Here is a 143,868-nt window from a genome sequence, read left to right as displayed (position 1 = left end):
CGCTAAAGGTAAGCATGCAGCTACAGCAGGCGGTAAAGGAGGCAAATGATATGCTAGCATTCATTGTGAGCGGATCCGAGTACAGAAGCAGGGATATCTTACTGCAATTATACAGGGTCTGAATCTGAGGAAGGATGTTCTTGCTCAAGGGGGAATGCAGCGCAGGTTTTCCAAGCTGATTCCTCGCATGGTGGGACTGATGTCTGAGACACTGAATCAGTTGGGATTGTATTCGCTGGAGTTCAGAAGAATGAGGGGGGATCTCATTGAAACCTATAATATTCTAACAGGACTTGACAGGGGAGATGCAGGAAAGATTTTCACGGTGCTGGGAGTGTACAGAACCAGAGGTCGCAGTCTGAGGATATGGAATAGACCATTTAGGACAAAGATTTTTTTAAAAATTTAGAGCACCCAATTAATTTTTTCCAATTAAGGGGCAATTTAGCGTGGCCAACCCACCTAACCTGCACATCTTTTTGGGTTGTGGGGATGAAACACGGGAAGAATGTGCAAACTCCACACGGACAATGACCCAGAGCTGGGATCGAACCTGGGACCTCGGCGCCGTGAGGCAGCAGGGCTAGCCCACTGCGCCACCGTGCTGCAGCAATTGAGGACAGAGATTCGGAGAAATGTCTTCACCCAGAGAGGGGTGAGCCTGCGGACTTTGTTACCACAGGAAATAGTTGAGGCCAATACATTGTATGTTTTCAAGAAGCAGTTAGATATAGCACTTAGAGCGAAGGGGTTCAAAGGATATGGAGAGGAAAGCGGGATTGGGCTATTGAGTTGGATGATAAGCCATGATCATAATGAATGGCAGAGCAGGCGCAAAGGGCCAAATTTCTATGTTTCTATGGAATCCCTTCCCACACTAAGAGCAGGTGACTGGCCTCTCCCCGGTGTGTATTCGCTGGTGTGTCTGCAGGTTGGATAACTGTGTGAATCCATTCCCACAGAGGGAGCAGGTGAATGGCTTCTCCCCAGGGTGAACTCGCTGATGTTTCCGCAGGATGGATAAATCACTGAATCTCTCCCCACTCAGAGCAGCTGAATGACGTTTCCTCAGTGTACTCGCTGATGGTTCCGCAGGCTGGATAACCAAGTGAATCCCTTCCCACACTGAGAGCAGGTGAATGGCCTCTCCCCAGTGTGAACTCGCTGGTGTGACTGCAGACTGGATAACCGTGTGAATCCATTCCCACAGACGGAGCAGGCGAATGGTCTCTCCCCAGTGTGAACTCGCTCATGTTTCCGCAGGGTGGATAAATCACTAAAACCCTTTCCACACTGAGAGCAGGTGAACGGCCTCTCCCCAGTGTGACTGCGTCGATGAATCTCCAGCTCAGATGGGAATCTGAATCCCTTCCCACAGTCTCCACATTTCCACGGTTTCTCCATGTTTTGGGTCTCCTCGTGTCTCTCCAGATTGGACAATCAGTGGAAGCCTTGTCTACACACTGAACATGTGCACTGTCTCTCCTCACTGTGAATGGTGTGATGATTTTACAGGTTGTGTATCTTGTTGAAGCTCTTTCCACAGTCAGTTCACTGGAACACTCTCACTCGGGTGTGTGTTGTGTGGATCTTGGTGCTTTTCCAGTCACACTGATGTTTCCACAGTCAGTTCACTGGAACACTCTCACTTGGGTGTGTGTTGTGTGGGTCTCGGTGCTTTTCCAGTCACATTCACGTTTAAAATCTTTCAAAGCCGACAGATTGGACAAACATTTCTCCTTCTCGCCAATGATATTCAGATCAGAAGGAATCGAGTGAGTTTGTCACATCGAGACATGATGTTTGAGATTTCGGTCTATAATTCCTCCTCTTCCAAAATCCTTCTAAAACAACTTACAAAAGTCATCATTGTTAGTACAGGATAGAAATTCACCGTAACTTCACTGCAATGTAAGCCTACTTGTGACAATCAAGATTATTATTATTAAAATTCAGAACAGACAATTCTAGTTCCCATGGAACATCATTTTCTCTCGTTCTCCAAAAGCTGTAAATCTCCATCCCACACACACTCCCTCCATTCTCACTCTGCTGTATCTAATATTCACCCTCCCAATTCTCCTGAAGTTGCTGATTCATGTTGATTGACAGATCCAAGCTCAGCTCACTGCTTCCTGACCAGGACAGAGAGATTAGAATGGGAGTAAGAGTTGGCCATTCGGCCCACCGAGTCTGCTCAACCATTCAATGAGATCCTTGGCCGATCTACCTCAGCACCATTTTCCCCACACGGTCCCCATATCCCTCGATATCTTCAATATCTAGAAGCCTATCAATATTTGTCTTGAACATACTTGATAACTGAGGCTCCATATTCCTCTGGGGTAGAGAATTCCAAAGCTTCACCACATCCTCGAGTGAAGAGATCCCTCATCTCAGCTTTCACTCTATTTTCCTACCTGTTCGCCATAACCCTGAACTCTATTATCAACAAAATATCTGTCAACCTTGTGCTTCAATACATTCAATGACCCGTAGATACAACTGGTCCCTGTGGAACAGAAATCCAAAGACTAACAACCCTCTGAGGGAAGAGATGACTGGAAATCTATAACATAGCTACAGTCTTATATTACAAGACGAGAAATAATAATATATTTACTTTATTACAGAACGGTAAATAATATATCTAATCTGTACCATGTAACAACACGAGCCAGTACCAGTCACTAGGCAGCACGGTAGCATTGTGGATAGCACAATTGCTTCACAGCTCCAGGGTCCCAGGTTCGATTCCGGCTTGGGTCACTGTCTGTGCGGAGTCTGCACATCCTCCCCGTGTGTGCGTGGGTTTCCTCCCACAGTACAAAGATGTGCGGGTTAGGTGGATTGGCCATGATAAATTGCCCGTCGTGTCCAAAACTGCCCTTAGTGTTGGGTGGGGTTACTGCATTTTGGGGATAGGGTGGAGGTGTGGACCTTGGGTAGGGTGCTCTTTGCAAGAGCCTGTGCAGACTCGATGGGCCGAATGGCCTCCTTCTGCACTGTAAATTCTATGATGATCTATTTCCATTATTAATTTAATTGCCCTGAAATGTCAGCCATCTCATGGAACCGACCCCATTAATTGTGAACATTAGGAAAGAGACAATTATTTGGAAATAGATTTTGAGTAACCAATTATTTTTTTGCAATTAAGGTGCAATTTAGCGTGGCCAATCCACCTACCCTGCACACCTTTGTGTTGTGGAGGTGTTACGCACGCAGACACGGGGAGAATGTCCACACGGACAGTTACCGGACCGGGATCGAACATGGGTCCTTGGCGCCGTGAGGCAGCAGTGCTAACCATGGTGCGACCAGAGACCATTCTTTTAGTCAGATAAATAAATGCATCAATCTGTTCAGGAGATGGGTAGGAGGAGTTGGAAACACTTTGTGGAGCCGCGAACCTTCATGAAAATATTGTTTTCCCAATTAATGTGGTTCCAGGTTTGGCTCAAATCATCAACGAGGACTCTGATCTCAGGGAAGGAAGGAAACCCTGGCAGGTGGGCGGGAGGATTCACAAACACCCGCTGGAGGCCCCAAACCCCAATAAGACCCATTGATTTTATTGTCAGTCTGCAGACAGGAGCTGGAGAACTGAACCCAGGCAGAGGAGAGGGAGGGAGAAAACTGGGAGTGGAGGAAAGAAATGGTGCAGATGGTGAGATGGGTTTGGATTTCAGCCCAGGGAGGATGGAGAGTGTGTGGGACGGGGATTTACAGCTTTGGGGGAACAAGAGAGGGAAAAATGTTCCAGAGAAACCAGAATTGTCTGTTCAGAATTTCTATCCTAAACTCGGTAATGGGGATTTTGTAAAATTTGTTTTTAAAATTTTGGCTTTTGTTTATTTATTTATTTTTAAATGTTTTTATTCTCCATTTTCGCATTTTCCTTCAAAGTTTACACCCCTGTTGATCTCCAAATTTCTTTCTCTGTCAGTCTGGCCTCAATAAAAGTTGAGACGGATTCGCACGTAAACAGAAGTTATTTATTTAGCTTGCAAGCTTAATCACCTTACAGAAATGTAAGAGACATCCAGCCTCTTTCATTCCAGAAAACGACTGAACTAACAGACAAAGGGATCTCTGCAAAATCAGTTCAAATGGTATCAAGTTTCACATACTCGACGGACATAGGTCAGCCTATGTCCCTCCTGACCTGTTCGATCTATTCTGATTGGCTCACTTCCAATCCCTTTCTCTGGCCCCTATCAATGAAGCATCACCCTCATAGACACACCTCTTCCTGCTTTTTCCATGCGGTCTCAAATTCCTTTGTCCCTAACTGCAAAAATCAAAGTGGCTTATTTCTACATTACATTAACTAGTAACTCTAAAGTAACTATTTTATATCACATTCGTCATTCCCTCCTTTTATCATTCCATGATAACCGAACTATCCAATCTATAGCTACGGTTCCTCATCTAAAAAGATTCGTCGCTGCATTTCCAATTCCTGTCTTAGCCCCCCTTCATCTGCTTCACCCTCATGGATTTTAACAGTTAAATTTTTTTCTCGGCGATTGGGGCGGTGATCTGATCCAGTGCACCCAGCATTCTACCCATCACACATTTAAGGATGGCCAGGCCCACAAAGATGCAGCCGATAGCTACCACTAGATACATGGCCATATTTATCAACCAGTCCTTCCATCCTCCAAATCCCCAGTTACCCCAAGAGTCAGGATCCTGCATCCCGTCCAAGTGATCCCGTATGCGATCCATAAATTTAGTAATGTTAGCAGTCAAGTCCTGAATCCCCATAATACACTTGCCCTGTACTATGGCGCATACCCCACCCTCACGGGCCAGAAGATAGTCAAGAGCATACCGGTTGCGTAAGGACCTCCCAGTAGCCCAGTTTATCCAATTTTGAAATGCCCATTCGGGCCGCCCAGCAATGCAGAAAGCCCTATTCCCAACAGTGATATGAGAGACATTCGCCCAGCCACAAAGGAGCTGGAGGCCAGCGTTCAATGGAACGCAAGTGGTGCTATAACAAACGCATTGGCCAGACGCCTGGGTGATATGGCACCTCCTGTCCGTACAGGTGGGAAACAGACATGTTATATTTGTGTCCACCTCTACCAGCAAACAGCCATATCCTTCACTGCTGAAGCAATTCTCGTACGACCGGGAATCCCTATTGGGAGTGAAGTGGCTAGGTATGTACGCCCTCCACCGTCGCAGCCTATCGTACTGTGAATGGGAATTATCCCGAGGGAGGGGAAGGCAAATAGCCGGTGGTGCTGAATCCGGATCGTAAGGAAGAGTGACTTGCTCGGGCAATGGCTCGGAACGCTGACAATGAACCACCGTTTGGGGAGTGCCCCAAAGCGGTGAAACAGAAAATAACCTAGACACCGCTACGGGGTTTGGGTAGCAGACAACCCGTCCCTGGCCATACAGACGGTGGTAAATCTGGTAGAAGAGATTCATACTACCCGGGTTTTCCTCAGTTTGGCCTTTAATTAACTTAAGTGCATCTCCCGGTAACCTACGTTCTAGCTGTACTTCCCTTCTCACACGCCCCGTCCTTTCTCTAGTCCCTTTCTCTTTCTCATGGTCTCTTCCTACACTCTTCTGACAGCCTGATGTTACCTTTATTGTACCACTTTTAACACATCCAAAATCAAATTTACATGTATTCCAAAAACAAGGCAATGTCCATATAATGTTCCCTTCCCATCGCCGGGGCCGGTGCAGCTGCTTCATGACTCCCGCATTCTCCTTAACTTTGATGACCTTCCATGAGTCGATACCATGTCCTCGTATATGGGGCAGTGAAGAACATCACCTGTGCATAGGTGATGTATCCTTGTAGATTGGTTGGGGCTACACAGATACATAATATTCCCCTTTTCCATGTCCATCGCCAATAACACGCCAAGCGAAGTGAGGCCAAATATCAGACAGACGATGCGTAGCCACTCCATCATGCTCCACACCTGTAAAATAGCACTGGAGAAGGGAGGCAGGTTAGTATCCGACCTTTTACAGTAGTGGAGATGGGCTCAATTTACAGTGATGTAGGTGGACCCAAGCACTTCGCCCCTCCACTTTAACTGCTGTGGGGGTGGTAAGGAGAACTTGGAAGGGCCCGTCCCATCGCGGCTCCGACCCCTTCCTAGTCCAATTTTTGACCATTACATAACTACCGGGCTGGACTGAAAGTGAGCTAGGTACTGGGCAATGGCTCGTGAGCCGCGCGGACTTGGCCATGGAGTTCCTTGAGCACTTGCGTAAGGGCTAGAACATAGGTGGTCATTTCCTCAGTCATCTGATGAAACTGAACCCGTCTGGGAACCTGCAGGCTCCAGGGAGTTCTAAGAGGCCTGCCATAGAGAATCTCGGCGGGAGAGAGCCGGGCCGGTCCCGCAGGTGTAACCCGCAGCTGGAAGAGGGCAACGGGGAGCAACTTAAGCCATGTCAGTCCCGTGTCTGCTCTTAATTTAGCCAATTTAGTTTTGAGGGTCTGATTGTGTCTTTCAACCACCCCGGCTGCCTGTGGTCTGTAAGCACAGTGTAACTGCTGGCGTATGCCCAACTGGGAGCAAAACTCCTTGTTAATTTGTCCAATAAAATGAGGCCCATTATCAGAACTTAACTGAGCTGGTATACCGTACCGGGGAATGATTTCCCTCATCAAGACTTTAACCACAGTAGCAGCTTTACTATAGATAGTCGGATACGCCTCAACCCATCTGCTGAACACATCCACAATGACCAAAACATATTTATAACATTGACACCTTTCCAACTCAATGTAATCCATTTGGAGCGTCTCAAAGGGACCACTGGGCAACGGGGTTTGCCCCTTCCCACAAGGGATACCTTTTCCGGTGTTATATTGCTGACAAATCAAACACCGATTACTGATACTTTGGGCCAACCCCTGCATTTTAGGGTGCCACCAAGTGTCCAGCAACAAATCACTAGTCCCCCGAGCCCCACAATGAGTTGCAAAGTGTACACATTCGATGACCCATAAAGCCAGTACATCAGACATACAAGTCTGATGTGCAGGCGTGGTCCATAAAGAGGAAACAGAATCATATGTACAACCTAACCGTTTCCACATTTGTTTATCACTCTCAGGAGCGTCCTCCTGTAACCTTATGACGTCTTGGATGGTTGGCATTGGCTTGTCAGAAGCAGACACATTCATAGTAGATCGTTTAGTCTGACTTAACATTTTAGGCACCATCACTTGCTGAATTTGTGCGGCTGTGCGCGCTGCACAATCTGCTCGTTCATTACCAACGTCAACTGGGGTTGTACCATTCGTGTGGGCAGCACATTTAATAACGGAAATCTGCGCTGGCAGAAGGAGGGCCTGCAGTAGGTCATTAACTAAACCCCGGTGGGATATTTGACCACACATAATCATGTCAGGTTGTTCTGACGAAATGTCACTCAAATCGCCCCTTATTGTGGTAGTTTCCTGAATCAAGGCTAAACAGTCGTGGCCAGGTGCGTCTTCATGGACAGGGGGACCACTAAGAAAACAGGCTGGATTGATAGTGGTACAGTATTTAAATGTCAGACGTGGATTGTTCAAAAGGTATATCTCATACCTATTCTGACGAGCTGCGGTAAGATGCTGACCATTCGCCCCATATCCCTGGCATGGTACTGGTCATGGACCTGACGTGTAATATGAGGGCTTACCGAAGCTGACTGTGGCCATAAATGTGGTGATATTGTAACAAAATCGGCTGTACCTTCTTTTCCCGTGACTGTGACTGTAACCTTGACTGGCCATTCGGTCTCAAGTAATGGCCAGTATTTGTCCTCCAACTCCCTGTTTCGTCCAGTTCTGTCATAGGCCAGGGTAACGTGATGCAGTGATAGTGGCTGTTCAATGTCTAACGTCCACCACTGGGGGGTGATAGAAATATAGCACTGTTGTCTCATCCTCCTCTTCGCTGATCCACCCACCCAAAGTCACTATATTGGAGCTCCTGCTGGTAAACTACCATTTCTGCCGCTTGTTGGGATCGCAGATCATCCTTTTTCATTACATACTCAGTCTTAACCTTTGTAACTGAGCCTCCTTCTTGGCCTACACCCTCCTTCCAGTAAAATCTGACTGCCCTTGCCATCTGGGAAGGGTCGTTCTCTGTCCAATTCATGTTATTACATTTCACAGCAGTAACCACAGAAGGTGGTAGGCAATGCATTAACATAGCACAGTATTGAGGGGAATTCTGACCATTTTGATACAGCAAATCGCCTGACTGCCCCCGGTAGATTTCATTAAAACGCCCCAGACATTCCTATGGCTCACCAATCTTCCCAGGTTTTAGGTCTAAGATAACAGAAAGATTTATGGGCCTTTGAAATGTGCTATTCAACGCATTCAAGATCTGTGTCCTTCTTTTCTCTATTTGCTCTCTTTTTTTTTTTAAAACTTAAAAATGTTTGAAAATTCAAATTGAATTACTGCAACTTGCAAGCTTAGCTCTGATCTCAACTCAGAACTAAATTTACAATTTGCTTAACACAAACTTGTATAACATTTACAACTTAATTATTTCTTTATCTTAACAATTTTTTCTTTTAACAAGTTTTTTTTTTCTGTTACATACACATAAGTATTAGCAAAATCAACTATCATAAGTATTAGCAAAACCAATTATCATCTTCAGATTGACACTTTTTAAAATGGTGTCCATGATCTTCTTTAAGTTTCTATTAATCTCCAGATAAAATGAGATAAACCTTATTTCAAGTAAGTAAAATTTAAGATTCTGGCAATTTCAATCAATTGCTTTCGAAAATAATAACTTTTATCAAAGAGGTGGAGAAACCCACTGGTTTCCTTTAATTAATTCAAAACGTAACTTTGCTGGTGTTCACTGACTCAAAGGAAAGGTATCCGATTACACTGCAGACTGTTATCTCAAGGCCTGAGTGAGAAGCACTGTCTGTTTTCAACTCCGCCTGCTGCTGTTAACCCTTTGAGAGACTTCTGCTTCAACCTCACAATCTCAACTAGACCTCGGAACTTTACAGTCCAAGGAGACAATTTTAGCTTAATCAACTATATATTTAAAACACTCACACATAGAGTTGAACCATCTTCAGATTTAAAAACAGTTATACTGGACTGAACCCCCATCTATTGACGTGCCATCAGCCCCTGAACCCATATAATAGACTGAACCTTTATTATTTAAAGTCCCATCAGCCTCTGAACCCTAATAATAGACTGAACCTTTATTATTTAAGTCACATCAGCCTCTGAACCCCGATAATAGACTGAACCTTTATTATTTAAAGTCACATCAGCCCAAAAGCCTAACCCAAGCCGAAACAACAATATGAAATCCCATCAATTAAAGTGCTAATCCCCAGACTGACCTGTGATTTCGTCGAGGCGGTCTTTCTGTGCCAACCGCGAGTGACCAGACTAATCAGACGATAAGAAGAGGGGAACAATCAATGCTGGTCGTTTTCCATTTCTACATTGAGGGCCCTTTGTTCCCGTCCTCCTGTTCATAATCAGTCTAATTCTGATTTCGCAGTTGGAACAGGATCGCCCAGAGAAATCCCGGGTTTCGGCACCAAATGTTGATCTCCAAATTTCTTTCTCTGTCAGTCTGGCCTCAATAAAAGTTGAGACGGATTCGCACGTAAACAGAAGTTATTTATTTAGCTTGCAAGCTTAATCACCTTACAGAAATGTAAGAGACATCCAGCCTCTTTCATTCCAGAAAACGACTGAACTAACAGACAAAGGGATCTCTGCAAAATCAGTTCAAATGGTATCAAGTTTCACATACTCGACGGACATAGGTCAGCCTATGTCCCTCCTGACCTGTTCGATCTATTCTGATTGGCTCACTTCCAATCCCTTTCTCTGGCCCCTATCAATGAAGCATCACCCTCATAGACACACCTCTTCCTGCTTTTTCCATGCGGTCTCAAATTCCTTTGTCCCTAACTGCAAAAATCAAAGTGGCTTATTTCTACATTACATTAACTAGTAACTCTAAAGTAACTATTTTATATCACATTCGTCACCCCACCCACAGACAGTAAACGGTAACAAATACAAAATCAATCCCCTTAATAATAACAACGATCCCATCCTCCCACCACCCCAAACAACGGCCCACCTGTCATTATATGCATCCAATAAAACAAACCCTCCCACGGTGGAAACAAAAAACAAAGGAGAAAAAGAAAAAGGAGTCCGGTGCCGCCCATGGTCACCATTAAGCTATAGAGTCCACTCCCCCCCCATCCAACCTCTGAAAGAGTACCGTACATGATACCCAAGAGTTGTAAACACCTCCCCCCCCAAGTCTCCAACTCCTCCTGTCCACTGCCTCCTGTAAAACTCCTCCCCCCAACCTCGGTTCCTTCCCCCCAACTTTCCACCCCGGCTAGACCCCTCGGACCCTGTTCTGCCAGGTTCCGATGGCCGCAGCCCCTCCCCCGTTCACTGACCGGCTTAAACCGGCCAGCGTGGAGGCCCCCACCCGGGTCCCTTTCCCCCTTGCCCGGCCCTAGGAAAGCCCAGAAATCCCCTTTTAGCACACAAACCCCGCATACACACCCACTCCCCAAAGAACCTCATTTCGAGTGAAAGTCCCATCACTTCCCTTGTCCAAATATATACAACATTGGCTCCTTTAGCCCATACGCCCGCGCGCAGTGAAACAAAAAAGAAGAAAATACAGTCGTAAGGTTACATCGGCACATGACCATTTCTCAATTTGTCAGTTCTGCCAGTCCTTCTGCCTTCACATAATCCTCCGCTGCTTCCGCCGAACCAAAATAAAAGTCCTTCAGCTTGTAAGTCATCCTCAGCTTCGCTGGATATACAATGCCGCACTGCACCTTGCTAATGTACAGTGCCCTCTTCACCCGGTTGAAGGCAGCCCGCCTCCTCGTCAGCTCCACCGTAAAGTCCTGGTATACAAGTATATCAGCTCCAGCCCACTGCACCACCCGCTTCTGCCTGGTCCAGCACAGGACCTGCTCCTTCACACTGTACCTACGGAAGCACAGAGTCACTACCCTTGGCGGCTCACTCGCCTTTGGTACAGGCCTCCACGACTGATGAGCCTGATCCAGTTCATATTGGGAGGGTCCTCCCCCTCCCCCAATAGTTTCGCCAGCATCGCGGCAAAATACTCAGTCGGCCTCGGTCCTTCAACTCATTCGGGCAGCCCCACAATCCTCAAATTCTGTCGCCTGGATCTGTTTTCCAGGTCTTCCATTTTTCCTCGCAGACCCTTGTTAATCTCCATCACCTTCCGCATCTCCTTCCCCATCGAGGTAAGTTGATCATCGTGCTGCAATAATGTCTCCTCCACTTCCATCAGCGCCTCACCCTACTCCCGCACCTCCGCCACTACGCTCGCCACCGCCGTCCTCACCGGGGTAATCGCCTCCTCCACCAGCACACTCAAAACCTCCCTCATCTCCTTCCTCATTGTCTCCATGTGTTTTGTAAACTGCCTTTCGAATTCCGCAGCCATCACATTAGTCATTTCTTCAGCTGTAAGCAATGCGGCCTCCCCTGGTGCTCCAGCATCCATTTTCCTTGGTGACCCCACAGTGACCTTTTTTACAGCCGTTTTTTTGCTCACCCTTGACATTTTCCTTCACTGTGCCTCCTCCCTGCTTTTGCCGCCTCCATGGCCCCTGGGACCGTGCTTAAAGTCCCGAAAATGCCATTCCACAATGGGAGCCCTCCAATGTGCGGCTGCCTCCTGCCCGCCATCACCGGAAGTCCGGCTTTTGTTTATTTTTGATTTTAAATTTTTTTAGATTACCCAATTGTTTTTCTCCCAATTGAGGCGTAATTTTAGCGTGGCCAATTCACCGACCCTGCACATCTTTTTGGATTGTGGGGGTGAATCCCACACAGACACGGGGAGAATGCACAAACTCCATACGGACAGTGACCCAGGGCCGGGATATAACCCGGGTCATCGGCTAACAACTGAGCCACCCTGCCTGTCCCCAGTGATTTCTTTTATAAACTTCTCTTACAGGATATTACAAGGGGAGAATTTACAAATGGAAACTCCAATCAAACTTCACATCAAGATTTAACAGAGTCACTTCATTCATCAGGACCTGAATATCATTGGCCTGTGAATGTGGAAGAAGAAATGTTTGTCTGTTCCGTCCGAAGGAAAAGATTTTCTTTTTAAAAAATAAATTGAGAGTACCCAATTATTTTTTTTCCAATTAAGGGGCCATTTTAGCGTGGCCAATCCACCTACCCTGAGCATCTTTGGGTTGTGGAGGAGACCCACGCACACACGGGGAGAATTGGCAAACTCCACACAGACAGTGACCCGGGGCCGGCATCGATACCATATCCTCAGCGCCATAGGCAACAGTGCTAATCACTGCGCCACTCTGCCGCCCCTAGGGTTGTGTGTTTCTGACATGTGTCTCCGTGTGACTGAACAGAGCCACACATGGGGTCAGATAGCCGTTGAGTTAGTGGGATCCATGGAGCAGAATTTGCTTGTTTCTTTACTTCTCTGTTGCTACTCTGATCAGCAATTAGATATCTGGGTCTGTGAAAACCGGGGTAGTGGGAGGTCAAGTAACCAAGACAAAGGGTATTGCAGTTTGCTGGCCAGGTTGTCTCCATTCTGAGCAATGTGGAATATCTCCCAATAATTGAAAATATTGCCCCCAACAAACATGGCGGCCGCACATGCGCTCTACTGCTCATTGTCTCGTGTAAAGATGGCGGTCGTTATTCCGAACCGATCATTGGACCCTCTCAGTCCCGCTCCGTGAAACAGGGAAACTAGGGAGTAGTTTTTCCGGGTATGGGCGTGCACGACATGTTTAAAAAAACATTTTACACACACCAGCCAGACCTATCGCTCCCGCGTTGCACAATATTCCTCTTATCCTTTGTTGATCCGAGATAAAAGCATCACTCCCTCGCCAGTACCCGCACTGCGCATGCTTCAGTCGAAGTCCCACCCACCCTCACTCACTCCGATTGGTTGGAGGACCATCCACTCCCGCGCGGTCCTCTAACCCCGCCCCCTCTTCCTATTGGGCCGGAGCTGCCGTCAATCATTCCCCGGGCATTGTGATGTGGGGCATGCGCAGTGAGACTCATGTCCAGGGACAGACGCTTGTTTGTCTCGTCTTCAGGCGGGAAGGAGGTGGATAAGCGGAGGCAGCGTTAGGGGCAGTGGGTGGGTGGGAGGGGAGGCTTCACAAACACCCAGTGGAGGCCTCAACACCCCCAATAACAAACTAGCGGCACCGCCTCAACACAACACAATGGCAGCTGCTTCTTTCTCCCGGTGCCAGGCTCCAGTGGACAAATGTGGCTTCCGGAAGGAAATGCAGCAATGGATTTGTTCAGGAGAAATTATCTTTAACTCACTTTACTGATCCTGGAGCAGGAGGAGAGAATGGGGGCAATTTCTATCCTGCACTCGCACTGACGGATTTTGAAAACTCCTTTTACAGTGGGTTAAAAGGGGAGGATTCACAGAGGGGAAAGTCAAACGAAACATCACTAAGAGCAGATCCGATTCATCAGGACCTGGATATTATCGGCCTTTGAGTTTAAGCATTGAGTTGTTACCACTGTGCAAAAAAAATTCTTCCCCACATTCCCTTGTATATCTTCGCACAATCTCCAATCCATGTCCCATAAACCTTTTGTGGGAACAGCTTTTTGAAAATATATCTCATCTAATTTATTAGAAACTTGTACACCTCAATCAAATCTCCCCACAATGTACTTCATCAGAAGAGAACAACCCTAGTTTCTCCAACCTAACATTGCAACTATAATCCCTCATTCCTGGAATCATTCTGGTAAATCTCCTCTGCACCCTCTCCAGGACCTTCCCATCCTGCATACTGTGTGGTTAACACTGGTTTGCACAGATCCAGATGTTCTGTCTTCCTGTCCATGATGTCATCACGCACCAACAACTGTGCAGTGACATCACCCCCATGCCCCAGGTACTTCCTCAACTGGGAGATTTTTCTCTGACTCCAGAGCTTCTGATATCTTTCCAGCTGCGGGCTCCAACAGGAGAGTTTAAAATTGAAAACAGTGAAATTGTTCTTATGGTGACCATTTTCGTCCATTCCTCTACAATTTAGAGTCTTTGGTGTTGTGCCCTGTTCTCTGTCAGAGGTTTCATGGTTCTGGGGCTGGTGTGACCTTTTACAAGAATCTGAATCCATGTACATCAATTGCTCAGATTCACCTCTGCCCTCCCTGACCAGCTCTCTGTCATTGTCTAACTCCACTATCTCTAATAACGAGTGTATTTTAGCTGTGTTCAGTATTTTCCTGTTACTTTTCCCAACTGTGTCTAAGTTAGGTGTCCACCGCTGTCTGTCCCTTGACCATATGCTGCTGATGTACCAGCTTTATCCCCACTATCTTTCACAGTTAATAATTGTTTTCCCTGTGCTAATATCCATTTCTATTCCACTTATGAGTTTATATTGACCATCACATTTTGCACCGTTTTTATTCCCTGTAATTCATTCTGTACATTCTGAATCATTAACTCTTTCTCCACAGTTATTGCTTGGCCTGTGTAATATTTCTAGAATGTTCTTGTTTTATTTCAGATTTCAAGCAGCTACAGTATTTTGTTTTTATTAAAGTCAGGACCGTGTGTGACTTTATGGGGAACTTTGAGCAGTTGTATGTGATGCTGTTCACATACAGCTGCTACCCGGGTGTTTCGAGGTATGGAGGTTGAGTGTTTGGGCATTAACATTCTGGTTGAGTTTTAGATACATGAAATCCCTCTCCTTCATCCCTCTGCTCCCAGTGTCCAGAGCTTGAGTTGGCCCAGACTAGTTGGCAGGTTCCTTTTCCCTGAAGGACATTAATAGTAATAATCTTTATTGTCATAAGTAGGCTTCCATTAACACTACAATGAACCTACTGTGAAAAGCCCCAAGTCGCCACATTCCAGCATCTGTTCGGGTACACAGAGGGAGAATTCGGAATGTCCAAAGTACCTAACAGCACAACCTTCGGGACATTGGGGGAACCAGTTGGGTTTTTATGACAATCCAGCAGTTTTCATGGTTAGTTTTTCCCAGAGCCGGCCCCACAAATGACCAGATTCATTCAGCTCAATTCACAACCTGCCTTTATGTTCTTGTGGGTTCTCTGTCACTCACTTTTTTTTGTCTAAACACAATTTCACAGGTTATCAGAAGAGGAACTCTCCAGTCTTGAAACCCAAACCAAACATCACATCAGGATATGACAGTCGCCTAATATATCATTGTATTTTGGACATGGAAGGAAAAAGCACCATTCACAGTGAGCAGAAACTGTTTCTGTGTTATGTGCGTGGAAGAGAAGTCAGCCAACTATCTGACCTGTCGAGACATAAATACTGTCACACCAGGAAGAATCTACAGATATTTGGGGGCTGTGTGGAAGGATTCAGTTACCTGTCAGAGCTGGAAGTTCATCAGGGCAGTCACATTGGATACTTCACCTGCTTTAAGTGTGGGAAGAGATTCACTACCTCATCCCACCTACTGACCCACCAGTGAGTTCACACTGGGAAGAGACCGTTCAGCTGCTCCAAATGTGGGAGGGGATTTGCTCACTCGTCCAACCTGCTGACACACTGATGTGAGATGTTTTAAACGTGTGGAAAGTGCTTTAAAAGTTCCCAGGAACTGATGTCCCATCAACATGTTCACACTGACGAGAGCCCGTTCAGGTGTTTGCCATGTGGGACTGGATTCAGGCAATCATCTGATCTTATTAAACACCAGCAAGTTCACACTGGGGAGAGGCTGTTCACTTGCTCCGAGTGTGAGAAGGGGTTTACTTGTTTATCCCACCTGCTGACACACCAACAAGTTCACACTGGAGAAAGATATTCACCTGCTCCAAGTGTGGGAAGGGATTTTGTCACACATTCAATCTAACAAGACACCAACAGGTTCACACTGACGAGAGACCTTTACAATGTTCAGACTGTAGGAAGTTCTATAAAAGTTCCCAAGACCTGATGCACTCAACAATGTGTTCACACTGATGAGAGACCGTTCAGATGCTTGAACTGTGGGACTGGATTCAGGTGATCATCTGATCTCACAGCACATCAGCACAGTCACACTGGAGAGAGACTATCCATCTGCTCCGAGTGTGGGAAAGAACAAAGAACAATACAGCACAGGAACAGGCCCTTCGGCCCTCCAAGCCTGCGCCGATCACATGTCCTATCTAGACCAACCACCTGTATTCTTCTATACCCCGTCTGTTCATGTGCCTATCCAGATGTCTTAAAAGCCCCAGATGTTCAGGGCAGCACGGTAGCATTGTGGATAACACAATTGCTTCACAGCTCCAGGGTCCCAGGTTCGATTCCCGGCTTGGGTCACTGTCTGTGCGGAGTCTGCACATTCTCGCCGTGTGTGCGTGGGTTTCCTCCGGGTGCTCCGGTTTCCTCCCATAGTCCAAAGATGTGCGGGTTAGGTGGATTGGCCATGTTAAATTGCCCATGGTGTCCAAAATTGCCCTTAGTGTTGGGTGGGTTTACTGGGTTATGGGGATAAGGTGGAGGTGTGGACCTTGGGTAGGGTGCTCTTTCCAAGAGCCGGTGCAGACTTGATGGGCTGAATGCACATCTTTGGACTGTGGGAGGAAACCGGAGCACCCGGAGGAAACCCACGCATACACTGGGAGGATGTGCAGACTCTGCACAGACAGTGACCCAAGCCGGAATCGAACCTGGGACCCTGGAGCTGTGAAGCAATTGTGCTATCCAATTTGTCAGAGTTAAATTCCACTTGCCATTTCTCCACCCAATTTTGCTGCCTACCTATATCCTGTTGTATTCTATGACAATTTTCATTACTATCTGCAATCCTGCAATCTTCGTATCATCCGCAAACTTGCTAATCAGACCTGCTACATTTTCTTCCAAATCATTTATATACATTACAAACAGCAGAGGCCCCTGTACTGATCCCTGTGGAACACCATGAGTTACATATCTCCATTCACTGCTTCATCCGATCTGCAGACACACCAGTGCATCCACACTGTGCTGTGGGAACTGTGGCAAAGACCGCTCAAAGTCACACACCGCCCTGACTTCAATAAAATCAAAATTCCACAGACAAAGCAGTAACTGTGGAGAAAGAGTTAACATTTCAGGATGTACAGAATGAATTACAGGGAATAAAAGCTCAGAAGTGGAATATAAATGGATATTAGCACTGGGAAAACAATTGCTGACTGTGAAAGATACTGTGGGGATGAAGCTGGTAAATCAGCGGCACATGGTCAGGGGACAGACAGCGGTGGACACCTCATTTAGACCCAGTTGGGAAAAGTAACAGTAAAATACTGAACACAGCTAAATTACACTCATTATTAGAGACAGAGGAAGTTGGACAATGACAGAGAGCTGATGAGGGAGGGCAGAGGTGAATCTGAGCAATTGATGAACATGGATTCAGACACACAGTAAAGGAGTCACACCAGCCCCAGAGCTATGAAAACTCTCACAGAGAACAGGGCACAGCACTAAACGTTCTAAATTATAGAGGAATGGACAAAAATACTCACCATTAGAACAATTTCACTGTTTTCAATTTTAAACTTGCTGGAGCCCGCAGCTGGAAAGATAGCAGAAGCTCTGGAGTCAGAGAAAAATCTCCCAGTTGAAGAAGTACCTGAGGCACGGGGGTGATGTCACTGCGCAGTTGTTGGTGCGTGATGACATCATGGACAGGAAGACAGAACATCTGGATCTGTGCAAACCTGTGATAACCACACAGTATGCAGGATGGGTGGGTCCTTGAGAGGGAGCAGAGATTTACCAGAATGATTCCAGGAATGAGGGATTATAGTTGCAATGTTAGGTTGGAGAAACTAGAGTTCTCTTCGGATGAAGTACATTGAGGGGAGATTTGATTGAGGTGTACACGTTTCTAATAGATTAGATGAGATAGATAAAGAAAGGCTGTTCCCACAAAAGGTTTATGGGACATGGATTTGAGATTATGCGAAGAGATACAAGGGAATGTGAGGAAGAACTTTTCTTTTTACACAGTGGTAACAACTCAATGCTTATACTCAAAGGTCGATAATATCCAGGTCCTGATGAATCGGATCTGCTCTTAGTGATGTTTCGTTTGACTTTCCCCTCTGTGATTCCTCCCCTTTAAACCCACTGTAAAAGGAGTTTTCACAATCCGTCAGTGTGAGAGCAGGATAGAAATTCTCCTACATTCCCTGTTCCTGCTCCAGGATCAGTAAAGTGAGTTAAAGATAATTTCTCCTGAACAAATCCATTGCTGCATTTCCTTCCTGAAGCCACATTTGTTCACTGGGGCCTGGCACCGGGAGAAAGCGGCAGCTGCCGTTGTGTTGGGTGTTGAGGCGGTGCGGCTAGTTGGTTATTGGGGGTGTTGAGGGCTCCACTGGGTGTTTGTGAAGCCTCCCCTCCCACCCACTGCCCCGAACGCTGCCTCCGCTTATCCGCCTCCTTCCCCCCTGAAGATGAGACAAACAAACGTCTGTCCCTGGAGATGAGCCGCACTGCGCATGCTCCAGATTACAATGCCTGGTAGTGATTGACGGCAGCTCCGGACCAATAGAAAGACTGGAGGACCGAACGGATCTGGATGGTCCTCCAACCATTCGGAGTGAGTGAGGGTGGGTGGGACTTCGATTGAAACATGCGCAGTGCGGCAATGGTGACGGAGGGACGCTTTTAGCTCGGATCCACAAAGGGTAAGAGGAATATTGTGGAACGCGGGAGCGATGGATCTGGCTGCTGGGTGGAAACATTTTCTAAACATGTTGTGCAAGCCCATACCCGGAAAAAATACTGCATTACCCTTTGTCCTGGGTACTTGACCACCCATTACCCCGGTTTGCACAGACCCAGATATCTAATTGCTGATCAGAGTAGCAACAGAGAAGTAAAGAAACAAACAAATTCTGCTCCATGGATCCCACTAACTCAACGGCTATCTGACCCCATGTGTGGATCTGTTCAGCCACATGGAGACCCATTTCAGAAACACAACCCTCGGGGCGGCACAGTGGCGTAGTGTTTAGCACTATTGCCTGTGGTGCTGAGGATCTGGTATCGATGCCGGCCCTGGGTCACTGTGTGGAGTTTGCACATTCTCCCCGTATCTGTGTGGGTCTCACCTCCACAACCCAAAGATGTTCAGGGTAGGTGGATTGGTCACGCTAAATTGCATTTAATTGGAAAAAAATAATTGGTCACTTGAAATTTATTTTAATAAAGGTTGGTCTCTTTCCTAATGTTAACAATTAAAGGGGTGGGTTCCCCAGGAGATGGCTGACATTTCAGGGGACAGTAAATTAATAATGGACAGAAATATGGCTAGTGTTGTTATATGGTACAGATTAGATATTATTTATCGTTCTGTAATAAAGTACACAATTTTTTTTTCTCACCTTGTAATATAAGACTGTAGCTACATTATAGATTTCCAGTCATCTCTTCCCTCAGAGGGTTCTTAGTCTTTGGATTTCTCTTCCACAGGGACCAGTTGTATCTGGGGGTCATTGAATATATTGAAGCACAAGTTTGACTGATATTTTATTGACAATGGAGTTAAGGGTAATGGAGAACAGGTAGAAAATAGAGAGAAAGCTGAGATGAGGAGGGATTTCTTCACTCAAGGATGTGGTGAAGCTTTGGAATTCTCTACTCCAGAGGAATGTGGAGCCTCTGCCATCAAGTATGTTCAAGACAAATATTGATAGGTTTCTAGATATTGAAGAGATAGAGGGATATGAATTGTGTGGGAAATGGTGTTGAGGTAGATCGGCCAAGGTTGAATGGTTGAGCAGACTCGGTGGGCCGAATGGCCTACTCTTGCTCCTGTTATAATCTCTGTGTCCTGGTCAGGAAGCAGTGAGCTGAGCTTGGATCTGTCAATCAACATGAATCAGCACCTTCAGGAGAATTGGGAGGGTGAGTATTAGATACAGCAGAGTGAGAATGGAGGGAGAGTGTGTGGGGTGGAAATTTACAGACTTTGGCGAAAAAGATGTTAGGAATGGACTTTCCAATTCAATACTAATTTGATGTCAATTATCCAATAGAAGTCATTGATACATAAAGGGGTTACAGGTGCACTATTTGTTCCTGGAGATTTGTGTGTGAAGTTTATTCTGCAGCAACGGGCATCATGGTAGCACAGTGGTTAGCACTGTGGCTTCACAGTGCCAGGGTCCCAGGTTCGATTCGCCGCTGGGTCACTGTCTGTGCGGAGTCTGCACGTTTTCCCCGTGTCTGCGTGGGTTTCCTCCGGGTGCTCCGGTTTCGTCCCACAGTCCAAAGACGTGCAGGTTAGGTGGATTGGCCATGCTAAATTGCCCTTAGTGTCCAAAAAGGTGAGATGGGGTTATTGGGTTATGGGGATAGGGTGGAAGTGAGGGCTTAAGTGGGTCGGTGCAGACTCGATGGGCCGAATGGCCTCCTTCTGCACTGTCTGTTCTATGTACTAACCCAGAAGCTCGAACACAAGAGAGGAAATAATGTTCTGTAGAAACTAGAATTGTCTGCTCCGAATTTCTATCCTGCACCAACAATGATAACTTTTATAAATTGTTTTTAAAGGATATTGGAAGAGGAGGAATTGCAGACAGAAATCTCAAACATCACGTCAAACTCAAACGATTCCTTCTGATTTGAATATTATCGGGCTCTGAATATCATCGGCGAGAAGGAGAAATTTTTGTCCGATCTGTCGGCCTCAAAAGATTTTAAGCGCGAGTGTGACTGGAAAAGCACCGAGACCCACACGACACACACCCTAGTGAGAGTGTTCCAGTGAACTGACTGTAGAAGCATCAGTGTGACTGGAAAAGCACCGAGACCCACACAACACACACCCGAGTGAGAGTATTCCAGTGAACTGACTGTGAAAAGAGCTTCAACTATTACACAGCCTGAAAAACCATTGCCCTATTCACAGTGAGGAGAGACAGTGCACATGTTCTGTGTGTAGACAAGGCTTCCACTGATTGTCCAATCTGGAGAGACACGAGGAGACCCAAAACATGGAGAAACCGTGGAAATGTGGGAACTGTGGGAAGGGATACAGATTCCCATCTGAGCTGGAATCTCATTGACGCATTCACACTGGAGAGAGACCATTCACCTGCCCTCAGCGTGGGCAAGGATTCACTCGGTTATCTAACCTGCAGGCACACCAGCGAGTTCACACTGAGGAGAAACCATTCACCTGCACTCAGTATGGGAAGGGATTAATTGATTTGTCCAGCCTGCAGACACATCAGCGAGTTCACACGAGGGAGAGACCATTCATCTGTTCTCAGTGTGGGAAGGGATTACATAGAAAATAGGAGCAGGAAGAGGCCATTTGGCCCTTTGCGACTGCTCCGCCATTCATTATGATCATGGCTTATCGTCCAACTCAATAGCCTAATCCCGCTTTCCCCTCCATATCCTTTGATCCACTTTGCCCTAAGTGCTGGTATCTAACTGCTTCTTGAAAACATACAATGTATTGGCCTCAACGATTTCCTGTGGTAACAAATTCCACAGTCTCACCACTCTCTGGTTGAAGAAATTACTCCTTATCTCTGTCCTAAATGGTCTACCTCGTATCCTCAGACTGCGGTCTCTGGTTCTGTACACTCCCACCATCAGGAAAATCTTTCCTGCATCTACCCTGTCAAGTCCTCTTTGAATATTATAGGTTTCGCTGAGATCCCCCATTCTTCTGAACTCCAGCGAATACAATCCTAACTGATTCAATCTCTCATACGTCAGTCCCACCATCCCAGGAATCAGTCTGGTAAACCTTTGCTTCATGGGTCTCACCCTCATAACCCAAAGGTGTGCAGGGTAAGTGAATTGCCCCTTAATTGGAAAAAAAAATTGGGTACGTTAAATTTAAAAAGAAAAATCATTTAATATATCTTTTGAATATCTGGGGTCCGAGCACCAATCCCTGCAGTACCCCACTAGTCACTGCCTGCCAATTTGGAAAAGACCCATTGATTCCTACACTTGTTCTTTCCTGTCTGCCAACCAGTTTTTTATCCATCTCAATGCACTACCCCTAATCCCATGTGCTTTAATTTAACACACTAATTAATCTCTTATGTGGGACTTTGTCAAAAGCCATCTGAAAGTCCAAATATACCACATACACTGGCTCCCCCTTGTCAACTCTACCAGTTACACCCTCAAAGAATTCCAGTGGATTTGTCAAGCATGGTTTTCCCTTCATCAATCCATGCTCATCATGGATTCTCGAACTTTCCCCACTGCCGATGTCAGGCTTACTGGTCTATAATTCCCTGTTTTCTCTCTGTCTCCCTTTTTAAATAGTGGAGTTACATCAGCCACCCTCCAATCTGCAGGAACTGTTCCAGAGTCTATAGAATCCTGAAGATGACCACCAATACATCCACTATTTCTAGAGCCAGTTCTTTAAGTACTTTGCGATGCAGATTATCAGGCCCTGGGGATTTATCAGCCTTCAATCCCATCAATTTCCCCAACACCATTTCTCTATTAATATTGATCTCCTTCAGTTCCTCCCTCTCACTAAATCCTGCATTCCTCAACATTTCTGGTATCTGATTTGTGAAGACAGAATCAAATTATGTATTTATTTGTGCACATATTTCTTTGTCCCCTATTATACAATCCCCTGTTTCTGACTGTAAGGAACCTACATTTGTCTTCACCAATCTTTTTCTCTTCACATTCCTATAGAAACTTTTACAATCAGCCTAATTTCCTGTTTTATGCCATTCCCAACATCACCACTGCAGTTTGGGGTCTGTATACGACGCCCACTAACTATTTTGTCCCTTGGTGTTTCTCAGCTCTACCCATACAGATTCCACATTGTCGGAGCTAATATCCTTCCTCACTATTGCATTAATTTCCTCTTTAACCAGCACTGCCACTCCACTGCCTTTTCCTTTTTGTCTGTCCTTCCTAAACACTGAATATATTCAATTCCCATCCCTGGTCACCCTGCAGCCATGTCTCCATAATCCCGATTATATCACACCCGTTCACGTCTATTTGCGTGATTCACTCGGTTATGCCGTCTGCAGTCACACCAGGGAGTTCATACTGGGGAGAGGCCGTTCACCTGCTCTCAATGTGCGAAGAGATTTTGTAATTCAGCGCACTTTCTGAGACAACAACAAGTTCACAACTGATTACAGGGATTGGATTCTGCTGTTTCTGTTCTCAATTACATCCAGGACTGCATTTTGTTCATTCTGTTGGTCAATGGGGATGGTCAGAGAGTTTCTTTCTGCTGGACTGGCCGGTCTCATGGCTTCGTCTCCAATGGTCTGATTCTCTCTGAGCCTTCTTGCGAATATCTGGCTTCACATTTCACAAGGATCAAAAAGTGAAAGGGGATTTCGAGGTTTGAAGATGTTTCATTCCCATTTCTGTTTGGAAACCGTCAAAATCATGCCACATTGCCATGAAGATGGGCTGTGGTGTTACCTGGTTCTTTTGTTTAATTTATCTTGCTGCTTCTCACAGAAGAAAACTATCAGGGTATGAGGGGCAAGTTGTCTGAGATGCACTGGGAAAATACATTAAATAGTATGGTGGGAGACAGACAATCAGTAATATTTAAAGAATTATTGCAGATTTACACGGGGATTGGGTAGCTCAGTTGGTTAGATGGCTGGTTTGTGCTGAGTGACACCAATAGCACAGGTTAAATTCCCATACTGGCTGAGGTTAGCCATGGTTTGTGTCAGTATTTATGCTCCACATGATCCTCCACCCACCCCTCTACATCTCCCCCATCAGCATCTCCTATTGTTTCTCCCTCATGTATGTATCTAGCTTCCTGTTCAATGGATTCAACCACTCGCTGTGGTCGTGAGTTCCACATTCTCACCCCTCGCTGGTAAAGAGGTTTCTCCTGAAATTCATGTTGGATTATTGAATCCCTTCATAATCTTAAAGATTCCATCAGGTCACCCATCAGTCTTCCCTTTTCCAGAAAAAAGCAGCCCCAGCCTTTCCTGAGTGTTAAATGCTCTCAGTTCTGTATATTATGAAACTTTGTTGCACCTTATCCAGTGCCTCTATTTCCTTTTTCTAGATGGAGATCACCAATGTTGACAGAGCTCCCAGTGTAGTCTAGCCCTGGTTCTAAACAAGTTGGACATTTCCTCCGTGCTTTTCAGTTCTATCCCTTTAGAAAGGAACCCTATATATGGGCCCCACACTTTGGGAAAGATGTGAAGTTCTTAGAGCGGGTGTAGAGGACATTTACAAGAATGGGATCAGAGATGAGGGACTCCAGTTAGTTGGAGTGACTGGAGCAGCTGAATTTCTCTCCTGAGATCATAGCATCTGGAGGGTGGGGAATGGGGCCATTCAGCCCTTTGGGACCCTGTCGGCTCCCTGTGGAGGAAGCCAGTCTGTCCATTGCCCCGTTCTATCCCCGAATCCCTGTCGGTTTATTTCTCTCAATGCCCGTCCAATTTCCTATTGAAACCCTTCCGTCATCTCGCATCTCCTACTCTCAAAGGCGGTAGGTTACAGGTCATTACCACTCGCTTTACATGCACACAAGGCTCCTAGAGCACAGAGGAGTCTATTTGGCCCATTTTCCCCATGCTAGCTGTTTTTACAGCGACCCATTTAATCCCAGAGTTCGACTATTTTTTCTTTTTCGGAATGCATCAAATTCCCTTTTGAAGTTACAGTCCGATGAGATTCCAGCACCATTTATAGACAGTGCATTCCAAACCACAACAACTGGCTGTATTTTTGTGGATATGGTATATCTGGAGGTTCACAGAGTATTTAATATGGTGTCAGTGACGTGGTTATTGCACAAAATTAAGACTTAATGTTTATCAATGATTTTGGTGAGGACACCGAGTGTAATATATCCTAATATGCGAACAATGAGAACAAATGTACATTTCTATAAAACCTCTCACTCCCACTGGACCTCCTAAGGTGTTTTAAAGCCAATGGAATACTTTTGAAACATATTCACTGTTGTAATGTAGGAAGCTGTAAATGCACATCTGTACTCACATTTAGTTTTAAAATTGTTATTTTCATAGTGTGTTCACTGTCATTAGTAACAAGGCCACGGAAGCATTTTTATATCCTCATGTGGCTTCCTGCAGCCATTTCACCTTCTGTACCTTTTCGATATTAACTATGTATCGATTTCATAGCAAAAAAACATTAATTAAATTCATGATTATTCAGTAGTGAACATTAATTATCATTAGTGAATTGGTGTATTAGGTAATTATATTGCAAAGACTTGATCTTTAGTTTAAAAAATAATACTATCAACCAAAATGTTGCCAGAAACTGGAGAGCTATCAGAATTTGTTTGAAAAATAAATGACTGTATAATTTTGAGAAGTTACTATATGTGGTGATAAGCCTGTGGATAATATTACATGTACTCAGCAGTTTGACCTCCCACTAGGTGGTGTCAGACATCAGTCGGGGAACATCCGGCTACCAGCAGAAGGTTGTAAGGCGTACATGAGGACAGTTGCATATCAGGGTAGTTCCAAGAGAGCCTCATGTGACACTGTGATAACTTGATCTGTATAGCCTTACCACATGTACATTAATAAATCATTGTTCTGGCTACGTCACCAGCAGTTCTGTGGACAAGATCACAGAACACAACACCAGATATCGTATTCTGCCAAGTGTATGTGGAATAGGCAGTGGCGGAATGGTATTGTTACTGGGCTAGTAATCCAGAGACCCAGGTTAATACTCTAGGGATCTGGAATCGAATTTGCCTATGACAGATATTGAAATTGAAATTCAATAAAAGTCTTGAATTAATAGTCTAATGTTGACCCTGTCGATAGAGGGGCACGGTAGCACAGTGGTTAGCACAGTTGCTTCACAGCTCCAAGGTCCCAGGTTCGATTCCCGGTTTGGATCACTGTGTGTGGAGTCTGCACGTTCTCCCCATGTCTGCGTGGGTTTCATCCGGGTGGTCCGGTTTCTTCCCACAGTCCAAACATGCAGGTCAGGTGGATTGGCCAAGCTAAATTGCCCTTTATGTCCAAAAAGATTGGGTGGGGTTATGGGGATAGGGTGGGAGTGTGGGCTTAGGTGGGGTGCTCTTTCCAAAAGGGCCGGCGCAGACTCGTTGGGCTGAATGGGCTCCTTCAGCACTGTAAATTCTATGTTCTATAATTGTTGTAAAAACCCATCTGGTTCACTAATGTCCTTTAGTAAATCTGCTCTCCTTACGTGGCTTGGCCTACACGTGATTCCAGATCCACAGCAATGTTGTGGTTTATTTGTAAGTGCCCTCTGAAAGAGCCAAGACATGTGGTTCAAGGGCAATTGGAATGAGCAGTAAATGCTGGAACAGCCAGTGACACCCACTTCCCATGAATGAATAAGGTTGGGCAGCACGGTGGCACAGTGGGCTAGTCCTGATGCTTCACGGCGCCGAGTTCCCAGATTCGATCCGGGCTCTGGGTCACTGTCTTTGTGGAGTTTGCACATTCTCCCCGTGCTTGCGTGGGTTTCGCCCCCACAACCCAAAGATGTGCAGGGTAGGTGGATTGGCTACACTAAATTGCCCCTTAATTGGAAAAAATGAATTGGGGATTCTAAATTTATTCATTTTTAAAAATAAATGAATGAATATGGTTTAAGAAGGCTCACTGTTCAATTTGAAGACTAGTACGAAACTGTCTCTTTGATTGGTTTGATTTATTGTCACGAGTACCAAGATACAGTGAAAAGTATTGTTCTGCGTACAGTCCAGATAGATTGTTCCATACATGAAAAAACAAAGTGCGGATCTTGGCAGTTTGCTCAGTTCACAAAATAATTGAATGGCTTTGTAGACGTAGATTAATATTTTAATCACTGTACAAAACATATCTACTTGTAATGTATGCTCATATTGTCATGTGAGAGTACCTTTAAGAAATGGATGTCTAAGCAATGTACCTTTAAGAAAACAGTGATGTCAGAGAGTGGGTGGAGCTGAGCTCAGTTCAGCCATTCTTAAGTTTCAATTTGAAAAAGAGCTTGGGTGTGTGTCTGTGTTTTGCAGTGAGCTGGATCTGCTGTGATCTCTGCCATGAAAGACTATCTCTGGATCATTTGGATGATTTAAACTCATAATAGTAAAGCCTTTAACCTGATGTGTTTCTGTTTTAAGGTATTAAGTCTCATGGATGTTGAAAGGGATAACTGAAGGATTATTTAGTGTTGTAATATTTTCGGGGTTATCTTTGAAGTAAGGGGTGTTAAGAGATCCAATGTTTATTTAAGAGGTTAAGTTGAGTTCATGGAATAAACATTTGTTTTGTGTTAAAAACCACGTGTCCATAATTGTAATCCCACTCCTCGGGAACAAGCCGTGTGCTCGGAAAAGTAACAAATACATTAAAGGGGGAGGTTGGTTGAACTCCATGATACATTTTGGGGTTCTGAAAACACCTCGCCCATAACAATAGACAGACACAAACGATACTGTCACTGAATTAGAGGAAATGGCAGAGATTTAACAACCACATTTTTGAAAGATTCGACCTTAATGATGGAGAAACAGGAAAAGCCAGTCGGGGAGATGAGGAAATCTAGGCTCAGTGCGGATTTGCTGTCACCCCTCCTTATACATGAACGGGATTTAGGCTGCAGAATGTTTTACACCAAAACACAGAGGGGTCAAATATTAGCAACACATAATTTGGAATTATCTTCCATATAACGATATTTGACTTTATTCAAAAGCTGTCTGCGATGAATCTCAACAAAGTAAGAAGTCTTACAACACCAGGTTAAAGTCAAACAGGTTTGTTAAGAATCACTAGCTTTCGGAGCACAGCTCCTTCCTCAGGTGAAGAGGAAGAGGAAGGAGCTACGCTCTGGAAACTAGTGATTCGCAATAAACCTGTTGAACTTTAACCTGGTGTTGTAAGACTTCTTACTAGGCCCACCCCAGTCCAATGCCCGCACCTCCACATCATAGCTGCAATCTCAACAAAGATTCATGGGATTTGTATTACCCAGTGACCCATACTTTCTTGATCAGTCATGTTTGCAATTCAATGGTGCATATTTCAGAGTTATTCACAGTGAAGATTTGAGAACTATTCAATTCAAAATGAAGTCACATATAACAAATAAATACTCTGATGTTCAACATTGAATAATGAAACAAATATTGCGTAAAATTGGTGGAAATTTTCTGTAGGAAGATAAGAATGGTGCATTAATGATTGAACAGGGAGCATTGCTCCGTTAGATATTTGCTGAACAAATGCTAAAGTTCAACATAAGTTCTATTTCTTCTGGTTTTACAAGTTGAGACATATGTTTTAAAGAAACTGTTGTCTTCTTGTAATAAGTGACCTGGCCTCTCAGCTGAACCATTGAAAGTTGCAGCAAGACTGTGCAGTTGAACGTTGCACAGGGCCATTGGGTACTGTGCTGCCAGCTGTTTCTGTAGCGTAGAGGTTATCACAATCAGTTAACGTGTGAAAGGTGCCTGGTTCGAAACTGCCAGAAGCATTAAATGCTTCTCATTTAGTCTGAGGAAAACATTGCACAACATACGTTTGTCCCTGAATATTACCTGAATCTTGTATGTTGGAGGAATAGGAGATTTAGTCTCACATCAGCCACAAAAGTTGATTCAGTAAAGTCTGAAGTACTGAATTTTCCAGAAGCAATGAGCTGATAAAGATTTCCCTGCTTTAAGACAGTTCGGATATTCGCAGTTTGTTCATCCACAGCAGTATATAACGGATTAACAGATGCAGATGAACATAATAATTGTGTCAATCATGTCTAATTGTAAGATAAAAGCAACTTACTGTGGATGCTTCAATCAGAAACAAAGCCTGAAAATCCTAGACAATCCCAGCAGGTCTGACAGCCTCTGTGGAGCGAGATGTCAGCTGTCGTTCCAGGTCTGGGTGACTCTTTGTCAAAGCTGGAGAACTGGAAACAGGGTCATAATTTAGACTATTGTGGTTGGGGCAGGGGTGGTGGCTGGGGCAGAGGCCTCGTGGAGAATTGGAACTGGATAGAGGGCCAGCAATAGGTGGAGAATGACTAAAATGTCTTGGACAGAAAGAAAAAGGGAATGTAAATGGGGGTGATCAAGGCTAAGAAACTCACCGGATGAAGGAGCTGTGCTTCAAAAGCTAGTGACTCCAAACAAACCTGTTGGACGTTAACCTGGTGTTGTAAGACTTCTTACAAGGCTAAGAAAGGTGCTGATAGTGACACATTAAGAGATTAGAATGTGTTAATGGCAGAACACAAGTAAGCAGTGTGTCAGAGGAAGACTAGGAACAGAGAGCAGATGGCCCAAGTGCTTTGGGTGTGTATGTGTGTGTTAGGGGGGGGGGGGGGGAGACAGACAATGGTGAGGGTAGAGAGGTCAATGGAAGTATTAGAGGTGAAAATATTCACACAAAGGCCTGTTTGAGTAAGTAAAGAAGCAGTCTATTATTTCAGATCTGGGAGAAAGATTTGAAGACTTACGCAGTCTTGCAATACTCTTTCTCACTTGAGCTAAGGTTCGCATTGGGTTAATACACGGATTCAAGGGGCGGAATTAGTTGTATTCTCATTTACATGCAATCAATCAACTATATTCGCGTTACAATTCATTACATGCAGTCAATCAATTTTCTTAGCATCCCAGTTATCACATCTCTGGTTAAAGTGGGTGTTGTCTTACCCGCTCCTAACTTCATTCAGAAGTCGTTCAAAACTAACACAAGGATATGTCCTGTCCACAGCTGGAGACCTTGATCTATTATGGATACATTGCATTCCTTATTCTGTGAAGCTGTTATTAGCAGCTGTGAGATACTCCCTTTAAGTACCCACGCTTGGCTCTCAGGAGGCAGTTTACACAATTTGTAACTTATTGTTCAGGAATGTGGCTAGTTCAGCCATTTTGTGTCTTTAGTATTGCTTTAATCGCTAACAGCCATTTTGTGTCCTTTCTGATATTAACAAGCATTGTGTATACACTATCTATTTCTACAAATTGCCTCTTATAAACAGGCATCTAAGCCATAGAGCACCTTTTGTCTCATCAGTACTATTCAAAAGTAATATAGGAGCACAAATGTAGTTACAGAGCCATCTATAATGTATATCATAGTCCAATATCAGAAAATGTCCCCCAACAGGAAGTAATGAGAATGTTGCTAGAAATAAACATGTGGGGAAGAGTAATAAGTGACATGGCCCCTCAGCCTAACCATCAGAAGCTGCAGCAGAACATATCACAGGTCCATTGACTGCTCCGCTGCCGCCTGTTTCTGCAGGGTAGTGGTTATCACATTCATCTAACCCTGCGAAAGGTCCTCTGTTCAAAACTGGGCAGAAACATCGAATACTTGAAATGAAAATCGCTTATTGTCACAAGTAGGCTTCAAATGAAGTTGCTGTGAAAAGCCCCTCGTCGTCACATTCACATTCCAGCGCCTGTTCGGGGAGGCTGGTACGGGAATTGAACCATGTTGCTGGCCTGCCTTGGTCTGCTTTCAAAGCCAGCGATTTAGCCCTGTGCTAAACCAGACCCGTCTTGCTTAGTTTGAGGAAAGTTTGAATAACATGCGATTGTTTCTGCATGTCAATTGAATCCCATATATTAGATATATATTTGGTCTCATCTCGGCCTCATACTTCATTCAGAGAAGTCGGAGGTAGTGAATATTGAAGAACCAAAGATCAGAAAAAGATGATCCCATTTTGATACAGTTTGGATATTTGCAGTTTGTTCATCTCACAACAGAATTTAATGGATTTATGGGTGTAGATTAATATTTTTAATCACCTCCATGTGGAGTTTGCACATTCTCACCGTGGGTTTCACCCCCACAACCCAAAGATGTGTAAGGTAGGTGGATTGGCCACGCTAAATTGCCTCTTCATTGGAAAAAAAAGAATTGGGTACACTAAATTTTTCTAAAAAGAAAAAAAAGTGTAATCACCACCCAAAACATATCTCATAGTAATGTGTGCTCATACAGACAGACACAAACTATACTGTAACTGAAATGTTTAGCACAGGGCTAAATCGCTGGTTTTGAAAGCAGACCAGGCCAGCAGCATGGTTCGATTCCCGTAACAGCCTCCCTGAACAGGCGCTGGAATGTGGCAACTAGGGGCTTTTGACAGTAACTTCATTTGAAGCCTACTTGTGACAATAAGTGATTTTCATTTCATTTCATTAGAGGAAATGGCAGAGATTTAACTGAACCACCTTTTTGAAAATCGGGCTTTGCGGTAGAGAAACAGGAAAAGCCACTCAGGGAGATGAGGAAATCCAGGATCAGAGCGGATTTGCTGTCAGCCCTCCTTTCTTATACATGTATGGGATTTAGACTGCAAAATGTTTCATATCCAGAACAAAGAGGGTCAAATATATTTCTTACATCTCTGACCTGTGAAGATATTTGATTGTGTTTAAAAATTAACTGTGGTCAATCTCAAATGAACACAAGCAGCGCGGTAGCATTGTGGTTAGCACAATTGCTTCACAGCTCCAGGGTCCCAGGTTCGATTCCAGCTTGAGTCACTGTCTGTGCGGAGTCTGCACATTCTTCCCGTGTGTGCGTGGGTTTCCTCCGGGTGCTCCGGTTTCCTCCCACAGTCCAAAGATGTGCAGGTTAGGTGGATTGGCCATGCTAAATTGCCCTTAGTGTCCAAAATTGCCCTGAGTGTTGGGTGGGGCTACTGGGTTATGGGGATAGGGTGGGGGTGTTGGCTTGGGTAGGGTGCTCTTTCCAAGAGCCGGTGCAGAGTCGATGGGCCAAATGACCTCCTTCTGCACTGTAAATTCTATGATAATCTATGACAAGGGAACTTGTATTACCCAGTGACTCGATTTATTTTCTTCGTCATTCATGTTTGCAATTAAATCTTGTATATTTTGGGGTCAGCACGGTAGCATTGTGGATAGCACAATTGCTTCACAGCTCCAGGGTTCCAAGTTTGATTCTGGCTTGAGTCACTGTCTGTGCGGAGTCTGCACATCTTCCCCGTATGTGTGTGGGTTTCCTCTGGGTGCTCCGGTTTCCTCCCACAGTCCAAAGATGTGTAGGTTAGGTGGATTGGCCATGATAAATTGCCCTTAGTGTCCAAAATTGCCCTTAGTGTTGGGTGGGGTTACTGGGTTCTGGGGATAGGATGGAGGTGTGGACCTTGGGTAGGGTGCTCTTTCCAAGAGCTGGTGCAGACTCGATGGGCCAAATGACCTCCTTCTGCACTGTAAATTCTATGATAATCTATGACAAGGGAACTTGTATTACCCAGTGACTCGATTTATTTTCTTCGTCATTCATGTTTGCAATTAAATGTTGTATATTTTGGGGGCAGCACGGTAGCATTGCGGATAGCACAATTGCTTCACAGCTCCAGGGTTCCAAGTTCGATTCTGGCTTGAGTCACTGTCTGTGCGGAGTCTGCACATCTTCCCCGTATGTGTGTGGGTTTCCTCTGGGTGCTCCGGTTTCCTCCCACAGTCCAAAGATGTGTAGGTTAGGTGGATTGGCCATGATAAATTGCCCTTAGTGTCCAAAATTGCCCTTAGTGTTGGGTGGGGTTACTGGGTTCTGGGGATAGGGTGGAAGTGTTGACCTTGGGTTGGGTGCTCTTTCCCAAGAGCTGGTGCAGTCTCGATGGGCCAAATGACCTCCTTCTGCACTGTAAATTCTATGTTATTTCAGAGAGTCTCAATTTCAGATGAGATAAGTATCAATAATATCAAGTTTTGAGTAATGGAACAAATACTGAGTAAAATTGTTTGATGTTTTTCGAAGGAACATAAGACTGATGTTATTACTGAATGAGAGGAAATCATTTCACCCTGAGATATTTGCTGAGCTGACATTTCTACATTTCATAATTCATTTGAAATCTAATAAAGTAAACTACTTCAGCAAAGTGATCTCGAGAGGGCTTTGTTAAGCTTCACAAATCCCTCTCTAATAGACAGACTCTGTAAACAGGATGTAGATCAAATTAATTAGATTTTGTTATCAACTCAGAAATAATGACGATGCTTCAGCAGAAAATACACTTTTGTAAATTTCATATGAAACCAATTGCATGATTACGTAATGTTTACATCATAAACTTTATCATCTTCATGTCCAAATCTCATGGTCATTGGACCAGGGGAACGTTGCCATTAAATCAAACTGGGCAAGGATTCTACAGAAACTCCTTTTTCAAAAGCAAATTGGAAGAATAATTGGAATAGAGAATCCTCAAGATCACAGAAAGAGAAAAGGACATTGAGACGAATCGGTTTGCTCTTTTCAATATCTATATTTTTGTTGGAGTATTATCACGTTTACAGACAAGACAACACATTTTCCAAACACCAGTCCAATGGGCCCATTGTCAGTCAGCTGTTTTTCAGTGTACTGGTTAACACATTCCTCTCACACACCAAATGTCCCTTATTCGAAACATTATTGACGTTACTCGTCTAAATTTGCAGATGAGTTGTATCCTTGCTATTTGTTGTTCAATAGTTAAGCGAATGCATTATCTTACACCCGCAAAGTTTCAACTGATACCCTGCAAAATACTCTGTGATGGAGACTGGCAGGAATCGCAGTCAGAGAGTTCACACGTGTTAACTTTGAATGGTTTTCTAATGTGCTGTGATATTTTATGATTCTAATGTCGGATCGATTTCTCCGCCACTTGCCTAAGTTTTCAGTCGAATAGTACTCTGACAATAGAAAGTTCTTCAGTGCAATAAGGGCGCACAGTTTACTATGCTCGGTCAGTGCGCTGAGCGTTGTTCCCTGTTTCTGCAGTGTAGTGATGATCATGTTTGCTTTACAGCATTAAAGCTCTCGGTTTAAAACCGCACAGAAACATTGTCAAACCCCATTCATTTCCGTGTGTGGAAATGTTACATGATTGACATTTTCATTATTAATTTACACCAATCTTGAATTGTCCTTGAATTGAGTCGCTGAGATAATCTGCTGCGTGGAACCCCGGTCCCCAGAGCTCCAGCCTGGTTCTCTGCTTTACTGGTCCAGAGACAATTACACTATTCAACCACCAACCACTCCCCCATTGAATCCACTATCCAATATTACCTGAATATAATAACTTTCAAGCACGTGTCATTTGCTCTGACATGTACCTCAAAATGCATTCAGGAGAAGCAGAAGTGCTGAAAATTGCCGGCACACTGAGCAGGGACATAGATGCTCCTATTTTGACTCGGCACAAATTCGTTCAATGGCGACAAATGCAGGTCAGAGGCTGGGAATACTGCAGCGAGTAACTCACCTCCTAACTCCACAAAACCTGCCCAGCATCTACAAGGCACAAGTCAGGAGTGTGATGGAATACTCTCCACTTGCCTGGATGGGTGCAGGAACTCACCAAAGGCATCTTAGACAGCGCCTTCCAAACCCAAGTACGAAGTCCTACAACACCAGGTTAAAGACCAACAGGTTTGTTTCGATGTCAGTCGCTTTCGGAGCGCTGCTCCTTCCTCAGGTGAATCAAACCCAAGACCCGACACCCTGAAATTCCCCTTCCCAGCCACTCCCCATTCTGACCATTTTCACAGTAACTTCATTGCATTGTTAATGTAAGATTACTTGTGACAATAATTAAGATTATTATTACTTGGAAATATATCGGCTGTGCCTTCACTATCACTGGGAAATAATCCTGGAACTCCCTCCCTAACAGCACAGTGGGTGTACCTACACCAATGGACTGCAGCGGTTCAAGAAGCAGCTCAGCACCACCTTCTCAATAGCGAATAGTCCTGGGCAGTAAATGCTGGAGCAGCCAGCGAGGTTCACATCCCCGAATGGATAAAATGAAACAGACAGGCAGCTGCCTGAATCCACCACCATGGAGTCACCTGGATTAGTCAACAGAGATAAGGGAATGTCCACTCACAGACAAGCTTTTTGAAAATATTTCGATTTTCTCGGGAACGTATTGGTTCTCTGCAGCGTGAGCTCAGCTTCTCAAAGCAAACCCAATGTGAATGAATCCCGCCGTCTGCACCGGAAAGAAATGAAGAAAACATGTTGCTTAGCCAATAAGAAACAACATCAAAGGGCTGGTCCGGGATTTGAACCACATTTTCATGCAGCACAAACCCTAAAGCGAGAATCTTACCCCTCGACCAACAAGCCAATAAGAAGGAGGTGATTGAACCAAAAGATACTTTCATTGCCACCCACAGCCACTCAGATATCTGCGGAAAATGCTGGGGAAACTCAGGATGTCAGGCAGCATTTTTGGAGACGGAAACAAAATTCCATTGAAACCGGGACAGGTTAGAAATGTGGAAAATTAGAAGCAGTGAAATCCCGGAGGGAGCAAACAGAACAACAGGAAAGGGCTCTGATATGCTGCAAGTCAGGAGAGATTAACTGAGAAAAGGCCTTGGGTCCCTGGCCACGGGCTGAGGTTAGCATCGAATCAGAGAATGATTACACCACAGAATGAGGCCATTCGGGCTGCCGTGTCTGTGCCAGCTCTCTGTCAGAGCAATGGAAGAAACAAAGAAACAAAAGATGTGTCTGGAGGAGCTGTCGATGGCAGATTGATCAACAACTGTCGCCCGGACACAAAGAACAAGTGGAAACAAGATTCAAACCCAAATCTGCGATGTAAGGGCACACAGAATGGGGGAAGCATTTACAGTGTGAGACGGTTGCACACACTCTGAGTGTGAAAGCTGTATTGAGCCCAGTGGAAAGATGCGCTGCTGTTCCTCGAGTGTTTGTTGAGCTTCTTTCGAACTCTGCACATATGCTGTATCATTCTAGAAAACAGACCATTTACTATCACAGAATCTTATTTTGTATCTTTGTATGATGGGAGTGTGCAATTGGAAACACAAACAGGTCAGCCAGCTTGTTGAACAGTAAGAAGTCTGACAACACCAGGTTAAATTCCAACAGGTTTGTTTTGAATCAAGATGATGCAAGATGATACTTTGAATGCAAGTCTTTGTGTCATTGACTGTGTCTATATATATGATGTGGAAATGCCAGCGTTGGACTGGGGGGAGCACAGTAGAAATCTTACAACACCAGGTTAAAGTCCAATATGTTTGTTTCGAATCACTAGCTTTCGGAGCACTGCTCCTTCCTCAGGTGAATGGAGGAAGGAGCCTGAGGAAGGAGCTGTGCTCCGAAAGCTAGTATTTGAAACAAACATGTTGGACTTTAACCTGGTGTTGTAAGACTTCTTTCCATATATATGGTTGTGGAACCCACCTCTTTACACACCCGATGAAAGAGCTGCGCTCCGAAAGCCAGTGATTCGAAACAAACCTGTTGGACTTTAACCTGGTGTTGTAAGACTTCTTACTGTGCCCACCCCAGTCCAACGCAGGCATCTCCACATCTTATTGAATGGCAGAGCAGCCTGAAGGGGCCGAATGGCCAATTTCTGCTTCTATTTCATCTGTTGCTATATTTGAAAATAGAGAGGGACCATTGACTGAGTCAGAACCTTACGGTGAATACTGTGGCGGGTATTTGATAAGGAGGAAACGTGTGACCATGTCGCCCTCTGGTGGACATGATCGGAACTTTACACCGTTCGGACATTTGATGAAAAACGACACCAGTTGAACGGACAGGAAATAAAAGTTAGTTTTATCGGTGTGGTTTGTTGTTCATTGTGCAGCTCAGGGCGGGAAATACCTGCAGACAGAGAGAAGCTGGGAATTTCCAAACTTAAATTCATCAATTTGTTGTTTTATATCCTAGTAAGTATTGTCCAAGCCGCATTCACCAACCGCATTTCCCCACAAACAGACGCTGGACACATCCCAGAAATCCCAGCTCCTTCTTTCTGTTTTTCGGGAATGACCTCCCGCGCTGGGAACAGCATTGGTGTATTTTACACGCCGCCAATTCCAACCCTGACTCTGATCCAACCCGCCAGAGGGGATCCTGAGGGAATTCCCCCCAGAGTTGTGAAGCACTTTGGGTTGAATAGTCTGTGTGACGTGTTGGACCAGATGTAACGACGTCATTCCCCCTGTGGGCCAGCGGCGCAATGGAGAACGCGCCTGACTCCAGGTCAGGAGATTTGGGATTCGGCTCCTGGCTGGTTCCTGGTAAACTATTCGGCATCAGTTTGCAAAGTCCATGAAAAATGCTGATTCAATAACTATAACCCAATTCAGTTCATCGTTTAGATCTACTTTTAGTGGTGTTTTTGACAAATTCCAGTGTATTCTAAAGGGACAGAAACTGACACAAATCAGATGCCAGAAATGTTGGGGATGCTGGGCTTAGTGAGAGGGAGGAACTGAAGGAGATCAATATTGGTAGGATCATACAATCCCTGCAGTGCAGAAGGAGACTATTCGGGCCATCGAGTCTCCACCTACCTTGGAAAGAGCACCCTAACTAGCCCCCCCCCCCCCCCCCGCGTAACCCAGCCATTTCGCATGGCCAATCCACCTCGCCAGCTCTGCCCTTTGAGCCATTCAATTCCTGACTTGTGACTGTTGATGGTGAAGAGGCTGGGGATGGGGGGAGTGAATTATTCTCCGCAGGATTCCCAGCCTTTTAGTATTAATCAATTTAATAGAATAACAGGGAGATTCCCAGCCTCTGACCTGCATTAATCGCCATTGAAGGAACTGTTAATATTTGTCTGAGTTAAAATAGGAGTATCTATGTTCCTGCTCAGTGTACCGGGGATTTTCAGCACTTCTGCTTCTCCTGAATTCATTTTCCGGCATATATGAGACCAAATGACATTTGTTTTGTAAGATATATTCAGGTAATATTCGATAGCGGATTCACTGGGGGAGTGGTTGGTGTTGAGTTGTGTTATTGCGGATTCACTGGGGGAGTGGTTGGTGTTGAGTTGTGTTATTGCGGATTCACTGGGGGAGTGGTTGGTGTTGAGTTGTGTTATTGTCACTAAACTGGCAATGCAGAGAATCAGGCTGAAGCTCTGGGGACCGGGGTTCCACGCGGCAGTTTTACTCAGTTCCAGGGTTATTCGGGATGAGTAACAATGAAAATGTCAATTATGCAACTTTTCCCAAACACTTAAACAAATGGGATTTGACAATGTTTTTACGCGGTTTCCAATCCAGGGTTTTTTGAGTGTAAAGTAAGCAAGACAACCACCACACCACAGAAACAGGCACCGGGTTTGACCCTCTGACCGAGAACAGGAAACCTGCATTCTTGTTGCACTGAAGAACCTTCTTTTGAGGGAGAACAATTCGGCTGTAAACTCAGACAAGCGGCAGAGAAATTGATTTAAGATTATTATTAGAATCAGAAAATGTCGCAGCACATTAGAAAACCATTCACACTTAACACGTGTGAACTCTCTGACCGATTCCTCCCAGTCCCCATAATGGTGGATTTTGCAGGATATCATTTGAAACGGGTGTAATGTAACGGATTCGCTTAATGAGTAAACAGAAAACAGCAAGAATACAACTCATGGCCAAATGAGGAACGTCCATAATGTTTCTGCCCGGTTTCGAACCGGGGACCTTTCGCGTGTGAGGCGAACGTGATAACCACTACACTACAGAAACAGCTGGCTGATATTCGCTCCAATGGGTCTGTCTGGAAAGCGGATACTGTTCTGTCACTCAGTCACACTTTGGGGCCTTTGGTTTTTAGAATTCGGCTGTTCTCATTAGGAATGCTGCAGAGAGACTAATAAATCAATGTCACCATAAAATGGCAAACCGCAATAAGTGGCACCTCGATCACCTTGACCAGCTTTTCAAAAGAACAATCTTTTGATTAGTCTCAATGTTTTTCAACGGCCTTGAGTTTTCTCCATTACAGCTGATCGTCCAATTCGCTTTTGAAAAAAGGAATTTCTGTCAAATCCGTGCCCAATTTACTTTTTGTTTTTGTAAATATTTTATTGAAAATTTTTGGTCAACCGACACAGTACATTGTGCATCCTTTACACAATATTATAACAACACAAATAACAATGACCTATTTTATAAACAAAAAATGAATGAATCAATAATAAATAACAAAAATGAAAACTAACCCTAATTGGCAACTGCCTTATCACAAGTAACACTCTCCAAAAATATAATTTAACAGTCCAATATATAATTACCTGTAGCAACGACCTATACATATTATACAGTATATATTAACAACCCTGAGAGTCCTTCTGGTTCCTCCTCCCCCCCCCACCCCCCCGATCCTGGGCTGCTGCTGCTGCCTTCTTTTTTCCATTCCATCTATCTTTCTGCGAGGTATTCGACGAACGGTTGCCACCGCCTGGTGAACCCTTGAGCCGACCCCCTTAGGACGAACTTAATCCGCTCTAGCTTTATAAACCCCGCCATGTCATTTATCCAGGTCTCCACCCCCGGGGGCTTGGCTTCTTTCCACATTAGCAATATCCTGCGCCGGGCTACTAGGGACGCAAAGGCCAAAATATCGGCCTCTCTCGCCTCCTGCACTCCCGGCTCTTGTGCAACCCCAAATATAGCCAACCCCCAGCTTGGTTCGACCCGGACCCCTACTACATTTGAAAGCACCTTTGTCACCCCCATCCAAAACCCCTGTAGTGTCGGGCATGACCAAAACATATGGGTATGATTCGCTGGGCTTCTCGAGCACCTCGCACACCTATCCTCCACCCCAAAAAATTTACTGAGCCGTGCTCCAGTCATATGCGCCCTGTGTAATACCTTAAACTGAATCAGGCTTAGCCTGGCACACGAGGACGACGAGTTTACCCTGCTCAGGGCATCTGCCCACAGCCCCTCCTCGATCTCCTCCCCCAGCTCTTCTTCCCATTTCCCTTTTAGTTCATCTACCATAGTCTCCCCTTCGTCCCTCATTTCCCTATATATATCTGACACCTTACCATCCCCCACCCATGTCTTTGAGATCACTCTGTCCTGCACCTCTTGTGTGGGGAGCTGCGGGAATTCCCTCACCTGTTGCCTCGCAAAAGCCCTCAGTTGCATATACCTGAATGCATTCCCTTGGGGCAACCCATATTTCTCGGTCAGCGCTCCCAGACTCGCGAACTTCCCATCCACAAACAGATCTTTCAGTTGCGTTATTCCTGCTCTTTGCCACATTCCATATCCCCCATCCATTCCCCCCGGGGCAAACCTATGGTTGTTTCTTATCGGGGACCCCCCCAAGGCTCCAGTCTTTTCCCTATGCCGTCTCCACTGTCCCCAAATCTTCAGTGTAGCCACCACCACCGGGCTTGTGGTGTAGTTCCTCGGTGAGAACGGCAATGGGGCTGTCACCATAGCCTGTAGGCTAGTCCCCATACAGGACGCCCTCTCTAATCTCTTCCACGCTGCTCCCTCCTCCTCTCCCATCCACTTACTCACCATTGAAATATTAGCGGCCCAATAATACTCACTTAGGCTCGGTAGTGCCAGCCCCCCCCTATCCCTGCTACGCTGTAAGAATCCCTTCCTCACTCTCGGGGTCTTCCCGGCCCACACAAAACCCATGATGCTCTTTTCAATCCTTTTAAAAAAAGCCTTCATGATCACCACCGGGAGGCACTGAAACACAAAGAGGAATCTCGGGAGGACCACCAGCTTAACCGCCTGCACCCTCCCTGCCAGTGACAGGGATACCATATCCCATCTCTTGAAATCCTCCTCCATTTGTTCCACCAACCGCGTTAAATTTAATCTATGCAATGTGCCCCAATTCTTGGCTATCTGGATCCCCAGGTAACGAAAGTCCCTTGTTACCTTCCTCAACGGTAGGTCCTCTATTTCTCTACTCTGCTCCCCTGGATGCACCACAAACAACTCACTTTTCCCCATGTTCAATTTATACCCTGAAAAATCCCCAAACTCCCCAAGTATCCGCATTATTTCTGGCATCCCCTCCGCCGGGTCTGCCACGTATAGTAGCAAATCGTCCGCATACAAAGATACCCGGTGTTCTTCTCCTCCTCTAAGTACTCCCCTCCACTTCTTGGAACCCCTCAACGCTATCGCCAGGGGCTCAATCGCCAGTGCAAACAATAATGGGGACAGAGGGCATCCCTGCCTTGTCCCTCTATGGAGCCGAAAATATGCAGATCCCCGTCCATTCGTGACCACGCTCGCCATTGGGGCCCTATACAACAGCTGCACCCATCTAACATACCCCTCTCCAAAACCAAATCTCCTCAACACCTCCCACAAATAATCCCACTCCACTCTATCAAATGCTTTCTCGGCATCCATCGCCACTACTATCTCCGTTTCCCCCTCTGGTGGGGCCATCATCATTACCCCTAACAGCCTCCGTATATTCGTGTTCAGCTGTCTCCCCTTCACAAACCCAGTTTGGTCCTCGTGGACCACCCCCGGGACACATTCCTCTATTCTCATTGCCATTACCTTGGCCAGGATCTTGGCATCTACATTTAGGAGGGAAATAGGTCTATAGGACCCGCATTGTAGCGGGTCCTTTTCCTTCTTTAAGAGAGGCGATATCGTTGCTTCAGACATAGTCGGGGGCAGTTGTCCCCTTTCCTTTGCCTCATTAAAGGTCCTCGTCAATACCGGGGCGAGCAAGTCCACATATTTTCTATAGAATTCGACTGGGAATCCATCCGGTCCCGGGGCCTTTCCCGCCTGCATGCTCCTAATTCCTTTCACCACTTCTTCTACCTCGACCTGTGCTCCCAGTCCCACCCTTTCCTGCTCTTCCACCTTGGGAAATTCCAGCCGATCCAAGAAGCCCATCATTCTCTCCCTCCCATCCGGGGGTTGAGCTTCATATAATTTTTTATAAAATGTCTTGACCACTCCATTCACTCTCTCCGCTCCCCGCTCCATCTCTCCTTCCTCATCCCTCACTCCCCCTATTTCCCTCGCTGCTCCCCTTTTCCTCAATTGGTGTGCCAGCAACCTGCTCGCCTTCTCCCCATATTCGTACTGTACACCCTGTGCCTTCCTCCATTGTGCCTCTGCAGTGCCCGTAGTCAGCAAGTCAAATTCTACATGTAGCCTTTGCCTTTCCCTGTACAGTGCTCCCTCCGGTGCTTCCGCATATTGTCTGTCCACCCTCAAAAGTTCTTGCAGCAACCGCTCCCGTTCCTTACTGTCCTGCTTCCCTTTATGTGCCCTTATTAATATCAGCTCCCCTCTAACCACCACCTTCAACGCCTCCCAGACCACTCCCACCTGGACCTCCCCATTATCATTGAGTTCCAAGTACTTTTCAATGCACCCCCTCACGCTTAGACACCCCCCCTCATCTGCCATTAGTCCCATGTCCATTCTCCAGGGTGGGCGCCCTCCTGTTTCCTCCCCTATCTCCAAGTCTACCCAGTGTGGAGCGTGATCCAAAATGGCTATAGCCGTATACTCCGTTCCCCTCACCTTCGGGATCAACGCCCTTCCCAGCACAAAAAAGTCTCTTCGCGAGTAGACTTTATGGACATAGGAGAAAAACGAGAACTCCTTACTCCTAGGTCTGCTAAATCTCCACGGGTCTACACCTCCCATCTGCTCCATAAAATCTTTAAGTACCTTGGCTGCTGCCGGCCTCCTTCCAGTCCTGGACTTCGACCTATCCAGCCCTGGTTCCAACACCGTATTAAAATCTCCCCCCATTATTAGCTTTCCCATCTCTAGGTCCGGAATGCGTCCTAGCATCCGCCTCATAAAATTGGCATCATCCCAGTTCGGGGCATATACGTTTACCAAAACCACCGTCTCCCCCTGTAGTTTACCACTCACCATCACGTATCTGCCCCCGTTATCCGCCACTATAGTCTTTGCCTCGAACATTACCCGCTTCCCCACTAATATAGCCACCCCACTGTTTTTCGCATCTAGCCCCGAATGGAAAACCTGCCCCACCCATCCTTTGCGTAGCCTAACCTGGTCTATCAGTTTCAGGTGCGTTTCCTGTAACATAACCACATCTGCTTTAAGTTTCTTAAGGTGTGCGAGTACCCGTGCCCTCTTTATCGGCCCGTTCAGCCCTCTCACGTTCCACGTGATCAGCCGGGTTGGGGGGCTTCCTACCCCCCCCCCCTTGTCGATTAGCCATCACCTTTTTCCAGCTCCTCACCCGGTTCCCACGCAGCTGTATCTCCCCCAGGCGGTGCCCCCCCGCCCATCCCCTCCCATACCAGCTCCCCCCTCTCCCCAGCAGCAGCAACCCAGTAATTCCCCCCTCCCACACCCCCCGCTAGATCCCCCACTAGCGTAATTACTCCCCCCATGTTGCTCCCAGAAGTCAGCAAACTCTGGCCGACCTCGGCTTCCCCCCGTGACCTCGGCTCGCACCGTGCGACGCCCCCTCCTTCCTGCTTCTCTATTCCCGCCATGATTATCATAGCGCGGGAACCAAGTCCGCGCTTCTCCCTTGGCCCCGCCCCCAATGGCCAACGCCCCATCTCCTCCACCTCCCCTCCTCCCCCCATCACCACCTGTGGGAGAGAGAAAAGTTACCACATCGCAGGATTAGTACATAAAACTCCTCTTTCCCCCCTTTTTAACCCCCCTCTTTGCCCCCCACATTCGCCCCACCACACTGTTCAAACGTTCTTTTTAATAACCCGCTCATTCCAGTTTTTCTTCCACAATAAAAGTCCACGCTTCATTCGCCGTCTCAAAGTAGTGGTGCCTCCCTCGATATGTGACCCACAGTCTTGCCGGTTGCAGCATTCCAAATTTTATCTTCTTTTTGTGAAGCACCGCCTTGGCCCGATTAAAGCTCGCCCTCCTTCTCGCCACCTCCGCACTCCAGTCTTGATAAACGCGGATCACCGCGTTCTCCCATTTACTGCTCCGAGTTTTTTTTGCCCATCTAAGGACCATTTCTCTATCCTTAAAACGGAGGAATCTCACCACTATGGCTCTGGGAATTTCTCCTGCTCTCGGCCCTCGCGCCATCACTCGGTATGCTCCCTCCACCTCCAACGGACCCGCCGGGGCCTCCGCTCCCATTAACGAGTGCAGCATCGTGCTCACATATGCCCCGACGTCCGCTCCCTCCGCACCTTCAGGAAGACCAAGAATCCTCAGGTTGTTCCTCCTTGCGTTGTTCTCCAGTGCCTCCAACCTTTCCACACATCGTTTCTGATGTGCCTCCTGCGTCTCCGTCTTCACCACCAGGCCCTGTATATCGTCCTCATTCTCGGCTGCCTTTGCCTTCACGACCCGTAGCTCCCGCTCCTGGGTCTTTTGTTCCTCCTTTAGCCCTTCGATCGCCTGTAGTATCGGGGCCAACAGCTCTTTCTTCATTTCCTTTTTGAGCTCTTCCACACAGCATTTCAAGAACTCTTGTTGTTCAGGGCCCCATGTTAAACTGCCACCTTCCGACGCCATCTTGGTTTTTGCTTGCCTTCCTTGCCGCTGTTCTAAAGGATCCACTGCAATCCGGGCACTTTCTCCTCCTTTTTCCATCCGTATCCAGGGGGGATTCCCTTCTGGTTTACCGCACAGTGTTTTTAGCCGTCAAAATTGCCGTTGGGGCTCCTATCAAGAGCCCAAAAGTCCGTTTCACCGGGAGCTGCCGAAACGTGCGACTCAGCTGGTCATCGCCGCACCCGGAAGCGTCGTGCCCAATTTACTTAATGATCAATGTTTCACTGGACCTGAAGATGTGAACACGGAAATTATGTAGTTTATGATATAAACAACATGTAATCATGCAATTGATTTTATACCGAATTTATGAAGGTGTTTTTTCCTGATCAAGCATCACTTCATTATTTCTGAGTTGATATACATAATTTAATTATATTTGATCTACAGCCTGTTCACACAGTCTGTCTATTAGAGAGGGAATGGTTTTTAGTACTTCACAAAGCCCTGTTGAGATCACTTTGCTTAAGTAGTCCACTTTATTTGGTTTCAAATGAATTTTCAAATGGAGAAGCATTCTCAGGGTGGAATGATTTCTGCTCATTCAGTAATAACATCATTCTCATGTTGCTTCAAAAAATGTCAATCAGAGACTTCCAGTTGCGGCGATGACCAGCTAAGCCGTACGTTTCGGCGGCTCCAGCTGAAACGGACCTTCGGGCTCTTTTAAGAGCCCCAGCGGGGAATTTTTTCAGGACGAAACCTGGTGTGGGGTGAGACAACAGGGAGTCCCCCCCCCCCCCCCCCCAACGAAAGAGAAAAATATCGGCGGCGGCGGCCAGATCGCGAAGAATCCTCGAGGACAGGGACAGGAGGAAAAAAGGAGCAATATGGCGGCGCAGAAAGCCCAGGCAACATGGGGGCCAGACCAAGACGAATTTTTAAGACGGTGTGTGGAGCTGCTTAAGAAGGAGGTGCTGAACCCGATGCTACAGGCAATTGAGGGGCTTAAGGAGGCACAAAAGACCCAGGAGACGGAGCTCCGCGTGGTGGAGCAGAAGGTGACGGACAACGAAGACGAGATCCTGGGCCTGGCGGTCAAAACGCAGACGCACGAGGCGCTCCACAAAAAGTGCATTGAAAGGATTGAAGCCCTAGAAAATAGAGCATGGAGAAAGAACCTTCGGATCCTGGGTCTCCCCGAGGGAGTGGAAGGAGCGGACTGCGGGGCTTACGTGAGCACGATGCTAAGCTCGCTGATGGGAGCTGAGGCCCCCTAGGGCCCCTTGGAAGTGGAGGGGGCTCATCGGGTCCCTGCGAGGAGACCAAAGGCGGGAGAACCACCTAGGGCGACGATCGTGCGATTTCATCGCTTCAATGACAGAGAGGTGGTTCTGAGATGGGCCAAAAAGGTACGAAGTAGTAGATGGGAGAATGCGGTGGTACGGGTGTACCAGGATTGGAGTGCGGAGGTGGCGAGAAGGAGGGCGAATTTTAATTGAGCCAAGGAGGTGCTACACAAGAAGGTGAAGTTCAGGATGCTGCAGCCGGCGTGACTATGGGTCACGCACCAGGAGAGACATCACTACTTCGAAACGGCGGAAGAAGCATGGACCTTTATTAAAAACGAGCAACTGGATCGGAACTGAGTGACTGATGTTAGAGGGGAAATTACACTGCCGATGTATATAGGGATGTAAATTGGGAAGGGGGGGACACTAAGAAATGTGGGCGCCGGTGGGGGGGAAGAAGAGACATAGGCGGGGGATGGGGAATGGGAGTGGGGCGGTAGAGGGAGCTGCGCCACAAGGGGTGGGACAACTATAGAGAATACGGGGCTTACTGTCCTTGTTCCCGCGCCAGAAAGGTGATGGCGGGAAGATAGGCGCAAGGTAGATGGGAGTTCCCCACACGGGGGGGGGTCAAGGAGTGAGCGGGAGAAGCCGGGGTCAGTTGAAGTCAGCTGACTTTCGGAAGTAATATGGGGGGAGCAATCACGCTAGATGGGGATCTAGCGGGGCGGGGGGGGGGGGGGCGGGGGTGGTGAGGATAACTGGGTTGCTGCTGCAGAAATCAAAGAGGAACTGGTTAAAGAAAAGGTGGTCGGGGCTGGAATGCGCCGCCGAGGGAACGGGTGGGAGCGCGGAACCGGGACGTGGGACTGGCCTAGAGAGGGTGATGGCTAGTCGACACGGGAAGGGGGCAGGTAGCCTCCCAGTGCGGCTGATCACGTGGAACGTGAGAGGCCTAAATGGGCCGATTAAAAGGGCCCGAGTGTTCGCGCACTTGAAAGGACTGAGGGCAGATGTGGCCATGCTTCAGGAGACGCACCTGAAGGTGGCGGACCAAGTTAGGTTAAGGAAAGGATGGGTGGGACAGGTGTTCCACTCAGGGCTGGATGCAAAGAACAGAGGGGTGGCCATACTAGTGGGGAAACGGGTGTCATTCGAAGCTAGGAACATTGTAGCAGACAGCGGAGGCAGATATGTGATGGTGAGTGGCAGATTGCAGGGAATGGAGGTCGTGTTGGTTAACGTATATGCCCCGAACTGGGATGATGCGGGATTTATGAAGCGGATGCTGGGACGTATCCCGGACCTGGAGGTAGGAAACCTGATAATGGGGGGGGACTTCAACACCGTGTTGGACCCAGGGTTAGATAGATCTAGATCTAGGACCGGAAGAAGGCCGGCAGCGGCCAAGGTGCTTCAGGGGTTTATGGACCAAATGGGGGGAGTGGATCCATGGCGATTTGTTAGGCCGAAGGCCAAAGAGTTCTCCTTCTTCTCCCATGTTCACAAGGTGTATTCCCGGATAGATTTCTTTGTTTTGGGAAGGTCGCTGATCTCGAGGGTGGAAGAAACTGAGTATTCAGCCATAGCTGTCTCAGATCATGCCCCACATTGGGTGGACCTGGAACTAGGAGAGGAGAGGGAGCAGCGTGCACTCTGGCGATTAGATGTGGGATTGCTGGCGGATGAGGGAGTCTGTGGAAGGGTGCGGGGATGTATCGAGAGATACCTGGAGGCCAATGAAGACGGGGAGGTCCGAGTGGGAGTAGTATGGGAAGCACTAAAGGCGGTGGTCAGAGGAGAGCTGATCTCCATCAGGGCCCACAAAGGGAAAATTGAGGCCAAGGAAAGGGAAGGATTACTGGGGGAGATTTTAAGAGTAGATAAAGAATACACGGAGGCCCCGGAGGAAGGACTATACAGGGAGAGACGACGACTCCAGACGGAGTTCGACCTTCTGACCACTAGGAGGGCGGAGGCACAGTGGAGGAAGGCACAGGGGATGAGATATGAATATGGGGAAAAGGCTAGTCGTCTGTTGGCCCATCAGCTGCGAAAGAGGACAGCGGCGAGGGAGATAGGGGGAGTTAGGGATGAAACGGGAACCACGGTGCGGAGAGCAGGGAAGATAAACGAGGTGTTAAAGACCTTTTACGAAAGACTTTATAGGTCCCAACCCCCGGAGGGAAAAGAGGAGATGCGGCAGTTTTTGGACCAATTAAGGTTCCCGAGGGTGGAGGAGCAGGAGGTGGAAGGCCTGGGGGCACCAATTGGGGTGGACGAGGTTACCAAGGGGCTGGGGAACATGCAGGTAGGGAAGGCCCCGGGACCAGATGGGTTCCCGGTGGAATTTTATAGAAAATATGTGGACTTGTTGGCCCCGCTGCTGGTAAGGACCTTTAACGAGGCCAGAGAAGGGGGGGCCCTACCCCCGACAATGTCGGAGGCGACGATATCGCTAATTTTGAAGCGGGATAAAGATCCGCTGCAGTGCGGGTCCTATAGGCCTATCTCACTGCTAAATGTGGACGCCAAGTTGCTAGCAAAGGTGCTGGCAACGAGGATAGAGGATTGTGTCCGGGGGGTGGTGCACGAAGACCAGACAGGGTTCGTAAAGGGGAGACAACTAAATGTCAACGTGCGATGGCTATTAGGGGTGATAATGATGCCCCCAGTAGAGGGGTAGGCAGAGATAGTGGTGGCAATGGATGCAGAGAAGGCATTTGATAGGGTGGAGTGGGAGTATCTATGGGAGGTGCTGAGGAGGTTCGGGTTCGGGGACGGGTTTGTTAGCTGGGTCAAACTCCTCTATGGGGCCCCAACGGCAAGTGTGGTCACGGGTCGGCAAAGGTCGGAGTATTTTCGACTATACAGGGTAACAAGACAGGGATGCCCGCTATCTCCATTACTGTTCACGTTGGCAATTGAACCACTGGCCATGGCGCTGAGAGACGCCAGAAAATGGAGAGGGGTGATTGGAGGGGGAGAGGAACACCGAGTGTCACTCTACGCGGATGACCTACTTCTGTATGTGACGGACCCAGTGGGGGGATGACAGAGGTCATGCAGATATTGAGGGAGTTTGGAGATTTCTCGGGATATAGGCTTAACATGGGAAAGAGTGAACTTTTTGTGATACACCCTGGGGACCAGAGTAGAGGGATAGATGGCCTACCGCTAAAGAGAGTGGAAAGAAACTTTTGATACCTGGGGATTCAGATAGCCAGGAGCTGGGGAACCTTACACAGACTTAATCTGACACGACTGGTGGAACAAATGGAAGAGGACTTCAAGAGGTGGGACATGCAGCCGCTGTCACTGGCGGGCAGAGTGCAGGCAATTAAGATGATGGTCCTCCCGAGGTTCCTATTTGTGTTCCAATGTCTCCCTATACTGATCACTAAGGCCTTTTTTTAAAAAATAGACAGGAGCATCACGAGCTTCGTGTGGGCAGGGAAGGTTCCGAGGGTAAGGAGGGGGTTCTTATAACATAGTAGAGAGAGGGGGACTGGCGCTGCCGAATTTGGGCCACTACTACTGGGCCGCCAATGTGGCGATGATTCGTAAATGGATGATAGAGGGAGAGGGAGCAGCGTGGAAAAGACTAGAGATGAAGTCCTGTAAAGGGACGAGTCTAGAAGCGCTGGTGTCGGCGCCACTACCGCTCTCACCAAAAATATTTACCACGAACCCAGTGGTGGCGGCAACATTAAGTATCTGGGGGCAATGGAGGCGACAGAGAGGTGTGTTGGGAGCCTTGGTGGGGTCCCAAATTAGGAACAACCATAGGTTTGCCCCAGGGAGGCTGGATGGAGGATTCCAGAGCTGGCACCAGTTGGGAATCAGGAGAGTGGGAGATTTATTTATAGACGGGACGTTTGCGAGCTTGGGAGCGCTGGAGGAAAAGTATAAGCTGCCCCGGGGAAATTTCTTTAGGTATATGCAGGTGAGGGCGTTCACAAGACAACAGGTGAGGGAATTTCCGCTGCTCCCGACACAGGGGATCCAGGATAGAGTGCTTTCAGGGGTGTGGGTCAGGGAGGGCAAGGTGTCAGAGATATACCGGGAGATGAGAGAAGGGGGGAGGAGCTGGTGGGCGAACTGAAAGGAAAGTGGGAAGAAGAGCTCGGGGAGGAGATAGAAGAGGGTATGTGGGCTGAAGCCCTAAGCAGGGTAAATTCCTCTTCCTCGTGTGCCAGGCTGAGCCTGATCCAATTTAAGGTGCTGCATAGAGCACACATAACGGGAGCAAGGTTGAGCAGGTTCTTCAGAGTGGAGGACAAGTGTGGGAGGTGCGGCGGAAGCCCGGCAAACCACACACATATGTTTTGGTTGTGTCCGGCACCGGAGGGGTACTGGAGGGGAGTGATCTCGAAGGTGGTGAAGGTCCAGGTCAAACCAGGCTGGGGGTTAGCTTTATTTGGAGTTGCGGATGAGCCGGGAGTGCAGGAGGCGAAAGAGGCCGATGTCGTGGCCTTTGCGTCCCTAGTAGCCCGGCGTAGGATTTTACTCATGTGGAAGGAAGCAAAACCCTCCGGACTGGAGGCCTGGATAAACGATATGGCAGGGTTCATAAAACTGGAGCAGATTAAGTTTGCGCTGAGAGGATCGGCTCAAGGGTTCACCAGACGGTGGCAACCGTTCCTTGACTACCTAGCGGAACGTTAGAGGGAAGATAGATGACCAGCAGCAGCAACGCAGGGGGGAGGGGGGGTAAGATGTTTGGGTTCTGGGAGGGGGAGGGGGATGGGGGGGGGGGGAGTTTCATTTTATGTTATTTGGTTAGTTTACCATGTTAGTTAGTTACTCAATGTTAGACTGTAGTTATCATGTTACTTGTACTTTTAATTTCTCTTTTGTTTGATTTGTAAGGGGAAAAAATTGTGATTGAAAAACTTTAATAAAATATATATTTTTAAAAAAATGTCAATCAATTTACTCAGCATCTGTTCCGCTACTCAAAACGTAATCTTATCCGACATTTACGTCCTCATTTGAAAGTGAGACTCTGAAATATACAACATTGATTTGCAAACATGACTGACAAAGAAAATATTTCGAATCACTGGGAAATACAAACCCCATTGTGCTCATGTGAGATTGAGTACAGTCAGCATGGAAATGAAATGGGATAGTTTTACATGTAGAGATCTGAGAATGATATTTTCATTATATTTGATTCCTTTTTGTTCTGTGTGTGAAACGTTCTAATACCTTCATCCCATTCGTGTTGAAGAAAGAGGGACGCCACAGGATTTGTACCAAGCCTCGTTTTCCTCATCTCCCCGAATAGTTTTTCCTATTTCGCTGTCATGAAGACAGATTTTTAAAAATTTGATTCTATTAAAATCTCTGCCATTTACTTCAATTCAGTCGCAGAATTGCTTGTGTCTGTCTTTATGTGCATGTTTCAGACGTGGATTAAACCTGCATCTGTAAACCAATTAAATTCTGTTGTGGACTGAACGAACCGCTAATATGTGAACTTTGTCAAAATGTGAAGTTTTAGTCGAGCAGTTCTATACTGACAGGTTATACCCATCATGATAGATTGAGCAGGCTGGGGATGTTTCCTTTGGAAAAGTGAATGATTGAGGAATATAAACGTATAGAAGTGTTTTACAGGGTAGACAATTGGAAGATGTTGTCACTTGTATAAGGATGAAAATAAATATAACTTAGTAATACATCTAATGAGCAATTCTCTTTAACTAGACATTAAAATAGAAAATACTGGAAATACCCAGCATATCTGGCAACATCTGGGGATTGAGAAACAGTTGACCTTTCAAATCTGTGCTGATGCAGTGTAGTTCTGCAGAAAGATCTTGGACATGAAATGTAAACCATGTCTCCCTCTCCTCAGACACTACAGATCTGCTGAGTATTTCGATTCTGGCTTAGGTCACTGTCTGTGCGGAGTCTGCACGTTCTCCCCGTGTCTGCATGGCTGTCCTCCGAGTGCTCCGGTTTCCTCCCACAAGTCCCGAGACATGTGCTTGTTAGGTGAATTGGACATTCTAAATTCTCCCCGTGTATCCAAACAGGCGCCGTAGTGTGGCGACTAGGGGGTTTTCACAGTAACTTCATTGCAGTGTTAATGTAAGCCTACTTGTGACATTAATAAAGATTATTATTAGATTATTATTTTTGTTGTGAATTCAGATTCCCATCATCTGTAGTTTTTTTGCTTTTCTTTAACTGAACAGTGCTAAGAATGTTGAACTCATTAGTAGAAGGGTTTAAAATCACTGACTGAGCTTCAATCTCAGGCGTAAAATCCCACCACAACATTCTTTGGATTTGGATTTGTTTATTGTCACGTGTACTGAGGTACAGTGAAAAGTATTTTTCTACGAGCAGCTCAAACAGATCATTTAGTACATTCGAGAAAATAAGATAAAAAATACATAAAACGGCAACACAAGGTCCACAATGTAAATACATAGACACCTGCATCGGGTGAAGCATACAGGAGTAAAGATTAGTGATAATGTTAGTGTTCAATTAGTTTTAGTACGATTATAAAAGATGTAAAAAGAGGATCTATTTGGTAGAGCTCACAGAGAGTCGCCACGCTCTGGCGCCATCTTGGGTCCAAGGTGAATGTGCCTCCAGGCGAATGTGGAAATGAATTCACTCGGTCATCCTATTTGCTGACATAACAGCTCAGTCACATGGATGAAGAATCATAGAACCTACAGTGCAGCAGGAGGCTATTCGAGTCTGCACCAGCCCTTGGAAAGAGCACCCCAGTTAATCCCACGCCTTCACCCTATCCCGGTGACCCACCTAATCTTTTGGACACCAATTTATCAGGGCCAATCCACCTAACCTGCACATCTTTGGACTGTGGGAGGAAACCGGAGCACCCGGAGGAAACCCACACAGACACAGGGAGAAACTGCAATCTTCCCACAGTTATCCGAGGCCGGAAGTGAACCCGGGTCTCTGGGGCTGTGAAGCAGCAGTGCTAGCCACTATGCCACCGTGCCGCCCATTTAGTATCATTCAGATACTTCACATGCACTTTGGTTGCTGTATCAATTAATTTAATAATATGACATCTTGGCATTTGGCTCCAATGCGGTCTCTGACTGGGGCATGCGCAGTGAGGTACGTGCCTGGCCTTGGACGGTGAGGGGAAAAATGATCGGGTGAATTGAGTCACGGGGCCGCGAGGTGTGGGGGAACGAGACAGCGGAGTGGCTGGGAGGGGGGAGGGCTTCATAAACACAGCATGAATGCCTCAAACCCTGAAGAAGAAGCTCCTGATCCTGTGTTTGCAAAGGACGTTGTTGGGCTGCTCTGCATCACAGGCCCAGAATAACGGCAGCCATATTGCAGCAGGGCGCATGCGCAGTGGTCCATGTCCTGTCAGCAGGAGGAGAGAATATTGTGACGACAGTGATGGATTCTGGAAACTCCTTTTACAGTGGGTTAGAAGGGGAGGATTTACGCACAGCAAACTCAAACCAAGACAATTTTTATGTCTCCTCAATTTATATCTTAGACTAACAGTTGAAGGTCTTTGTAAAATTCTTTTTCAGGAAGTTAAAAGTGGAGCATTGATCAATGGGAAACTCAAACCAAGTATCACATTGTGATCTGACAGAGTCAGCGATACATCAGAACCTGAATATCAGCAGCATCTGAGTGTGCAAGGTAAAATGTTTGTCTGTTCTGTCTGTGCGAGAAGATTCCAGGTCCCAGTGTGACTGGAAAAACCCCGAGATTCACAAACCCTGGTTCGACCACACCTTGAAAACTCAACTCTGGGCAACAAACCTTGGGAGAATAGAATGGCCTCAGAGGGAGTGCAGAGCACAGATTCCCTTGAGTGATCATAGGATCATAGCACCCCTACAGTGCAGGGCGGGGGGGGGGGGGAATCGAATCCAGCACCAACCCTTCAAAATGAGCACTCTACCCATTTATGCTTCCTCCATCCACCCCACCCTATATGCATAACCCAGAACTTGAACTGCACATCCTTGGACATTAAGAGGCAATTTAGCATAGCCAATCCACTAACCTGCACATCTTTGGACGGCGAGGAAACCGGAGCACCATGCAGATAAGGGGAGAATGTACAAACTCCAACAAAGGCTGGAATTGAACCCGGGTCTCTGACGCTGTGAGGCAGCAGTGTTAACCACTGTGCCGCTGCTGAATCCCAAAGTTAAATTATACGATGAGATTACAGAAAGTAGTCATAGTCATTGTGGCACAGCGGAGGCTATTCGGCCCAGTGAGTCTATGCTAGTTCGCAAGAGCAGTCCAGTCAGTCCCATTCCCCTGTTCCATCCCTCAATCCTCGCAGGTTTCCATTAAATATTTATCCAATTGCCTTTTGAAAATATTCATCGTGTCCATTTCTGCCCTCCCCTCAGCCGCAACTTTAGGGTCATTACCATTGACTGCAAAATCGGTCCCCTTCACATCTCCCATATCTTTTACAAAACCTGAACATGTCCCCGAGTTCTTGTGCAACCAGTGAATGGGAACAGATTTTCTGTCTTATTTTACCGAAACCCATCAGAATCTTCTACATCTGAATTAAATCTCCTCAACCCCCTCTGCCGGAACCATTCTGCAAAATCTCTTCTGCACCTTCTCAAGGACCTTCACATTCTTCCTGAAGAGTGGTGACCAAAAATGGACGCAATACTCAAATTGTGGCCTTATCAGAGCTTTATAAAGCAGTAAAACTTCTATTTTGTGCTCATTAACACCATTAATCAGCTCAAGAGTTAATTTAATAAAAGCAAAATACTGCAGGTTCTTGAAATCTGAGATAAAACAGAAAATTCTGGATAAACTCAGCAGATCTGGCAGCATCTGTGAAGAGAGAATCAGAGTTTTTAAACATATTTCTTTATTCTCCTTTTTCGCATTTTCTCCCAAATTTACACCCATCAACAATAAACAATAATCAGTAACAAATATGTCAATCCCCATATCAATAACAACAATCCCATCCTCCCACCAAACCCCAAACATTCGCCCACATGTTCACATAAACAACTGACAAAAAGGAATCAGGAATCCCCCATTAACACCCATCGCCCCCCTCCCCCTCCCACCCCCCCAACTAATGTTCAATGTTATCCAGTTCTTGGAAGTGCATAATGAATAATGTTCATTTGAAGCATACTTGTGACAATAAGCAATTTTCATTTCATTTTCATTTCAGCCGTATCAGCTCCAACATCGCGCACAAGGTGGGGGTAATCACTCTCCGGAGCACCTCACACCAGACCCCTCCTCCATATCCTCTCCCAACTCTTCCTCTCACTTTCCTTTGATCCCTTCCAGTGGTGCCTTCTCCTCTTCCAAAAGAGCTCCGTAGACCGCTGACACTACCCCCTTCTCCAGTCCCCCTTTCGTCAGCACTTCCTCCAGTAATGTGGGGGAGAGAGAATCAGAGTTAATTTTTGGATCTAAATGATCTTTCCACAGAACTGCTTTGCTAACTACTCTCTGAATATATCCTGTCACTTCAGAGATAAAAGCACTTAGAAACCCCAGTCCCCTGTGTCCCTGCACAATCTTTAGCGCTCTGCCATTAATTATATCTTTCCCCTCCCTAACCCCTTTGCCACCTGATTATGAGGGATGTAATCCTTGGAATTTAGAAGATTAAAAAGGAATTGATCAAAGTTTTCAGGATGTTAATTGGAATTGTCAAAGTTCTGCTCATGTTGAAGATATATTAAATACTTGTTTCAATCACTCAGCCTCTACTACTCCCTTTCTCTCTCCTTCTCGCAGAGTGTCAGAGTCTAGTGTAGATCCAGACCAATTGGCAGGTTCCCTTCCCTGAAGGATGTCAATGAACCAGTTGTGTATTTACAACAATCCAGCCGTTTTCATGGTCACATTTTTCTGGTGCCAGCCCCACAAATGACCAGATTCATTCAACTCAATTTCACAACCTGCCTTTGTGTTTTTGTGGGTTCTCTCTCACTCCCTATTTTCTGTTTTAAATCCGGTTCACAGGTCATTGGAAGAGGAGGATTTGCAGTCGGGAAACTTCATCACATCAGGATCAGCACCAGTTGCTCCATTTACCGGAACGTGAATATCAAACTACATTGAACATGGAAGGAAACAGCACCATTCACAGTGGGGAGAAACCGTACACGTGTTCTGTGTGTGGACGAGGCTTCAGCCAAACATCAGGCCTGTCGAGACACAAGCGGGGTCACTCTGGGGAGAAGCCGTGGAAATGTGGGGACTGTGGGAAGGGATTCATTTCCCCATCAGTGCTGGAATCACATCGACACAGTCACACTGGGGAGAAACCGTGGAAATGTGGGGACTGTGGGAGGGGATTCATTTCCCCATCAGAGCTGGAAACACATCGACGCAGTCACACTGGAGAGAAACCGTTTTCCTGCTCCAAGTGTGGGAAGAGTTTTACTATTTCAGCCAACCTGCTGAGACACCAGCGGGTTCACACTGAGGACAGACCATTTCAATGCTCAGACTGCAGGAAATGCTATAAAAGTTCCGAGGAACTGATGCTCCATCAACGTGTTCACACTGACAAGAGAACGTTCAGGTGCTCTCACTGCAGGACTGGGTTCAGGCGATCGACCCAACTCACTGTACACCAGAGGATTCACACCGGGGAGAGGCCATTTATCTGCTCCAAGTGTGGAAGGGGATTCACTCAGTCATCTGACCTGCTGACGCACAAGAGAATTCACACTGGGGAGAAACCCTTCACCTGCTCAGAGTGTGGGAAGGGATTCACTACCTCATCCACCCTGCTGAGACACCACCGAGTTCACACAGACAAGAGACCTTTTAAATGTTCAGACTGTGGGAAGGGCTTGAAAAGTTCCTGGGAACTGATGTACCATCAACGAGTTCACACTGACGAGAAACCATTCAGATGCTCTCGCTGTGGGACTGGGTTCAGACAATCATCACAACTCACTGACCACCGCCGAATTCACACTGGCACAAGACCTTTCACCTGCTCCGAGTGTGGGAAGGGATTCACTCAGTCATCCAACCTGCTGACCCACCAGCGGGTTCACACTGGGGAGAGGCCGTTCACCTGCTCCCAGTGTGGGAACGCTTTCACAACCTCATCCAGCCTGCTGAGACATCAGCGAGTTCATAAATAACTAGAGTGATTGGAATTTTCCGTTAATCACACCCAGGACTGAACCGTGTTCATTGGGGTCTGGTTCTGCTGATGGAAATAAACTGCAGCCACTTACAGAGACTCATATTCTGGCTAAAAGTCAAATAAATTAGATCTGTGGAAAATACGCAGTGTGTTGGAACTTTTTAATATCTCTGACACAAGTTAGTTCCTTTTGATGTTCTCTCGCTCTCCCCTGTCTCTTCCATCCTCACCTCCAACAAGAAGTGTGAGGAGCTTGTGGAGCTTCTTTGTGACTGAGATTGAGTAAATCCGATCAGCTACCTCTGCTGCTTCCCTCCCTTCCACGAGCCCACCGGACCAAACTGTCTCTAAATGTCATCCTTTCCCGAGCCCTGAACCCACATCTTTCTCTAGCTTCTCTACCATCTTCCTTTATGCCCTCTCAGAGCTCATCTTGTCCATGACACCCAGCTCCCGCTCCATCGACCCTATTCCCACAAAACTGATCACTCAACTTCCCCATGTTCACTGACTTTGTTGAATCTTTTCTCTATTAGGTACTGTCCCTCCCCTTCTGCCATCATTCTACCCTTGTCAAAAAGCAAACCCTTGACTCCACCATCCTTACCAATTACTGCCCCATCGCCTGCACCCCTCTCCTCTCCCAAATCCGTTCATTTTTCCCAGAACGACATGTTTGAGACCCTCCAATCAGGTTTCTGCTCTGTCACCGTGCTGAAACAACTCTTATCAAAGTCACAAATTACATCCTCTGTGACTGTGACAAAGATAAACTCTCCCCTCTGTCTTCAGCCTTTGACAAGGTCGACCACACCATTCTGCTCCGTCACCTCTCCACTGTCACCCAGCTGGGTGCGGCTGCTCTCTCCTGGTTCCATTCTTCTGCATCTGATCAGAGCCAGTGAATCACTTGTAATGCCTTCCCTTCTCACTCCCACAGTTACCTCTGGTGTTCCCAAAGGTTCCAATCTTGTCTCCTCTTCTTTCTTGTCCACATGTTCCCACAATAACACCATCTGGACACAGTGTCAGTTGTCACATTTACACTGACAGCTCCCAGCTCTACCTCACCACCACCTCTCTCCCCGTCTCCACCTTTGTTAAATTCTCAGCCTGTTTGTCTGATATCCAGTGGTGGATGTGCAGACATTTCCTCCAATTAAATATTGGGAAAGCCAAAGTCAATGTTTTCATTCCCGAGCTACCAACTCCCTTCCTCTCCCTGGTAACGTCTCGACGCTAAACCAGACCTGTTTGCACACCTCATGTTTGAATCCGAGATTCCCCACAGTAGGCTATTGCAGAAAATACGGAGGCTGGGGATTGAGGGAGATTTAGAGATGTGGATCAGAAATTGGCTAGCTGAAAGAAGACAGAGGGTGGTGGTTGATGGGAAATGTTCAGAATGGAGTTCAGTTACAAGTGGCGTACCACAAGGATCTGTTCTGGGGCCGTTGCTGTTTGTCATTTTTATCAATGACCTAGAGGAAGGCGCAGAAGGGTGGGTGAGTAAATTTGCAGACGATACTAAAGTCGGTGGTATTGTCGACAGTGTGGAAGGATGTAGCAGGTTACAGAGGGATATAGATAAGCTGCAGAGCTGGGCTGAGAGGTGGCAAATGGAGTTTAATGTAGAGAAGTGTGAGGTGATTCACTTTGGAAGGAATAACAGGAATGCGGAATATTTGGCTAATGGTAAAGTTCTTGGAAATGTGGATGAGCAGAGGGATCTAGGTGTCCATGTACATAGATCCCTGAAAGTTGCCACCCAGGTTGATAGGGTTGTGAAGAAGGCCTATGGAGTGTTGGCCTTTATTGGTAGAGGGATTGAGTTCCGGAGTCAGGAGGTCATGTTGCAGCTGTACAAAACTCTGGTATGGCCGCATTTGGAGTATTGCGTACAGTTCTGGTCACCGCATTATAGGAAGGACGTGGAGGCTTTGGAGCGGGTGCAGAGGAGATTTACCAGGATGTTGCCTGGTATGGAGGGGAAATCTTATGAGGAAAGGCTGATGGACTTGAGGTTGTTTTCGTTGGAGAGAAGAAGGTTAAGAGGAGACTTAATAGAGGCATACAAAATGATCAGGGGGTTAGATAGGGTGGACCGTGAGAGCCTTCTCCCGCGGATGGAAATGGCTGGCACGAGGGGACATAGCTTTAAACTGAGGGGTAATAGATATAGGACAGAGGTCAGAGGTAGGTTCTTTACGCAAAGAGTGGTGAGCCGTGGAGTGCCCTACCTGCTACAGTAGTGAACTCGCCAACATTGAGGGCATTTAAAAGTTTATTGGATAAACATATGGATGATAATGGCATAGTGTAGGTTAGATGGCTTTTGTTTCGGTGCAACATCGTGGGCCGAAGGGCCTGTACTGCGCTGTATTGTTCTATGTTCTATGTACTGCTGGCCCTTGTGTCTGTGTGTCCCAGGCTTTCTCAGTCAAAATTATTTCAAAACTTTCCCCACAGAGAGATCAATCATTCTCCTTTCATAATCAGATACATGGAATAAGTCATTCTGAAAGATCGTGTCAGGATTGTGACGTTGAATTTTCTGTCTGCAAATCCTCTCCCTCTAACTCCCAGTAAAAGGAGTTTATAGAGATTTTCCGTGGAAAGAGCACCCTACCCAAGCCCACCCCCCCCCAACCTATCCCCATAACCCAGTAACCCCACCCAACACTCAGGGCAATTTTGGACACTAAGGGCAATTTATCATGGCCAATCCACCTAACCTGCACATCTTTGGTCTGTGGGAGGAAACCGGAGCACCCGGAGAAAACCCACGCACACACGGGGAGAACGTGCAGACTCCGCACAGACAGTGATCCAAGCCGCGAATCGAACCAGGGACCCTGGAGCTGTGAAGGAATTGTGCTAAACACTATGCTACCATGCTGCCCTGTGTGGTTTCAGGTGAGGTAGAGACAGGCTGCTCACATCCCTGCTCTCACTGCCCAGAGGCTTGTCACAGAATCATAGAATTTACAGTGCAGAAGGAGGTAATTCAGCCCATCGAGTCTGCACCGGCCCTTGGAAAGAACACCCTACTCAAGCCCCACAACTCCTTCCTCTCCCCTTTATCCCCATAACCCAACCTAACCTTTTTGGACACGAAGGGCAATTTAGAATGGCCAATCCACCTAACCTGCACATCATTGGAGGGTCTCCACCCTCTGGCTTTCAGAGCCCCTGAGGGTCCTGGGACCAGACTGACCCATCTGTACCTGTGCCGGGCAGATTCAGCTGGAGACGGGGCGGCGTGTTGGATACTGCCTGTGGGTTTGGGGACAATGGGTCTAAGGTGGGAGCCCTTTGCTGGAGATCAGTGACGTGTTGACAGTATCTGTCATCCTGTTCAAGGCAGCAGACATCTCCTGCACGGCCGAGGTCATGACCTACACCGACCCATTTCAGAGCCGTGCTTGAAGCTCCTTGGAGGCAGCCACTCTCTCCATGACAGACAGTCTCTGGAACCTCCTCTAGCCCTACAACCCTCCAAGCTCCCTCACTCCTCCAATTAGGGGAGAAGGTGGCATTGTGGTAATGTCACTGGATTAGTGATCCAGGGGCCCAGGCTAATGCTCTGGAGACACGGATTCAAATCCCAAACCCAATGAATAAACCTGGAATTCTAAAGTTAGTCTCAGCGGCCGTGACAACTATCAAGGATTGTTGGAAAAACCCATCTGGTTCACTAATGCCCTTCAGTGAAGGAAATCTGCCGCCCTTACCTGGTCTGGCCTACATGTGACTCCAGACCCACAGTAATGTGTTTGACTCTAGTGCCGAGCTGGCCACTCAGCTGAAGGGAAATTAGGGATGGGTTCAAATCCCGGCCTTTCCAGTGACGTCCACATCCCATAAAACAATCAAAATAAAAATTCTCACCCCCTTCAGCTCCTCGACTTGCTTCACTCCACCATTGGCAGAGGCACCTTCACCTACTGAGGTCCTAAGGGCTGGAAACCCCTCACGAAACCTGTCTCCTTACCTTTTCCACCCAGCTTCTGACCCTCTGTGAAGGGTCTCCGACATTTTAACCTGTTGATGGGTAAATGCCAGTTGTTGTTGTCGCTGCCTCACATTGGAAAACTCAGGAATGTCACAAAAACACTCGGAAACTTCAGGCCGAAGATTCTCAGCTGGAAACTTCACCTTCAGTCAGGAACAGATCACAGCTTTGCATCATCTCTCATTGGACAGCACATTTTGTAAAAAAATTCAACATCTAATAATGTTCATAAAATGTCAGAAATTCATTGACTGTGAATAGAATGAGCTCTCTCTGGCTCTCAGTAACAAAGCTTCCACAGCAGCTTGCTGGGTGACACACACAGCACAGGCCTGTTCTCTCTGTCACAAACCCTGAAACCAGATTTCTAAACTGGAGAAGGTTGGATCTGACGACCCAAATATAAACCAACTGTCTGAGTAAAGGTTAAAACGGTTCGACAGGAAAATCACTTTGGACAGGAAAGATTTTCAAAGTGATCGGTGCTGGATTCAGACTAACACCAAACACTCTGACTGGATCCAGAGGAAGGAGAACACAAGAGACTCCAGCCCCGGAGATCAGCTCCATCTGTCCGAGTGTCTGATCCGGGATCAGTAAACCATTCCGAGGAGACTGTCACCTCCAGCCCCGGAGATCAGCTCCATCTGTCTGAGTGTCTGATTGTGGACCAGGAAACCATTCCGAGGAGACTGTCACCTCCGCCCCGGAGATCAGCTCCATCTGTCCGAGTGTCTGATCCGGGATCGGTAAACCATTCCGAGGAGACCGTCACCTCCAGCCCCGGAGATCAGCTCCATCTGTCTGAGTGTCTGATTGTGGACCAGGAAACCATTCCGAGGAGACTGTCACCTCCGCCCCGGAGATCAGCTCCATCTGTCCGAGTGTCTGATCCGGGATCGGTAAACCATTCCGAGGAGACCGTCACCTCCAGCCCCGGAGATCAGCTCCATCTGTCCGAGTGTCTGATCCGGGATCAGTAAACCATTCCGAGGAGACTGTCACCTCCAGCCCCAGAGATCAGCTCCATCTGTCCGAGTGTCTGATCCGGGATCAGTAAACCATTCCGAGGAGACCGTCACCACCAGCCCCAGAGATCAGCTCCATCTGTCCGAGTGATTGATCCGGGATCGGTAAACTATTCCGAGGAGACCGTCACCTCCAGCCTCGGAGATTGTCTCCATCTGCCCGAGTGTCTGATCCAGGATCAGTAAACCATTCCGAGGAGACTGTCACCTCCGCCCCGGAGATCAGCATCTCCCTGATCCGGGACCAGTAAACCATTCTCACATGTTGTGGGTCACATGTATTTCCTGCCGATTTAGCTGGTGTACCAAATCTACACTGTTGCTTTTTCATAAATTGCTTTAAAATCACCAATGACTTGGATCCCCTTTTTGGGTAAACTCTTGACTCCTGGACTAAAATCTTTCAATTTTCAGCATTCATCACGAAATGAAATGAAAATCACTTATTGTCACAAGTAGGCTTCAATGAAATTACTGTGAAAAGCCCCTGGTCGCCACATTCTGGTGCCTCTTCGGGGAGGCTGGTACGAGAATTAATCTTGTTGACTCTAAACACAGTTGTAAAGGAGCCTTCTGTCTGCATCTCGGAGCTCTGAACCATGGAAGAGAATGACTGGGGCATGTTTCTTACACACCTCAGGGTTAACCCACACATTCAGTCCTGGATCTGATTGACAGCAGCTAAAACAGCAGAATCCAATCCCTGGACAGACTCATGAAGTCGCTGGTGTCTCAGCATAAGTTGTAAGTCAGTGAATCCATTCCCGCACTCGGGGCAGGTGAACGATCTCTCTCCAGTGTGAACTCGCTGGTGAATCATCAGCTCATTGCTGCTTCTAAAGCTCTGCTCACAGGCAAAACATTTAAAAGGTTTTATATCAGAGTGAATTTGTTGGTGTTTCAGCAGGTTGTATGACTGAGTGAATCCCTTCCCACACACAGAGCAGGTGAACGGTCTCTCCCCAGTGTGAACTCGCTGGTGCATCACTAGACCATTGCTGCTTCGAAAGCTCTGCTCACAGTCAAAACATTTAAAAGGTTTTATATCAGAGTGAATTTGTTGGTGTTTCAGGAGGTGATAAGACTGAATGAATCCCTTCCCACATACAGAGCAGGTAAACGGTCTCTCCCCAGTGTGAATTCTCTGATGTACAGTAAGTTCAGATGATCGCCTGAAGCCAGTCCCGCAGTGAGAGCATCTGAATGGTCTCTCATCAGTGTGAACACGTTGATGACAGGTCACTTCCCCGGACGTTTTAAAGCACTTCCCACAGTCTGGACATTTAAAAGGTCTTTTATCAGTGTGAACTCGCTGGTGTTTCTGCAGGTTAGATGTAGCAGTGAATCCCTTTCCACACAAGGAGCAGGTGAATGGCTTCTCCTCACTGTGAATGAGTTGGTGTCTCAACAGATACTTTTTGCTTTTAAATTTCTTCTCACAGTCACAACATTTGAAAGGTGTCTGATCAGTGTGAACATACTGGTGTGTCAGCAGGCTGGATGACTGAGTGAATCCCTTCCCACAGGTGGAGCAGGTGAATGGTCTCTCCCCAGTGTGACTGCGTCGATGCATTTCCAGTTCGGAAGGGTAACTGAATCCCTTCCAACAGTCCCCACATTTCCACGGTTTCTCCATGGTGCCGGTGTCCTTGTGTCTCTCCAGGTTGAATGACAAGTTGAACTCTCATCCAGACACACAACACGTGTATGTTTCTCCCCACTGTGAATGGTGTGATGGTTTTTCTGTCTGTGTAACTGGTTAAAGCTCTTCCCACATCAGTTCACTGGAACACTCACTGTCTGTGTGCGTCTCGGTGCTTTTTCAGTCACACTGATATTTGAAATCTTTTCCCACAAACTGAACAGACAAACATTACACCTTCCACATTCAAAGATATTCAGGTTCTAAAGAATTGAGTGACTCTGTCAGATCTTGATGTTTGGTTGGAGTTTTCTGTCAGCCAATCCTCCGCTTCCAATATCCTATAAAAGGAGTTTACAAAATCCATCACTGTCAGTCCAGGATAGAAATTCTGAACAGGCAATTCTAGTTTCTCTGGAACATTTTTCCCTCTCTTGTTCCCCCAAAGCTGTAAATCCCCGTCCCACACACTCTCCCTCCTCCCTGGGCTGAAATCCAAACCCATTCCACCATCTGCACCATTTCTTTCCTCCACTCCCAGTTTTCTCCCTCCCTCTCCTCTGCCTGGGTTCAGTTCTCCAGCTCCTGTCTGCAGACTGACAATAAAATCAATGGGTCTTATTGGGGGTTTAGGGCCTCCGCTCACCCGCCTGAGTCCAGCTTCATGTCCGCACTGCGCGTGCTCCAGCTCACAATAGCTGGGGAGTGATTGACGGTGGCTTCTGACCAATAGGAGGAGAGCAATCCGGGTGTGGATTTTCCCTGTATTTACCGGCCGCCATCTTGGGTAAGAGAGTCAGGTCTTTTGTTCTTGGAGCGGAGCGCTTCGACGGCCATCTTAGTATGGGAAGAGGGAGTGGGCGGGGCTTCCTCCTCACTGACAGGCCCCGGGGAACCGGCGACCGCCGCCATTTTGGGAGTGGAAAGCGGGTCTTTTGTTCTTGGAGCAGAGCGCTGGGGCGGCCATCTTGGTCAGGGAAGAGGGAGTGGGCGGGACTTCCTCCCCGGTGACAACACCCGGGTCACCCGGCGGCCGCCTCCATCTTGTGGCGGTGATTTTCTATCCGGGTCTTTAGTGAAGGACAATGAGCTGGAGCTGAGGTTGGAAAGTGTTCAGAGGAAGGTCTGAAATCAGATTTACAGCCAGATATCTGTAAGACCCACAAAGTTCACATTCAGTATGTTTGGCAAATGAAATCACAATGCTGCAAACACTCAGTTCTGAAGAAGAATCAGATTGCATTGGAAATATTAACTCTCTTTCTCTCTCTTCACAGAAGCTGCCAAATCTGCTGAGGATTTCCACAACTTTCTGTTTTCACTTCACATTTCCAGCTTCTGCAGAGTTTTACTCAAATTATTATGTTTTTGAAATTCTTTTACTTAACCAGTTAAGAGTAAAACAATTGTCACCATTTAAATGTCCAAATCAGTGATATTTATTTGTTTAACTGAGACTGGGCTGTTCAGGAGCAATGTCAGAAATCACTTCACAGAAAATATAGTGAAATCTGGAATTCTGATCAGATTCTGTCAATAGAAACTATAAAAACTGAGATTGATTGAAGTTGTGAGACAAGAGTATTAATGGTTATAGAATCAAGGGAGATGGATGGATTTAACAAACAGATCAGACATCTGCAAACTGGAGCTTAATGTCTGAGGTTCAACTGATTCTGGTTTTGTTTTGAAGGTGGTGTCGGTTTCCTGTCCTGTCGATTATCTCCACACCCGTGGGTAATTTGCCGGAGGTGAGATAATCATTTTTATTTGTGTCAAAGAACAAAGAAATGTACAGCACAGGAACAGGCCCTTCGGCCCTCCAAGCCTGTGCCGACCATGCTGCCCGACTAAACTACAATCTTCTACACTTCCTGGGTCCGTATCCTTCTATTCCCATCCTATTCATATATTTGTCGAGATGCCCCTTAAATGTCCCTATCGTCCCTGCTTCCACTACCTCCTCCGGTAGCGAGTTCCAGGCACCCACTACCCTCTGCGTAAAAAACTTGCCTTGTACATCTACTCTAAACCTTGCCCCTCTCACCTTAAACCTATGCCCCCTAGTAATTGACCCCTCTACCCTGGGGAAAAGCCTCATGAGTCATGAGTAGGCTTTCATTAACACTGCAGTGATTAACTATGATTAACACAAACTGATTTGACTTGATTTTTATTCAGAATTTAATTTCTTATAACAAGTTTGGAGTTTATGAACACCATAATAACAATCATTATTATTGTCACAAGTAGGCTTATATTAACACTGCAATGAAGTTACTGTGAAAATCCCCTAGTTGCCACACTCCGACGCCTGTTTGGGTAAATTGGGGGAAAATTCAGAATGTCCAGTTCAACTTACAAATCATCTCACATCTTTCAGGACTTGTGGGAGACCCACGCAGACACGGGGAGAACGTGCAGACTCTGCACAGTGACCTAAGTGGGAATCAAACCCAGGTCCCTGGTGTTGTGAAGCAACAGTGCTAACAACTGTGTTACCGTGAAGGGGAAGAGGGTTGGTGCAGTGACACAGCCTTGTCTGATCCCAGTCTTCACTGAAATAGTGTCTGGGGTATTTCCATTGATGAGGATCATGGCTTGTGTGTCACATTGTGCAGGCGGAGGATGGTGGCCAATTTCTGAGGACAGCCAAATTTGAAGAACATACTGAAAAAACATCACTTTGACGGCGTAAAGCATTTTTGTGAGGTCAGAAAAGACAAAGAACTGCGATTGCTGCTGTTCCGTATATTTTTCTTGTGTTTGTCAAATAGTGTCGATCATGTCTTTGGTGCCTCGTGAAGGGAGATAACCTAACTGTGACTCTGGAAGGAGCTCTTTGGCCACGAAGAGATCATTGAGGAGGATCCTGGCAGTGATCTTCTCTGGCAGACAGCAGGGAGTCGCCTGTGCAGTTACCACAATCAGACTTGTCTTGAATATAGTCACAGTGTTTTTGAGATCCCCCGGCATGCATCCATCGTCCCAGGTGAGGAATATGAGATTGTGTAGCTATGCCAGGAGTGTAACCCCGCCATGCTTCAGAATTTCAGCAGGAATTTGTTCTGCTCCAGAGGCCCTGTTGTTTTTCAGCTGTTGAATGGCTTTTTCACTCCGCTCCAGATCGGGGTACCGCGGGGACTGAGCCGGACAGATACTGAGGAATGGACTTGAGGATGTTAAAGCCAAAGACAGAGTCTCCGTCGAGTGGTTCTTCAGAATGTTCCCTCCAGTGAGCACTGACTGACACTCTGTCCTTAATGAGTTCCCCTCCACACTTTGCTCTCAGTAGGGTGGGCTATTGACTGCTTAGGTCATCAATTGTATCGGCAGCACTGGTGAAACCGTGCATGCCATTGCTTTCCATGAGCTGTTGGCTATCCCTCACTCTTTCTACCTCAAACGGCCTCAAAAATTTGGAAAGCATAGAGCAGGCACCTCAAAAGCACTGGAGCAGTACTTCTAGCAGTGCCTTCACAAGATGCTCCAAATCCAAGGGCAAGGAGGGCGATCCAACAAAGGGGAGGGAAAGAGAAAACTGGGCGTGGGGCAAAGAAAGTCGGGGGCAGAGGTGAGTGTAGTGGCCATCACTAAGGAGAAGGTGCCGGGGAAGCTGAAAGCTCTGAAGGTGGATAAATCACCCAGACCGGATAGACTACACCCCAGGGTACCGAAGGAGATAACTGCGGAGCCATTGGTGGTCATCTTTCAGGATTCACTGGAGTCAAGGGGCTCCCAGGGACAGGGAAGTGACTAATGTAACACCCCAGTTTAAGAAAGGAAAGGGGTAGAAGATGGGAAATTATAGGCCAGTTAGTCTTGTGGTGTTGGGCGCTCTGAGGTGCAGACGAACCAACACGGTTGCGATTGGTACAACGCAGTTTTATTCCAACTAGTTATTTACACATCTGACTTGGTACTCATCACGTGGTGACTGTGTGAGTGCCTTGTTAATGAGGTCCTGGCCTTGTCCTGTCTCCAGATGGACTGGCCAGCAGGTGTCGTGTTTCTTGTCTTATACTGTGTCTGCGATTGGCTGTCGTGTTATGTGTGCTAATTGGTCTGTCTATCATGATGTGTGTGTTGTGATGTGTGTTTGAATATCATGACATCCCCCTTTTTTACAAGATTATGTGCCTACGAGGCTATAAATAATGTGTCCTGAGTGCAGCTAAAAGTGTGTGTGCGTGATATTTACAGCATGTACATGTGGCGTAACTATATACAAGGGGCGATGTCAGGTGTGACATGCTAACGAGGTTGTACCATAACAAAAGAAGAAGAACGTTGAAATTTGGACCGATCAAACGAGGCCTGGAACGATAAAACAGTGACATGTTACAATACAGTAGTTGCTAAAATGTGACGTGTGAACAGTCTCATAAGTCCAGTCTAGTAGGTGGGCGACGAATTCGGGTTGACCGCCTCAAGGGTGGGTCGAGAACCACCGGCTGAGGTGCGAGTCTGGCCACGGGCGGTGACAGAAGGGGCATGGTATATGGCAGCTCCACGAAGTCGCTATCAGGAACCAGTGGAGGACACGGCGTCTGTGTATGGTTCCGTTGCGAGCGTGGAAGTAGGCGAAGGGCTCGGCGATTGCGCCTACGCACGGATCCATCCGGCATGCGTACCAGGAACGAGCGGGGAGCCACGCGTCGGAGAACTTCGGCAGGTGCTGACCAGCCACTGCCTGGTAGGTGAATGCGGACGTTGTCTCCAGGGGCCAGGGAGGGAAGACCAGTTGCCCTTGTGTCGTACGATCTCTTCTGGCGATCGTGCTGCAGTTGCATCCTATGCAGTACCGGAGCATGGTCTATTGTTGGTGCCAGGATGGAAGGCACAGTGGTTCTGAGGGTGCGACCCATCAGCAGCTGTGCTGGTGAGAGACCCGTGGCTAGTGGGGCCGAGCGATAGGCCAGCAATTACATCACAGCCAGCAGGTAAGTGATTGGCTTGTGACTGGTAAGTGATTTCTCTCTCTTTGACTTTCTCTTAGCTGTGTAGTGTAGTTCAAATTTAACTTCAGGTTTAAGTCATGGCAGGAGAGCTCAGACCCGTGTCATGCTCCTCTTGTGAGATGTGGCAAGTCAGGGACCCTTCTGGTGTCCCTGACTCCTTCATCTGCAAGAAGTGTGTCCAACTGCAGCTCCTGTTAGACCGCTTGACGGCTCTGGAGCTGCGGATGGATTCACTTTGGAGCATCCGCAATGCTGAGGAAGTTGTGGATAGCACATTCAGTGAGTTGGTCACACCGCAGATTAAAATTACTGAGGCAGATAGGGAATGGGTGACCAACAGACAGAGGAAGAGTAGGAAGGCAGTGCAGGGATCCCCTGCGGTCATCTCCCTCCAAAACAGATTTACCGTTTTGGAAACTGTTGGGGGAGATGGCTCACCAGGGGAAGGTGGCAGCAGCCAGGTTCATGGCACCGTGGCTGGCTCTGCTGCACAGAAGGGCGGGAAAAAGAGTGGCAGAGCTATAGTGATAGGGGATTCAATTGTAAGGGGAATAGACAGGCGTTTCTGCGGACGCAAACGAGAATCCAGGTTGGTATGTTGCCTCCCTGGTGCAAGGGTCAAGGATGTCTCGGAGCGGCTGCAGGGCATTCTGGAGGGGGAGGGTGAACAGCCAGCTGTCGTGGTGCATATAGGCACCAACGATATAGGTAAAAAACGGGATGAGGTCCTACAAGCTGAATTGAGGGAGTTAGGAGTTAAACTAAAAAGTAGGACCTCAAAGGTAGTAATCTCAGGATTGCTACCAGTGCCACGTGATAGTCAGAGTAGGAATGACAGGATAGCTAGGATGAATACGTGGCTTGAGAGATGGTGCAAGAGGGAGGGTTTCAAATTCCTGGGACATTGGGACCGGTTCTGGGGGAGGTGGGACCTGTACAAATCGGACGGTCTGCATCTGGGTGGGACCGGAACCAATGTTCTCGGGGGTGTGTTTGCTAGTGCAGTTGGGGAGGGTTTAAACTAATGTGGCAGGGGGATGGGAACCGATGTAGGAAGTCAGTGGGGATGGAAACAAAAGGCAGGAAGTGGGAGTGTAAAGCATGACCAGAGAAAGCAGGGCAGAGAGCAAGGAAAGCCTACATTAAACTGCATTTATTTCAATGCAAGGGGCCTGATGGGCAAAGCGGATGAACTCATGGCATGGATGGGCACATGGGACTGGGATATTATAGCTATGACTGAAACATGGCTAAGGGAGGGGCAGGACTGGCAGCTCAATGTTCCGGGGTACAGATGCTATAGAAAGGATAGAACAGGAGGTAAGAGAGGAGGGGGAGTGGCGTTTTTGATTCGGGAGAACATTACGGCAGTACTTAGAGGGGATATATCCGAGGGTTCGCCCACTGAATCTATATGGGTGGAACTGAAAAATAAGAGGGAGAGATCACCTTGATAGGACTGTACTACAGGCCCCCAAATAGTCAGCGGGAAATTGAGGAGCAAATATGTAAGGAGATTACAGATAGCTGCAAGAAAAATAGGGTGGTAATAGTAGGGGACTTTAACTTTCCCAACATTGACTGGGACAGCCGTAGCATTAGGGGCTTGGATGGAGGGAAATTTGTAGAGTGTATTCAGGAGGAATTTCTCATTCAGTATGTGGATGGACCAACTAGAGAGGGGGCAAAACTTGACCTCGTCTTGGGAAATAAGGAAGGGCAAGTGACAGAAGTGTTAGTGAGGGATCACTTTGGGACAAGTGACCATAACTCCATTAGTTTTAAGATAGCTATGGAGAATGATAGGTCTGGCCCAAGAGTTAAAATTCTTAATTGGGGCAAGGCAAATTTTGATGGTATCAGACAGGAACATTCAGAGGTAGATTGGGGAGACTGTTGGCAGGCAAAGGGACGGTTGGTAAATGGGAGGCTTTTAAAAATGTGTTAACCAGGGTGCAGGGTAAGCGCATTCCCTTTAGAGTGAAGGGCAAGGCGGGTAGAAGTAGGGAACCCTGGATGACTCGAAATATTGAGACTCTGGTCAAAAAGAAGAAGGAGGCATATGCGTACATAAACAACTGGGATCAAGTGGATCCCTTGAAGAGTATAGAGATTGTCGAAATAGAGTTAAGAGGGAAATCAGGAGGGCAAAAAGGGGACATGAAATTGCTTTGGCAAATAATGCAAAGGAGAATCCAAAGAGATTCTACAGATACATAAAGGGGAAAAGAGTAACTAGGGACAGAGTAGGGCCCCTTCAGGATCAACAAGGACATCTATGTGCAGAGCCACAAGTGTTGGGTGAGATCCTGAATGAATATTTCTCATCGGTATTCACGGTGGAGAATGGCATGGATGTTTGGAAACTAAGGGAAATAAATAGTGATGTCTTGAGAAGTGTGCATATTACAGAGGAGGACGTGCTAGAAGTCTTAAAGCGCATCAAGGTAGATAAATCCCCGGGACCTGATGAAATGTGTCCCAGGATGTTGTGGGAGGCTAGGGAGGAAATTGCGGGTCTCCTAACATAGATATTTGAATCATCGGCAGCCACAGTTGAGGTGCCTGAAGATTGGAGAGTGGCGAATGTTGTGCCCTTGTTTAAGAAGGGCAGCAGGGAAAAGCCTGGGAACTACAGACCGGTGAGCCGAACGTCTGTAGTAGGTAAGTTGCTAGAAGGTATTCTGAGAGACAGGAGCTACAAGCATTTAGAGAGACAAGGACTGATTCGGGGCAGTCAGCATGGCTTTGTGCGTGGAAAATCATGTCTCACAAATTTGATTGAGTTTTTTGAGGGGGTGACCAAGAAGGTAGATGAGGGCAGTGCAGTAGACGTTGTCTACATGGACTTTAGCAAAGCCTTTGACAAGGTACCGCATGGTAGGTTGTTGCAGAAGGTTAAAGCTCACGGGATCCAGGGTGAGGTTGCCAATTGGATTCAAAATTGGCTGGACGACAGAAGACAGAGGGTGGTTGTAGAGGGTTGTTTTTCAAACTGGAGGCCTGTGACCAGTGGTGTGCCTCAGGGATCGGTGCTGGGTCCACTGTTATTTGTGATTTATATTAATGATTTGGATGAGAATTTAGGAGGCATGGTTAGTAAGTTTGCAGATGACACCAAGATTGGTGGCACAGTGGATAGTGAAGAAGGTTATCTAGGATTGCAACGGGATCTTGGTCAATTAGGCCAGTGGGCCGACAAATGGCAGATGGAGTTTAATTTAGATAAATGTGAGGTGATGCATTTTGGCAGATCGAATCAGGCCAGGGCCTACTCAGTTAATGGTATGGCGTTGGGGAGAGTTATAGAACAAAAAGATCTAGGAGTACAGGTTCATAGCTCCTTGAAGGTGGAGTCGCAGGTGGACAGGGTGGTGAAGAAGGCATTCGGCATGCTTGGTTTCATTCGTCAGAACATTGAATACAGGAGTTGGGACGTCTTGTTGAAGTTGTACAAGACATTGGTACGGCCACACTTGGAATACTGTGTGCAGTTCTGGTCACCCTATTATATAAAGGATATTATTAAACTAGAAAGAGTGCAGAAAAGATTTACTAGGATGTTGCCGGGACTTGATGGTTTGAGTTATAAGGAGAGGCTGGATAGACTGGGACTTTTTTCCCTGGAGCGTAGGAGGCTTAGGGGTGATCTTATAGAGGTCTATAAAATAATGAGGGGCATAGATAAGGTAGATAGTCAACATCTTTTCCCAAAGGTAGGGGAGTCTAAAACTAGAGGGCATAGGTTTAAGGTGAGAGGGGAGAGTTTCAGAAGGGCCCAGAGGGGCAATTTCTTCACTCAGAGGGTAGTGAGTGTCTGGAATTGGCTGCCAGAGGTAGTAGTAGAGGCGGGTACAATTGTGTCTTTTAAAAAGCATTTAGATAGTTACATGGGTAAGATGGGTATAGAGGGTTATGGGCCAAGTGCGGGCAACTGGGACTAGCTTAATGGTAAAAACTGGGCGGCATGGACTGGTTGCGCCGAAGGGCCTGTTTCCATGCTGTAAACTTCTATGATTCTATCTCCCGCACCTATCCTCCACTCCAAAAAATCTACTCAGCCTTGCTCCCGTCATATGCGCCCTGTGTAGAACCTTGAATTGTATCAGGCTGAGCCTGGCACACGAGGACGAAGAGTTTACCCTACTTAGGGCACCTGCCCACAGCCCCTCCTCAATCTCTTCCCCCAGCTCCTCCTCCCATTTTCCCTTCAGCTCCTCTACCATCGTCTTCCCCCTCGTCTCTCATTTCCCTATATATATCTGACACCCTACCATCACCCACCCATGCCCCCAAAATCACTCTGTCCTGGATCTCTTGCGCCGGGAGCTGCGGAAATTCCCTCACCTGTTGCCTCACAAATGTCCTGATTTGCATATAGCGAAATGCATTCCCAGGTGGCAACCCATATTTTTCTGTCAGTGCTCCCAGACTCGCGAGCGTCCTGTCTAAGAACAAGTCCTTCATTTTCCCAATTCCTGCTCGCTGCCAAGATTTAAATCCCCCATCTATCCTTCCCGGGACGAACCTATGGTTGTTCCTTATCGGGGACCACATTGAGGCACCCGTCACTTCCTTATGTCGTCTTCACTGCCCCCAAATTTTCAGAGTTGCCACCACCACTGGGTTTGTGGTGTATTTTTTCGGGGAGAACGGCAACGGCGCCGTCGCCAGTGCTTTTAAGCTAGTTCCCCTACAGGACGCCATCTCCAGTCTTTTCCACGCCGCTCCTTCCCCTTCCCTCATCCACTTACATATCATTGACACGTTGGCGGCCCAATAATAATCACTTAGACTCGGCAGTGCCAGTCCCCCTCTGTCCTGACTGCGCTGCAGGAACCCCCTCTTTACTCTTGGGGTCTTTCCAGCCCACACAAAGCTCATAATACTCTTGTCCACCTTCTTAAAAAAGGCCTTTGTAATCAGTACAGGGAGGCACTGGAACACAAAAAGAAACCTCAGAAGGACCACCATTTTATCCGCCTGCACCCTGCCCGCCAATTACAGGGCGCCATGTCCCACCTCCTAAAGTCCTCTTCCATCTGCTCTACCAGTCGTGCCAAGTTAAGCTTATGCAAGGTTCCTCAGTTCCTGGCCACCTCGATCCCTAAATACCGGAAATCTCTTATTACCCTCCTCAAGGGTAAATCGTCTATTCCCCTGCCCTGTTCCCCGGGATGCATCACAAACAGTTCACTCTTCCCCATATTCAATTTATATCCTGAAAATTCTCCAAACTCCCTGAGTGTCTGCATTATCTCAGGCATCCCCTCCACTGGGTCCGCGACATACAACAACAAATCATCCGCGTATAATGACACCCGATGCTCTTCTCCTCCTCTAAGTACCCCCCTCCACTTCCTAGAGCCCCTCAGCGCTATGGCCAATGGCTCAATTGCCAACGCAAACAGTAACGGGGACAGGGGACATCCCTGTCTTGTACCCCTATATAGTCGGAAGTGGTCAGATCGTTGCCTATTTGTAATCACACTTGCCACCGGGGCCCCGTACAGGAGCTGAACCCATCTAATGAACCCCTCTCCAAATCCAAATCTCCTCAGTACTTCCCACAGGTAGTCCCACTCCACTCTATCAAATGCTTTCTCTGCATCCATCGCCACCACTATCTCCGCCTCCCCCTCCGGTGGGGGCATCATCATCACCCCCAACAGCCTCCGTATATTAGCATTCAATTGCCTCCCTTTAACAAACCCCGTTTGATCATCATGCACCACCCCAGGGACACAGTCCTCTATCCTCGTCGCCATCACCTTGGCCAACAGCTTGGCATCTACGTTCAAGAGGGAAATAGGCCTGTATGACCCGCACTGCAGCGGGTCTTTGTCTCTTTTCAGGATCAGCGATATCGTCGCCTCCGACATCGTCGGGGGTAGTGTCCCCCTTTCCCTAGCTTCATTAAAGGTTCTCGTCAGAAGTGGGGGCCAGCAGGTCCACGTATTTCCTATAGAACTTCACCGGGAACCCATCCGGTCCCAGGGCCTTCCCTGCCTGCATGTACCCAATTCCTTTTACCACCATCTCCACCTCAATCTGCGTTCCCAGTCCTGTCTCTCCTGTTCCTCATCCTGTCTCGGATCGTGTTTTCCGGGTCCTTCAGGGGGAGGGGGAGCAGCCCCAAGTCGTGGTCCACATTGGCACTAACGACATAGGTAGGAAAGGGGACAAGGATGTCAGGCAGTCTTTCAGGAAGCTAGGATGGAAGCTCAGAACTAGAACAAACAGAGTTGTTATCTCTGGGTTGTTGCCCGTGCCACGTGATAATGAGATGAGGAATAGGGAGAGAGAGCAATTAAACACGTGGCTACAGGGATGGTGCAGGCGGGAGGGATTCAGATTTCTGGATAACTGGGGCTCTTTCTGGGGAAGGTGGGACCTCTACAGACAGGATGGTCTACATCTGAACCTGAGGGGCACAAATATCCTGGGGGGGAGATTTGTTAGTGCTCTCCGGGGTGGTTTAAACTAATGCAGCAGGGGCATGGGAACCTGGATTGTAGTTTTAGGGTACGGGAGAATGAGAGTATGGAGGTCAGGAGCACAGATTTGACGTCGCAGGAGGGGGCCAGTGTGCAGGTAGGTGGTTTGAAGTGTGTCTACTTCAATGCCAGGAGTATACAAAATAAGGTAGGGGAACTGGCAGCATGGGTTGGTACCTGGGACTTCGATGTTGTGCCCATTTCGGAGACATGGATAGAGCAGGGACAGGAATGGATGTTGCAGGTTCCGGGGTTTAGGTGTTTTAGTAAGCTCAGAGAAGGAGGCAAAAGAGGGGGAGGTGTGGCGCTGCTAGTCAAGAGCAGTATTACGGTGGCGGAGAGGATGCTAGATGGGGACTCATCTTCCGAGATAGTATGGGCTGAGGTTAGAAACAGGAAAGGAGAGGTCACCCTGTTGGGAGTTTTCTATAGGCCTCCAAATAGTTCTAGGGATGTAGAGGAAAGGATGGCGAGGATGATCCTGGATAAGAGCGAAAGTAACAGGGTAGTTATTATGGGAGACTTTAACTTTCCAAATATTGACTGGAAAAGATATAGTTCGAGTACATTAGATGGGTCGTTTTTTGTACAGTGTGTGCAGGAGGGTTTCCTGACACAATATGTTGACAGGCCAACAAGAGGCGAGGCCACGTTGGATTTGGTTTTGGGGAATGAACCTGGCCAGGCGTTGGATTTGGAGGTAGGAGAGCACTTTGGGGACAGTGACCACAATTCGGTGACGTTTACGCTAGTGATGGAAAGGGATAAGTATACACCGCAGGGCAAGAGTTATAGCTGGGGGAAGGGCAATTATGATGCCATTAGACGTGACTTGGGGGGGATAGGTTGGAGAAGTAGACTGCAAGTGTTGGGCACATTGGATAAGTGGAGCTTGTTCAAGGATCAGCTACTGCGTGTTCTTGATAAGTACGTACCGGTCAGGCAGGGAGGAAGGCTTAGAGCGAGGGAACCGTGGTTTACCAAAGAAGTGGAATTTCTTGTTAAGAGGAAGAAGGAGGCCTATGTGAAGATGAGGTGTGAAGTTTCAGTTGGGGCGATGGATAGTTACAAGGTAGCGAGGAAGGATCTAAAGAGAGAGCTAAGACGAGCAAGGAGGGGACATGAGAAGTATTTGGCAGGTAGGATCATTGAAAACCCAAAAACTTTCTATAGGTATGTCAGGAATAAGCAAATGACTAGGGTAAGAGTGTGGCCAGTCAAGGACAGGGATGGGATGTTGTGTGTGGAGTCTGAAGAGATAGGCGAGATACTAAATGAATATTTTTCGTCAGTATTCACTCAGGAAAAAGATAATGTTGTGGAGGAGAATGCTGAGACCCAGCCTATTAGAATAGATGGCATTGAGGTACGTAGGGAAGAGGTGTTGGCAATTCTGGACAGGCTGAAAATAGATAAGTCCCCGGGGCCTGATGGGATTTATCCTAGGATTCTCTGGGAGGCCAGGGAAGAGATTGCTGGACCTTTGGCTTTGATTTTTATGTCATCATTGGCTACAGGAATAGTGCCAGAGGACTGGAGGATAGCAAATGTGGTCCCTTTGTTCAAAAAGGGGAGCAGAGACAACCCCGGCAACTATAGACCGGTAAGCCTCACGTCTGTAGTGGGTAAAGTCTTGGAGGGGATTATAAGAGACAAGATTTACAATCATCTAGATAGGAATAATATGATCAGGGATAGTCAGCATGGCTTTGTAAAGGGTAGGTCATGCCTCACAAACCTTATCGAGTTCTTTGAGAAGGTGACTGAACAGGTAGACGAGGGTAGAGCAGTTGATGTGTATATGGATTTCAGTAAAGCGTTTGATAAGGTTCCCCACGGTAGGCTATTGCAGAAAATACGGAGGCTGGGGATTGAGGGTGAGTTAGAGATGTGGATCAGAAATTGGCTAGCTGAAAGAAGACAGAGGGTGGTGGTTGATGGGAAATGTTCAGAATGGAGTTCAGTTACAAGTGGCGTACCACAAGGATCTGTTCTGGGGCCGTTGCTGTTTGTCATTTTTATCAATGACCTAGAGGAAGGCGCAGAAGGGTGGGTGAGTAAATTTGCAGACGACACTAAAGTCGGTGGTGTTGTCGACAGTGAGGAAGGATGTAGCAGGTTACAGAGGGACATAGATAAGCTGCAGAGCTGGGCTGAGAGGTGGCAAATGGAGTTTAATGTAGAGAAGTGTGAGGTGATTCACTTTGGAAGGAATAACAGGAATGCGGAATATTTGGCTAATGGTAAAGTTCTTGGAAGTGTGGATGAGCAGAGGGATCTAGGTGTCCATGTACATAGATCCCTGAAAGTTGCCACCCAGGTTGATAGGGTTGTGAAGAAGGCCAATGGAGTGTTGGCCTTTATTGGTAGAGGGGATTGAGTTCCGGAGTCAGGAGGTCATGTTGCAGCTGTACAAAACTCTGGTACGGCCGCATTTGGAGTATTGCGTACAGTTCTGGTCACCGCAATATAGGAAAGACGTGGAGGCTTTGGAGCGGGTGCAGAGGAGATTTACCAGGATGTTGCCTGGTATGGAGGGAAAATCTTATGAGGAAAGGCTGATGGACTTGAGGTTGTTTTCGTTGGAGAGAAGAAGGTTAAGAGGAGACTTAATAGAGGCATACAAAATGATCAGGGGGTTAGATAGGGTGGACAGTGAGAGCCTTCTCCCGCGGATGGAAATGGCTGGCACAAGGGGACAGAGCTTTAAACTGAGGGGTAATAGATATAGGACAGAGGTCAGAGGTAGGTTCTTTACGCAAAGCGTGGTGAGGCTGTGGAATGCCCTACCGGCAACAGTAGTGAACTCGCCAACATTGAGGGCATTTAAAAGTTTATTGGATAAGCATATGGATGATAATGGCATAGTGTAGGTTAGATGGCTTTTGTTTCGGTGCAACATCGTGGGCCGAAGGGCCTGTACTGCGCTGTATCGTTCTATGTTCTATGTAACCTTCGGGAACTCCAGCTGGTCTAGGAAACGCATCATTCCCTCTTTCCCTTCCGGGGGTTGAGCCTTATATAGCCTCTCGTAAAATACCTTAAACACCCCGTTCACTCTCTCCGCTCCCCGTTCCATCTTTCCCTCCTCGTCTCTAACCCCTCCGATCACTCTCGCCGCCCCCCCCTCTTCCTAAGTTGTTGGGCCAGCAGCCGGCTCGCCTTCTCTCCATATTTATACTGCACTCCCTGTGCCTTCCTCCATTGTGCCTCCGCCTTACCCGTGGTCAACAAGTCAAAGTCCTTGTGCAATCTCCGTCTTTCCCTGTATAGCCCTTCATCTGGAGCCTCCGCATATTGCCTATCCACCCTCAAAATCTCCCCCAACAATCTCCCTTTCTTTACCCTCTTGTTTCCCCTTATGGAGATCAGCTCCCCTCTAACCACCGCCTTCAGCGCCCCCCAGACCACTCCCACCTGGACCTCTCCGTCATCATTGATCTCTAGGTACTTTTCAATACATCCCCTCACCCTTACACATACCCCCTCGTCCGCCAACAGTCCCATATCTAATCTCCAGAGTGGGCGCTGCTCCTTTTCCTTTCCTACTTCCAGATCTACCCAATGTGGGGCATGATCTGAAATGGCTATAGCCGAATGCTCCGTTCCTGCCACCTTCGGGATCAGCGCCCTTCCCAGGACAAAGAAATCTATCCGGGAGTACACTTTGTGGACATGGGAGAAGAAGGAAAACTCTTTATTCCTTGTTCTAGTAAATCTCCAGAGATCCACTCCTCCCATCTGCTCCATAAAGCCCTTAAGCACCTTGGCCGCTGCCGGCCTCCTCCCGGTCCTAGATCTGGACTGGTCCAGCCCTGGGTCCAGCACCGTGTTGAAGTCCCCCCCCATTACCAACTTTCCCATCTCCAGGTCCGGGATGCGCCCCAACATACGCTTCATAAAGTTTGCGTCATCCCAGTTCGGGGCATATACGTTCACCAGCACCACCGCCTCACCTTGCAATCTGCCACTCACCATTACGTATCTACCCCCACTGTCCACCACTATGGTCTTCGCCTCAAACGATACCCGTTTCCCCACCAGTATTGCCACCCCTCTATTTTTCGCATCCAAGCCCGAGTGGAATACCTGTCCCACCCATCCTTTTCTTAATCTGACCTGATCCGCCAGTTTCAGGTGCGTCTCCTGAAGCTTGACCACATCTGCCTTTAGCTTCTTTAGGTGCGCAAGTACCCTTGCCCTCTTAATCGGCCCATTCAACCCTCTCACGTTCCACGTGATCAACCGGGTTGGGGGGCTCTTTACCCCCCCCCCCCCTCGTCGACTAGCCATCCCCTTTTTTAGACCAGCTCCTCAGCCGGTTCCCACGCACCCGCTTATCCCCCGGACGGTGCCCTCCCTTCCCGACCATCCCATCCCGTAACAGCTCCCCCTTCCCCTTAGCAGCAGCAACCCAGTTACCCCCCCCCCGCCCCCGCTAGATCCCTCTCTAGCTTAGTTGCTCCCCCCATATTGCTTCCGGAAGTCAGCAAACTCTGGCTGACCTCGGCTTCTCCCGTTTCTCCTTAGCCTCTCATTATGTGAGGCCCCCTCCTTCCTGCGCCCCCTTTTCCCGCCACAATTTCCATAGCGCGGGAACAAAGCCCGTGCTTCCCTCTTGGCCCCATCCCTGATGGCGCAGCACCCTCTCTCCTTCCCCCTCCCGTGGGGCAGCACGGTAGCATTGTGGATAGCACAATTGCTTCACAGATCCATGGTCCCAGGTTCGATTCCAGCTTGGGTCATTGTCTGTGCGGAGTCTGCACGTCCTCGTGTCTGCGTGGGTTTCCTCCGGGTGCTCCGGTTTCCTCCCACAGTCCAAAGATGTGCGGGTTAGGTGAATTGGCCAATGATAAATTGCCCTTAGTGTCCAAATTGCCCTTGGTGTTGGGTTTGGGTGGGGTGCTCTTTCCGGGGGCTGGTGCAGGCTCGGGGGGCCGAATGGCCTCCTTCTGCACTGTAGATTCAATGATAATCTATGATTAATCTAGGACAAAGGTTCGGCACAACATCGTGGGCCGAAGGGCCTGTTCTGTGCTGTATTTTCTATGTTCTATGTTCCCCTTCCCCACCGGCGCCCACATTTCTTCGTGTGTGTCCCCTTCGAGGGGAAAGAAAATTTTCCCCCATCTGATTCACAGTCCCTTGCCACCACCTCGCTACTTCATTTCAAACACTCTTTCTCAAATCTAGTCCAACTTCTCCTCTTCAATAAATGTCCACGCCTCCTCTGCCGTCTCAAAGTAGTGGTGTTTACCCTGGTGTGTAACCCACAGTCTTGCCGGCTGCAACATTCCGAATTTCACTTTCCTCTTGTGGAGCACCGCCTTGGCCCGATTGAAACTCGCCCTCCTTCTCGCCACCTCCGCACTCCAATCCTGATACACGCGGATCACCGTGTTCTCCCACCTGTTGCTCCATGTCTTTTTCGCCCATCTCAGGACCATCTCCCTGTCCTTGTAGCGGTGGAACCTCACCACTATTGCTCGAGGTATTTCTCCTGCCTTTGGTCTTCTCACGAGGACTCGGTACGCTCCCTCCACTTCCAGGGGGCCTCAGCTCCCATTAAGGTATGGAGCATCGTGCTCACATACGCCCCAACGTCCGCTCCCTCTGCCCCTTCGGGAAGACCCAAGATTCTTAAGTTCTTCCTCCTCGAGCTATTTTCCAGGGCTTCCAGTCTCTCCATACACCTCTTATGCATAGAACATAGAAAATACAGCACAGAACAGGCCCTTCGGCCCACGATGTTGTGCCGAACAGTGCCTCGTGCGTCTCCGTCTTCACCACCAAGCCCTGTATCTCATCCTAATTTTCGGCAGCTTTTGCCTTCACACCACGGAGCTCCATCTCTTGGGTCTTCTGCGCCTCCTTTAACTCCTCAATCGCCTGCAGCATCGGCGCCAGCACCTCCTTCTTGAGCTCCTCCACACATCGCAGGAGGAACTCCTGCTGTTCGAGGCCCCATACCAACTGGCCTCCCTCCGCCGCCATCTTGCTTCTCACTTCCCTTCTTTGCCGCTGCTCCAGAGGATCCTCCGCAATCTGGCCACTATTATCTCTTCTGTCCATTCACATCCGGGGGGACTCCCTTCTATGTCGCCTCACAGTGGGTTTAGCCTTCAAAAATTGCCGTTGGGGCTCCCAATAAGAGCCCAAAAGTCCGTTAAAATGGGAGGTGCCGAAACGTGCGACTTAGCTGGTCATCGCCGCACCCGGAAGTTCGGCAGGTTGTACAGTTGATCACCATGTTGGCAATATCGTCACTGATGCCCGGCCAGTATACTGCCTCTCGGGCCCTCCGTCTGCACTTCTCGACCCCCAAGTGGCCTTCGTGTATTTGATCGAGAACCAGCTGGCGCATACTGTGCGGAATCACAATCCGGTCCAGCTTCAGAAGGATCCCATCAATGATGGCTAGGTCGTCTCGTACATTATAGAACTGCGGGCACTGCCCTTTGAGCCATCCTCCCGTCGTGTGGCGCATCACTCGCTGTAAAAGGGGGTCGGCCGCTGTCTCTCGGCGGATGCGGGCCAGACTGGAGTCGTCAGCCGGCAGATTTGCCGCTGTCAAGGCCACCTGTGCCTCGACCTGACATACGAACCCCTCCGCATCTGGCGGCGTGCTCACTGCTCTGGATAGGGCATCCGCCACGATGAGGTCCTTCCCTGGAGTGTAGACCAGTTGGAAGTCGTACCTCCTGAGTTTAAGTAGGATGCGCTGGAGGCGAGGGGTCATCTCGTTCAGGTCCTTGTTTATTATGCTGACCAGGGAGCGGTGGTCAGTTTCGACCATGAACCGTGGAAGACCATAGACGTAATCGTGGAACTTGTCTAAACCGGTTAGCAAGCCCAGGCATTCTTTTTCGATTTGCGTGTAGTGCTGCTCTGTGGGGGTCATAGCCCGTGATGCATAGGCAACCGGGGCCCATGATGACGTGTCATCCCTCTGCAGGAGCACTGCTCCAATGCCGGATTGGCAGGCATCAGTTGAGATTTTGGTGGGATGAGACGTGTCGAAGAATGCCAACACTGGTGCCGTGGTGAGTTTGCGTTTGAGCTCCTCCCATTCCAGCTGGTGTGTGTGTTGCCACTGGAACTCTGTAGATTTTTTGACGAGGTGGCGCAGAGTCGTTGTGTCGGAGGCAAGGTTGGGAATGAATTTCCCTCGGAAGTTGACCATTCCAAGGAAGCGTAGGACAGCCTTCTTGTCGGCCTGCTGCGACATGGCTGTGATGGCGCTCACCTTGTCTGCATCCGGACGGACCCCAGACCGGGAGATATGGTCCCCCAGGAACTTCAATTCGGTCTGGCCAAAGGCGCACTTGGCTCGGTTGAGGCGCAGGCCGTTTTCCCGTATGCGGGCAAAAACGCGTTGGAGACGATGTATGTGCTCCTGTGGTGTGGTGGACCAGATGATGACATCGTCCACATATACGCGCACCCCTTCGATGCCTTCCATCATCTGCTCCATGATTCTGTGGAAGACCTCAGATGCCGAGATGATGCCAAATGGCATCCGGTTGTAGCAGAATCTGCCGAAAGGGGTGTTGAAGGTACATAGCTTTCGGCTGGACGGGTCCAATTGGATCTGCCAAAATCCTTTAGAAGCATCCAGTTTCGTGAATATCTTCGCTTGGGCCATTTCACTGGTGATCTCCTCCCGTTTGGGTATGGGATAATGTTCCCGCATAATGTTATCATTGAGGTCTTTGGGGTCTATACAGATGCGGAGCTCGCCAGAGGGCTTCTTGACACACACCATGGAGCTGACCCATGGCGTGGGCTCCGTGACCCTGGATAGGACCCCTTGGTCCTGGGGATCCTGCAGCTGCAGCTTGAGGCAGTCTTTAAGTTGCGCAGGAACCCTGCGAGGTGCGTGAACGACCGGGATGACGTCCGGTTTGAGGCGAATTCGGTAGGTGTATGGCAGTGTTCCCATGCCTTCGAATGCCTCCTGGTTGTGGGCGAGGAACGATTGGCGCTGTGCGTTGAACTCCGCATCCGGGAAGTCAGACGTGCCGTCTGGAGAGAGAGAGAGAATTTGTTGCACAAGGTGGAGAGCCTTACATGCCTGTGCGCCCAGCAGGGAGTCCTTCGATGAGCCAACTATCTCGAACGAGAGTGTGGCCGTGTGTGTTTTGTGTGTCACCTGGAGCTGGCAGGATCCCATGGCCAGGATAACGTTCCCGTTGTAGTCGACCATCTTGCACCGGGATGGCTGGATTGGTGGTCTGACCTTCATGGCATAGAATGCTGACCATGCTATGAGGTTGGCGGAGGCGCCAGTGTACAGGCGGAAAGTGATCGGCGATCGGTTGACCGTCAGGGTGGCACTCCATTCATAGGCCGGATTGATGGTGTTGACCCGGTTCACATCAATGACCGCAACCCGGAAGGCGTCTTGGTCATCTGTGTCGTCGGTTTGGATGTCGTGATGTGGAGGCTGGATGGTCCGCACGTGTCTGCGAGGTTGTCGGAGATGTGGAAGATCCACAGGTTGAGCCGCTCGACAGTAGGCAGCGTAGTGGCCCATCTTGCCACAGCGTAGGCATTGTCGGGTTTTTGCAGCACATTGCCCTTTTAAATGTGCAGCTCCACAGTGGCTGCACGTCATGGCGTTCGTTACGCCACTGCGCATGCGCAGTTCGGTCCTGCGTCGGTGGCGCCTGCGCAGCACGTCCCTCAGTGTTGCCGTAGGTTTTGGCGCGCACAAACACGGGAGGCCTCAAAAAGCGCGCGAAACGGCCGCCCTCGTCCGGGCCGTGGGCCGGGAGAAACTCTATTGCCTGGATGCGTTCGGCCTCGTGGGCGGCCTGGCTTGCCGATTCGATCGCTTGGGACCCCCTCCGTGCCGATTCGGTCGCCTGAAATTGGGCGTAGCGGCTGGTCGCATTTTCATGCAGGACACAGGCTTCAACTGTAGATGCTAAGGTCAGGCCTTTAATTTTTAGAAGCTGCTGGCGTAGGCCACTGGAGGCAACGCCAAAAACGATGTGGTCCCGGATCATGGACTCAGAGGTGGTGCCGTAATCGCAGGACTGCGCGAGTATGCGGAGGTGCGTCAGGAAGGACTGAAAGAGCTCATCCTTACCTTGTAGGCGCTGCTGAAAGATATACCTCTCAAAGCTTTCATTGACCTCAACGTTGAAGTGCTGGTCGAGCTTGAGGAGGACCGTGTCATATTTAGATTTGTTCTCGCCTTCCGCAAACACCAAGGAGTTGTATACATCGATGGCGTGCTGACCTGCGGTAGTGAGGAGCATGGCAATCTTTGTTTCGTCCGAGGCGCCCTGTTTTTCGTTGGCTCGCATGAACAGTTCGAATCGTTGCTTGAAGAGCTTCCATTTGTTGCCCAGGTTCCCAGTGACTTGCAACGGCTGCGGTTTGTTGTGGGTGTCCATGGCTCAGGATGGCAGATTTGCCGGTAAGTATCGATTCACTCACTGGTACCATGTGGTGTTGGGTGCTCTGAGGTACAGACGAACCAACACGGTTGCGATTGGTACACGCAGTTTTATTCCAACTAGTTATTTACACATCTGACTTGGTACTCAGCACGTGGTGACTGTGTGAGTGTCTTGTTAATGAGGTCCTGGCCTTGTCCTGTCTCCAGATGGACTGGCCAGCAGGTGTTGTGTTTCTTGTCTTATACTGTGTCTGCTCTTGTCTGTGATTGGCTGTCGTGTTATGTGTGCTAATTGGTCTGTTGGTCTGTCTTATCATGGTGTGTGTGTTGTGATGTGTATTTGAATATCATGACAAGTCTGACTTTGGTTGTTGATAAGATTTTAGAGTCCATTATTACGGAGTTCTTGGAAGTGCATAGTGAAATAGGACTGAGTCAGCACGGCTTCATCAAGGGGAGGTCATGCCTGACAAATCTGTTAGAATTCTTGGAGGAGGTAAAAAGGAAGTTAGGCAAAGGAGAGCCAGTGGCTGTGATCCATTTGGGTTTCCAGAAGGCGTTTGACAAGGTGCCGTACAACAGGCTGCTAAATGAAGATAAGAGCCCATGGTGTTCGGGGCAAGGTACTGGAATGGTTAGAGGATTAGATGACAGGCAGAAGCGGAGAGTGGGGATAAAGGGGTCTATTTCAGGACGGCAGCCGGTGATTATTGGTGTTCCACAGGGGCCACAACTATTCAATACATTAACGATCTGGAAGAAGGAACAGAGGGCACTGTTGCTAAGCTTGCAGATGATAGAAATATGTGTAGAGGGACAGGTAGTGTTGAGGAAGCGGAGAGGCTGCAGAAGGACTTGGACAGGTTAGGAGAGTAGGCAAAGAAGTGGCAGATGTACTAGAATATGGAAAAGTGTGAGGCTATGCACTTCAGTAGGAATAATCGAGGCGACTATTTTCTAAATGGGGAACAACGTCTTGTTAGGTGAATTGGACATCCTGAATTCTCCCTCTGTGTACCCGAATAGGCGCCGGACTGTGGCAATGAGGAGATTTTCAGAGTAACTTCATTGCAGTGTTAATGTAATCCTATTTGTTACACTAATAAAGATTATCATTATTATTAGCTGGAGTTCTGTGTACAGTTCTGGTCGCCACATTACAGGAAGGATGTGATTGCACTGGAGGGGGTGAAGAGACGATTCACCAGGATGTTGCCTGGGATGGAACATTTAAGTTGTGAAGCGAGGTTGGATAGGCGTGGGTTATTTTCGCTGGAGCAGAGAAGACTGAAAGGCGACCTGATCGAGGTGCACAAGATTATGAGCGGTATGGTCAGGGTAGACAGGGACCCTCAGTTGAAGGGTCAGTCACAAGGGGACACAAGTTCATGGTGAGGGGCAGGGGGTTTAGGGGGGGTTTTGAGGAAAAACCTTTTTACACAGAGGATGGTGGCCGTCTGGAATGCACTGCCTGGGAGGGTGGTAGAGGAGGGTTGCCTCACATCCATTAAAAAGTACCTGGATGAACATTTGGCATGTCGTAGCATTCAAGGCAATGGGCCACATGCTGGCAAATGGGGTTAGGTCGGCAGGTCAGGTGTTTTTTGTGTGTCGTGCAGATTTGATGGGCCTCTTCACTGCTGCTGTTGATACAATGTTAGGTGGCGTTGTAGGCAGCCTAGTTGATGGTATTAAATTGCAAGGGGATATTGACAGACTAGGTGAATGGGCAAATTTGTGGCAGATGGAGTTCAATGTAATCAAGTGTGAGGTTATCCGTTTTGAACCAAAAAAGAATAGAACAGAGGACTTTCTAAATGGAAAGAGATTGGGTACAGTGGATGGCGAAGGTGCACAGATCCTTAAAATGCCCCGAACAAGTGCAGAAAATAATCAAAAAGGAATGCTGGCATTTATATCCAGAGGATTGGAGTATAAAGTCACAGAGGTTGTGCTGCAGTTATACAAAACCCTGGTAAGACCCCACTTGGAGAACTGTGAGCCATTCTGGGCACCACACCTTCGGGAGGATATTGTGGCCTTGGAGATACCTGGACTCGGGGGTTAGGTTACGATGAGAGATTATTGATTGATTGGTTTTATTTATTGTCACGTGTGCCGAGGTACAGTGAAAAGTATTGTTCTGCGGACAGTCCATACAGATCGTTCCATACATGAAATAAACCCATAGGACCTACATACATACACAGGCAAGGGGTGAGCATACAGAGTGCATTACTACTCAGTAGAGAAGATGTGTGAAAAGATCAGTTCAGTCCATAAGAGGATCATTCGGGAGTCTGATAACAGCGGGGAAGAAACTGTTGTTGACCCTGTCACCGTGTGTTCTCAGACTTTTCTCTGATGGGAGCTGGAAGAGGGAATACCCCGGATGGGAGGGGTCTTTGATTATGCTGCCCACTTTCCCAAGGCAGAGGGAGGTGTAGACGGAGTCAGTGGATGGGAGGCAGGTTTGTGTGATGGACTGGGCTGTGTTCACGACTCTATAGGTTCTTACAATCTTGGACCAAGCAGTTGCCATACCAGGCTGTGATGCAGCCAGATGGGATGCTTTCTATGGTGCATCTGTAAAAGTTGGTAAGAGTAAATGTGGACATGTTGAATTTCCTTAGTTCCTGAGAAAGTATAGACACTGTTGTGCTTTCTTGGTCGTATGGTCGACGTGGGTGGACCAGGACAGATTGTTGGTGATGTGCACACTTAGGAATTTGAAGCTGTTAACCATCTCCACCTCGGCACCATCGATGCTGACAGGGGTCTGTACGATACGTTGCTTCCTGAAGTCAATACCCAGCTCCTTAGTTTTTCTGACATTAAGGGATAGATTGTTGTTGTTATGCCACTCCACTAGGTTCCCTATGTCCCTCCTGTAGATATTGAAGATGTCGAGGGATATGATGGATAGTGTGGGAAAACGGTGCTGAGGTAGATCGACCAATGATCCCATTGAATGGTTCAGCAGGCTCGATGGGCCAAATGGCCGACTGCAGCTCATATTTGTTGTGATCTCCTGGACAGGAAGCTGTGAGCTTGGATCTGTCAGTCAGCCTGAATCAGCACCTTCAGGAGAATAGAGAGGATGAATATTAAATTCAGCAGAGTGAGAATGGAGGGAATGTGTGGAATGGAGATTTACAGCTTTTGGGGAATAAGAGAGAGGAAAAGAAGTGACATAGAAACTAGAATTGTCTGTTCTGAGTTTCTATCCTGTACTGACAGTGATGAATTTTGTAAATTGTTTTTACAGGATATTAGACGAGGAGGAATTACAGCAGAAATATCAAACATCACGTCTCGATCTGACAGTCACTCGACTCGCTTTAACCTGAATATCATCGGCCTTTGACTCTAGAAGGAGAAATGTTTGCCCAAACTGTCAGCTTCTAAAGATTTCAAACATCTGTGTGACTGGAAAAGCATCGAGACCCACACAACACCCCCCCGAGTGAAACTGTGAACTGACTGTGGAAAGAGCTTTAACCAGTTACACAGCCTGAAAAACATAACAACATTCACAGCAGGGAGAGACCATACCCTTGTTCTGAATTGATTGTCCAACCTGGAGAGTCACGAGAAGACCCAAAACATGGAGAAACAGTGGAAATGTGGGGACTGTGGGAAGGGATTCAGATTCCCATCTAAGCTGGAGATTCATCGACGCATTCACACTGGGGTGAGGCCGTTCACCTGCTCTCAATGTGGGAAAGGATTTAGTCAAGTATCCAACCTGCAGTCACACCAGCGAATTCACACTGGGGAGAGGCCGTTCACCTGCTCTCAGTGTGGGAAAGGATTTATTCAAGTATCCAACCTGCGGAAACACCAGCGAGTTCACACTGGGGAGAGGCCGTTCACCTGCTCTCAGTGTGGGAAAGGATTTACTCAAGGATCCAACCTGCAGTCACACCAGCGAGTTCACACCGGAGAGAGGCCGTTCACCTGCTCTCAGTGTGGGAAAGGATTTACTGAACTAACCAACCTACGGAAACACCAGCGAGTTCACACTGGGGAGACGTTGTTCATCTGCTCTCAGTGTGGGGAGGGATTCAGTCAGTTATCCCACCTGAGGAAACATCAGCGAGTTCACACTGGGGAGAAGCCATTCACCTGCTCTCAGTGTGGGAAGAGATTTACTCAAGCAACCAACCTGCAGTCACACCACCGAGTTCACACTGGGGAGATTCCATTCATCTGCTCTCAGTGTGGGAAAGGATTTAGTCAAGTATCAAACCTGCGGAGACACCAGCGGGTTCACACTGCAGAGAGGCCATTCACCTGCTCTGTGTAAGAAAGGATTCACTCACTTACTCTGCCTGCGGGGACACCAGCGAGTTCACACTGGGGAGAGGCCGTCCACCTCTCGATGTGAGACGGGATTGCATGTTTCATCGCACCTGCTGTGACACCAACAATTTCACAATCGGTTACAGGGGTTGGATTCTGCTGTTATTGTTTCTGCTCTACACCCAGGACTGCATTTTGTTCATTCTGACAGGTGGTTAGTGGGGATGGTCGGAGGGTTTCTTTCTGCTGGACTGGCCGGTCTCACCACTTTGCCTCCAGTGGGCTGATGCTCTTTGAGCCTTGTTGCTAATACCTGGCTCCAAATTTCACAAGGATCACAGAGTGAAAGGGTGTTTGGAATTTTGAAGGTATTTAGTTCCTATTTCTGTTTGGAACCTCCCAAAGAATGCCATGTTGCCATGGAGATGGGCCCTGGTGGTTACCTTTTTTTTGTTGTTTAATTTACCTGGATCATGGTGCCAAGGACCTGGGTTCGATCCTGGCTCCAGATCACTGTCCGTGTGGAGTTTGTACATTCTCCCCGTGTCTGAGTGCCTCGCCCCCAAAACCCGGGGTAGGTGAATTGGCCACGGTAAATTGCCTCTTAATTGGAAAAAAAGAATTGGGTATTCTAAATTTAAAAAACAAAATCTCCGGGTGTTACTCACTTATCTGGGTGTTACTGACAAAAGAAAACTATCCGGGTTTGAAGGGCAAGTTGTCTGAGATGGACTGGGAATCAGATGGGAGACAGGGAATAGCTAATATTTGAGGAATTGTTACATATTTATCAGGGGGTCGGTTAGCTCAGTTGGCTGGACGGCTGGTTCGTGATACAGCGCGAGGCCAACAGCGCGGTTCGACTCCCACACCGGTTGAGGTTAGCCATGAAGGCCCGGCCTTATCAACATTACCCCTCGCCTGAGGTGTGGTGACCCTCAGATCACTGCCAGTCAGCTCGCTCGAACTCTCTCCGTCGCTTTCTCTCTCAAAGGGGAAAGCAGCCTGTGGTCCTCTGGGAGTTTTGTGACTTTTATTTCACAAAAATACACCAAATCTGGATTCTATTAAGGAACAAAATTCCAACAGGAGAAATGACACAACCGTGGCGATCAAGAAAAGTTAATGATTCCATTAGATGGAATACGAGATGGAATACAATGTGGAAAAGTGTGAGGTTATGCACTTTGGAAGGAGGTACAGAGGCATAGACTATTTTCTAAATGGGGAAATGCTTAGGAAATTAGAAGCACAAAGGGACTTGGGAGTCCTTGTTCACAATTCTCTTAAGGTTACCGAGCAGGTTCAGTCTGCAGTTAGGAAGGCAAATGCAATGGTAGCATTCAGGTCGAGTGGGCTAGAATACAAGAGCAGGGATGTACTTCTGAGGCTGTATAAGGCTCTGGTCAGACCCCATTTGGAGTATTGTGAGCAGTTTTGGGCCCCATATCGCAGGACTGCTGGCCTTGGAAAGGGTCCAGAGGAGCTTCACAAGAATGATCCCTGGAATGAAGAGCTTGTCCTATGAGGAACAATTGAGGACTCTGGGTCTGTACATGTTGGAGTTTAGAAGGATGAGGGGGGATCTTCTTGAAACTTATAGGATACTCCGAGGCCTGGATAGAGTGGATGTGTAGAGGATGTTTCCACTTGTAGGAAAAACTAGAAGCAGAGGACACAATCTCAGAAAAAAGGGACGATCCTTTAAGACAGAGATGAGAAGGAATTTCCTCAACCAGAGGGTGGTGAATCTGTGGAACACTTTCCACAGAAGGCCACGGAGGCCAATTCACTGAGTGTGTTTAAGACAGAGATAGATAGGTTCTTGATTAATAAGGGGATCAGGGGTTCTAGAGAAAAGGCAGAAGAATGGGGATGAGAAAATATCAGCCATGATTGAATGGCAGAGCAGACTCAATGGGCCGAGTGGCCTAATTCTGCTCCGATGTCTTATGGGTACACCCCGGCGTCTGTTCGGGTGCACTGAGGGAGAATTCAGAATGTCCAATTCACCTAACAGCATGTCTTTGAGGAAACCGGAGCACCCAGAGGAAACCCACGCAGACACAGGGAGAACGTGCAGCCTCTGCACAGACAGTGGCCCAAGCCGGGAATCGAACCCAGGTCCCTGGGGCTGTGAAGCAACAGTGCTAACCACTGTGCTGCTTTAAATTTAAAGTGCCCAATTTTTTTCCCAATTATTGGCAATTTAGTGTGGCCAATCCACCTACCCTGCACATCTTTGGGTTGTGGGGGTGAAACCCACACAGACACGGGGAGAATGTGCAAACTCCACACGGACAGTGACCTGGGGCCGGGATTGAACCCGGGTCCTCGGCGACCTGAGAAAAAAGTGCTAACCTCTGTGCCGCCTGGAGCCTGATACGTTTTAAAATAGTTAGAGAGTAACGAACTAAGACACACATGAGGGGGTTCTTCCCTGGGGTGTAGGAGGTGTGAGCATTGTTCAGGGGGCCAGTTAATCACTCACAAGTGTTCTGGTCCTGCCCCAAGCTAGTTGGGTTCTGGGTCTCATTCTTTGAGACCATGTTGGAGATCGTTGTGGTTGAGCTGGAGCCGTGTCCACTGGAGGCGATCTTTGGGGTGTCAGACTGCCCAGAACTCCTTGAGGGAGGAGGGCTGACGTGTTGGCCATTTCCTTGTTCGTTGCTCAGAGGCGAGTCCTGCTTGGACGGAGGTCGGCGATACCGCCCAGGGTCTCGGCATGGTTGGGAGACCTGGCAGAAGTCTCATGGCTTAAGGTTGAACATGGGCAAGGAAACCTCCTGCTGATTACCACGTACCGGCCACCATCAGCTGATGAATCAGTACTCCTCTATGTTGAACACCACTTGGAGGAAGCACTGAGGGTGGCAAGAGCGCAGAATATGCTCTGGGTGGGGGACATCAATGTCCATCACCAAGAGTGGCTTGGTAGTACCACCACAGACCAAGCTGGCCGGGCCCCACGCGTCATAGCCGCTAGGCTGCGGCAGGTGGCGAGGGAACCAACAAGTGGGAAAAGCATACTTGACCTCATCCTCACCAATCTGCCTGCTGCAGATGCATCTGTCCGTGACAGTATCGGTAGAAGTGACCACCGCACAGTCCTTGTGGAGACAAAGTCCTGTCTTCACATTGAGGATACTCTCCATCGTGTTGTGTGGCACTACCACTGTGCTGAATGGGATGGACTTTGAAGAGATCTAGAAACTCAAGACTGGGCATCCAGGAGGCGTTGTGGGCCATCAGCAGCAGCAGAGTTGTATTCAACCTCAATCTGCAACCTCATGGCCCGGCACAGCCCCCACTCTACTGTGATGTTCCTTGTGTAGTTCTCCAAGATGGCTAAAAGTCGTAGTGTTGACAAAGAACATCAAGCTATGTATTTGAAACAAAACTAGTTTATTTTACACTATTCAAATGATTTGCACACTTTACTAAGTAACAGCTAATCAACTAACAGTATTAACTCTGTGCTACAGAAATCTATAATATCTTTCTAATACAACTAACACATTATCTCAAGCTTTCACTAACCTTCTCCCAGAACTGGAGATACCGGCTTATATATGACTACTCTGCTGCCATCTAGTGTTGAGATACATGAACATCATCTTGTTAACCCTTTACACTCCTTACATATCATTACAACACTAACCCAGGATTTTAACCCTTCCTGCACCAAATACCTACAATACAATGTATCTGAAATACATTCATCACAGGGCTCATTGTCCCAAATGTCTAATCGATGTATAGAAATTCTGTAGAGTTCACACTGGGACAGGCACCTATCAATATGTTTTGAAAAATAAACTATTTGTGTTATGTTTTCGTCGTGGCTTCAAAAGCTTGGAACTCAGTTAATGAAAAGGGCACAAACTGACATACGGCCTTAACCTAATACAGAAATTACAAAGTCATTTCAGATATAAAATTTATACCAAGTGTGTATAAAATCAGTACATAAAGGTGATCAGTGTGTAAATGTTGAGAGCAAAATACACTCTAAAATACAGCATGACATTCAACGAATACATGTTTGTAAGTAATAGGAGTTAAAATAACTAGAACTATGAAAACTGACTGGAGAACTTAAATTCTTTAAGTTCACAAACCAAAGGTGGTTAGATACTGTGACAGAAAGTGACTGCTTCGTTCCAGAAACTACAAGTTAAAGGTTAAACTAATTTCAGACACAGGGTTGAAGGATTGAAACCTCACAGTTTTCTTCACACAACAGGGCCTCGAACCGAAGTATAACTCTTAAGGGTTCTGCCATTTACTGTATATTTCCCATCTGTATTAACCCTGTTAATTATCAATGGCTGGGGAGTTAACGGTTCCAGACCTTAGCTCACCCAACCTTTATGGGATTTGCAGCAGTTGTTCTGTAATTAAACCGTTAAAGTGTAACTTTGTCCTGGTCTCGGGCCATGTGATGTATTTAACTTGCCCACTTTGACAGGAAGAATAGAAAGAATAATATTCTTGAGATCTTATGAGACAAAGTCCCATCTTCACACTGAGGATACCCTCCATTGTCCTGTGTGACACTATCACTGCTAAGTGGGGTATATTCAGAACACATCTCGCTAAAAACAGGGTATCCATGAGGTGCTGTGGGCCAGCAGCAGCCTGATATTCAATCACAATCTGTAACCTCATAGACCGGCATATTCCCCTCTCTACTTTTGGGAACACACGAAGCAAGTGTGGAATATAAGGAAAGTAGAAAGAAACTTAAGCAAGGAGTCTGGAGGGCTAAAGGGGTCATGAAAAGTCATTGGCCAGCAGGATTAAGGAAAATCTCAAGGCTTTTTATACGTATATAAAGGGGTATTCACGGAGGGGGTTGGCCCACTCGAGATCAGGGGAGGGAATCTATGCGTGGAGCCAGAGGAAATGGACAAGGTATTAAATCAGTACTTTGCTTGTATTCACCAAAGAGAAGGATTTGGTGGATAATGAGTCTGGGGAAGGGTGTGTAAATAGTTTGGGTCATGTTGAGATCAAAAAGGAGGAGGTACTAGGGATCTTGAAAAACATGAAGGTAGACAAGTCCCCAGGGCCTGATGGGATATATCCCAGAATACTATGAGAGGCAAGGGAGGAAATTGCTGTGGCCTTGAGATAAATCTTTGTATCCTTACTGGCCACAGGGGAGGTCCCAGAGGATTGGAGATAGCCAATATTGTTCCTTTGTTTAAGAAGGGTAGCAAGGATAATCCATGGAATTACAGGCTGGTGAGCCTTACATCAGTGGGAGGGAAATATTTGGAGAGGATTCATCGAAACACAATTTACTCCCACTTGGAAATAAGTGGACGTATTAGCGAGAGGCAACATGGTTTTGTGAAGGGGAGGTTGTGTCTCACTAACGTGATCAAATTATTCAAGGAAGTGACGAAGATGATTGATGAGGGTAGGTCGGTGGATATTGTCTACATGGACTTCAGTAAGGCCTTTGACAAGGTCTCATGGCAGACTGGTTCAGAAGGTGAAGTTGTACAGAATCAGATGGATCCAGAAATGGCTGTCATAGAAGACAGAGGGCAGCAGTGGAGGGTGTGTTTCTGAATGGAGGACTGTGACTTGTGTTCCTCAGGGATCAGTGCTGGGACCTTTGCTGTTTGTAATATGTACAAATGATTTGTACAAATGACTGGAGGAGCCGGGGATGTCCCTCGTGTTTACATCCCTCAGCAAAAGGCAGTGAAGCCCACACATTAACTGAGGAGTTTTGAGGTCTTAAAGGAAAGTTTTTTTTCCGAAAATATTTTAATTACATTTTTCATTTTATAAAACACAAAAACAAATCCATACAAACAAAATACCTTCCCTTGAAGAGAACAAAAACCAACTCGAGATCCCCCCACTCACTGACTGTGACCAATTCCTAAAGGTAAAAGACAATGTTCGCCAGCTCTGGCTGACCAGTGGCCAGGACCCACCCAAGACAGCCCCCAGCATTTCCCCAAGGATGCTTCACTTACAAGCCCTTAGTCCCAGTCATATCCCCCCCCACCCCCAGCCCCCTCCCCATGACCCTGAAACAAAGCTTTCCAGAAAAACATTAACACACAGGGGCCTCGATGAGCTCACAAGATTGCCCTGTGTAGTATTGTCGGCTTGCGCAATATTTCAGAGCGTTATTTATGGAGAACGTCCTGAGAGGGCTCCCACGTGTGGCGGTCCACCTTGATCACATCCTGGTCACCAGAACCATGGAAAGGGAGCACCTTAGCAACCTAGAGGAAGTCCTCCGTTAGTTTTCCGAGACAGGCTGCTGCCTCAAGAACGGAAAGTGCATGTTCTACGTCAAGGAAGTTACTTGGGGTATCGCATGGATCGGGATGGACTACACCCGATTGAGTAGTAAGTGCGAGCGATAAAGCAAGCTCCACTCCGGCAAACGCGACAGAGTTGTGGTCTTGCTTCTCATAAACTACTCTAGGAAATTTATTTCTGGCTTGTGACCATCCTTGTCCCACTATAAGCATTGCTGAAGAAGCATCAAGAATGGGCACGCAGAGCGCCTCAGGAGGCAGCCTTGCCAGGGTGAAACAGCAACTAACGTCGTTGGGGTTATTGACTCATAACAACATCTCCAAGCCCCTTTTGATGAAATGCGACACCTCGCCATACAGAATCGGAGCTGTGTTGTCCCACCATATGGCTAATGGTCGAAAAAGAAGGTTTGGTTGTTGTATTTGCGGTGAAGAAATTGCATCAATATGTGTATGGGCGTCGATTCACCATTGTGATGGACCACAATCCATTGCTAAGGCTTTTTAAAGAGGACAAGGCAATCCCGCCAATGGCATCCGCCCGGAACCAGCGATGGGCTCTGTTGCTAGCAGCGTCGGAGTACACCTTCAAGCATCACCCAGGTTCGCAGGTTGTGAATGTGGGTGTGCTGAATATGCTCCCACTGTTGACATGTCCTCCATCCCCACCGAGGGCAGACCAAGTTGTTTCAACGCTCAACCTCATAGATACCCTACCAGTCACCACCACCCAGATATGTGACTGGATGCATAAAGACCCAGTATTGGCGAAAGTACGCCATGCTGTATTGCACAGGTGTCAGTGAGGGAAGCTGCCCGAGGATCTTACGGGGCCTTTGATGCCTAGATGCAGGAGCTCAATGTGGAAGACGGTATCCTCCTGTGGGGAGTTTTAGTCATGGTCCCAAGCCAGGGCAGACAGGCAATTCTCCAGGACCCCCGCAATGGTCACCCGGGAATGTTGAAGATGAAGATGCTGGCCAGAAGCTGGGTGTGGTGGCCAGGTCTGGATGGTGTAAATGAACGACTGGCCCAACAATGCACCACACTCAGGAGCAGCAGAAGCTCCCACCAGCCGCCCTGCTACATTCATGGGAATGTCCAGGCTGACCTTGGCTATTCCGACATGCCAATTTTGCCAGACCCACCCAAGGGTCAATGTTTTTACTCATGGTGCACACTCATTCCAAGTGGCTGGAAGTCCATCGGATGTCACCCACCACGTCAAAGGCCATGGTTGAGAGTCATTGCTCTCTTTCAGCACACACGGAATCCCAGAGTGCGAGCCACAGACAATGTCACCCTGTTCACTAGCGACAGGATTGAGTGTTTTATGAAGGGAACGGGGTGCAGAAAATCCGCATGGACCCTCACCCCCCTCTCTCAAATGCGCTGGCTGAGCGAGTGGCGCAGACCTTCAAGAGAATGATGAAGACACAGACCACAAGATCCACAGAGATGCGACCAGCAAGATTTTTGCTTTGCTATCTGACCACGCTGTGTACCATGACCAGCATAGCACGGGCGGAACTATTGATGGGCCAGAGGCTCAATGCCCGCTTCAGCCTCGTGTTTCTCCTCCCCCCACCAAACAAATAAGCTTGGCTGACTGAACCTTGCTCAAGCAGGTCCCCTCTCCCCACCTCATTCTGTTCACTCGGTGAAACTTTTCAGTTAGCAAAGGTAACCCCCACCCACGGTGGAAGCTCAAAGAACAAAAACGAACTACGCCTCCCAGCCCATACCGGCTACGGATGAGCTACCAAAACCCAAAACCCTGACATCACTTAAACTCCCCCAGGGGACCATATATTCCCCATTCCGTTGCCCTGACCCCACCACCATAGCCACCTCAATCCCAAACATACAACAGACACAAACTGCAACCCCTCTCAAACCAGCCCCTCCCAACCATCCCCATTAAAATCCCAATCAATTCAATTCAATCAAGTCTCAGTCCAGGGACCTGAGGACAAAATCACATCCAATATTCCTCGTCCCAGCACTGAGAGAGTGCTGCACTGTCAGAGGGTCAGTACTGAGAGAGTGCTGCACTGTCAGAGGGTCAGCACTGATGGAGTGCTGCACTGTCAGAGGGTCAGCACTGAGGGAGTGCTGCACTGTCAGAGGATCAGGAGTGGGGGAGTGCTGCACTGTCAGAGTGTCAGCACTGAGGGAGTGCTGCACTGTCAGAGGGTCAGCACTGATGGAGTGCTGCACTGTCAGAGGGTCAGCACTGAGGGAGTGCTGCACTGTCAGAGGATCAGGAGTGGGGGAGTGCTGCACTGTCAGAGTGTCAGCACTGAGGGAGTGCTGCACTGTCGGAGGGTCAGCACTGAGGGAGTGCTGCACTATCAGAGGGTCAGCACTGAGGGAGTGCTGCACTATCAGAGGGTCAGCACTGAGAGAGTGCTGCACTGTCAGAGGGTCAGCACTGAGGGAGTGCTGCACTGTCAGAGGGTCAGCACTGAGGGAGTGCTGCACTGTCAGAGGGTCAGCACTGAGGGAGTGCTGCACTGTTGGAGTTTCCTTCTTTCAAAATGTTCAACTGAAGCCCTGTCTTTCCCTCTCAGGTCCTGTAAAAGTTCCCATGGCCACTATTGTGACGAGTTGGGGAGTTATCCAGGTGTCGTGACAAATATTTATCCCTCAATCACATCACCAAAATCCGATCATCTGCTCATTGTCACATTGCTGTATGTGGGATCTTGCTGTGTATAAATTTACTGCTGCATTTCCCATAACGGTGACGGCACTTCAGAAGCCCTTTGGGATATGTTGTGGTTATGAAAGGCGCTACGGAAGTGCATGTTTTAAATTGAAGATTTATGTTATCTGATCCTTCATTGATTTTAGCCACTCCCAACTTACCATTTAATAAATTTGCTTTGGTTCGGATGAGAATTTTAACCAATTAAAGAAAAGGCAGAATTCTGGACAGTAAATGTAAAAAGGAGTTTATTAAAAGAAAAGGTTTACTGAACGACTTGACGCTTACACCTTCATGCAGGTGATCAGTCTGTAGAAGCGTAACCCTCCCTGGCTCCTTCTTTGACAGCAATTTCCTTGGAACTTGGCCTCGAGTCTTCAGTACTTGGCCAGCAAGGAAGTCCTTCGGAACGTCGACTTTTATCCCCAAAGTGACCATTACCTCATGTCAGCGTTGGGCCTGTTGTAACATGACCATTGGTCAATTGGGCACTAGTTTAATTCAATTGGATCTTTAATTACTGACACCATCTTCTCTCATTACCTTTGACAGGAATACAATTGAACTGTTTCATACTATCCCTTTACCGGATTCTGTACAATTCCTTATTCATACAGTTTCAAATGTAGAGGCTAATCAGAGTTGGTAGGTCTCTCTTGCCGGTACATTTATCCTCATTGCACATTCTTTATATACACAGCAATGAAGCTTTTACATTTTTACAACAAATAAAACTCAGACTTTTACTAGAACTACTGATTCATTGTTTCATTAATTGTAACTTAATTAAGGATCGCTACGTATTTCATCATCTGTTACAGACTCAGATCTAATTGATACAGTAATATTTAATTAATATACTTGATTGATACAAGATACACTGGTTCTCTACTGAGTAGTACTACACTCTGTATGCTTCATCCAGTGTCTGTGTCTATGTATTTACATTGTGTATTTGTCGTATGTCCTGGTTTTCATGTATGGAACAATCTGTCTGGACTGCATGCAGAACAATACTTTTCACTGTACCTCGGTACACGTGACAATAAATCAAATCCAATCAAAGAGACAGTTTCTTATTAATCTTCAGATTGAACAATGAGTCACCTTAAAAATTATTCATTCATGGGAGGTGGGTTTCACTGGCTGGACCAGAATTTACTGCTCATTCCAATTGCCCTTGAACTGGGTGTCTTGTGAGGCTAATTCAGAGGGCACTTACAAATCAACCACAACATTGCTGTGGATCTGGAGTCACGTGTAGGCCAGGCCACGTAAGGAGAGCGATTTCCTAAAGGACATTAGTGAACCAGATGGCTTTTTACAACAATCGACATTGTCATCACTAGACTTTTAATTTGAAACTTTTATTAAATTTCAATATCTGTCGTAGCCAGATTCAATCCCAGATCCCCAGAGCATTAACCTGGGTCTCTGGATTACTAGCCCAGTGACAATACCATTATGCCACTGCCGAGCCCACATAGTCTTGGCAGAATATGATATCTTGCAACTTCTCAAAATTATAAAGGAATTTATTTTTTCAAACAAATTCTGATAGCTCTGCAGTTTCTGGAAACATTTTGGTCGATGGTATTATTTTTTGAAATAAAGATCTAGTCTTTACAATATAATTACTCAATACTCCAATTCATTAATGCTAATCAATGTTCCTACTGAACAATCATTAATTTAATTATTGCTTTTTGCTACAAAGTTAATACATAGTTAATATAGTCAAGGTACAGAAGGTGAAATGGCTGCAAGAAGCCACATGTTGACATCCTTGACCTTGTTACTAATGACAATGAATGCACTATGAAAATAGCAATTTTAAAACTAAATGTGAGTACACATGTGCACTTACAGCTTCCTAGATTACAACAGTGAATAGGTTTCAAAAGTACTCCCATTGACTTTAAGACACTTAAGGAGGTCCAGTGGTAGTGAGAGGTTTTATAGAAATGTACATTTGTTCTAATTGTCCGCAAACTCTGATATATTACACTCGATTTCCTTACCAAAATCATTGATAAAGATTGAGTCTTAATTTTGTGTAATGTCATTTACACCACTTTGAATACCCTGTGAAACCCCAGACACACCATATGCACAATTTTGTTGTTGTTGTGACTTGGAATGCAGTTTATAAATGGTGCTGAAATCTCATGGGACTGTAACTTCCAAAAGGGAATTTGATGCATTCTTAAAAAAAAGTGGAACAATGAGATTAAATGGATCACCAAATAGACTCCTCTGTGCTTTCGGAGCCTTGCGTACATTAAAACGAGTGGTAACGACCTGGAACCTACTGCCTACGAGGGTGGGAGATGCAGAAATGAGGGAAGGATTTCAACATGAAATTGGATGGGCAGAGAGTAATAAACCTACAGGGATTCGGGGATAGAATGGGGCAATGGACAGACTGGCTTACTCCACAGGGAGCTGACATGGTCTCAAAGGGCTGAATGACCCATTCCCCACCCTCCAGATGCTGTGATCTCAGGAGAGAAATTCAGCTGCTCCAGTCACTCCAACTCACTGGAGTCCCTCATCTCTGGTGCCATTCTTGTAAATTTTCACAGTAACTTCATTGCAGTGTTGATGTAAGTCTACTTGTGACAATAATAAAGATTATTATTGTAAATGTCCTCTACACCCTAAGAAGCTCACATCATTCCTAAAGTGTTGGGCCCTTATATAGGGCTCCATTCCAGAGGGATAGAATTGAAATACATGGAGGAAATGTTCAACTTGTTTAGAGCCAGGGTTAGACTACACTGGGAGCACTGGGAGTCTCTGTCAACATTGGTGATCTCCATTTAGAAAAAGGAAATAGAGGCACTGGAGAAGGTGCAACAAAGATTCATAATATACAGAACTGAGAGCATTTAACACTCAGGAAAGGCTGGGGCTGCTTTTTTCTGGAAAAGAGAAGACTGATGGGCGTCTTTAAGATTATGAAGGAATTCAATAATCCTACAGGAATTTCAATAGACACCTCGTTACCCAGCGAGTGGTGAGAATGTGGAACTCGTTACCACAGCGAGTGGTTTAGGTGAACAGCATGAATACATTGTACGTAAAGTTAATATACATACATGAGGGAGAAAGAATAGGAGATGCTGATGGGGGAGATGTATAGGGGTCGGTGGAGGCTTATGGGAGTATAAATACTGACAGACCATGGCTAACCTCAGCCGGTATGGGAATTTAACCTGTGCTGTTGATGTCACTCAGCACAAACCAGCCATCCAGTCAACGGAGCTAACCGATCGCCATGTCAATCTGTAATAATTCCGTAAATATTAGTGATTACCTGTCTCCCACCATACTATTTAATGTAGTTTCCCAGTGCACCTCAGACAACTTGCCCCTCATACCCTGATAAGTTTTTTTCTGTGAGAAGCACTAACATAAATTAAACATAACAGCCATGTAACCATCATAGCCCATCTTCATGGCAATGTGGCATGATTTTGGGGGTTTCCAAACAGAAATGGTAATGAAACATCTTCTAACCTCCAAACCCTCTTTCATCCCTTGTGAAATGTGCAACCAGATATTCGCAAGAAGGGTCAGAGAGAATCAGTCCACGAGAAGCGAAGTCGTGAGACCGGCCAGTCCAGCGGAAAGAAACCCTCTGACCATCCCATTGACCAACAGAATGAACAAAATGCAGTCCTGGATGTAGTTGAGAACAGAATCAATAACAGCAGAATCCAATCCCTGTAATCAGCTGTGAACCTGTCGGTGTCTCAGAAAGTGCGATGAAGTGGGCAGCACGGTAGCGCAGTGGTTAGCATGTCTGCATCATGGCGCCAATATCCCAGGTTCGATCCCGACTCTGGGTCACTGTCCGTGTGGAGTTTGCACATTCGCCCCGTGTTTGCGTGGGTTTCGCCCCCACAACCCAAAGATGTGTCGGGTAGCTGGATTGGCCACGCTAAATTGCCCCTTAATTGGAAAAAATGAATTGGGTTGTCTAAATTTATATTTTTTTAAAAGTGCAATGAATTACAAAACCCCTTCGCACATTGAGAGCAGGTGAACGGCCTCGCCCCAGTATGAACTCCCTGGTGTGACTGCAGACGGCATAACCGAGTGAATCGCGCAAATAGACGTGAATGGGTGTGAGATAATCGGGATTATGGAGACATGGCTGCAGGATGACCAGGGATGGGAATCGAATATATTCAGTATTTAGGAAGGACAGACAAAAAGGAAAAGGCAGTGGAGTGGCAGTGCTGGTTAAAGAGGAAATTAATGCAATAGTGAGGAAGGATATTAGCTCCAACAATGTGGAATCTGTATGGGTAGAGCTGAGAAACACCAAGGGGCAAAATAATTAGTGGGCATCGTATATAGACCCCAAACTGCAGTGGTGATGTTGGGAATGGCCTAATGCAGGAAATTAAGCTGACTGTAAATGTTTCTATAGGTATGTGAAGAGAAAAAGATTGGTGAAGACAAATGTAGGTTCCTTACAGTCAGAAACAGGAGAATGTACAATAGGGGACAAAGAAATGGCTGACAATAAATACATACTTTGGTTCTGTTTTCACCAATGAGGGCACAAATCGGATACAAGAAATGTTGGAAACACAGGATTTAGTGAGAGAGAGGAACTGAAGGAGATCAATATTAGTAGAGAAATAGTGTTGGAGAAATTGATGGGATTGAAGGCTGATAAATCCCCAGGTGAATGGCCTCTCCCCAGTGTGAACTAGCTGGTGTCTCTGCAGGTGGCTGAATCACTGAATCCCTTCCCACACTGAGAGCAGGTGAATGGCCTCTTCCCAGTGTGAACTAGCTGGTGTCTCTGCAGGGTGGCTGAATCACTGAATCCCTTCCCACACTGAGAACAGGTGAACGGCCTCTCCCCAGAGTGAACTCGCTGGTGTGCCTGCAGGGTGGATAACCAAGTGAAACACTTCTCACAGTGAGAGCAGGTGAACGGCCTCTCTCCAGTGTGAATGCGACGATGAGTCTCCAGCTCAGATGGAAATCCATATCCCTTCCCACAGTCCCCACATTTCCACGGTTTCTCCATGTTTTGGGTCTCCTCGTGTCTCTCCAGATTGGACAATCAGTGGAAGCCTTGTCGACACACACAACATGTGCACTGTCTCTCCTCACTGGGAATGGTGCGATGTTTTTTCAGGCTGTGTAATAGTTGAAGCTCTTTCCACAGTCAGTTCATTGGAACTCTCTCACTCGGGTGTGTGTTGTGTGGGTCTTGGTGCTTTTCCAGTCACACTGATGTTTCCACAGTCAGTTCACTGGAACACTCTCACTCGGGTGTGTATTGTGTGGGTCTCGGTGCTTTTCCAGTCACATTCACATTTAAAATCTTTTGAAGCCGACAGATCGGACAAACATTTCTCCTTCTCGCCGATGATATTCAGAGCACGATGATATTCAGATCAGAAGGAATCGTTTGAGTTTGTCATGAGTTTGATGTGATGTTTGAGACTTCTGTCTGCAATTCCTCCTCTTCCAATATCCTTTAAAATGAATTTATACAAATTATCATTGTTGGTACAGGATGGAAATTCGGAGCAGACAATTCTAGTTTCTATGGGACATTATTTCCTCTCTTGTGTTCGAGCTTCTGGGTTAGAACATAGAACATACAGCAGAAGGAGGCCATTTGGCCCATCGAGTCTGCATCGACCCACTTAAGCCCTCGCTTCCCCCTATCCCCATAACTCAATAACCCCTCCTACCCCTTTTGGACACTAAGGGAAATTTAGCATGGCCAATCTACCTAACCTGCACGTCTTTGGACTGTGGGAGGAAACCGGAGCACCAGGAGGAAACCCACGCAGACACGGGGAGAACGCGCAGACTCCGCGCAGACAGTGACCCAGTGGGGAATCGAACCTGGGACCCTGGCACTGTGAAGCCACAGTGCTATCCACTTGTGTTACCGTGCTGCCCGTTGCTGTGGAATAAAGGAGGCAAGAGCTCTGCTTCTCCACAAACACCTTTATTTCTTTGATCCCACTTCACACACAAATCTCCAGGAACAAATAGTGCCACCTGTAACCCCTTTATGTATCAGTGGCTTTTATTGGATAATTGACATCAAATTAGTATTTAATTGGAAAGTCCATTCCGAACATCTTGTTCTCCAGAGTCTGTAAATCTCCATCCCACACACACTCCCTCCATTCTCACTCTGCTGTATCTAATATTCACCCTCCCAATTCTCCTGAAGGTGCTGATTCATGTTGATTGCCAGATCCAAGCTCAGCTCACTGCTTCCTGACCAGGACACAGAGATTAGAATGGGAGCAAGAGTAGGCCATTCGGCCCACCGAGTCTGCTCAACCATTCAATGAGATCCTTGGCCGATCTACCTCAGCACCATTTTCCCACACGATCCACATATCCCTCGATATCTAGAAACCTGTCAATATTTGTCTTGAACAGACCTGATGACTGAGGCTCCACATTCTACTGGGGCAGAGAATTCCAAAGCTTCACCACCTCCTCGAGTGAAGAAAGCCCTCCTCATCTCAGCGTTCTCTCTATTTTCCTACCTGTTCCCCATAACCCTTAACTCCATGGTCAATAAAATATCTGTCAAACTTGTGCTTCAATATATTCAATGACCCCCAGATACAACTGGTCCCTGTGGAAGAGAAATCCAAAGACTAACAACCCTCTGAGGGAAGAGATGACTGGAAATCTATAACGTTGCTAGTCTTATATTACAAGGCGAGAAATAAAAATACGATTACTGTATTACAGAACGGTAAATAATATATCTAATCTGTACCATGTAACAACACGAGACATATCTCTGCCCATTATTAATTTACTGTCCCCAGAAATGTCAGCCATCTCCTGGGGAACCCACCCCTTTAATTGTGAACATTAGGGAAGAGACAATCGGGCAGCACGGTGGCGCAGTGGTTAGCATTGCTGCCTCACGGCGCCGAGGTCCCAGGTTCGATCTCGGCTCTGGGTCACTGTCCATGTGGAGTTGGCACATTCCCCCCGTGTTTGCGTGGGTTTCACCCCCACAACCCAAAAGTGCAGGGTAGGTGGATTGGCCACGCTAAATTGCCCACTAATTGTAAAAAATGAATTGGGTACTCTAAATTTATATTAAAAAAAAGACAAAAGACAATCCTTTTTTAAAATAAATTTCGAGTGACCAGTTATTTTTGTCCAATTAATGTGCAATTTAGCGTGGCCAATCCACCTACCCTGCACATCTTTGGGTTGTGGGGGTGAGACGCATGCAGACACGGGGAGAATGTGCAAACTCCACACGGACAGTGACCCAGGGCTGGGATCGAACACGGGTCATTGGCCCCGTGAGGCAGCAGTGCTAACCATGGTGTAAGCAGAGATCATTCTTTTCATCAGACAAATAAATGCGTCAACCTGTTAAGGAGATGGGTGGGAGGAGTTGGAAACACTTTGTGGAGCCGCGAACCTACATGAAAATATTTTTTTCCCAATTAATGTGGTTCAAGTTTCGCCTCAAATCATCAATGAGGTCTCTGATCTCTGGCAAGGAAGGAAACCCTGGCAGGTGGGCAGGGAGGATTCACAAACACCCGCTGGAGGCCCCAAACCCCCATAGATTTTATTGTCAGTCTGCAGACAGGAGCTGGAGAACTGAACCCAGGCAGAGGAGAGGGAGGGAGGGAGAAAACTGGGAGTGGAGGAAAGAAATGGTGCAGATGGTGAGATGGGTTTGGATTTCAGCCCAGGGAGGAGGGAGAGTATGTGGGACGGGGAAAAATGTTCCAGAGAAACTAGAATTGTCTGTTCAGAATTTCTATTCTGGATTGACAGTGATGGCATTTGTTTATTTTTAATTTTAAAAATGTAAGATTACCCAATTTTCTTTCTCCCAATTCAGGCGTAATTTTAGCGTGGCCAATTCACCGACCGTGCACATCTTTTTGGATTGTGGGGGTGAGTCCCACACAGACATGGGGAGAATGTGCAAACTCCATACGAACAGTGACCCGGGGCCAGGATCAAACCTGGATCCTCGTCTAATGACTGAGCCACTGTGCCTGCCCCTAGTGATGACTTTTATAAACTTCTTAGACAGGATATTACAAGGGGAGGATTTACAGATGGAAACACTAATCAAACTTCACATCAAGATTTTAACAGAGTCACTTTATTCATCAGGACCTGAATATCATTGGCCCGTGAATGTGGAAGAAGAAATGTTTGTCTGTTCTGTCTGTAGGAAAAGATTTTCTTTTCAAAAAAATAAATTTAGAATACCCAATTATTTTTTTCCAATTAAGGGGCAATTTAGCGTGACCAATCCACCTACCCTGCACATCTTTGGGTTGTGGAGGTGAGACTCACGCACACACGGGAAGAATATGCAAACTCCACACAGACAGTGACCCGGAGCCGACATCGATACCAGATCCTCAGCGCCGTTGGCACAGTGCTAACTACTGCACCACCCTGCCAACCCTAGGTTTCTGACATGGGTCTCCGTGTGACTGAACAGAGCCGCACATGGAGTCAGACATCTGTTGAGTTAGTGGGATCCATGGAGCAGAATTTGCTTGTTTCTTTACTTCTCTGTTGCTACTCTGATCAGCAATTAGATATCTGGGTCTGTGCAAACCGGGGTAATGGGTGGTCAAGAAACCAGGACAAAGTGTAATGCAATTTGCTGGCCAAGTTGTCTCCATTCTGAACAATGTGGAATGAGCTTCTCCCAGTAATTGAAAATGATGCCACCTACAAACATGGCGGCTGCACATGCGCTCTACTGCACATTGTCCCGAGTAAAGATGGCGGTCGTTATCCCGAACCGATTACGGGGCCCTCGCGGCCCCGCTCCGTGAAACGGGAGAACTAGGAAGTGTTTTTTCTGGGTATGGGCTTGTACAACATGTTCAGAAAACTTCTCCACCCACCAGCCAGATCCATCGCTCCCGCGTTCCAGAATATTCCTCTTACCCTTTGTGGATCCGAGATAAAAGCTTCTCTCCATCGCCATTACCCGCACTGCGCATGCTTCAGTCGAAGTCCCACCCACACTCACTCCGATTGGTTGGAGGACCATCCACTTCTGCTCTGTCTTCCAGTTCCTATTGGTCCGGAGCTCCCGTCAATCACTTCCCGGGCATTGTGATCTGGAGCATGTGCAGTGCAGCCCATGTCCAGGGACCGACGTTTGTTTGTCTCAGCTTCAGGCGGCGAATAAGCGGAGGCAGTGGGTGGGAGGGGAGGCTTCACAAACACCCAGTGGAGGCCTCAACACCCACAATAACAAACTCGTGGCACCGCCTCAACACCCAACACAACGGCAGCTGCCGCTTTCTCCCGGTCCCGGGCCCCAGTGAACAAATGTGGCTTCAGGAAGGAAATGCAGCAATGGATTTGTTCAGGAGAAATTATCTTTAACTCACTTTACTGATCCTGGAATAGGAGGAGAGAATGGGGGCAATTTCTATCCTGCACCCACACTGACGGATTTGTTAATGCAGATGGTAGAATTTAAATTCAAGGGATAATCTGGAATTCAAAGCTCCACTTGTATTCAGGACCTTGAAACCATTGTGGTGAGTTTGTGGGAAGGGGAAGTGTGGGACTGGGATTCGTGGCTTTGGGAAACGAGAGAAACAATTACTCCCCAGGGACGAGAATTATCTGTTCTGAATTTCTGACCTGTGTAAACTGATTCTACAGTATTACAAGGAATGGATGACAGACAGGAAACTCAAATAAAACATCAAGATCTGACAGTCATTCAATTCATCAGGTTCTGAATGTCAACAGCTTTTGAATGTGGAAGGAGAAATGTTTGTCTGTTCTGTCTGTGGGAAAAGATTTCAAACATCAGTGTGACTGGAAAAGCACCGAGACAAACACACCTGAGTGAGAGTATTCCAGTGAACTGACTGTGGAAAGAGCTTTAACCAGTTGCACAGCCTGAAAAACACACCATTCACGGCGAGGAGAAAACGTACACGTGTTCTGTGTGTGGAAGAAGCATCAACTGATAGTCCAAAATGGAGAGACACAAGGACGCCGGCACCATTGAGAAACGGTGGAAATGTGGGGATTGTGTGAAGGGAGTCAGTTACCCTTCTGAGCTGGAAACTCATCACCGCAGTCACACCGGCGAGAGACCATTCACCTGTTCAGAGTGTGGAAAGGGATTCACTCGACTAACACATCTGACTGCACACCAACTTGTTCACTCTGACATGTGACCTTTCAAATGTTCCGATTGTGAGAAGAACTTTAAAAACAAATTTAATCTTCTGACACGCCAGCGAGTTCACACTGGGGAGAGGCCGTTCACTTGCTCCGAGTGTGGGAAGAGATTCACTCAGTTATCCAGCCTTTTGACACTCCAGCGAATTCACAGAGGGGAGAAACCATTCATGGGCACGGAGTGCAGGAAGGGATTTGCTCAGTTATCCAAACTTCTGACGCACCAGCGAGTTCACACTGGAGAGAAACCATTCACCTGTCTTGAGTGTGGGGTGACATTCGCTCAGTTATGCAAAGTGTTGGATCATCAGCGAGTTCACACTGGGGAGAGACTATTTACCTGCTGTGTGTGTGAGAAGGGATTCGCTCAGTCATCCACCCTGCTGAGACATCAACGTATTCACACTGGGGTGAGACAGTTCACCTGCTCTGAGTGTGGGAAGGGATTCACTCAGTCCACCCAACTCGCCTCACACCAACGTGTTCACTCTGACGCGAGGCCTTTTAAATTTTCCGACTGTGAGAAGAGCTTCAAAAGCAAAATGGATCTGCTGATTCACCAGCGTAGTCACACTGGAGAGAGGCCGTTCACCTGCTCCGTGTGTGGGAACGGATTCACTCAGCATTCCCTGCGGCTGAAACATCAGCGCATTCACACCAGGGAGACATTATTTATCTGCTCTGTGTGTGGGAAAGGATTCACTCGTTCATTCACCCTGCAGAAACACCAGCGAGTTCACAAGCGATTACAGGGATTGGGATCTGTTATTGCTGCTGTTAATCACATCCAGGACTGAACCATGTTCGTTCTGACAGTTGGAGTTTGTTTCAGTTGATGTTAATCATTCCTGTGACTCAGCCGGAGTTTAATATTCTGTATATAGATTAATTAAATTAGCTTTGTGTTAATGACAGTGTTCCAGTCCTTGATTTCTCTAAAATAGGAGGAGACTGTTGATGTCCTGCTACCGACTGTTCCATTGTTGGGTCTTTTCTGATTTATTTTGGAAGATGTGGTAAAGCAAAGCGTAAGACCAGAGAGAAAGATAAGAATATGGGAAATGATAAACAGATTGAGGCAGGAAGAGACTGAGATAACATCAGAAAAACGCTACAAAAATAATAAAAGGCCAAAACTAAAGGCTCTGTATCAAAAAACAAGTAGCATTTGAAACAAAACTGATGAATTGACAGCACATATAGAAATAAGTAAGTACGATCTGATGACATTTGCAGAGACATAGATTGGGACCTGAATTTTTTAACATTCATTCCTGGCATGTGGGTGTCGCTGGCCAGTCCAACATTTATTGCCCATCCCTCGTTTCCCTTCAAAAGGTGATGGTGAGCTGAATATTGTAGTGTATGTGAAATTTAGGAAGGACAGAAATCTAGGAAAAGGTGGAATTGTTGATGGTGTTTGCACATTAGACAGGGATGACCTAATTTCAGGAAATCAGGATGTAGGAGTGGTTTGGTTTGAGATGAAAAATGCTAAAGGCAAGAATTTACTTCTGGGAGTGGTGTGCAGGCTTCCTAATTGTAACTACACAGGAGGGCAGAGTGTAAAGGAAGAGATAATGGGAGTTTGTCAGAAAATGTACAGTGATAATCAAAGGGGATTTTAGTCTACATATAAACTGGAAAAATCAGGTGGTCAAAGATAGCATAGGTGAGGAGTTTACAGAATGTTTTTGCGATAGTTTCTACAATCAACACATTTTGGAGCCAACCAGAGGGCAGTTTATACCAGACTGGGTGTTGTGCAACAAGGATTAATTGATAACCTCATTGTGAAGGCATCCCCAGGTAACAGCGATCATAATATGATTGAATTTGACATGCAGTTTGAGGGGAAGACGATTGAGCACAAAGGCAGATTTCAGGTCAAAACATTGGGCAGATTATAAAGAATAGAATATAAACACAAAAATATTAATAAGGAGAGAATAATTGGGCTAAACAGCTGGCTTGTAATGCAGAACAAGACCAGCGGCGCGGGAGCAATTCCCGTACCGGCCTCCCCGAACAGGCGCCGGAATGTGGCGACTGGGGCTTTTCACAGTAACTTTATTGAAGCCGACTTGTGACAATAAGCGATTATTATTAGAGTACCAGAGAAAGCTGGCTAGAAATATAAAGACAGAGTTTCTATAGACATTTGAGTTAGTAAATAATTCAAGTGAGTGTTGATTCTCCAGAAAGCTCGTCTGGGAAATTAACAATGAAAAGTAAGGTTTTGGCAAATGAACTAATCAGGTATGAAGGAATCAAATGACATCCCAGAAATATCCGTAAATCAGGAAGGAATGGAAAGAAAATTACAACCACCAGGGAAGTGGAAATGAACAATGTTTTGAGTCTGCAAGCTGACAAAATCCCGGGTCCGGGTGGACTTCACCATAAGGTCTTGAAAGAAGCAGCTAAAGAGGGAGTTGATGCACTCGTTTCATTGTCCAAAATTCACTAGATACGAGGAGGATTCCATTACATTGGAAAATAAAAATGTAACTCCTTTATTCACAAAGGGAGGGGGACAGATGGCTGGAAACTACAGGCCAGTTAGCCTAATATTAGTCACAGGGAACATGTTTGAAGCTATTATTAAAGATGCGATGTCAGATCTCTTAGAAAAATTCAAGGCAATCAGGCAGAGTCAACATGGTTTTGTGAAAGGAAAATCACGTTTAACCAATTTATCAGAGTTACTTGATGGAGTCACATGACTGTGGATAAAGGGGAACGGGTGAATGTACTGTCCTTGGATTTCCAGAAAGCATTTGATAAGTTATATCAAAGGTTATTATAGAAAATAAAAACTCAGGATATAAGGGGAAACATACTGGCATGGACTGAAGATTGGCTAACCAGTGGGAAACAAAGAGTGGACATAAATGGGTATTTTTGTGATTGGTAGGATGTGATGAGTGGTGTGCCACAGGGATCAGCACTGGAGACTCAACTTATTATAATTTATATAAATGACTTGGATGAAGTTACTAAAGGTTCTGTTGCTAAATTTGCTGATAACACAAAGAAAGGTGGGAGACTAAATTGTGAGGATTGCAAGACAGCCACATAGGGACATAGATAGGTTAAGTGAGTCGGCAAAGGCCTGGCAAATGGAGTATAATGTGGGAAAATGCCCATTTTGCTAGGAAGAATAAAACAGGCAGATTACTCAAATGGTGAGAGACTTTTAGAGTTCTGAGACACCGAGGGACTGAGGTGTTATTGTGCATTAATCACAAAAGGCTAGCATGCAGGTACAGCAAGTAGTTAGGAAAGCTAATGGAATGTTAATTGAATGTTAATAGAATATTTATTGTGAGGGGAATTGAATACAAACTGGGGAAGTTATGCCTCCATTATACAGGGCATTGGTGAGACTGCACGTGGAGCACAGGGTACAGTGTTGGTCTTATTTTTTTAAAAATCCAATTGAGGGGCAATTTAGCGTGGCCAATCCATAAATAACATTCTAAAGCTCCTGGAATGATCAGAATCAGCAACACAAATCCTTGAGCTGCCACCGAGAATAAATGTAAAATCTTTTCCAGCAAATTGTGATCATTATTGACTCGATTCATCCTCCCCACCTGCACTCCATCTCTCACAATTCTAAATTATTGGCATCGTAAACACATCTGGCTCAAACAAAGGTTCAGGCACAAACTTCAATTCTCCAGCTCCCTGTTCACCTGCATCCACCTTGTGGATATTTTCTAAATCCAGATTCGAGATACCTGTTCACTTTAATTTCACTCCCTCTGATAGATTCCTGTGTTTAATTCTGTCCTGATTGTTTTAAAGTCAGATTCTCTATGTCAATGTCTTGATAACTTAAAATGTTCTCACATTCTTTTTCAAAAAATTTTTTTTTAGAGTACCTAATTCTTTTTTCCCAATTAAGGGGCAATTTAGCGTGGCCAATCCACTTTCCCTGCACATCTTTGGGTTGTGGGGGTGAGACCCACGCAGAAAAAGAGGAGAATGTGCAAACTCCACATGGACAGTGACCCAGGGCCGGGATTGAACCCAGGTCCTTGGCGCCATGAGGCAGTGGTGCTAACCACTGTGCCACCATGCCTCTTCTGCTCTCTCATTCTGCGTTAATCTCTCAATGTTATTCTGTATTTGTATAGCTGAACATGTCTGGGACCTGTTCTCCAGTGCATGGTCACCATGTGTTTCCACAAATTACTGACACGACATGTAACATATCACATCTGCACACTCACATCTGTATCCCAAAAGGATGTTCCATCCAGGGCGGCACAGTGGCGCAATGGTTAGCACTGCTGCCTACGGCGCCGAGGTCCCAAGTTCGATCCCGGCTGTGGGTTACTGTCCGTGTGGAGTTTGCACATTCTCCCTGTGTTTGCGTGGGTTTCGCCCCCACAACCCAAAGATGTGCAGGGTAGGTGGATTGGCCATGCTAAATTGGCCCTTAATTGGAAAAAATGAATTGGTACTCTAAATTTATTTTTAAAAAAAAGATGTTTCATCTACCATCTGTTACAGCCCATTGATGGATTTTAATGTTGTTAAAAAGATGACGATAGCGTCTCCATGAAGATGTTTGCCTGTCTCTCTATGGCTCCAATGCCTTCAGGTAGTGACCAGACTGTCAGATTCCGTTATTTTTAAGTTCAGAAGGAAGGACACAAACATCAAGAGAAAACCAACAATTATTGTCTCATCTACACTTTTCCTGATTTCCACTAGAATCTCCATGAATATCCAATTTGTCTGTTCCATTGAACTAGGTCCAGAGTGAATTATTCCTATTCCCAATCGCCGGTGTGATTCTTTTCTTTGAAAATGGGGCTTCCCACAAGAGACTGCGGAATCTACTGTCCATTAAACACTCCCATCACCCGGTATTTTTAGATCAGAGACAGAGGTACAGATTAGTTTGAGGGAACCTCTCATATCTCCCGTTTTCAGGCAATTTGTCTTGAACGATATCAAATGGGATGAAGCCAAATCTTTAAAAAACAGAATCTTTAGTTTAAATTCTCACCGCGTTGCTTGATTGTAAAAGGGTGAAGCAAACATTCACAAATGGGCACAATTGTGTCACTTTACATAACTTTATTTCCAGATTAAAGATGAACAAGACACCATTTTGATCTTTGTTTTTCCAATTATTTTGGTGTTTTTCCCAATTGTAAACAAACGTTTCGACCTTTTTAGACCAAAAAGAGTTAAAGAGGGTGGAGCTTCCCACAGCTTGTGAACGCCGAAACATAACTTCAAGGCTGAAATATATCTTCAGGTAATCAAACATTTTGGTGCCTTTTCCAATTGTACCAGTAAATTGTGATTCACACTGAAAGGTTTACTTTCGCTCAGTAATTGCAGCATTTCAGATTAAACACCAATTGTTCCCTTGTAGCTGGTGTGTGGAGAAGATCATGTTCACTGTAGATCTGTCAGCACAGAAACCGCACTGTGCTTCTGGATAAACTCAGTCTGCAAGTAGATGAATCTTTTAAACATGACCCAAGTGAAGGTATTCCCCTGACTCTGAGGAGTGAGATGTCCCTGTAGTTGATGCTGTCTCCTCTGTCACTGCTATTTTTATTGCATCAACACATGTTCCATGGACCAGTCTACAGCCCAAAAGGGGAGAGCAGGAAGGTGTGACAGTCGATGGGACTTTCCGTGTGTGAGCAGTTCAGCTGGAATTCCATCCTTGCCGGGCACCTTTCTGCTTGCTCAGCAATCAATGGCCTTTTCCAGCTCAAATGATGAGGGTTCCTTGTCCAACTCAACCATGACAGGAAGCTGCAGGAGTGTCAAACAGACTGGGAGATGCCCTTCTCACAGGGAGACAGCTCACAGTCGGGTTCAACCCAGCGGGACGTTTGGTTACTTCTGTCGGTAAGAACGTCACCAGCTCCAATTTCAGCCAGGGAACTTTGGTGCTGGTGGGATGAAGCGCCCTCTTGATCTCATCATACAGAGATTTCCATTGTCAGTCAGTCTGGAATCATTGACACAGGCTGATCCAATGTTTATCTGCAGAGTGTCATCCTGATTTTTACACAACTGTCTTGGCTACTTTCATATGATGCAGCGTTCTAGTTGTTGGGTTTATGTTGTACATCAGATCAGCTTTGCTTTTTGCTTCAATGACAGATGACATCTCTGCTGAGTGGGTCTCAAACCAGTCTTTGTTGGGGGTTCCACCTTTACCAAATGTTGCTGCTGCTGTGTCAGAAATGATTCAACTCAGCGACTTCCAAACTTCATCAATAACAATGTTGATGTTCAGTGTTTATGTCCGTTTTCACAGGGCCTGTATAATACTTAACTGTTTTGTTTTGCTTCCTTCACAATTTAATTTCCTAATGGACATAACACTGAAGAAGTCAGTAAGAATTGTCAGGAAGGATTAATCTGCACTTTCTAATTGGAGATGTTAATCAATGGAACCTTTCAGACACTGATTTGCATCAAACATCAATTTAGGATTGAAGTACAAGTTCAGTATTTTACTGTAAAGGTGTTCCTGTTGACAGTTCTTGTTTAAGTAGTAAGATCACAGCTGGTGTTTTTAAAAAGAGACATTGCAGCCCCGAAAACTAGTGACATCTTCAGAATGTTAAACTGCAGCCAGTTAAAGGGATTGTCAACATCAGCAGAATCAAACCAGATATTGTCAGACTATCAATCCTGGATGTGATTAGCAGCAGCAAAACAGCAGATTCCAGTCCCTGCACTCACTTGTGAACTCGCTGGTGTCTCAGCAGGTGTTGGGACTGAGAGAATCCCGCTCCACACAAGGAGGTGAACCGTCTCCCCCCGGTGTGATCCCACTGATGTGTCAGCAGTTGGGATGACCAAGGGAATCCCTTCCCACACACGGAGCAGGTGAACGGCTTCTCCCCAGTGTGAGTGCGTTGGTGCTCACTGAGGTCAGCTGACTGACTGAAACCCGCTCCACAGGTGGTGCACCTGAATGGATCCCCATTTGTGTGCATTTGGTGGTGTGTCTGGAGGGTGAATATCTGAGTGAATCCCTTCCCACGCACAAAGCAAATGTATGGTTTCTGACCTGTGTGAATTTGCTGGTATTCCATGAGCATGGATAAGGACTTGAATTTCTCTTCACAGGTTGTGCAGCTGAATGGCGTCTCCTCAGTGTGAACTCGCTGGTGTAACCGAAGGGCAGATAACTGAGTGAATCTCCTCTCACACACACAACAGATGAACGGCCTTTCCCCTGTGTGAACGCGTCAATGGATTTCCAGCCTGGATGAAGAATTGAATCCTTTTTTTTAAATATATTTTATTAAAGTTTTCAAACACAATTTTTTCCCTTACAGATCAAAAAAAAAGAAAAAACAGGTAACATGATAACTGCAATATAACATTGTTTAACATGGTAAACTAACCAAATAACACAAAGTAATACTCCCCCCCGCCCTCTCCTCCTCCAAAAACCCAAACAATTTTCACGCTCCCCCCCCCCCCCCCCCCCCCCCGCCCGTGGGTTGCTGCTGCTGGCCATCTATCTTACGTTCCGCTAGGTAGTCAAGGAACGGTTGCCACCGTCTGGTGAACCCTTGAGCCGATCCTCTCAGCGCAAACTTCATCTGCTCTAGTTTTATGAACCCCGACATATCGTTTATCCAGGCCTCCAGTCCGGGGGGTTTTGCTTCCTTCCACATGAGTAAAATTCCACGCCGGGCTACTAGGGACGCAAAGGCCACGACATCGGCCTCTTTCGCCTCCTGCACTCCTGGCTCATCCGCTACTCCAAATATAGCTAACCCCCAGCCCGGCTTGACCCGGACCTTCACCACCTTCGAGATCACTCCCGTCACTCCCCTCCAATACCCCTCCGGTGCCGGACACAACCAAAACATACGTGTGTGGTTCGCCGGGCTTCCCCCGCACCTCCCACACTTGTCCTCCACTCTGAAAAACCTGCTCAACCTTGCTCCCGTTATGTGTGCTCTATGCAGCACCTTAAATTGGATCAGGCTAAGCCTGGCACACGAGGAAGAGGAATTTACCCTGCTTAGGGCATCAGCCCACAAACCCTCCTCAATCTCCTCCCCGAGCTCTTCTTCCCATTTTCCCTTCAGTTCGCCCACCAACTCCTCCCCCTCTTCTCTCATCTCCCGGTATATCTCTGACACTTTGCCCTCCCCGACCCACACCCCCGAAAGCACCCTGTCCTGGATCCCTTGTGTCGGGAGCAGCGGAAATTCCCTCACCAGTTACTTCGTGAACATTCTCACCTGCATATATCTAAAGAAATTTCCCCGGGGCAGCTCATACTTTTCCTCAAGCGCTCCCAAGCTCGCAAACGTCCCGTCTATAAATAAATCTCCCACTCTCCTGATTCCTACCCAGTGCCAGCTCTGGAATCCTCCGTCCAGCCTCCCTGGGGCAAACCTATGGTTGTTCCTGATCGGGGACCACACCGAGGCTCCCAGCACACCCCTCTGTCGCCTCCATTGCCCCCAGATACTTAATGTTGCCGCCACCACTGGGTTCGTGGTAAATTTTTTTGGTGAGAGCGGTAGTGGCGCCGTCACCAGCGCTTTTAAACTCGTCCCTTTGCAGGACTTCATCTCCAACCTTTTCCACGCCGCTCCCTCTCCCTCTATCATCCATTTACGAATCATCGCCACGTTGGCGGCCCAGTAGTAGTCGCCCAAATTCGGCAACGCCAGTCCCCCTCTGTCTCTGCTACGTTGTAGGAACCCCCTCCTTACCCTCGGGGCCTTCCCTGCCCACACGAAGCCCGTGATGCTCCTATCTATTTTTTTAAAGAAGGCCTTAGTGATCAGTAAAGGGAGACATTGGAACACAAATAGGAACCTCGGGAGGACCATCATCTTAATTGCCTGCACTCTGCCCGCCAGTGACAGCGGCTGCATGTCCCACCTTTTGAAATCCTCTTCCATTTGTTCCACCAGCCGTGTCAGATTGAGTCTGTGTAAGGTTCCCCAGCTCCTGGCTATCTGAATCCCCAGGTATCGGAAGTTTCTTTCCACTCTCTTTAGCGGTAGGCCATCTATCCCTCTACTCTGGTCCCCAGGGTGTATCACAAAAAGCTCACTCTTTCCCATGTTAAGCCTATATCCCGAAAAATCTCCAAACTCCCTCAATATCTGCATGACCTCTGTCATCCCCCCCACTGGGTCCATCACATACAGCAGTAGGTCATCGGCGTAGAGTGACACTCGGTGTTCCTCTCCCCCTCTAATCACCCCTCTCCATTTTCTGGAGTCTCTCAGCGCTATGGCCAGTGGTTCAATTGCCAGCGCGAACAGTAATGGGGACAACGGGCATCCCTGTCTTGTTCCCCTGTGTAGTCGAAAATACTCCGACTTTTGCCGACCTGTGACCACACTTGCCGTTGGGGCCCCATAGAGGAGTTTAACCCAGCTGACAAACCCGTCCCCGAACCTCCTCAGCACCTCCCATAGATACTCCCACTCCACCCTATCAAATGCCTTCTCTGCATCCATTGCCGCCACTATCTCTGCCTCCCCCTCTGCTGGGGGCATCATTATCACCCCTAATAGCCGTCGCACGTTGACATTTAGTTGTCTCCCCTTTACGAACCCTATCTGGTCTTCGTGCACCACCCCCGGGACACAATCCTCTATCCTCGTTGCCAGCACCTTTGCTAGCAACTTGGCGTCCACATTTAGCAGTGAGATAGGCCTATAGGACTCGCACTGCAGCGGATCATTATCCCGCTTCAAGATTAGCGATATCGTTGCCTCCGACATTGTCGGGGGTAGGGTCCCCCCTTCTCTGGCCTCGTTAAAGGTCCTTACCAGCAGCGGGGCCAACAAGTACACATATTTTCTATAGAATTCCACCGGGAACCCATCTGGTCCCGGGGCCTTCCCTGCCTGCATGTTCCCCAGCCCCTTGGTAACCTCGTCCATCCTAATCGGCGCCCCCAGGCCTTCCACCTCCTGCTCCTCCACCCTCGGGAATCTTAATTGGTCCAAAAACTGCCGCATCTCCTCTTTTCCCTCCGGGGGTTGGGACCTATATAGTCTCTCGTAAAAGGTCTTAAACACCTCGTTTATCTTCCCTGCTCTCCGCACCGTAGCTCCCATTTCATCCCTAATTCCACCAATCTCCCTCGCCGCTGTCCTCTTTCGCAGCTGATGAGCCAACAGGCGACTCGCCTTTTCCCCATATTCATATCTCATCCCCTGTGCCTTCCTCCACTGTGCCTCCGCCCTCCTAGTGGTCAACAGGTCGAACTCCGTCTGGAGTCGTCGCCTCTCCTTGTATAGTCCTTCATCCGGGGCCTCCACATATTTCTTGTCTACCCTCAAAATCTCCCCCAGTAGTCTTTCCCTGTCCTTGGTCTCTATTTTCCCCTTGTGGGCCCTGATGGAGATCAGCTCTCCTCTGACCACCGCCTTTAGTGCTTCCCATACTACTCCCACTCGGACCTCCCCGTCGTCATTGGCCTCCAGGTACCTTTCGATACAGCCCCGCACCCTTCCGCAGACTCCCTCATCCGCCAGTAATCCCACATCCAGTCGCCAGAGTGAACGCTGCTCCCTCTCCTCTCCTAGTTCCAGGTCCACCCAGTGTGGGGCATGATCTGAAACAGCTATGGCTGCGTACTCAGTTCCTTCCACCCCCGAGATCAGTGACCTTCCCAAAACAAAGAAATCTATCCGGGAGTACACCTTGTGAACATGGGAGAAGAAGGAGAACTCTTTGGCCATCGGCCTAACAAATCGCCATGGATCCACTCCCCCCATTTGGTCCATAAACCCCCTAAGCACCTTGGCCGCTGCCGGCCTTCTTCCGGTCCTAGATCTAGATCTATCTAACCCTGGGTCCAACACGGTGTTGAAGTCCCCCCCCCCCATTACCAGGTTTCCTACCTCCAGGTCCGGGATACGTCCCAGCATCCGCTTCATAAATCCCGTATCATCCCAATTCGGGGCATATACGTTAACCAACACGACCTCCATTCCCTGCAGTCTGCCACTCACCATCACATATCTGCCTCCGCTGTCTGCTACAATGTTCCTAGCTTCGAATGACACCCGTTTCCCCACCAGTATGGCCACCCCTCTGTTCTTTGCATCCAGCCCTGAGTGGAACACCTGTCCCACCCATCCTTTCCTTAACCTAACTTGGTCCGCCACCTTCAGGTGCGTCTCCTGAAGCATGGCCACGTCTGCCCTCAGTCCTTTCAAGTGCGCGAACACTCGGGCCCTTTTAATCGGCCCATTTAGGCCTCTCACGTTCCACGTGATCAGCCGAACTGGGGGGCTGCCTGCCCTCCTCCCCTGTCGACTAGCCATCACCCTCTCTAGGCCAGTCCCACGTCCCGGTTCCGCGCACCCACCTGTTCCCCAGGCGGCGCATTCCCGCCCCGACCACCTTTTCTTTTACCAGTTGCTCTTTGATCACTGCAGCAGCAACCCAGTTGTCCCCCCCTCCCCGCTAGATCCCCATCTAGCATGATTACTCCCCCATATTGCTTCCGAAAGTCAGCTGACTTCAACTGACCCCGGCCTCTCTCTGACCCCCCCGTGTGGGGAACTCCCATCTACCTTGCGCCTATCTTCCCGCCATCATCTTTCTGGTGCGGGAACAAGAACAATAAGCCCCGTGTTCTCTCGAGCCGTCCCGCCCCTCGTGGCGCAGCTCCCTCTGCCGCCCCACTCCCATTCCCCATCCCCCGCCTATGTCTCTTCTTCCCCCCCACCGGCGCCCACATTTCTCAGTGTCCCCCCACTCCCCAATTTACATCTCTATATACATCATCATTGTCTTTTTCCCTCCAACATCAGTCCCTCAGTTCTGATCCAGTTTCTCGTTTTTAATGAAGGTCCATGCTTCTTCCGCCATTTCGAAGTAGTGATGCCTCTCCTGGTGCGTGACCCACAGTCGCGCCGGCTGCAACATCCCGAACTTCACCTTCTTGTGTAGCACCTCCTTGGCTCGATTAAAACTCGCCCTCCTTCTCGCCACCTCCGCACTCCAATCCTGGGACACCCGTACCACCGCATTCCCCCATCTACTACTTCGTACCTTTTTGGCCCATCTCAGAACCACCTCTCTGTCATTGAAGCGATGAAATCGCACGATCGTCGCCCTAGGTGGTTCTCCCGCCTTTGGTCTCCTCGCAGGGACCCGATGGGCCCCTTCCACTTCCAAGGGGCCCTTGGCTCCCATTAGCGAGCGTAGCATCGTGCTCACGTAAGCCCCGCCGTCCGCTCCTTCCACTCCCTCGGGGAGACCCAGGATCCGATGGTTCTTTCTCCGTGATCTGTTTTCTAGGACTTCAATCCTTTCAATGCACTTTTTGTGGAGCGCCTCGTGCGTCTGCATTTTGACCGCCAGGCCCAGGATCTCGTCTTCGTTGTCCGTCACCTTCTGCTCCACCACGCGGAGCTCCATCTCCTGGGTCTTTTGCGTCTCCTTAAGCCCCTCAATTGCTTGTAGCATCGGGGCCAGCACCTCCTTCTTAAGCAGCTCCACACACCGTCTCAAAAATTTGTCTTGGTCCGGCCCCCATGTCGCCTGGGCTCTCTCCACCGCCATCTTGCTCCTTATTCCTTTTGCCCCTGTCCTCGAGGATTCTTCGCGATCTGGCCGCCGCCGCCGATATTTTTCTTTTTCGTTGTGGGGGGGGGGGGGGGGGGGAGACTCCTTGTTGTCTCACCCCACACCGGGTTTCGTCCCGAAAAAATTCCCCGTTGGGGCTCTTAAAAGAGCCCGAAGGTCCGTTCGAGCTGGAGCCGCCGAAACGTGCGGCTTAGCTGGTCATCGCCGCAACCGGAAGCCGAAGAATTGAATCCTTTACCACAGTCCTCACATTTCCACGGTTTCTCCATGGTTCTAGTTTCCCTGCATCTTTCCAGTTTGGACAATCAGTTGAAGCTTTGTCCACACACAGAACACGAGTACACTTTTTTCCCTACTGCGAATCGTGTGATGATTTTAACAGGCTGTTTAACTGGTTAAAGCTCTTTGTACATTGAGTGTACTGGAACCTCCCACTCCAGTGTGAGTCTTGATGCTTTTCCAGTCACACTGATGTTTTAAATGGTGTCGCACAGACAGAACACAAACATTTCTCCTTCCAAGTTTAATGATTGATGATATTCAGGCTGTGGCGACTCAGTGACTGTCAGACCATGCAGTTGGAGTCTAATGCCCTGGAAAAGGAGTTTACAAAACTTTACAGAAGAGAAATTCTGAACGTACAGTTCTATTTTCCATGAAGGATATTTTCCTCATCTGTACCTGCAAAGCAGTAAATCCTCATCCCATGCACTCTCTCACCTCCCTGTGCTGGTGCAAATCCAAGGGTGACTAACAGTCCCATATTTTACTGGAATGTATTTGTGTCCACTGTCCCAGGCTGCATGCTGCCTGGATGTTTTTCTGTCATATAAATTGGACCTTTCTCAATGCACTGAACCATGTTCCTTACTGTTTCTGTGTTTCAACAGCTCTGGCAGACACTTACCCCAGGCGGCCTGGTCCCAGCTCTGTCACTAGCTGTAAGGCTGTAACTTAATTTTCACCATGAGAGTTGGCCAGCTCAGCCCTGCACACCACCGTCACAATTCCTTTCCTTTCAGTTTGCCCACTCCCTCCCTCTGGCTGGGTTCAGTTCTCAAACACCTTTGTGCAAAGTGAGAATAAAATCAATTAATCAATAATTTTTCCTCCAGGCCACTGGGACCCTGAAGCCCCGCCCACTCTTATGTTCCAAGACGGCCGCACCTGAAGCCAACAATCCCCCAGAGCTAGAAACCCAGGATCTGCGGGTTCTGATTGGGGTTTGTGGTCTCCAGCGGGTGTTTGTGAATCCTCCCCGCCCACCTGCCAGGGTTTCCTTCCTTGCCAGAGATCAGAGTCCTCATTGATTTAAGTGCAAAGTGTAAGCTCTTATTTATTGTCCCCCCTCCCCCATCCTCTGATGTGAACCATCCTCCAGTGTCTGAAGCTGGATGGTGCCCGTTAACCTGGGCCTGTTCCCGGGAGGGAGGGAGAAACCCCGCAGCTGCAAACCAGGGAGCTGACAATGATTGTGAAGGGTTTGCGGATCCACAAAGTGTTTCCAAATCCTCCCACCCACCGCCTGACGCTGACTCCGCTTCTCCGGGACAAACAAGCGCTGAAATCCACGTCCAGCAGTCGCACTGCGCATGCTCCGGATCACAATGCCGGGGAGTGATTGGCGGCATCTCCGGGCCAATAGGAAGAGGGGGCGGGACTGGAGGATCGAGCGGGAACATCTGGTCCTCCAACCAATCGGAGTGAATGAGGGGAGGGGGCTGATCCCGGATCTCCCTCATTGGCTGAGACTCTGCATCATTTGGAGTTCTTCCCATTGGCCATGTGTGCGAGGTTTCCACAACCTAATTTCCTGCCTGAGAGGTGTTGACCAATGAGAAGGGTTGGAGGACCAGATCGACTTTTGGCAGCATTTTGAATTTGGCACCTGCATTCAATTCAATGTGGAGTTTGCACATTCTTCTTGTGTCTGCGTGGGTTCCCTCCGTTGTGTTCCAGTTTCCTCCCACCATCCAAAGATGTACAGGTTTGGTGGATAGGCTATGCTAAATTGTCCCTTAATGTCCAAAAAAGGTTAGGTGGAGTTACTAGGTTACAGGGATAGGGTGGAGGCATGGACTTAAATAGGGTGCTCTTTCCAAGGGCGGTGCAGGCTTGATGGGCCTGTAAATTCTATGATTCTGGCAGACTTTCGCTCTCAGTCTGATCTGATGGGTCTGTCTGGCGGTATTTCCTGGTACAGTCTATGTGTTTTGGTATTTTAGGGAGCAGGCAGAACTTCCTTGGTTCTATCTGTTGTGCCTTGTTGTTTTTGGATAATGTGTCTGGAGTCTTTGAGTTCTTCCAGTCAGTCTCCAATGCTCCTTCCTGGATCTAGGTAGCTTGGTGTTGTGATTTGTGTTGTTTAGTTGTCTGTCTCGAGCAGGTATTGTTGTCTCTCGATAATGACTGTGCTGCTACCCTTGTCTTCTGGTCTTATGAACATATCCATGTTGGATCCAAGCTCCCGGATTGTCGGTCTTTCTCTCCAAGTGAGATTCTGTTTGTCTCTTGTATTTCACTGTGACAGGGCAGAGACCTGATTGAAGGGTTCAAACATGGGAATTCTGGGAAAGGTGGGCAAGGATTTGGGAGGTGACAACATGTTCAAAGAGTTTGGAGAGGAGAGGGAGGTTGAAGATGGGGCAGTAATTTGTAAGGATGGCAAGGTCAAGGGTTTGTTTTATTGAGGAGGGGGAGATGATGGCAGATTTGAAAGATAGAGGGACAGTACCTGAAGAGTGAGAAATGTTTACAATATCCATGGACACAGGGTAGTTGGCTGATCAGTAGCTCAGTGGGAATAGGGTAGATGGAGCAGGAGCTGGGTCTCATGGACAAGATGAACTCTGAGAGAGCATGAGGGAAGATGGGAGAGAAACTAGAGAAAGATGTGGGTTCAAGGGTCAGGAAAGGATGAAATTTAGAGACAGTTTGGTCCGGTGGGCTCGTGGGAGGGAGGGAAGCAGCAGAGGCAGCTGATCGGATTTACTGAATCTCAGTCACAAAGAAGCTCCACAAGCTCCTCACACTTCTTGTTGGAGGTGAGGATGGAAGAGACAGGGGAGAGCGAGAGTACTTCAAAAGGAACTAACTTGTGTCAGAGATATTAAAAAGTTTCAACACATTGTGTATTTAACACAAATCTAATTTATTTGACTTTGAGCCAGAATATTAGCCGCTGCAAATGGGCTGGAGTTTGTTATCAGCAGAAAGAGACCCAAATGAACATGGTTCAGTCCTGAACGTGAGTAACAGCCAAATCCAATCACTACAGTTTTTCATGGCCTTGGTGTCTCAGGAAGTGGGATGAAGTGGTGAATCCTTTCCCACACTTGGAGCAGGTGAACGGACTCTCCCCAGTGTGAACTCGCTGGTGCTTCTGCAGGGCGGATGACTCAGTAAATCTCTTCCCACACCAGGAGCAGGCGAATGGCCTCTCCCCAGTGTGAACTCGCTGATGTACAGTGAGGTGAGATGATCGTCTGAACCCAGTCCCACAGTGAGAGCACCAAACGGTCTCTCATCAGTGTGAACACGTTGATGGACCATCAGTTCCCTCGAACTTTTATAGCACTTCCCGCAGTCTGGACATTGAAACGGTCTCTCATCAGTGTGAACTCGCTGGTGACTCAGCAGGTCGGATGACTGGGTGAATCGTTTCCCACACTTGGAGCAGGCGAATGGTCTCTCCCCAGTGTGAATTCGCTGGTGCCTCTGCAGGTCAGATGATCGCGTGAATCGTTTCTCACACTTGGAACAGCTGAATGGCTTCTCCCCAGTGTGACTTCGCCAATGTACAGTGAGGTCAGATGATTGTCTGAACCTAGTCCCGCAGTGAGAGCACCGAAATGGTCTCTCATCAGTGTGAACACGTTGATGGCGAATCAGTTCACCAGAACGTTTATAGCACTTCCCGCAGTCTGGACATTGAAACGGTCTCTCATCAGTGTGAATTCGCTGGTGACTCAGCAGGTGGGTTGAAAAAGAAAATCCCTTCCCACACTCTGAGCAGGTGAATGATCTCTCCCCAGTGTGAACTCGCTGGTGTGTGGACAGAGTGGATAACTGAGTGAATCTTTTCCCACACGTGGTGCAGGTGAATGGTCTCTCTCCAGTGTGACTACGTCGATGTGTTTCCAACTTGGATGGGGAAGTGAATCCTTTCCCACAGTCCGCACATTTCCACGGTTTCTCCTCAGTGCGACTGCATTTGTGGTTTGTGAGGCCTGATGATAGAGCGAATCCTCGTCCACACACACTACACGTGTACGGTTTCTCCCCACTGTGAACGATGCTTTTTCCTTCCATGTTCAAAGTACGATGATATTCAGGATATGATCAATTGACGACTCTGTCAGATCCTGATGTGATGTTAGGTTTGGGTTTCCGGACTTTGAAGTCTCCCCTTCGAACAGCCTGTGAAACTGATTTAAAACAGAAAATAGGGAGTGAGAGAGAACCCACAAAAACACAAAGGCAGGTTGTGAAATTGAGCTGAATGAATCTGGTCATTTGTGGGGCAGGCACTGGGAAAAGTGACCATGAAAACTGCTGGATTGTCATTAAAAACCCTACTGACCTCTTTGGGAGGAGAGAGAAAGAGGTGAAGAGGGATTTTGTACATCTACAAGACATATTAAGAGAGTAGTTGGCAAAGCAAATTCGATCTTGAGCTTCATAAACAGTAATACTGAATTCAAAACTATGCTTCTTGTGGCACGGTGGTTAGCACTGCTGCCTCACAGCACCAGGGACCCGGGTTCAATTCCGGCCTTGGTGACTGTCTGTGTGGAGTTTGCACTTTCTCCCCGTATCTGCATGGGTTTCCACCTGGCGCTCAGGTTTCCCCTCAGTCCAAAGAAGGGCAAGTTAGGTGGCTTGGCCTTGATAAATTGCCCATTAGTGTCCAGGGATGTGCAGCTTAGGTGGGGCTATGGGGTTACAGGGACAGGGTAGGGCTGTGGGCCTCGGCAGGGTGCCCTTTCAGAGAATCAGTGCTGAACTGATGGGCCGAATGGCCCCCTTCTGCACTGGAGGAATTCTATGGTTCTAATTCTATTCTATGAATCTTTATAAAGCTCTGGTCACCACTCTTCAGGAAGGATGTGAAGGTTCTTGAGAAGGTGCAGAGAGGATTTACCAGAATGGTTCCAGCAAAGAAGGCTGAGGGGAGATTTGATTCAGGTACACAAGATTATGCCAGATTTCCATCAGGTGGACAAAGAAACTGTTTCCATTCACTGATCGTACATGCAGCCGAGACACAGATTTAAAGTTTGGGGTAAAACCTGGATTGAACTATACAAGATCCTGAGGGGTCGTGACAGGGTGGATGTGGAGAGGATGTTTCCTCTTGTGGGCGAATCTGGAACGAGTTGCAAAATAAGGGGTCACCCATTTCAGATGGAGATGAGGATTTTTTCTTCTCTTGAGGGTTGTAAGGCTGTGGAACTCACGTCCTTAAAAGGCAGTGGAAGCAGAGACCTTGAATATTTTTAAGGCAGAGCTGGATAGATTCTTGGTGAGCAAAGGGGTGAAAGGTTATCGGGGTAGGCAGAATGTGGAGTTGAGGTTAGAATGAGATCAGCCGCAATCTTATTGAATGCTGAGCAGGCTCGAGGGGCCGAGTGGCCTGTTCCTAGTTTGTATGTAAAAGGTACAGGAGATATGAGGTGATACAAGATATATGTTTTTACACAGCGAGCGGCAATGACCTGAAATTTGCTGCCTATGAGGAGTTTGAAAATAGATACATGAATCATTTGATTTCAAAAGGAAATTGGATAAACATCTGAGGAAAATAAACCTGCGAAGATACAGGGATAGAGCAGGAGAATGGCACTGACTGGATTGCTCCAGAGAGCTAGCATGGATTCAATTGGCCGAATGCCATTCTCTGTGCCATCATGTCTCTGACTCTTTTGTGCAATCTAGTTTTGTAATTTAACCCCCGGGGGGTTCAGATATCACTCAGGTAAATCTGTGCTACATTCCCTCCGAGGCCTTTCTATCCTACCTCAGGTTTGCTGCCCAGAACTGAACACAGTTCTCCAGGTTTGGTCTAACCAGGGTTTGTGAATCTCGGGGCTTTTCCAGTCACACAGAGACCTGTAATCTTCCCTCACAGACAGAACAGACAAACCTTTTACCTTCCACACCCAGATGCTGCTGAAATTCAGGTTCTGATGAATCGAGTGACTCTGTCAGATCGCGATGTGACGTTTGGCTTGCGTTTCCCGTCTGTTCAACCTCCACTTCCTGTAAACTTACAGAAACCTCACTGTCAGTTTAGGATAGAAATTCACAACATTCTCTCCTCGCCAACTTTGATTAAATGTATTCCTGGAGGTTTGATCACATGACCTGCCCCCATCCTCCAGCCATTAATAGGTCAACACATCCACCCTTGTGACACACTGCCTTCCTCGGCCAATTGGGAAGCAAAAGGACTCATTACCTTACAGGACAGTGATTGACTGTCAGCCAAACAACCTTTATCCCATTTTCAATATTTTGATATCCACTGAAGAGAAATGTTCAAAGAAAATTACATAAAAATCTTCTTTACTGTCCCAATGATTTCCCAGAGACCCCAAAATCTTTTTTTAACTGTCCTAATGATTTCCCAGACACGAATCTCGCCAAGACAGAAGGTTAAATTTGAATTCATTTAAAGTCTACTGAAGACCCTGAAACGATTGTCGATTGTTGTAAAGACCCATCTGGTTCACTCATGTCCTTCAGTGAAGGAAATCTTCTATCCTTACCTGGTCTGGCCTACATGTGATTCCAGATCCACAGTCAGCTGGTTGACTCTTAAAATGCCCTCTGAGATGCTCTCAGTTCAAGGGCAATTAGGGATGGGCAGTGAATGCTGGCCCAGCCAGCGACACCCACATCCCGTGAATAATTGGAAAACAAAATTTATATCCTTATCTGGCTTGGCCGCCACGATTCCAAACCACAGCAATGTGGCTGACTCTTTAAATGCCCTCCGAGATGGCCGAGCAAATTAGGGACGGGCAATAAATGTTGGCCCAGCCAGTGACTCCGAATAAAATAAAATCCTGGAGACGCCAGTCAGTCAATCCGGGAGAGTTGGCATCCGGTCCAGGCTCGCAGCGCATGCGCCCTGCGGCACCTTGTCCTCTGTAAAGATGGCGGCCGGTAACCCGGGCCTGTCACCGCTCAGCTCTCACTCTATTCGGCGCTGTTTAAGGCGGGACCGTTAACATTTTCCCCGGGTGTTGAAGCCTCCACGGGGTATTTATGAAGCCTCCCGGCTCACTCCGCAGCTTCTATTGCTCCCCGGCCACCCACCGGCTCCAATCCTGAAAGTCGCTCGATTGTTTCTTTCCCGCTCCTCGCACCGTCAGCGACCACCTGAACTGCGCATGCACCAGTCACAGCCGGACTCTGCGCATGTGCACGGAAGTTCTGTGATGTGGATGAGCACATTCTCAGCCGCAACGCAGGATGGGTAATAATCCCGACATTTAAATCGGTTTGTTGATTCAAATGCTTTGCCAACCGATTACAATTGGTACCGTTGGGCCAAGGGAACAAATGTATTAAATAAATTAATACAGCAACTAAATAGTACAGGCCCATCCACCACAGTCTGTCCTGGGTGTGACTGACAACAGACTAAACACGGACAGTGAGATGTTAACGTGTTGGGGTCTGAGCAGGTTCAGGTGAATAGTGATTTTTGTCTTCCTGGACAGAACAGTTAAACTGCCCCTCGCCAATAACAATGTGCTGAAATTGGATGAAATAGTTTGGTTTTAAAGTTGGAGTGTTAACCAGTGGGAAAACTGAGGAAATTCCTTTGCACACGTGAAGTGTGTGAGTGATCTCCGTCTGAACTGTTCCTGAACTGCACATTAGATTAATTAATGACTAACTAATATTTATTCTCATCCAGTGGAAACATCTTCCACTTGTCTATCATATCAAACCTGTTCATAATCTTACAGGATCAGGTCATCCTTCATTTCCTTTTCCAGAGAAAAGGTTTACATCCTGTCCAATCTTTCTTGCTGGGTATAACCTGCCAGTTCAGGCATAATTTAAATATCTTTTCCTGCATCTTCTCCAGTCCTTCTAGATTCATTTTACAATATGGAGACTTTAACTAACCTGAGCAGCAAACTCACCATTGTCCCCAAATGCCTGTATGTTGCAGTATTTTAGTCATTTTACTGTTAGCTGAATGGAAGATGGGACAGAATAAGATCCAACGAGCCAGTCTGTAACACTGTAGAACATCTACAAACTTGCCTCCTCCCCGTACTGCTAAACAGTTGACTTTTTCACCCTTAACCTGTCAGCTATGTCATTAAGAATAATGTGTCAGAGAAAGACTGGATTTCAGCTTGGTGACACCAGGTCAGACTAAATTTTAGTTCATCGGATTGTTGAGCTAATTTCTCCATATCATAAGATGCCACTGACAATTCCTGAACTGTCAAACCAATGGAAAAAATTTACATTTACCCTCTGTGCATCTTAAAAGTGTTGATTCTGCTGTTACTGTCACTGTTAATCACACCCAGAACTGAACCATCTTCATTCTGACAATTGGGGTTTATTTTGAATCTTTGTAACTGAGCTGGGCTAGAGTTTAACATCTTGTTGTTTGTGAAATAAATCAGCTTTGTCTCAAACACACTGTGTCAAGTCCTGGATTTCTCTAGGGGAAAAGGAAATTAATTGATGGCCATGTGCCACCATGCCATGCCAGTCAGAGTCTTTTTAAAAAAAAATAAGCATTTTATTGAGCTATTCATGGTTTTACAACAACAAAATAAACAATGTGCACAAAAATATAAACATAGTGCAAAAGCCGTCTTCCTCCCTCACAGGTCCCACCTTTACTAGCCAGAAGGTAGGGATGTGGAGGTAGTGGTCGCAATGGACGCAGAGAAGGCTTTTAATCGGATGGAATGGGAATATCTGTGGGAGGTACAGGGGCGGTTTGGATTTGGACGGGGCTTTATTGACTGGGTCAGGCTGTTGTATCAGGCTCCTGTTGCGAGTGTACGGACGAACAGGTCAACATCGAAGTATTTCAGGCTGCATCGGCGGACAAGACAGGGATGCCCCCTCTCCCCACTAAGTAATTTATTTTTTAAAACAAATTCTGATAGCTCTGCGGTTTCTGGAAACATTTTGATTGAAAGTGTTATTTTTTTAAATAAAGATCTAGTCTTTACAATATAATTACCTAATACACCAATTTACTAATGATAATCAATGTTCACTACAGAATAATCATAAATGTAATTATTGTTTTTTGCTATGAAATCAAAACATAGTTAATATAGAAAAGGTACAGAAGATGAAATGGCTGCAGGAAGCCACGTGTTAAGAGGTATAAAAGTGTTTTTTGCTATGAAATCAATACATAGTTAATATAAAAAAGGTACAGAAGGTGAAATGGCTGCAGGAGGCACATGTTAGAGGTATAAAAGGGCTTCCTTGACTTTGTTACTAATATGAAGGTAACAATTTTTAAACTAAATGTGATTACACATGCGTACTTACAGCTTCTTACATCACAACAGTGAACATGTTTCAAAAGTACTCCATTGGCTTTAAAAGACTTCAGAAGGTCCACTGGCAGTGCAAGGTTTTATAGAAATGTACAATTGTTCTAATAGTCTGCAAACTAGGATATACCCCTCTCTCTGGATCTGTCAAGACTTAATTACCTGCAAATGCTCGCATCCCTGTCTCTGGATCTGGAAAGACTTCATTACCTGCGAATGCTCGCATTCTAAGCCTTGTCTGGCATCTTTGACTTTGTCTATATATATATATATGTCGCTAGAACAGGCCTCTTCATTCACCTGAGGAAGGAGCAGTGCTCTGAAAGCGAGTGATTTGAAACAAACCTGTTGGACTTTAACCTGGTGTTGTCAGACTTCTATCTCTGGGATGATGCTGAAGGGTTTGCTCCAGTTCAGGGGGCGGGGCTGGAGGAATGACTGAGAGCATTTGATCCTCCAGCCAATCAGAGTGAACGGGAGACGGAGCAAAACCCGGGGCTCTCAATCATTACGCATGCGCTCCGCCGCACAATTCGTCCACTCGGGCCTGTCTCCGGGAAAAGCCCGAGCAGCGTTCGCCGGTTCAAATGCCGTATCCGAGCATCGTATTCGGGACTTGGGGCCTACACAGTGTTTATGAAGCCTCCCGACCCACCCGCCGGCTCCAACCATCCCTCATGACTCAGCGCGCGGGATCTGACCAGTGGACAATTTCCACCCGACTGCCTGAATCCTGAGCTATCATTGCACTGCGCATGCTCCAAATCACATGGGAGAAGGGGGCTCAGCCCCGCCCCTCATTCACTCCGATTGCTTGGAGGACTTGCTGCAACCATTCGGTCCTCCAGGCCCGCCCCTCTCTTCCTATTAGTCCAGAGCTGTCGTCGATCACTCCCTGGGCATTGCTAGCTGGAGCATGCGCAGTGCCGATGCTGGACGCGGCCGGGATGTTTCACTGAAACCCGGTGGAGGATCCAAACCCCAATAAGAAGATTCCGGGCCCGGGTTTGCATCGAGCGGGGGGACAGCTGCGGCCTGCTCCCGGTGACAGGCCTGAGTTAACGGCCGCCGTCTTTATAGAGGCTGCAAACCCGCAGGGGGCAAAACATCAGAGATAGAGTTTGTTGTGAAACCAATGGGATTTTGTAAAACAGGAGGTCAGGGTTACAGTCAACAACAACAACTTCTATTTATATAACACCTTTAACATCATAAATCATCCCAGTCAACTTCACAGCAACATTATAAAACAAAGTGAGACACCCAGACACAAAGGGAGATATTAGGGCAGGTGACCAAAAACTTGGTCAGTGGTGAGTTTTAAAGAGTCTCAAAGGAGGTGAGTGAGGTGGAGACGGGGAGGTTTCGGGTGGGAATTCAGTGCTTTGGGGCCGAGGGAACTTCAAACCAGGGCGGAGTAATTAGAATCGGGGGTTTACAAGAGTCCAGGATCAGAGCTGTGCAGATATCTCAGGGGGTTGTGGAGCTGGAGGAGATTGCAGAGATAGGGAGAGACGAGGTCATGGAGGGATTTGAAAACAAGGGTGATAATTGACTGGGAGTGAATGCAAGTCTCGGAGCACAGGGATTAGAGGGGAAAGGAACTTGCTGTGAATTAAGACATAGATTACATAGAACATACAGTGCAGAAGGAGGCCATTCGGCCCATCGAGTCTGCACCGACCCACATTAATCCCTCACTTCCACCTTTTCCCCGCAACCCAATAACCCCTCCCAACCCTTATGGACACTACGGGTAATTTAGCATGGCCAATCCACCTAACCTGCACGTCTTTGGACTGTGGGAGGAAACCGGAGCACCCGGAGAAAACCCACGCACACCCGGGGAGAACGTGCAAACTCCGCACAGACAGTGACCCAGCGGGGAATCGAACCTGGGGCCCTGGCGCTGTGAAGCCACAGTGCTAATCACTTGTGCTACCGTGCTGCCCTAAATGGGGAGCAGACTTTTGGATGGCTTTAAGTTTACAGAGGTAGAATGTGGGAGAGCAGCCAGGTGTGAAATGGAATTGTCGAATTGGGAGGTGACGATGGTAAATTTCCTTTGTATCTAAAAAGATTTGGGGGGGGGGGTTATGGGGATAGGTGGAGGTGTGGGCTTAGTTAGTGTGCTCTTTCCAAGAGCCAGTGCAGACTCGATGGGCCGAATGGCCTCCTTCTGCACTGTAAATTCTGAGGTCAGAAGCTCATATTGGATCAAGTGTGAAACCATGTTTACAAAGAGACTGGCTAAGTCTCAGACTGTTGCCAGGGAAACGGATAGAGTCGTGATGCCAGGAATGGAGATTGGAGCAGGGACCGAACAGTGGATTCAGTCTTCTCCATACTTGATTGAAGTTATTTAGTCAGCAGGAAGAGAACCAGAATGGACCCTGAGTCTGATATTCAGTATAACTTAGTTCGAGAGGGCGAGGAAGAACAAAGGAAACCCTGAAAGATTTGGAGGAACGACCATTGCGATTGCTCATTAAATCTCCACAGTCAGTCCTGGACACAAGGTTCACCTCTGTTATTCTAATTGGTCAGTCAGGGTCATTCCGATTAATGTCTGTCACAAGTCATGAATGAAGTGACTTATGAAGCATATTCTTACCTCTAATTATATAACTTTGGTAAAAGGATACAGAAATAATGATTGAATACTTTATTTGGATTTCAGCCCAGGGAGGAGGGAGGGTGTGTGGGATGGGGATTTACAGCTTTGGGGAAAGAAAGAAAAGAAAGGTTCCGCAGAAACTGGAATTGTCTGTTCTGAATTTCTTTGCTGTACTGATAGTGTGCCCTTTATAAACTCCTTTTACAGGGCATTAGGAGAGGATTTTCATACAGGAAACACAAACCAAATATCACATTAAGATCTGACAGTGTCATTCAATTGATCAGGACCTGAATATCCTCAGACTATAAATGTGGAATGAAAAATGTTTGTTCTGTTTGTGGGAAAATATTTCAAACATCAGTGTGACTGGAAAAGCACCGAGACACACACGCACCCAAGTGAGAGTGTTCCAGTGAACGGACTTTAGAAAGAGCTTTAACCAGTTACAGCCTGAAAAAACACACCATTCACTAAGGGGAGAAACCTTCCATGTGTTCTGTGTGAGGACGAAACTTCATTTGATTGTCTAAAGAGAGGCACAAAGACACTGACTCCATGGAGGTACCATGGAAACGTGGAGATTGTGGAAGCTGGATGTTCAACAGTTTAGTGAGAATCGGGTCAAAGGAGCAAAGGGTAAGTCTCACAGACAAGATGATCTCTGAGAGAGCATGATGGGAGATAACAGAAAAAGAGGGGAAAGATGTGAGTTCAGAACTTGGACAAGAAAAGACTTTTAGGCAGATTTACTGAGTGGTTTAGTGGGGGAGCAGCAGCATCAGCCGGTCGGATTATTTCAATGGATGGGATTTTACAGCCCTTCCTGCTGGCTGGATCTTCCAGGCCCGCCAGAGGCCACCTCCTCACGGCAGTTCCCACACGGCGGGACAGGTGAACCACACAAAAACACCAGAGAATTTGATGGGACTGGAATATCGCGCCGGCAGCCAATGGTGAGTTTCCTCCCCCACCGGAAAGCAAGTTGCGGGAGAACCGGAAAACCCTGCCCAATCTGAGTGACAAAGAAGCTCCATGAGCTCCTCACATTTGTTGGCGGTGAGGTTGGAGGAGACAGGGGAGGGAGAACAAAGGTTTGAGATATTAAAAAGACTCAACGCACAGTATTTATCACAAGGCTGATTTTATTAGAATTTCATACAGAATATTAACTCCTATAACTGGGCTGGTGTTTATTAACATCAGCAGGAGTGACTCCAATGAATCATCTTCAGTCCTTCATGTGATTGAAAAAAAAATTCAGAATACCCAATTCCAATTTTTTCCAATTAAGGGGCAATTTAACGTAGTCAATTTACCTACCCTGCACATCTTTGGGTTGTAAGGGTGAGACCTATGCAGACACTGGGAGAATGGGCAAACACCACATGGACAGTGACCCGGGGCCGGGATCGAACTCGGGTCCTCAGCGCCGTGAGGCAGCAGTCCTAACCACTGTGCCACTATGTTGCCTGAGTCCTTCATGTGATTAACAGCAAAATCCAATCATTGCAATCACTTATGACCTCGCTGACGTCTCAGCAAATTGGATGACTGAGTGAATCCCTTCCCACACTTGGAGCAGGAGAACGGCCTCTCCCCGGAGTGACTGTGTTGATGTGCCAGCTGGTTGGATGAATCCCTTCCCACACTCTGAGCAGGTGAGCAGCCTCTCCCCAGTGTGAATTCTCTGGTGTTTGTCGAGTTCACCTAATTTCCTGAACCCAGCCCCACAGTGAGAGCACTTGAACGGTCTCTCATCAGCGTGAACATGTTGATGAGTCACTAGTTCCCCAGAGCTTTTAAAGCACTTCCCGCAGACCAGGCATTTAAATGGGCTCTCATCCCAGTAAAGCCATTGATGGGATGTCAGTTCCGCAGAACTTTTAAAGCAGTTCTCAGTTCAGGCATTTAAAAGGTCTCTCCTCAGTGTGAACTCTCTGATTTCTCAGCAGGCTGAATGACTGAGTAAACCCCTTCCCACACTCGGAACATGTGAATGGTCTCTCCCCATTATGATCTCTCCGATGTTTTAGCAGGCTGGATGACTGAGTAAATCCCTTCCCACACTGAGGGCAGGTGAACGGTCTCTCCCCAGTGTGACTGCGTCGATGGGTTTCTAGGTCAGATGGGTAACTAAATACCTTCCCATTTCCATGTCCTCACATTTCCATGGATTCTCCCCAGTGTGTCTACACTTGTGGCTCGAAAGGCCAGAAAATCGACTGAAGACTCGACCACACACAGAACACGGGTACGGTTTCTCCCCACTGTGATCAGTGCTTTTTCCTTCCATGTTCAAAATCTAATGATATTCAAGTTATGATAAATTGTATGACTCTATCAGATCCTGATGTGGTGTTTGGTTTCAGTTTCCCAACTGCAAACCTTGAGAAATTGATTTAAAACTGAAACAAAGTGAGTGAGAGAGAACCCACAAAAACACAAAGGCAGGTTGTAAAATTGAGCTGAATGAATCTGGTCATTTGTGGGGCCGGCACTGGGAAACAGTGACCAGGAAAACTGCTGGATTGTCACATAAACCAAACTGGTTCATTAATGTCCTTCCGGGAAGGGGACCTGCCTCTCGGTCTGAACCTACACAGACCCGGACCGCTACTTGAGGGGAGAAGAAGGCAGAGGGAGGGAAAGGGGAGTAATGGGAGAGTTGAGGTTGTGGAGAGCAGAGGGCACAGGTGGTGGGAGGAGGAGGATTTTACATTTCTATAACTCATCCAGAACCTTCACAGAATCTCCCAAACCCTCAACCTCCACTACCTAGAAGGAACCAGATTGCAGGTAAATATGAACACCATCACCTCCAAGTATCCCTCCAAGTCACACACCGTCCTGACTTGTCTGCCATGCAGTACTGGATAAACAGAAATGTTATACATTGGAAAGACTGAAACCATTGTCTTTCAGTCCTTGCTAGTCCTTAGGCACAGACTCCATCTCTCTCCCTGGTAACTGTCTGAGGAGCTACGTGATTGTTCACAACCATGGTGACATATTTCATCCCAAGATGAGTTTTCGACTACATATTCGCATCATCACCAACCTCTCTTTCTAAGTCAGTCTCAGCTCATCCACTGCTGAAAACATCATCCATTCCTTTGGTACCTCTGGACTGGACTATCCTAACACCCCCCCCCCCCCCCCCCCCGGCGTCCCACATTTAACCTCCTTATTATCCTGAGGTCATCCACAGCTCTGCAACACATGTGCTTCCTCACACCAAGTCTTGTTTGTCCGTCACCCTGAGCTCACTAACCAACAAAGGCTCCTGGTTAAGAAACATAAATATTTAAAAAATTATCAGACAATAAATGAAAACAGAAAATGCTGGAAAAATGCAGTAGGTCTGGCAGTATATCCAGAGCAAGAAAACCAGTTAATGTTTCAAGTCTGTGGCTTTTCTTCAGAGCACTAAAAAGTCTCTCTCTGTAAGCGATCATTCTAGCATTGCACTGGAGGAAAGGGCCGATCTCTGCCACCAACACCCAACCCCATACAGACCGTTTCGTAATTGGCCCATCCTTGTTTCTCGATTTAGTTTTGTATGAAATTCCTGCTGGAAATGTGAAATAAGAAGAGAAAATGCTGGAAATACTCAGCAGGTTAGGCAGTATCTGTGGAGAGTGAAACAGAGTTAACATTTAAGAATTAATTATGTGGAATAGAAATTTGTTGGTCAATATGAGCTCAGAATTGGAAGGGAAATTATTTCCAGTGCAGGAAAAACAATTCCTGTCCATGGGAAGGTCAAGCTGGTAAATCGCCCAGGGATGGACAGCAGTGGAAATTGCATTCAGAATCAGTTGGCAGGAAAAACAGCTAAATATCAAACAATGTTAAAATAAATCCACTATTAGAGACAGAGGAAGTGAGACAATGGCAGAGAAAGGTGAATGGGAAGGGCAGAGATGAAACAAAGCAATGGATGGACATGGATGCAGATCTACACCAGCCCAAGGGCCATGGAAGCAGAGCACAGCACTAAAAACTCTAAATTCCAGACAAATACTCAATAATAGTCACCTCTGAAGCAACTTCACTGTTTCAACATTTTAAATCTCCTGCTGGAGCCTGCCGCTGGAAACATATTAGAAGAGCTGGGCTCAAAGAAAAATCTGGCAATCTTCAAATCTTCTGTAACTCCATTTAAATGGAGATTACAAAAGTCACATGGTTAGGAATTCAGAAGAGACAAACATGTCTCCTCGAGTTTGCTGCGTGTAAATCCTTCCCTTCTGTAACAAGAGTTTTGAAAGTCCATCACTGTCAGTCCAGGATCAAAAACATTCTCTCCTCCTGCTTTCTGGCCTAGGATTACTGAACCTGGGATATATTTTCATTGGAAACAGATTAGAGAATGTTCACTGAGCTGATTCCTGGGATAAGGGAGAGGATCATCTTCTGAAGAATGGTTGGGTCTGTACTAATTGGAATTCAGAAGAATGGGAGGTGACCTTATTGAAATTTCATTTCATTTCAAATATATAAGATTCTAAGGGGGCTCGACAGGGTCGATCACGAGATGATGCTTCCCCTCGGTGGGGCAATCTAAAACCAAGGAACAGTTTACACTCATTTTACACGATATGGAGAAATATATTCTCTCTGAGAGTCACCAGTCTTTGGAATTCCCTTCCGTAGTGAGCAGTGGAGGCTTGGTTATTGAATATATTCAAGGTTGTATCACACAAGGGGCTGGTTTAGCACAGGAACAGGCACTTCGGCCCTCCAAGCCTGCGCCGACCATGATGCCCATCTAAACTAAAATCTTCTACACTTCCGGGGTCCATATCTCTCTATTCCCATCCTATTCATGTATTTGTCAAGGTGCCCCTTAAATGTCACCATCGTCCCTGCTTCCACCACCTCCTCCGGCAGCAAGTTCCAGGCACCCACTACCTTCCGTGTAAAAAGACTTGCCTCGTACATCTCCTCAAAACCTTATCCCTCGCACTTTAAACCTATGCCCCCTAGTAATTGACCCCTCGACCCTTTCCTTGTCCCTCATAATTTTGTAAACCTCAATCAAGTCATCTATCAAGGATAGAATTGAAAAGCACGGAGGAAATGTTCAACTTGTTCAGAACCAGGGTTAGACTACACTGGGAGCACTGTCAACATTGGTGATCTCCATTCAGAAAAAGGAAATAGAGGCACGGGATAAGGTGCAACAAAGATCCATAATATACAGAACTGAGAGCATTTAACACTCAGGAAAGGCTGGGGCTGCTTTTTTCTGGAAAAGAGAAGACTAATGGGTGACCTGATGGAAGTCTTTCAGATTATGAAGGATTCAATAATCCAATAGGAATTTCAAGACACCTCTTTACCCAGCGAGTGGTGAAATTGTGAAACCCATGACCACAGCGAGTGGTTGAGGTGAACAACATGAATACGTAAAGCTAGATACATACATGAAGGAGAAAGAATAGAAGGAGATGCTGATGGGGGTGGGGGTGTAGAAGCCAGCTATTTTCTATAGGTAAAATATAGCTATTTAGCATTAAGCCCCTAGTCTATTAAATACCATAACGTCAGGTCATTTCAAAACAGCTTCAACAAAACACAGAAGCAGATAGATTAAAACAGCATTCTTATTCAGCTAACAAATACATTTGCAAGATAGTGACCAAGAATAGGGCAGGCTCCATGGCAACGCCACAGGAACCTAAAGGTGCAACAAACCAGTTCAAGTCGCTTGTGATAACAGCATTCCATAACTCATACAGGAATTCATCTACGAAACATTTTAGGTTCATGTTGCATATTAAAGATGGACAGTTTACCATCAAATCAGATGTATTTGTATCTAACTCAAACCAATTGGAATTATATTGGGGTGTAATTAGATGGCTAAAGACAGATATGATAGTATAACTGTGATGGATTTTCTGGATCGCTCTCTCTCTTTCATAAATCATCTATACTTTGACTTACTATTCGCTGTCTCCCTGTCTTCATATTTCATTTTCAGACTTTGACTTCCAAAGTTATTGGAGTTGTTTGCCGAAGCAAGAAAATCATTTCTGTGATTCTTTGAAAGTTCCAAGTGTCTACAAATGGCCTTTTAAATTACTCTCAATTGTAATCAATAGAAGACAAATAAAACAATTCTTATTTTCACCTGAGAAGTTTTAAACTTAAATTTCTACTGAGTTCTAGTAATGGCAAAGTGCTACTAGTACCGCATGGTAGGTCTAACGTGGGGCGGTGGGGGGGGGGGGGGGGGGGGGGTCATGTGGAGCGTAAATACTGACACAGACCATTGCTAACCTCAGCCGGTATGGGAATTTAACCTGTGCTGTCGGTGTCACTCAGCGTGAACCAGCCATCCAGCCAACTAAGCTAACCGATCCCTGTGTAAATCTGTAATAATTCCTTAAATATTCATAGAACATAGAACATAGAAAATACAGCACAGAACAGGCCCTTCGGCCCACGATGTTGTGCCGAACCTTTGTCCTAGATTAATCATAGATTATCATTGAATTTACAGTGCAGAAGGAGGCCATTCGGCCCTTTGAGTCTGCACCAGCTCTTGGAAAGAGCACCCTACCCAAACTCAACACCTCCACCCAACACCAAGGGCAATTTGGACATTAAGGGCAATTTATCATTGGCCAATTCACCTAACCCGCACATCTTGGACTGTGGGAGGAAACCGGAGCACCCGGAGGAAACCCACGCAGATACGGGGAGGACGTGCAGACTCCGCACAGACAATGACCCAAGCTGGAATCGAACCTGGGACCATGGATCTGTGAAGCAATTGTGCTATCCACAATGCTACCGTGCTGCCCTTAAGAACAAATAAATCTACACTATATCATTTTCCCGTAATCCATGTACCTATCCAACAGCTGCTTGAAGGTCCCTAATGTTTCCGACTCAACTACTTCCACAGGCAGTGCATTCCATGCCCCCACTACTCTCTGGGTAAAGAACCTACCTCTGATATCCCTCCTATATCTTCCACCTTTCACCTTAAATTTATGTCCCCTTGTAATGGTGTGTTCCACCTGGGGAAAAAGTCTCTGACTGTCTACTCTATCTATTCCCCTGATCATCTTATAAACCTCTATCAAGTCGCCCCTCATCCTTCTCCGCTCTAATGAGAAAATTTACCCTCAACCTTTCCTCGTAAGACCTACTCTCCATTCCAGGCAACATCCTGGTAAATCTTCTTTGCACCTTTTCCAGAGCTTCCACATCCTTCCTAAAATGAGGCGACCAGAACTGTACACAGTACTCCAAATGTGGCCTTACCAAGGTTTTGTACAGCTGCATCATTACCTCATGGCTCTTAAATTCAATCCCTCTGTTAATGAACGCGAGCACACCATAGGCCTTCTTCACAGCTCTATCCACTTGAGTGGCAACTTTCAAAGATGTATGAACATAGACCCCAAGGTCTCTCTGCTCCTCCACAATGCCAAGAACTCTACCGTTAACCCTGTATTCCGCATTCATATTTGTCCTTCCAAAATGGACAACCTCACACTTTTCAGGGTTAAACTCCATCTGCCACTTCTCAGCCCAGCTCTGCATCCTATCTATGTCTCTATGTCTATTCGTGATTGCCTGTCTCCCACCATACTATTTAATGTAGTTTGCAGTCAGACAACTTGCCCCATATTCCCTGACGGTAAGATAAATTAAACAAAGGAACCATGTAACCACCACAGCCCATCTTCATGGCAATGTGGCATGATTTTGGGTGTTTCCAAACAGAAATGGGAATTAAACATCTTCTAACCTCCAATCAGCCTGTTACACTTTGATCCCTGTGAAATGTGCAACCAGATATTCGTAAGAAGGCTCAGAGAGAATCAGCCCACGGGAGACAAAGTTGTGAGACCGGCCAGTTCAGCAGAAAGAAACCCTCTGACCATCTCCACTGACCAACGGAATGAACAAAATGCAGTCCTGGATATAATTGAGAACAGAACCAAGAACAGCAGAATCCAATCCCTGTATTCGGTTGTGAACTTGTTGGGTGTCTCAGAAAGTGCGATGAATTACAAAATCCCTTTGCACATTAAGAGCAGGTGAACGGCCTCTCCCCAGTATGAACTCCTTGGTTGACTGCAGGCGGCATAACCGAGTGAATTGCGTAAATAGACATAAACGGGAGTGAGATAATCAGGATTCGGGAGACATGGCTGCAGGATGACCAGGGATGGGAACTGAATATATCCAGTGTTTAGGAAAGACAGACAAAAAGGAAAAGACAGAGGAGTGGCAGTGCTGGTTAATAATAATCTTAATCTTCTCACAATTAGGCTTACATTAACACCAAGTTGGTGGAGTGGCAGATAGTGTTGAGGATTGTCAGAAGATACAGCAGGACATAGATAGGTTGGAGACTTGGGCAGTGAAATGGCAAATGGAGTTTAATTGGGACAAATGTGAGGTAATGCATTTTGGTAGGTCTAACATAAGAGGGGAAATATTCTGTAAATGGTAAAACTCTTAGGAATATAGAAAGTCAGAGAGATCTGGGCATGCAGGTTCACAGATCTTTGAAGGTGGCAACACAAGTGGACAAGGTTGTCAAGAAAGCATACGGAATGCTTGCCTTCATTGGATGAGGCATGGAGTATAAAAACTGGCAAATCATGCTACAGTTGTACAGAACCTTGGTAAGGCCACACTTGGAATATTGCACACAATTCTGGTCGACACACTACCAGAAGGATGTGGAGGCTTTGGAGAGGATTCAGAGGATGCTTATCAGGATGTTGCCTGGTCTGGAGGGTGTTAGGTATGTGGAGAGGCTGAATAGACTCGGACTGTTTTCATTAGGAAGACGGAGGTTGAGGGGTGACCTTATAGAGGTCTGCAAGATTATGAGGGGCATGGATAGAATGGATGGGCAGGTACTCTTTCCCAGGGTGAAGGGGTCAGTTACCAGGGGGCATAGGTTTAAGGTCTATGGGACAAAGTTTAGAGGTGATGTGCGTGGCAGGTTTTTAAAAAAATATATACACAGAGGGTGGTGAGTGCATGGAACACATTGCCAGGGGAGGTTGTAGAAGCAGATACATTAATGGCGTTCAAAAGGCATCTTGACAAACACATGGATAGGATGAAAATAGAGGGATACGGCACAAGGAAGTGCTGAGGGTTTTGGCCAAGGTCGGTATAATGACCGGTACAGGCTCGGAGGGCCGAAGGGCCTGTTCCTGTGCTGTATTGTTCTTCTTTGAAATAGTTGATGCCATTACATTGTATGTTTCCAAGAATAATAATATTCTTTATTGTTACAAGTAGGCTCTACATTGCAATGAGGTTACTGTGAAAAGCCCCAAGTCGTCACATTCCGGCACCTGTTCTGGTACACTGAGGGAGAAATTAGAATGTCCAAATTACCTAACAGCACGTCTTTCGGGACTAGTGGGAAGAAACCGGAGCACCTCGTGGAAACAGACGCAGACACGGGGAGAACATGCAGACCCGACACAGAGTGTGACCCAGCTGGGAATCGAACCTGGGATCCTGCCGCTGAAAAGCCACAGTGCTAACCACCATGCTATCCACACAGCAGATGCAGTTAGATATAGCACTTAGGGCGAAGGAGATCAAAGGAAATGGAGGGGAAAGTGGGATTAGGCGATTGAGTTGGATGATAAGCAATGATCATATTGAATGGCGGAGCAGGCGCGAAGGGCCAAATGGCCTCTTCCTGCTCCTATTTTCTATGTTTCTATGTAATCCCTTCCCACACTAAGAGCAGATAAATGTTTTCTCCCCAGTGTGAATTCGCTGGTGTCTCTGCAGGTTGGATGAATGACTGAATCCCTTCCCACTCTGAGAGAAGGTGAATGGCCTCTCCCCAGTGTGGACTCACTGATGTCTCTGCAGGGTGGATAACCGAGTGAATCCCTTCCCACACTGAGAGCAGGTGAATGGCTTCGCCCCAGTGTGAACTCGCTGATGTCTCTGCAGGCTGGAGGAATCAATGAATCCCTTCCCACACTGAGAGCAGATGAACGGCCTCTCCCCAGTGTGAGCTCGCTGATGTGTCTGCAGGTGGGATAACCGAGTTAATCCCTGCCCAGACTGAGAGCAGGTGAATGGCCTCTCCCCAGTGTGACTGCGTCGATGAACCTTCAGCTGAGATTGGGATCTGTATGTCGTCCCAGAGTCGCCACATTTCCACGGTTTCTCCATGTTTTGGGTCTCTGCGTGTTTCTCCAGATTGGACAGTCACTGGAAGCCTTGTCTACACACAGAACATGTGCTCTGTCTCTCCTCACTGTGAATGGTGTGATGTTTTTTCAGGCTGTGTAACTGGTTTAAGCTCTTTCCACAGTCAGATCACCGGAACACTCACACTCGGGTGTGTGTTGTGTGGGTCTCGGTGCTTTTCCAGTCACACTCACATTTTAAATCTTTGGGAAGACAACAGGATTTCTCCTTCGCACCGATGATATTCAGATCAGAAAGAATCGAGTGAGTTTGTCACATCGAGATGTGATGTTTGAGATTTCTGTCTATAATTCCTCCTCTTCCAATATCCTTTAAAAACAATTTACAAAAGTCAACATTGTTGGTATCGGATAGGAATTCAGAGCAGACAATTCTAGTTCCTATGGAACATTATTTCCTCTCTCGTTCTTCCAAAAGCTGTAAATCTCCATCCCACACAATCTCCCTCCATTCTCACTCTGATGTATCTAATATTCACCCTCCCAATTCTCCTGAAGCTGCTGATTCATGGTAATTGACAGATCGAAGCTCAGCTCACTGCTTTCTGACCAGGGCACTGAGATTAGAATAGGATCAAGAGTAGGCCATTCGGCCCACCACGTCTGCTCAACTATTCAATGAGATCCTTCGCCGATCTACCTCAGCACCATTTACCCCACACGATCCCCATATCCTTCGATATCTTCAATATCTAGAAACCTGTCAATATTTGTCTTGAACATACCTGATGACTGAGGCTCCACATTCCTCTGGGGTAGAGAATTCACATCCTCGAGTGAAGAGATCCTCCTCATCTCAGCTTTCATTCTATTTTCCTACCTATGTTCCCCATAACCCTCAACTCCATTGTCAATAAAATATCTGTCAAACTTGTGCTTCAATATTTTCAATGACCCCCAGATACAACTGGTCCCTGTGGAAGAGAAATCCAAAGACTAACAACCTTCTGAGGGAAGAGGTGACTGGAAATCAATAACGTAGCTACAGTCTCGAGAAATAATAATAATTACTTTATTT

At 47.1% G+C, this 143,868-nt stretch overlaps 5 protein-coding genes, 2 long non-coding RNA genes and 1 other non-coding gene across 21 annotated transcripts in view; 3 read left to right on the top strand and 5 right to left on the bottom strand.

Annotated features, from left to right (window-relative positions):
* Positions 1-13,164, bottom strand: part of LOC140421745 (uncharacterized) — a 354,082-nt gene extending 340,918 nt beyond the window's left edge. The window contains exons 1-2 of one of the 2 annotated variants that reach the window (XR_011947054.1): positions 12,864-13,164; positions 3,977-5,970 (exon numbers count right to left, since the gene is read on the bottom strand). The gene's annotated coding sequence lies outside the window, so the exon portion shown is untranslated. Of the gene's footprint in view, positions 1-3,976; positions 5,971-12,863 lie in introns of those variants that run through there. The other variant, XM_072506596.1, reaches the window with a different exon arrangement.
* Positions 13,165-18,712: 5,548 nt separating this feature from the next.
* On the top strand, positions 18,713-27,369 carry LOC140421780 (uncharacterized). The gene is made up of 2 exons (XR_011947066.1): positions 18,713-18,760; positions 20,631-27,369. It is a non-coding gene; the product is annotated as an uncharacterized lncRNA (long non-coding RNA).
* An 11,162-nt stretch (positions 27,370-38,531) lies between these two features.
* trnav-cac (transfer RNA valine (anticodon CAC)) lies at positions 38,532-38,604 on the bottom strand. Its single transcript has one exon. It is a non-coding gene; the product is annotated as a tRNA-Val (tRNA).
* A 14,506-nt stretch (positions 38,605-53,110) lies between these two features.
* LOC140421754 (uncharacterized) lies at positions 53,111-56,915 on the top strand. Its single transcript, XM_072506606.1, has 2 exons — positions 53,111-53,294; positions 55,632-56,915. The coding sequence occupies exon 2, from the start codon at positions 55,733-55,735 to the stop codon at positions 56,768-56,770; it is 1,038 nt and encodes a 345-aa protein (XP_072362707.1). The 5' UTR covers positions 53,111-53,294; positions 55,632-55,732; the 3' UTR covers positions 56,771-56,915.
* LOC140421759 (uncharacterized) lies at positions 53,290-64,123 on the bottom strand. 2 transcript variants are annotated; one of them, XM_072506619.1, is made up of 2 exons: positions 60,770-64,123; positions 53,290-54,470 (listed from the first exon to the last, which is right to left on the bottom strand). In XM_072506619.1, exon 1 carries the CDS (start codon positions 63,452-63,454, stop codon positions 62,474-62,476), a length of 981 nt encoding a protein of 326 aa, XP_072362720.1. In that variant the 5' UTR covers positions 63,455-64,123; the 3' UTR covers positions 53,290-54,470; positions 60,770-62,473. The 2 variants fall into 2 exon arrangements, with proteins under 2 accessions (XP_072362720.1, XP_072362719.1); XM_072506618.1 differs by lacking the exon at positions 53,290-54,470 and adding an exon at positions 59,464-60,173 and having other exon boundaries at positions 60,758-64,123.
* A 382-nt stretch (positions 64,124-64,505) lies between these two features.
* LOC140421765 (uncharacterized) lies at positions 64,506-115,131 on the top strand. 6 transcript variants are annotated; one of them, XR_011947055.1, is made up of 4 exons: positions 64,506-64,613; positions 65,154-65,211; positions 113,059-113,140; positions 114,985-115,131. XR_011947055.1 is itself a non-coding variant. In XM_072506627.1 (4 exons), the coding sequence occupies exon 4, from the start codon at positions 87,935-87,937 to the stop codon at positions 88,634-88,636; it is 702 nt and encodes a 233-aa protein (XP_072362728.1). In that variant the 5' UTR covers positions 64,506-64,613; positions 65,154-65,211; positions 66,238-66,452; positions 87,596-87,934; the 3' UTR covers positions 88,637-92,469. The 6 variants fall into 6 exon arrangements, 5 of the variants coding, with proteins under 5 accessions (XP_072362728.1, XP_072362729.1, XP_072362727.1 ...); XM_072506627.1 differs by lacking the exons at positions 113,059-113,140; positions 114,985-115,131 and adding exons at positions 66,238-66,452; positions 87,596-92,469; XM_072506628.1 differs by lacking the exons at positions 113,059-113,140; positions 114,985-115,131 and adding exons at positions 66,082-66,172; positions 87,596-92,469.
* On the bottom strand, positions 97,867-107,709 carry LOC140421772 (uncharacterized). The gene is made up of 2 exons (XR_011947059.1): positions 106,597-107,709; positions 97,867-103,142 (listed from the first exon to the last, which is right to left on the bottom strand). It is a non-coding gene; the product is annotated as an uncharacterized lncRNA (long non-coding RNA).
* An 8,443-nt stretch (positions 115,132-123,574) lies between the features above and the next one.
* LOC140421756 (uncharacterized) lies at positions 123,575-130,739 on the bottom strand. Of its 7 annotated transcripts, none has more exons than XM_072506610.1 (3): positions 130,000-130,739; positions 126,600-126,715; positions 123,575-124,874 (listed from the first exon to the last, which is right to left on the bottom strand). In XM_072506610.1, exon 3 carries the CDS (start codon positions 124,756-124,758, stop codon positions 123,745-123,747), a length of 1,014 nt encoding a protein of 337 aa, XP_072362711.1. In that variant the 5' UTR covers positions 124,759-124,874; positions 126,600-126,715; positions 130,000-130,739; the 3' UTR covers positions 123,575-123,744. The 7 variants fall into 7 exon arrangements, with proteins under 7 accessions (XP_072362711.1, XP_072362710.1, XP_072362709.1 ...); XM_072506609.1 differs by having other exon boundaries at positions 126,593-126,708; XM_072506608.1 differs by having other exon boundaries at positions 126,600-126,708.
* Positions 130,740-143,868: the final 13,129 nt, after the last annotated feature.

The sequence above is a fragment of the Scyliorhinus torazame genome, chromosome 5, assembly GCF_047496885.1.
Source record: "Scyliorhinus torazame isolate Kashiwa2021f chromosome 5, sScyTor2.1, whole genome shotgun sequence".
NCBI lineage: Eukaryota > Metazoa > Chordata > Chondrichthyes > Carcharhiniformes > Scyliorhinidae > Scyliorhinus > Scyliorhinus torazame.
The sequence above is the reverse complement of the archived record's forward strand: the minus strand, read 5'-3'. Positions and strand labels throughout refer to the sequence as shown.

What these genes read in the sequence shown, in the direction of transcription:
- LOC140421759 (XM_072506619.1), bottom strand. Translation starts at nt 63,454, where the DNA reads ATGGAGAAACCGTGGAAATGTGGGGACTGTTGGAAGGGATTCAGTTAC.
- LOC140421756 (XM_072506610.1), bottom strand. Translation starts at nt 124,758, where the DNA reads ATGGAAGGAAAAAGCATCGTTCACAGTGGGGAGAAACCGTACACGTGT.
- LOC140421765 (XM_072506630.1), top strand. Translation starts at nt 87,935, where the DNA reads ATGGAGAAACAGTGGAAATGTGGGGACTGTGGGAAGGGATTCAGATTC.
- LOC140421754 (XM_072506606.1), top strand. Translation starts at nt 55,733, where the DNA reads ATGGAAGGAAACAGCACCATTCACAGTGGGGAGAAACCGTACACGTGT.